This window comes from Neoarius graeffei, chromosome 20 (genome assembly GCF_027579695.1).
Source record: "Neoarius graeffei isolate fNeoGra1 chromosome 20, fNeoGra1.pri, whole genome shotgun sequence".
Classification (NCBI taxonomy): domain Eukaryota; kingdom Metazoa; phylum Chordata; class Actinopteri; order Siluriformes; family Ariidae; genus Neoarius; species Neoarius graeffei.
The window spans coordinates 65,100,813-65,244,991 of NC_083588.1; the positions used below are offsets into that span (position 1 = coordinate 65,100,813).

At 42.3% G+C, this 144,179-nt stretch overlaps 2 protein-coding genes across 5 annotated transcripts; both read right to left on the reverse strand.

Annotated features, from left to right (window-relative positions):
• Window positions 1-6,206: 6,206 nt before the first annotated feature.
• On the reverse strand, window positions 6,207-33,638 carry med25 (mediator complex subunit 25). 4 transcript variants are annotated; one of them, XM_060902256.1, is made up of 20 exons: window positions 33,472-33,638; window positions 31,891-32,032; window positions 31,610-31,655; window positions 31,404-31,528; window positions 31,208-31,306; window positions 29,678-29,798; window positions 29,435-29,591; window positions 29,206-29,339; window positions 29,013-29,091; window positions 28,407-28,681; window positions 25,088-25,189; window positions 22,702-22,787; window positions 16,163-16,220; window positions 14,687-14,794; window positions 13,685-13,858; window positions 13,469-13,576; window positions 13,163-13,234; window positions 11,549-11,716; window positions 9,509-9,623; window positions 6,207-6,611 (listed from the first exon to the last, which is right to left on the reverse strand). In XM_060902256.1, the coding sequence occupies exons 2-20, from the start codon at window positions 32,025-32,027 to the stop codon at window positions 6,505-6,507; spliced, it is 2,271 nt and encodes a 756-aa protein (XP_060758239.1). In that variant the 5' UTR covers window positions 32,028-32,032; window positions 33,472-33,638; the 3' UTR covers window positions 6,207-6,504. The 4 variants fall into 4 exon arrangements, with proteins under 4 accessions (XP_060758239.1, XP_060758237.1, XP_060758238.1 ...); XM_060902254.1 differs by having other exon boundaries at window positions 9,509-9,626; XM_060902255.1 differs by lacking the exon at window positions 33,472-33,638 and adding an exon at window positions 33,174-33,305 and having other exon boundaries at window positions 9,509-9,626.
• An 18,631-nt stretch (window positions 33,639-52,269) lies between these two features.
• syt3 (synaptotagmin III) lies at window positions 52,270-111,776 on the reverse strand. The gene is made up of 11 exons (XM_060902698.1): window positions 111,629-111,776; window positions 93,849-94,247; window positions 91,476-91,578; window positions 90,578-90,760; window positions 81,967-82,093; window positions 80,717-80,935; window positions 74,367-74,487; window positions 70,198-70,369; window positions 61,185-61,314; window positions 60,954-61,044; window positions 52,270-52,355 (listed from the first exon to the last, which is right to left on the reverse strand). The coding sequence occupies exons 1-10, from the start codon at window positions 111,774-111,776 to the stop codon at window positions 60,958-60,960; spliced, it is 1,689 nt and encodes a 562-aa protein (XP_060758681.1). The 3' UTR covers window positions 52,270-52,355; window positions 60,954-60,957.
• Between the last annotated feature and the right edge of the window lie 32,403 nt (window positions 111,777-144,179).

A 144,179-nucleotide genomic window follows, 5' to 3' on the forward strand; every position in this document is an offset into this window, starting at 1 on the left:
AGCTGGAGAAAGGTAAGTTTCTGTGTTTTTTTTTTGATGGTTGTATGAATTAGCAGTCATTACTGTTATGCCCAGAACATCACAGAAACAACAGAAAATGTGGTGGTAAATAAATAAAGTGCATTATGGAAGTGCCCACTCGAGGAAGCAAGTGACCAAGGATGCACGCATGTCTTGTAGTGCAGCGTAGCAGGGGATATGTGCAAAATTGTCATTCCTGTTACTGTCATTCCTGTTACCCTGCTCTACAGGGGTTCTACAGGGGGTTGAAACATGTTAAGGTTTAAGTTTTATTTCTTGTTTCATGATTCGGTGGTTTGCCTGTTACTTCCTTAAGTGATGCTATTTAAACTAATTCAGAAAGCCAGAAGTGGACTGGCACTGAGTTTTTGAAATGAAGTAATTTCACAGGACGGTGTTGCCAGTTGTTTTTTTTTTTTTTTTCATTAAAAATCCAGAAGTGTTTGTTTTAGAGAATTTATTTGTGTTACCTGTTTCATATAGCTTGTGACAAGTTATTTTAATGAATAAATCTTTTATGTAAAATTGAATGGATTTTTTCTGCATTCGAACATTCTTAACACCCAGATAGGAGAAAGCCAGCAAAATAACTGTTCTGATTCACTGTACCCTGGCTTCCCCTAACCTACAGCTGCAGTTACATTGTAAGTCTCATCTCATCTCATTATCTGTAGCCGCTTTATCCTGTCCTACAGGGTCGCAGGCGAGCTGGAGCCTATCCCAGCTGACTACGGGCGAAAGGCGGGGTTCACCCTGGACAAGTCGCCAGGTCATCACAGGGCTGACACGTAGACACAGACAACCATTCACACTCACATTCACACCTACGCTCAATTTAGAGTCACCAGTTAACCTAACCTGCATGTCTTTGGACTGTGGGGGAAACCGGAGCACCCGGAGGAAACCCACATGGACACGGGGAGAACATGCAAACTCTGCACAGAAAGGCCCTCGCCGGCCACGGGGCTCGAACCCGGACCTTCTTGCTGTGAGGCGACAGCGCTAACCACTACACCACCGTGCCGCCCTACATTGTAAGTATTATCCCAAATTATGACTTGTCTGTCATTCACTGAGAAGCATTGCTAAATAATGTAATTATGTCATTCCTGTTACTAACAGTCATTCCTGTTACCAAGTTGTCATCCCTGTTACCGCTTGGTTTTAACCCTCTCACCGAGTCTGTCGTAATTGTCAGCTATCATCACCTGAACAGAATCAGCCATCAGGCTAAGGCCTTTTATCCTGTAATGCTTTTTTTTTTTTCAGATTGGCCATAGTCCAACCATACAGGGCTAATACTTCACTTTCATTTTTGTGCAAAACTGGTATTGGGGCGTAGTTAACTCAGCAATTTGCAGTATAGTGTTAAAATCACTTGAGTTTTGTCTTTAAATCTGTTGAAGGGGACCAAAAACAAATTTATTTATGATATCTGTTTTAGAATATTGGTGTGCTTTTTGCTATGTTGTATCCTGCTCATGTCCAGTAACAGGAATGACCCAAAGTCACCTACGGTCACTTTTGAAACATCTGTGGGAAGACATACATAAATTATTGAGCACTGCTAATGACATGTTTAGATGTCCACATGTCCTGTGAATAATGAGACATATACACTAGGGCAAAATATTTCTAGTAACTGAACTGAAGCTTCAGTAAAAGAGATTGCACGTTCTGAGGAGAATGACCCATGTAGCGGCCACACACTGCACGCTCCATCGCGAGGCACTGGTCGCCAAAAGGATGGATAACGAGTTGAATCAGGTACTACAGGAGGTTATACAGTTTATTGTTTAGTGCAAAAATATTTGTGTTGAAAACATGTTAGTTAATAATATTCTTATGCTAAACAAATGTAACAATTATTGAATATTGAATAAAAGTAAGAGAAAACATTATAAAAGTTGATGTTTCTTTACATATTTTGTAGCATTGTCTGTGGGTTTGCAAAGGGGGTCCCCGGCCAGAAGCTAATGCTGTTTGGGGGGCCTTGGCATGGAAAAGTTTGGGAACCCCTGATATACAGGAACACGCCGACGCCCACCTGCAGTTCTGTAATCAGCCGATCCCTCGACAGCAGCACGATGCATCAAATCCCACAGATACAAACCAAGAGCTTCAGTTAATGTTCACAGTGTTCAAACATCAGAACGGGAAAAATTGTGATCTCACAGTGTGACTTTCTCTCACTGTGGTATGGGTGTTGGTTTGATCCAGATGGACTGGTTTGAGTATTTCAGAAGCTGCTGATCTCCTGGGGTTTTCACACACAACAGTCTCTAGAGTTTACACAGAATGGTGCAGAAAACAAACAACACTGAGTGACTGAGTGAGTGAGTGACAGTTCTGTGGGTGGAAACAAACGCCTTGTTGATAAGAGAGGGTCAGAGGGAAATGGACAGATTGGTTCAGCTTTTTTTTTTGCCAGGAAGGATATAGTAACTCATATAATCACTCTTTACAACCGTGGTGAGCAGAAAAGCATCTCAGCATTTCAACAGCAGAAGAACACATTGGGTTCCACTCCTGCAGCCAAGAACAGGGATCTTAGAATCAACAACAAGTTCCTATTAAAGTGGCTGGTAAGTGTATAAAGTATTCAGATTCAGAATATTAGTGCATCTTATTCCTTAATAAATAAAGAAAACTTATAGTTTGCTGCAGTACAAGAAGAATAAAACACTTGAGGAGATGCTGTTATGGGAAAATAATCAACTTCAAGGTGGTAACAGTAGCTCTGCTTCATCACACCATACCATCACTCAGTATTTTACAAAAACAGCATCGCAGACACTTTAGTACATCGCAGGTCAAAAGTATGCACACCCCTGACCGTCACACCCATATGTTCTTGTTGAGTGTCCCATTCCAGATTTATTCCTCTTTTCCTGTTATGATGAGCTCCACTCTTCTATTCTCTTCTTTTCTCTTCTCTCTTCTCGGAAGGCTTTCCACTAGATTTTGGGGTGTGGCTGTGGGGATTTGTGTTTATTCAGTTCAGCTACAGGAGCATTAGTGAGATCAGACACTGATGTTGAGATGTGGAGGCTCCAGTTCCAGTTCATCCCAAAGGTGTTCATTGGAGTTGACTTCAGTCAGGGCTCTGTGCAGGACACTCGAGTTCTTCACGCCAACCTTCACACACCATGTCTTCATGGAGCTCCTGTGCTTTGTGCTCAGCTGCATCATCATGCTGGAACAGGTTTGGGCCTCTTAGTTCCAGCGTGCTTCATAACTTCTGGAGAAGAACCACATATGGGTGTGATGGCCAGGGGTGCACATACTTTTGGCCTTAGAGTGGTGTATATGACATTCTAGTAGCATGTCACTAAAAACATCCACACACCACATTTCTTATATCATGGCCACTCAAAATGCCTGACTGTACCGTGCTGCTCCTTCACCACCACAGTGTCTCGTTATCGAGTGCTCGTTACGCAGCTCTCAGAAACTGTGAAGAACACAGCAGTGCTGCTAGCAAACATAATGCACCGGTCAGTTCTCTTCCCCTGCCCTCCGGTCCGAAAAGCACATCCTCTGACGCATGATCCATGTTGTTCCTCCATCATTCAACAGAAGAAGGAGGAGCACAAAGTTCATGAAAATACTTTTCCTTTGTTTTCATCTTCTGTCCATCATCCAAACACGCTGCGCTCATGTGCTTTGCTTTTCCTGATCATCCAGCAGGCCACTAAACCAGGTTCCAGAACTAATCAGAACCTTAATTTACCCCCCATCTGCTGCCTCCTCCTACCTCTGCATGGGGTGGGGTCCTTCTCCAGAGCAGGTTTCTAAAGCACATAAACCATCTCTCGAGTCACGGAGCTAGCGTTCCAAGCCCAAACAGATGGTGAGTCATTTTTGTTTACCTTATATAATTTACTTCTGACATACGATGTCATCAGCATTAACTGATGACATCGTATGCACTGACATATGATGTCATCACATGCTCCTCCCACTATTGAGGTCCCCCTTGATATGAGTGAATCAGTTCATTTGAATCAACTCAACAATAAAGAGTCGACTCTTTTGGCTCATCAAACATTGATGAAGTGTTTTCAGACCTTGACTAACGCATAGAAATCAAGATCATATTCAATTTTAACAACACAATACTAATCTTTGAACTTAGGATGAGTTCAGAAATCAATATTTGGTGGAATAACCCTGAGATTTAATCACAGCTTTCACGTGTCTTGCCCTGCTCTCCAGCAGTCTTTCACGTTGCTCGTGGGTGACTTTATGCCCCTCCTGGCACAAAAATTCAATCAGCTCAGCTCTGTTTGATGTCTTGTGATCATCCATCTTCCTCTTGATCACATTCCAGAGGTTTTCACTGCGGTTCAGGTCTGGAGACTGGGCTGGCCATGACAGGGTCTTGATCTTGTGGTCCTCCATTCACACCTTGATTGACCTGGCTGTGTGGCATGGAGCAGTGTCCTGCTAGATCCTCAGAGTTAGGGAACATTATCAGAGCAGAAGGAAGCAGGTTTTCTTCCAGGATAACCTTGTACATGGCTTGATGGTTCATGTGTCCTTCACAAAAATCTGCCCCATTCCAGCCTTTGTGAAGCACTCCCAGATTATCACCGATCCACCTCCAGTGGGTACAAGAGGCTGTGGCTTGTAGGCTTCTCCAGGTCTCCGTCTAACCATTAGACAACCAGGTGATGGGAAAAGCTGAAAATTGGACTCATCAGAGATGATGACCTTACTCCAGTCCTCTACGGTCCAATCCTTATGGTCTTCAGCAATCCTCAGCCTGGCTTGTCTTTGCTTCTCATTGATGTTTTTTTTTTTTCTAGCTTTGCATGACTTCAACCCCGCCCGGAGGAGCCTGTTTCAAACCGTCTTAACCACACACTTAACCCCAGCTGCCATACTTTTTGAAGGTCACTTGATGTCATCCTACGGTTATGGAGTGACATTCGAAGGAGCTGATGATCATCCCAGTCAGTGGAGAGTCGTTTTCACCCTCTATCAGTCTGTAACTTTGTTCTCCCCAATGCCTCCAGCTTGACCTGTTTCTTATGAACTACTGTCTTTGAAATTTTGAGGACGGAAGCAACCTGAAGCTCACTGTATCCCTCTGCCACTAAAACCAGAACGGAACCCTTCTTTTTCTCACTTAAAACTTTCTTTTTAACTCTTTTGGCATGATAAAAATATATTTTTGCATTCCAAATTAATTTAAGGTACGACTAGCACCAATTTTGCCATCCAAACTGGTCCTATTGCAAGAGGATAGTGATGACCACAGCAGCAGTTTTTATACTTTTTGTTGTTAAATAAGATTTGGTTCAGGTGATCACTTCATCAGTACCTCATTCAGTAAAATGAAGTGTGTTTGTGTTGAAATTCCAGCACAGACACGGGAATGAAACGGCTGCCATACACTGAGATGCTGATTTAAGAAAGAAAAAAAAAAAGTGGTTTCTTAATTTTTTCCAGAGCTGTGTATTCAGGTCTGTTGTAGTTAAACCCAACATGATGTGCCTTTTCTTTACCGTACAGATTTCTTCAGTGTGAAACAGAGGACTGTTCTGAGGAATTTACGAAAGTTAATCATCTGCACAGAATTACTCGAGTCCCTCTCTGGCTTCGCAGCTGTATGTTACATACGTGTGTGTGTGTGTGTGTGTGTGTGTATTGTGCACAGCAAATTAATGATCAACTTAATGTCAAATTAATGGCCTTGTTGCTTGCTATAATGAACTCAGTCTATATGTAACTATTAAAAAGAGCACGAGACGAAGTGAATGATGATCATTTTAAATTAAAAATACAGAATAAACAAACCATTTGGCTGTTTATGTCTCAGCATGTGGTAGGAGGTAAAGGAAATGATATCTTATAGTCCAGGAAGTATAACGTGTGTGTTATCTCTGTAGCAGTTGTGCAGACGGTGTGCGCATGCGGTCAGCCTGATCGTGTGCTCTGCCAGGAAAAAGAGCCAAACGATGCCATCTGGTAACAGGAGTTGGCACCGAGGGGATGCTGTACGGCTCCACGACATATTGGAGTAGTTAAAATTAACACTGTGACATGGTTTGGCAGAAACAGCCATTAAACAAATCTACTGCTCACTCTATTTCAGTTTCTGCTCACACACACAACTGCAGCTTTTTTTTTCCTGAAACACTCTTCTCCAAGGAAGCTCAAAAAACCGAAAAAGCTGATTCATTTTGCCCAATTTATTTCATTTTCCTAAAACTACACAGCCAAACTTAAGAAAGTAAAACTGATGCAAAAGTAAAAGCATAAAAAAAAATTACAAGAATAATTCACTTGATTTAAATCAAAGGAGCATTAAATTTACTGGATATAATCCAGTAAATAAAAGCATGTGTGTATATATTTATATATCATTACCGTTACATGACCATTACTACACACACACACACACATGGGAATAACTCGACAGCGAGCCTCCTGAACTACTTCCGTCTAAATCAAAAGGAAAAGAAGACAAAGTCCTCAAATAAGGTCCATAAGAATCTCGTCCTCCATCACGCTCGACACCTGAGGCATCCCGGGGTTCTGAGCAACGGCGCCCCTCGGACCTGCGCTCATCATCATCTGACCTGGATGGAGGGAGAGATTTAAAAAAAAAGTGAGCAGAGAAGACTTCTAGGAACGTCTGTAAGCTTTGAAAATTCATTCAAAATACCAGGGACAATGAATATGCATGATTAGTCACAAATATGCAAATTTGATGGTTTAAAAGGAAAAACAACAACAACAAAAAAAACTATTATTAGATTAGATAAAACTTTATTGATCCCTTTGGGCGGGTTCCCTCAGGGAAATTAAGATTCCAGCAGCATCATTACAGATAAACAGAGAAAAGAAATAGAAAAAAACTTCTAGATAAATTAAAATAAATTAAGTATTTACATATACAAATATAAAAGAATAAGATATGGGGAAGAGAGGAAGAAGTGGGGTTAGGGTAAGAGTGTGTGTGTGTGTGTGTGGGGGGGGGGGGGGGGGGTGTGGCAGGAGAGATATTGCACTTTATATTGCACATTGTCCGGTATTGCTTATTGTCAGGCGAGGCTACTGCTCCTTCCCGTCCTCTGTCCTCCCTCCTCCCCCCCAGAGAGGAGTTGTACAGTCTGATGGCGTGAGGGACAAAGGAGTTTTTGAGTCTGTTCGTCCTGCACTTGGGAAGGAGCATTCTGCCACTGAACAGGCTCCTCTGGTTGCTGATGACGGTGTGCAGAGGGTGACTGGCATCGTCCATGATGTTCAGTAGTTTGTCCATAGACCTCTTCTCCGCCACCGTCACCAGAGAGTCCAGCTTCATGCCGACCACAGAGCCGGCCCGCCTGATCAGTTTGTCCAGCCTGGATGTGTCCTTCTTGGATGTGCTGCCCCCCCAGCACACCACGGTGTAAAACAGGACACTGGCGACCACAGACTGATGGAACATCCACAGGAGTTTCCTGCAGATGTTAAAGGACCGCAGCCTCCTCAGGAAGTACAGCCTGCTCTGTTCCTTCCTGTACAGGTGGTTGGTGTTGCAAGTCCAGTCCAGCTTGCTGTCCAGCCACAGCCCGAGGTACTTGTAGGAATCCACAGCCTCCACCTCGACTCCCTCGATCAGAACTGGTCGTGACCTTGGTCTGGACCTCCCAAAGTCAATGACCAGCTCCTTGGTCTTCGAGGTGTTGAGCTGCAGATGGTTCCTGTTGCACCACATAGCAAAGTCCCTCACCAGGCTCCTATACTCCTCCTCTCTGTCGTCACTGATACACCCAATGATGGCTGTGTCATCGGCGAACTTCTGAATGTGACACAGCTCCGAGTTGTAGCAGAAGTCCGCAGTGTACAGGGTGAAGAGAAGAGGGGCCAGCACCGTGCCCTGGGGTGCTCCGGTGCTGCTAATCACAGTGTCAGACGTGATGTCCTTCAGCCTGACGTACTGCAGCCCGTCAGTAAGGTAGCTGGAGATCCAGGTGACCAGACAGGGGTCCACTCGCGTCCATCCGAAAGACACAACCTCATCATCTCCGATCTGATCAGCTATGCTAACGTTAAAGCAGGCAGATGTTGCCTGACTTGTCTGCTGAACAATTCTCGACCGCAGCCACAATAATTTCTGTTGCATTAAAATACTTTATCCCGACAGAAAACCACGTGCATGTTTTTGTGCTGTTGATCTGATGCTAATATAATGCTAGAAAACCTGATGAGCTACAAGCCACCAAAACTCACAAAAGTACACAGCAGATATTTATCAAGCGTAAATAGCAACTTAAATCAAACAATTATAATCCATACCACTAGAGGGCGCTAATCACAGCTCTAGCTACGCCTAGCTAAGGATACGGCTAATGAGATAAAGCAGATCTATAAAAACAATGATAACAGCGAACTAGGAAAACTCATCTCGATGATGAAAGGCAAGATACACGTATCAGGAATATCAGTCGGGACGTTTTTAGGGATTGTGAATGATTGGGATATTTCAGTTGTCGTGAATGGTCGTATGGAAATTTGAGCCATTGTGAATATCGGTAGGGACGTTTCACACATCGTGAAATTTCAGATGATATAAATGAAGATAAATATTTTGGCTATCATAAACGTCGGCTGGGGCCTTTTGGCTGTGGGGAACGTTGGTGGGGACCTTTCAGCGGTTGGGAATTTTGGCTGTTGGGAATTTCGGTGGGGGCCTTTTGGCTGTGGGGAACGTTGGTGGGGATCTTTCGGCGGTTGGGAATTTCAGCTGTTGGGAATTTCGGTGGGGGCCTTTTGGCTGTGGGGAACGTTGGCGGGGCCTTTCAGCTGTGGGGAATGTTGGCAAGGGCCTTTTGGCGGTTGGGAATTTCAGCAGGGGCCTTTTGGGCTGTCGAGAACATTGGCAGGGACTCTTCAAGTATTGTAAATAATGGCAATATAATTTCAGCTATCGTGAACGTTATTAGTGACATTTCTGCCATCACAAGAGCTCATAAGGACATTTTAGCAGTCCTGAATCTCTTTGGGGACGTTTGAGCCATCATGAATGACGACAGGGACATTTCAGAGATCATGAACGTCAATAAGAACATTTCAGCTAGCATGAATGCTGTCGGGGAAATTACCCAAATCCATTAAGCAGAACCTCTACACACCCTGTAATGGAAAAGTAGTGCATGGAACACGGAATTTCCATTTAATTTCTTTAAAAATAATAATAAGGTAGCAAAATAAAGTAGCACCAGATGTCAGGCACAGATGGTAGAGTTGGAATAATAATAAAACCCAGACTGAATGAATAATGTTATCTTTAGTAAATAAGGTCTGATTCAATAAGACTTTTGGATGTTTTGCTGCTGTTGTGGAAAAAGAAACTGCAATGCACTGTGGGTAAGTTAGTGGGATTAAAGAGGGAGGACCTGATGAATACTGAACGACACGAGGAAAAGGTGTAAACCTATCCCATCAAACAAAAAGGACAAACACAGTGTGTGCGAGTGTGTGAGATAGACACCTGGGATGGGCTGTCTCCACTGGGACTGGATCTGAGCGGCGGCTCCTGGAGGGTGCACCATTGACTGGTTGAGACCCTGCAGAGGGAGCATGCCCTGCATATGAGACACGCTGCTCTGCTGAGAGAGAAAACAGGAAGTGGAAACATCACCGATGATCAAAACACGACACTAAACGATACGATGTTAAACAAAGGAGAGATCTGTGTTTCACTGTAGGAAAAACAAATGATCAAGAAGTGCTTGAAGGTGTGACCCTCCACCATCTCCTCCTTCCTGAGGAGTCGACAGGGAGTCTCGATTTACTACTGATTCGGTTCATCACTGATACAATTCAGCTAAACTCGACTCATTTGTTCACGAGCATCACATCGTCTCAGAATTGTCCCCTTATTACATGAAACACTGGATTTTTTGTACGTTACATTTGCTAAAACATTTTCCATCACAAGTAAAGTGAGTGATTATTTTTCCTTCGACAGGATGCAAGCATGTGGTCGCGAACACTGAAAGAATCTGCTAGCGTTAAGAGTTAAATCATCAGCGTGAAGCTATCCTTAGCTATCGTGTTGTAGTCAGTGTTGAAAGATTTGCTGTGATTTCCTGCTGACTTTTCTCTCTGATTTTCAACAGAAGGGTCTTTTTTCTCCCTCTATCCTCTTCCTGACCCATCAAGACCTGGACTCTACAAGACCTCTGAAGGTGTTCTGTGGTCTCTGGCACCAAGATGTTTGCAGTGGATCCTTTAAGTTCTGTAAGTTCCGAGTTGGAGCCTCCACGGACTGGACTTGTTTATCCAGCACATCCCACAGATACTCGATCGGATTTGGAGGCCGAGTCACCACCTTCAACTCTTCATCATGTTCCTGAACAGTTTCTGCAGTGTGTCAGGGAACATCATCCTGCTGAAAGAGGGAATACCAAGGCCATGAAGAGGTGAACTTGGTCTGCAACAATGCTTAGGTAGGTGATGGGTGTCAAAGTGACATCCAGATGGACACCAGAACCCAAGGTTTCCCAGAAGAACATTGTCCAGAGCATCACGTCACACTGACTCCACCTGCTTGCCTTCTTCACATAGTGCATCCTGGTGCCATGTCTTCCCCAGGTAAGAGACTCACACACACACACCTGGCTGTTCACATGATGGAAAAGAAACCGATTTATCAGACCAGTCCTCCTCCTCCTCCTCCTCCTCCTTCTGATGCTTGTGTACACACCCACTGTAGGTATTTCAGTGGTGTGCAGGGGGTCAGTATGGTCACTCTGACGGATCTGCAGCTCCAGACACAGAAAGCTGTGATACACTGTGTGTTCGGACTCCTTTCTATCAGAACCAGCATTCACTTTTACAGCAGTTTGTGCTACAGGAGATCTTCTGTGGGATTGGACCATACGGGCTAGCCTTCGTGCCCCACGCGAATCAATGAGCCTTCGACACCCATGACCCTGTCACCGGTTGTCCTTTGGATCCTTGGACCACTTTTGTTCGGTACTAACCACTGCATACCGGGAACACCCCATAAGATGGGCCATTTTGGAGATGCTCAGACCCAGTCACCTCACCATCACAATTTGTCAAAGTCGCTCAGATCCTTACACTCGCCCATTTTTCCTGCTTCCAACACATCAACCTCAAGAACTGACTGTTCTCTTTCTTGCTACCGAATAAACTCCACCCCTCGACAGGTGCCACTGTAATGAGGTAATCAGTGTTATTCACTTCCTCACCTGTCAGTGGGTTTATTGTTATGGCTGATCAGTGTAGAGTGATATATTTATATTTTAAAAACATTTTTCCCTTTATACACTCAAACCAAGTTATTTTAAGGTGAAGATTTTAACACAACTGTTTATATACTTTTGGAGCCTCTCAAAGAAAAACAAGAAACTGTGATTTCACAGGAACAGTTCCCACGATAAAGCAGCTGCTGCTTATTTAAACACACACACACACACAGTGTGATTACACTCATTATGTAACCCCAATGAGTTGCCTGCCTGCTTGTCTCTCTCTCTCTCTCTCACACACATTTACTTACCGGCTGCTGCTGGTTCAGGAGAAGGCTACGGAGCTGTGGATTGGCTCCTGGGTTGGGGAGGCGGAGCATGGCACCAGGGGGCTGGGCTTGACCCTGAGCTACCTGATTGGGTGGGGCGCCTGTAACCGGAGGCTGCTGATTGGCCGTCACTGCTCCTCTCATTGTTAGCTGAGAAAACGGACATCAAAGTAATTTAAGAAATATAACAATTACACAAAAATACACGTTCTATCATTCTGCTTAATGGATGGGATTAAAAAGGGGAAAAAAAACACCTAAAAAGAAAATACTGGCACCCCACGTTAACCGGAATTGTGTTTCCTGTAGCCCGTAACCCCCCCCGGACTCTGTACAGAGTCTGTACATATCGTCTCGCTAACGAGCTGGTGGGAACGAAGTCATTAAACTCCATCAGCTGTCGTGTGGAAACGCGCGACTCGGCTGCACAACACCTGATTCGATTTACACACCGCAAATCAAATGCTGTAGTTGTGAAATATTAAACAGCTCTCTGGTTAACGCCGCTGAATTAACGCCGCACTTGGACGGGATTTTGGATGGTTTTCTGGAAGGAACGACAAACTGCAGGACGCAAATCTGAAGCTCTCCGTCACAGAACAGACTTCACTCAACAACACTGAGCAGGAACGAGCTCAGCTCAGAGCTCACGTCAACACAGCGGACGTTACGCCTGAATATTACACACGCTTTCGGAGGACAGATCAGAAGGTTGCGAGTTTAAACCCCAGGACTGCCAGGAAGATATTTAACTACCATCGTGTGTCTGGACTGGATCTCATCTCCAAAAAAGGAAAAAACAAAAAGGAAGGAAAGGACAGAAAGAAATGAAAAAAAGGGGAAAAGCAGAGAAAGAAAAAGGGAAAAACAAAGGAAAAAGAGAAAGAAAAGGAAACAAGGGAACAGAACGAACGAAAAGGTAAAAATCCTACTCTACTGACTTGCACAAAAAAAATTCATTTCAGTGTGTTTAAAAATAACATGCGTCACGTAACAAAGGAAAAGAAAGAAAGACAGAAAAAGAAAATGAAAGAAAGCAAAGAAGTGAATGAAAAAAGGAAAGCAAAAAAAAAAGTCAGTTCAAAAACCAGGAAAACAAAATCCTCCTCTTTCCTGACTTTCACCCCAAACGTGCATACATTAGTTTTCCGTGTGTGTTTAAACATGACGCTCTTCAGACGGCGAGGTGCAGCTCGATGCTCGGAGGAATTAACGACAGAGAGAATAAAGACGCTCGCCAGAATCCCTGTGACGCTCGATACGGTGGAGAACAGCACACCGAGTTTACTGAGGCTCCGAACACGGTGTGGGACACGAACAGGATAAAGATCAACATCTTCCAAACCCCACCGTCTGCACCAACACACTTCACTCGCTGACTCACTGTGTGTACGTTACTGCGTTACCGTAGCGACCAGCTTTCAGCCTCATGGCAGGTTTCTGGGCTGAAAGCTTCGGACTCGACAGTGTTAAGGTGTGTGTGTGTGCGCGTGTGTGTTAATCTAACATTTATTCACCATTTTTTAAAGTATTACTTGTTGGCACACAACAGGATACATTACAGTGAGTGTGTGTGTGTGTGTGTGTGTGTCTCACCATGTTATTCTGCCTCTGCTGCTCATCCATCATTGTGACCTGACTAACAGGAGCCATTCCCACCACCACAGGCTGGGTGGAGAGTGGAGGAGAGGAGCGAGGGAGGGAGGAAGGTGAGAAACAGGCAGAGAAAAAGAAGGGAAGGGGAAAAAGGAAAAAGACACAGAAAGAGAACCATGTGAGTGGAAAGGCAGAGCATTAGAACATCATGCAGCTTCAGCGTGACAAAGAGGACAGGAATGACATCGGGGCGGAGTCTGAGAGACACAGCGGTAAAGCCCCACCCACCCGCTGCGGATCGGTTACCTGCGGCTGCACGTTGCCATGGGTGACGGGGATCTGTCCAGGCGGCCGGTTGAGGAAGTTCTGATTGGGCTGAACCTGATTGGACTGCATCTGAGCCGCGTTCCCCATCTGAGCCGAAACACACCACAGATATCACACACACAACGCTACACAACTTCCGTACGTGTGTGTGTGTGTGTGTGTGTGTGTGTGTGTGTGTGTGTGTGTCCCTCTCACCGTGCGGTGCTGCTGCACTTGTTTGTGGTTAGTGATGACCTGGCGGATGCCGTTAACGAAGCCGCTCTGGTCGTTAGGAATCAAACCCATGAAGATCCTCTTCTTGGACGAGTAGAGCAGCATGAGGACGCGCACTTCACACGGAGCACTGTGGGGGAAATGGACACAGCCCGCCTACACACACACACAGAGAGAGTAACTATTACAGATGGGGTTTTAAAGTGAAAGTGAGGTGTTTAATAACTTTTCATTCCTCTAGAACAGAGACCTCAGTGTCCACACCATGAACCGAAGAGCATCTTTCTCACACACACACACCCTCATCACCACCCCCTCTAGTGGACAGCTCTGAGATCTCCAGACACCTGAGTGGGGAAGTTTTCCTTCTGAGGCCACGCCTTCTTCCCTTCACTGAGACTGACAAATAGTGGTCATGCCATGTTTACGGATACAGAGGCCACACCTCATTCATGGAGATTGACAGAAATAGTGGACACGCCCGATTTTTCAGAATGACAGGCACGTAGACCACACCTCCTTAACTAGAACTGTTAAGCAAAGAGGCCACACCTCCTTCAGAGATTGAAAAACATGGCCGTACCTCGTTTACTAGGAATTACAGGTACAAAAGCCACACCTCCTTCAGCGTAATAAACACTCAGAGCACACCTCCTTAACTAGGACTGACAGGCACAGAGGCCACGCCTTTTTATTTTTTACTGATTCGGAGAGCACACCTCCTTTCCCAAGTGTCAAATCACAGAGGACAAACACAGAGGCCACACCTCCTTTCCCAGACACTGGCAGAAACCAAGGCCACGCCCTCTTAATTAATTAAAACATGCAGAGAGAAGCTCCAGTCTCAAAAAACTTTGATCAATCATACATTTTTTTCTAATATGGTGTGATTAATGTAAAAAATAAAATGAAAGAAAGCAGATAAACAAATACAGTAAACACACAAAGACGGGGGGGGGGGGGGGGGGTAGTAGTTATACTCACAAAACCGTTGACCATGATGCGGTACAGACCCTTCAGAGACTCCACATCCTTATTGGTGAACAGGAACTGGACCATGCGGGAGTTCCTGAACAGAGGACCAAGAGTTGTCTACACACACACACACACACACACACACACACAACGCAGGATAAGATAATAGAGCTTTCATCAAGTCCCTGTGTGCGTTTCTAATCAGGCGATACACAAAAAAAATGGGTGGAGCTTCTCTACAGGGGTTTGGGGCGGAGACTAGTGATGGACAGTTAGTACAACGCTGCAGATTCATTTGATTTTAAATCAATAAAATAAAAAGGAGCTTAGTTCACGTAAAAATAGGTCTTTCGTGTGAATTAATGATGGAGAGCAAGCATAATGAAGCAATACTTCTGTTTTTGTGGTAGAAGCGAGACTGTCGAGTACGATATTTGTATCCGTCATCTCAAAAACTATACATCATGTTATAATTTTAATCTAAATTTAACAAGTCTTAAACTCTCAGAGTAATGAGGAGTCCATGATTACAGCATTTGACCAATAGGTGATCTGCACTGCTTCTAGCTCCGCCCACACGCCCCTGTTCAATTCTCTTAATACAGAAGGGTGGGGGGGGGAGCACGCAATAAGATCTGGTATATTTTATTATTAATAATGATATTAATGTTAATGAGTGTGTGTTCAAGCACACGAACATAACGAGAATAAATGTTTTGTTTTGCGTTAAAGGCTCTACGAGGAACCGACGATGAGGCTCAATTATAAAGAAAACAACGGCCGCAAATCAGAGGTCTCTAACGGGGATGGAGAGATAATTAAAGGAATATTTCACACTCGTTTTAAACTCCTAACTGCACAATTAGAGCTGCTGCGAAACGGAATTTGGCTACTGGAACCTCCGAGTCAGTCCATCTTTCCTGAAAAACGCCTCGATGAGCCAAACCCAGCGAACACGAGGGCATCGTTGGCAGCTTTCTGTCTGGACTTCATGCGAAAGAAATGTTTCAATTTGGTGGAAAAGCTGCTGCATATATTTTTATTTTACGAGGAAAAAAATCTGCACTGCATAAACGCAGTCATGTGATCCACCGGCTCCATCAGAGCGAGGCGTGTAGCGATATATCGTGTGATGATAAATCATGATATGAGTTTATGATGATACGAATCAATTAAATTAATATTTCAGTTGATAAAGGAAATAAAATGTTCCATTTCTTTGGTAATAAAATTCTCACTTAATTTTTTTCCAAAAGTATTGCAGGAAAATTCAAATCATGACGCGAAGAACGTTAGACTCGAGGAACATCTCACACGCCTATGATTTATTACAATCCAGTAAAATACACACGCTCATAACCAGGACGGTCCTGATGTCCAAAATCCACCTGCTACAAACAACTCCGTTTCAACACAAGGAACCCTGAACGGCTGCATCACGCAGAGCGGGACGCTTTCCTGCTGCCGTCGTCTCCGGACACTCACCAGGAGCTGCTGAGGGATGAGCTGCATGATCAGTTTCTGAGGCCAGTGCTCCGTGTTCCTGTAATCACAAAATACACAAATTAAACACGAGTAAACTGTAACGTGTGACCTGATGACATCATCAATACTAACACACTCTCAGTAAAACATACTCTTATTTTCTGTTTATTCACATCCCACTTTTTTACTTTTAATACATTAACATCATTTAAAAATTAAAAAAAAACTTACAGACGACTTGGCGCGATTAGCCTGAGAACTGCTGATTTAAATGTAGAATCTATTTATTTCATGAAATTATTATTTTATTTGAATCATTATTATTGGTCTTAAAACATTCCAAAAACTGTTAATCAGGTTTTTTTCACTGCAGAAATAACAATATTTTGTTTTTATTAAAAAACAAGAGCGCTCGGAGAACACAATGTCCCCCGCTGGCAACTGGGCCGTAACTCTGGTAAAATGTGACTGGTAAAAAGCAAGCACACCTTGATGAAATTGCCAAAGTTTGTTAATAATCAAAGGAATAACTCTGGTAAAATCTGCCCAAATTAAATGAAATTTCAATATGCGTACGAGTGTCACATAAAGCCTTTTGCCAAGTTTGGTGAAATTCCTCCACAAATTGAGAGAGGAGTTGATTTGAGAAGGCGAGTACCCTTCCTGGGACGGATAGACAGATGGACATCGGCACGACTCATGCCCCTTTTCCACCAAAGCAGTTCCAGGGCTGGTTCGGGGCCAGTGCTTAGTTTGGAACCGGGTTTTCTGTTTCCACTGACAAAGAACTGGCTCTGGGGCCAGAAAAACCGGTTCCAGGCTAGCACCAACTCTCTGCTGGGCCAGAGGAAAGAACCGCTTACGTCAGCCGGGGGGCGGCGGCGGGGTGGGGGTGGGGGAGTTGTTAAGACCAACAACAATAACAAGGCCGCGAAAGATCGCCATTTTTTTAAGCGACGAGAAGCAGCAGCTGTACAAACACAAAGTCATCCATTATTATTATTATTATTATTGTTGCTGCTGCTGCTTCCATGTTGTTTTTGCTTCGATATTTGCGCCAAGGTTTATGCAAACGTAGCGACGTAACTGACGTATACAGCGACGTAATGACGTATACAATGACATAACTGACGTATACAGGACGTAATGACGTGTCTTCTCTTAGCACCGCGAGCTATGGAAAAGCAAACTGGTTCTCAGCTGGCTCGCAAGTTGAACGAGTTGTGAACCAGCACCGGCACTGGCCCCGAACCAGCCCTGGAACTGATTTGGTGGAAAAGGGGTAATAATCCCCCTTCGGGCCTTTCGGCCAGCAGGGGATTAAAAAAAAAAACAAAACCTACTATTTATGTAAATTTGTGTCCCCACATGATTTTTTTTTAACCAATTTAAAAAGAACTTCTCCATCTGCTTGTGTTTCAGTCCAAATAAAAACAGTGAGTGATATCTAGAATATAAACTACACCATGATTTAAGTGTCGCAACGTGTGTGTGTTATATGTGTGTGTGTATATAAAATATATAAAATACACACACACACACACACACACACTTTAATTCAAAATTAAATTAGGTGCTTTGTTTTTATTTTTAAAATATGTATAAAAACATTAATCTAGTAATTTATTATAATTGGATAATTTATGTCCCCACGTGTTAATTAAAAACATTTAAAATAAATAATTATAAAAAGTATAGGAGTGTGCCTAATTTATATTTAAATAATAAACAAATAAAGAAAGTGTAGCATTTTGGAAGGAAACTCTTGATTTGTTTATAGAATAATAATAATAATAATAATAATAATAATAATTAAAGCCGCAAGCGGCCTCGACGGGCCCTCACGCCAGCTGCCAAGGGGGGTGGGGGCATGCGTCCCCGCGAAAAACCTTCCACAGCTTCTTCGGCAAGAGACAGTACACCCACAATGGCGACAAAGCGCAGAATTGGACACATGGCAACAATAGGGTCTCGCACTGTACGGTGCTCGGGGCCTAATAATAATGGATCTCAGTAGCGGTGGCAGTCCAAGAAAAAGGGGCAAAATTTTGAGCGTAGTCGACCATGGCAAGCGCCCCAATAAGGGTCTTGTAAAGAGTTTGCTTGCCAAGCTTGACAAATCAGAAGCTGCAATATCATTACTGCCATAACCAGCACCCCCAGGGGCGAAAGAGCACAAAATTTGGCGTAAACGTCAGGTGAGCTACGAAGAGTTTGCGTATGAAGTTTGATGACAATTGAGTAATTAGAAGATGAGATATAGTTTTTTGAAGAATAAATTTTTTGGTTTTTCCCATGTCAGTAGGTGGCGCTATGCTGTACATGAGCGATTATGAGATGGAAAAATAAGGGTCTACAACAGCAACGTACTATCACAGGGTAGTGGTGTGAAGGAAAAGCATTATGGAATTATTTACCAAAAACCCGTTTTGGAGCAATTGCGTCGGCCAAAAACAGCGCCCCCCATGGACGAAAATTCCCAAAATGTGGTATACATGACATGGGAGGTAGTAAGAGGGTGGCCGTGAGGTTTGATCAAATTTGAGGAAAGACTGGAATTTTTGCCCAAAAATAGCGCCCCCAGTGGCGAAATATCACAGAAATTGGGTAACATGTCAGAAGCCCCAATGAGTGATTTGCGTGTGAAGTATGAGCAGTTTAGAGCAATTAGAAGATTTATGAATTTTTAAGCATGTAAAATTTTGAAGCGAAAATTGATTGACGTATAACTTCTGAACGGTTTATCCTACGTGAAACATATTTAGTAACTTTTGTCAGCCATGTCTGTAGATGATGTGTATCAATTTTGGTGACAATCCCATGAACGGTCTAGGAGGAGTTGCGCCCTCTTCGTGGCCATGCATTTCGCACAAAAGTGAAATTACCTCACTTCCTGTTGGGCGTGGCTAATGCATTGGCATTACATTTTTGTCCGGCTTAGTGAGATACATATGCGTACCAAATGGCATGCCACTACTACAAACTATAAGGCAACCAGGCAGCTTAATGCGGGAGGCCAAAATCACAACGACTTAGGGGGCGCTATAGAGGCCCTGAGCCCCGGCCAAGTTTGGGCTTTTGGTTCTGAGTAGCGGTGGGAATTCTCGGAACTGGTGCCAAATTTCGCGCGTTTTCGCCCATGGCAAGCGCCCCGAAAATGGCCCAACAGCGGAGAAAAATAAAGAAGAAGAAGAAGAAGAAGAATAGTGAACTCTTACAAGAACAATAGGGCCTTCGCCCAGTAGGGCTCGGGCCCTAATAATACACATGTAGGAGTTGTTTCAGTAAGTGTGAAGTAAATAATTACAAAATTTAAAAAATTATAAAATGATAAAAAAAAAAAGTTGTGTGTTGTAGTGGAGTGTGTGTGTGTGTGTGTGTGTGTGTACAGCAGGGGTCACCAAACTTTTTTCTTTGGGGGCCACATTGTCGTTCCAGACTGTGATGGGGGGCCGGGGTCAGGTCAGCTATATCACATAGAATTGTATGACCCAGACAAATATGACCACCAGCAGGCCTCATTGTGTAGTAGAGATTACTAGCCTGGCACGGCCATCCCCACTACTATATCCCCACTACTATATCCCCACTACTATACCCACACTACTATATCCCCCACTACTATATCCCCACTACTATATCCCCACTACTATACCCACACTACTATACCCACACTACTATATCCCCACTACTATACCCACACTACTATATCCCCACTACTATATCCCCACTACTATACCCACACTACTATATCCCCCACTACTATATCCCCACTACTATACCCACACTACTATACCCACACTACTATATCCCCACTACTATACCCACACTACTATATCCCCACTACTATACCCACACTACTATACCCACACTACTATACCCACACTACTATATCCCCCACTACTATATCCCCACTACTATATCCCCACTACTATACCCACACTACTATATCCCCACTACTATACCCACACTACTATATCCCCACTACTATATCCCCCACTACTATATCCCCACTACTATACCCCCACTACTATATCCCCCACTACTATATCCCCCACTACTATATCCCCACTACTATATCCCCACTACTATACCCCCACTACTATACCCCCACTACTATACCCACACTACTATATCCCCCACTACTATATCCCCCACTACTATATCCCCACTACTATATCCCCACTACTATATCCCCACACTACTATACCCACACTACTATATCCCACACTACTATATCAACACTTGATTCCTGGCACATAAACAAATATCTTTACTAGTGGTTTGCAAAAGTAGTAATTGAGTCTTCACACTTTGTTTTAATTTGAAATACCACAAATATTCCATTTATTTGTTTTCTAATAAAAATAACATCAAAGCTGTCAAGGTAAGAAACATCTGCCTAGTTGAGGTGATTGACACTGGCAAAGGTGAGTGGAAAATTATAAATTGTAGGTAGGCCTGTTGATATTATTAATAATATTAATAATAATTGTATGCAGCACTTAATAAAGGTCAAATAAATAGGCCTATAAAGTAAATACATTTTAAAAAACAGTGAAATTATAATAATATGAGCAATAGATCACAGCAGTTGTGCTGTGTCCTGCACGTCATTGCTCTCATCCATGGCCAAAGCAAAAAACTCGAATTCTGATGCTTTCTCATTCAGCTGGTCATACACGTTGTCCCTCAAATCTTCGGTTCGCCTGGTCATAGTAGGTGCGGAGAGACTCACCGCGTTGAGCGCATCCTTCTTGTCGGGACACACCTCCTCGGCCACAGCAAGCGTGCATACTTTAACAAAGTCCCCATCAGTAAACGGCTTTCCATGGGTAGCTAGTAGGTGAGCTACCTTATAGCTAGCTCGGACAGCAGCCTGGTTGATCTGGGTTTGGTGAAGGAATACATTCTGTTGTGCAGCCAGTCCGCATTTCATCCTCCGAATCCTGTCTTCTCTTGTTTGCCCTCGCAAACTAGCATACTCTTTGTGGCGGGTTTCATAGTAACGACGCAGATTATATTCTTTGAAAACCGGCACACTTTCTTTACATACAAGACAAACTGCACGGTCCTTACACTCATAGTTCGAATTACGTGGGAGCCAATGGGAGCTGAGCTCCCATTCCCTCAGGCTCCCATGAAAGAAGCAAACTTAATTTTCTGTGGAAGTCTCTCAAATACGTCATATATCACCATAATAAGCTTGAACAGCCTATATCACCATATAAATATAAATAAAACTCATTTCATTTCCGATCACCATGCAGCCATAACTTTGTATTGAACGTGTTATTAAACCGCAACATGTACGGCTGTACTTCACCACCACACCACTATGCGCGCAAACTGAAATTTGCAGCCTGCGAAATCGAATGTGAAGTTAAGTCCGAAGAAGACTTGTCCTCTATCTCACAACGATCTTCCTTTGTTTAACAAATATATATATATATATATATATATATGCAACACCGTGTGTGTGTGCGTGCGTGCATGCGCGCGCCTGTGTGTGAAAGCTGTGCACTGCAGTGCGCAAAAGTGCGCTGGTCCAGGAGAGCGAGTATGCATTGCTTTTTTTTTTTTTTTTTTTTAAATAGAGACCCCCATAGGGTCAAATTTATAATTCGAACCCTGCTTACACTGAACGAAAAAATAATCGGTGGTCCACTGTTCTTTAAAAACTCTGCACTCTCTGTCAGCTTTTCGCTGACCGCTAGCCATTTTGCTGTCCTGAACACTGACAGTTCTCTGCGCATGCGCTGCCTGTCACTGCTTGATTGCGAGCATATGACGAAAATTCGGAAAATATGAATAGTTCATTTTATAACTAAATATCAATTTAATTGATAAAATCAACAAAATACAAGATGCAGACATGTTATTATTTGCCAAAAAGCAATTTAAAAAAATAGGCCATGACCACTTTTGGGGGATTGCCTCATAGGGCCGGTTCAAGTGATGGGGGGCAGAGGGGCTGGGGGGCCGGTCAAAGGGGGGTGGCGGGCCGGATCTGGCCCGCGGGCCGTAGTTTGGTGACCCCTGGTGTACAGTATAATAATCTACATCAGTGTATGATTTTACAGAGCCCTGAAAAGCCTCTATTTGCTTAAAAAATAAGATCAAATTAATTAAAAGAAAAATACGACAAAGGAAAACGACATTGTGTACCTGAGGATGTTTTCCCGAGATTTGTTTTTCTTTAAAAATAAAATAAAATAAAGTGAAAGTACGTATTGAGACGGCAATAAATCACCATAATGCCCTAAAATAAATGACCCCATGCCCTCTGGCTCACACACATCACCATATTAAAGAATAACGTCATGTAGGTTCATGTCCTGATCTATTAATTTAAATAAACACGACATTTAAAGAAACGTAAAAACTTAAACTTGTATTGCGTTTTGGAATTTAACTCTTTGTGTTTCTTCTATGAGAGTGTATAATGTACGTGATCATGTGCTGCGATGACGTAAGCGTATATGCCGTGTGTGTAAGCAGAAGAGCAGTGTGTGATGGGAGCTGAGCTCAGTACTCACAGGTTCTCTCCCTGGTTGACTTGCACTTGGCAGGGCAGTGAGCGAGTCAGTTTGGTGTTGGAGTCAATGGAGGAGGCTTTGGGTTTCTGTTCAAAAACACACACACACACACACACACACGTCTCAGTAACACGGACTGATGGTGAAGCTCAGGGTAAGACAGACATCTCACACACACACACTCCAATACAACACGATCTGCTGGGCAACACACACACACACACACACCTCACTCCTCCCGCGTCGATAACAAATTAATGGCGGATCAATGACCAATCAAGAGAAGCCTAATGGTCTCAGCATGAACTTTCACACACATCAGGAGGAACGCATCACCGAGAACACCTTCTCCCACAGCATCATCTCTGCTCTCTTAGCAACGCCACATTAAATTATTGACCAGACGCCAGATAAAGAGCGCTGATGAAGCTCTCTGGGGCCGTTTACGCTTTCCAGACGTGCATCGTGTGTAATAAAATCAGTATGGAGATATTTCCCTCCACACACACAACTAATGAAATGTCCTAATCTGAGAGAGTCAGTGTGCGATACACGCAGCTGTCAATCAATCCCACAAACCCACTCCTCAATCAAATCAATCAATCAATCTTATTGACAGGTAACGTAAACAGAGTCGCAGAGCTTTATTAGCAAATCTGTGAACCTGAGTCTCAGGTAAGCGCTTCAACATCATCATCAGTACAAGAATTATTAAAATAAAATAAATAACAGAAAAAAAACACTAAGAATAACCAGGTTGTGTTTAATAATGTTACCATTAAAGTGTCTGATGAGTTACTATGACAACATCCCATAATAATACCAAATGAACCCACAGTTAATTTATTTGACTTTTTTTTTTAATTTTGGTTTTTGAGCAGTGATGATTATCAAGTCCTTCATGGAGTATAAATCTATCAATTAATAATAATTTAAAGTTCGATTTCCACATCGTTTTTACAAAAAAAAAAAAACTTCAAAACATTCACCTCCTCTAAAAATGTCAAGTTGTATGAATATACATGAATATGCAAATTAGCAAGGAGAAAATGAGACGGGGCGGGGTCTATATCTAATCCCTGAGCTAGCTCACTTCAGTCCCATGTTTTCACTCTGATTTACGTCCTCATTTTCTCACGCATTTAACGGAAGTTGAGACCAATGTGTTCGAATTTTTCAACGTTGCCATGACAACAGATTTTGCTCATCACTAGTTTTTGCCAAGTTTCCTAGCTAGCTGACTGAGGACAGTTTTTGTATCCCATACAGATGTTGATCCAAGCTCAGAAATGATTGGTCCATGACATCATAACAGGAACTTGTACAAAGTTCCGCCCCAAAACGGTTTCATACAGAAGACTTTGAAAGATTTGAAAGTTATCTTTTGAATAAATTTTAAGTGTGACTCCGGTGACATTTTAACTCCCCTCCGAACCGTCGAAAAGGAGTCCAGCGCTAAACCATTATGATTTCAGACGGACCTGTAACAGAGCTCAGGGTTAACGATTAAAAAAAAAAATACTGAAGTGAATTATTTTAAATAAAAGTGATTACTGCACTCGTTATGACATATCGTTAATATCAAACAGGAAACAAACACAAATGAGAAATTTACTTCCAGAACCAAAGATGTTGAAGAGGAACAAAAAGCGTGGGCGGTCCCTGTGGCGCTACGGTATATACACACACAGTTTATTTTTAAAAACAACAATTTAAAAAAATACAAAAATCACGATTTCCATGATAAGGATTAAACACAAGAAAGTATCCGAACAACCAAAAAAATTTCAGTCATGATTTAGAAAGTGAGCAGTTACATTTACTGTCATGTAACGACACAGTTTAGGACGGGAAAAAATAAATAAATAAATAAATAAAGACTCTGAACGGGAAATTAAACTGTATAAACGAGGGTTAAATCGTTTCTTTAAATCAACAGCAATTTATGCTCAGAGTCATTTATTTTTAGTTTTGAATACGTGTTCACACACACACACACACACACCAGCCACTTTATAATACTACATAATATTACACTCATTATTTCCATCACACCATCAACCCCAAGTTTATTTTTCAGATATTAAAGTATTGGCACCCCGGCTTTATTTTTGCCCTGTTGCATCAATGTAAAGAAAATCAGTGTGTGAAATCAGGACCCGCGTTTCTCCCTGATGGATGATGTGGGTGATTATATCCAGTATAACGGGTAGCGGATGAGTCGAGTGTGTTGCTCTCACACCGTTTATCACTGACGCGTTCAGACAGCCGGTGACCTGTTGTAGGCGAGTCGTTACCTGAGCTCCATCCCATCGATTTGAGCTGCTAAATGTTTGAGTGCACCACTTCACAGACTCAAAGCTAAACACTGTAAACACACACACACCTCCTGCCATTCCAGAACTCCACTCCAGGCCACCACTTTATTAGGAACGCCTTGCTGCCCAGTGATGGGATTCGCGCCGGGCGGTGGCGCAGAAACTCCGGGCTGAAACACACGGGAGAGAAGATGATCAGCAAAGTGAAGAGATGTGATCTAATCACTGTGTCATAGAAACATATTTATTGATTCTTCCTTTATATCATTATATGACTCTTAATCTAAAAAGTCCTAAAATTCCCAGGAAAATTCCACAGATTTCATATTCCAGGCGCCAATCACTGATTAAAAAATAAAATAAAAATATATTAAAAAAAATACTACTACTACTACTACTAATAATAATAATAATAGATAAATTAATATAAAAATACACATATCCTGATGTTTACTGGCATCACTATTTCTAATTAATTTTATTTTTTGTTTTGCTATACTGCTGTTATGCACTGTATTTTATTATCTAATTATTTATGGCAGTTTTTCTTAAATTATTACTTTTAACTTGTGTTTATGATTGTAACATTCTACACACAACTATCAATATTATATTTTAAATTGTTATTTTATTTTACTGCTGCCATTTGTTGAATGTGTATTTATTATCTTATTTACCTTTTGCTTTTGTCATTTTTTTTAGTGTAAAATATGCTAAATTATTATTATTATGAAGAAACTGTCAATAATCAGACAACATTAAGCGCTTCTCTCCGACGTTTTAAAGCTCATAGGCAACGGTTTTAATTTTATGCACATTTGAAACTTTATATGTTAAAAAACCCTCTGTAATTTTCTTCTGGTTCCAAGAAGTATTGTTAATAAGTAATAATTAAAATAAGTTAGCGCGGATTGCGGCGAATCTCTGTTCGGCTATTTCCGTGACCACTCAGAGTGTGATGTCATTTAAGCCAAACAAACCGCTTGAGTTGAGTCCGCTTCCGTTTACTTACATTGCCGTTCAGCTTGAGTGCAGACGTGCGTTCAGGAATTTCCAAAGAAACCCCCATGCCTTATTGTTGTGCAGTGAACTGTAACAACGGGACCGGTTCAGGAAGAAGCTTTTACCTTTTACCGAGAGAGGAGAAGAGGCGGAGCGAGTGGGTTGGCTTTTTTAGAAGAAGAAATTTTTAGAAGAAACCTTTATTTGTCACATGCACACTTCAAGCACAGTGAAATTCATCCTGTGCATTTAACCCATCTGAAGCAGTGAACACACACACACACACACACACACACACAGCGCCCGGGGAGCAGTCAGGGGTTCGGTGCCGCGCTCAAGGGCACCTCAGCCCAAGGCCGCCCCACGTCAACCTAACCTGCATGTCTTTGGACTGTGGGGGAAACCGGAGCACCCGGAGGAAACCCACGCGGACACGGGGAGAACATGCAAACTCCACACAGAAAGGCCCTCGCCGGCCACGGGGCTCGAACCCAGACCTTCTTGCTGTGAGGCCACAGCGCTAACCACTACACCACCGTGCCGCCCTCTTTTTCCAAAAAAGGAGAAGAGGCGGAGCGAGAGGGTTGGCTTTTTCCAGAAGAGGAGACGAGGCAGAGAGAGTGGATTGTACACATGAAACAAAATCAAGCAGTCAAAGAAGAAACGGAGCAGCAACGCTGAAGCAAAAAGGAGAAGATTGGAGGGAAACATTTTTACTTTTGCTTGTAATTGACAAGTCAAGAATCCTGAGGGATCCTGTACAATCATCGTGGAAATGAGACAAAGGGATATTTCCTCACTTAGAGTCGGCTATAAATGGTATAATGCCGCGGATGGCAGGTTAATGTGGCCTACCGGCGCGCTGTCCAGTAATCGTTCCCTATATCCACTAGGGAGGCGGTTTAATTATTCTTCAAAAGGGCTCTTATTTAGTATTACGACGAAAGTAGGAATTTATCGTAACTACCAGGATAAATCGTTTGGGCGCGAGTCTTGTTGAGGTCCGGGGTCACCGCGATCAGAGTCGGCCGAGTCGCTGTCCGATTCCGAGGCCGCGCGGTCAAACCAGTGAGCCACATTCACCGATTGCTTCGCAACGGCCATAGGGTCATACAGATACGGTTTCACCTCTCAGTATTCAATTTGGAGAGTTCCTACTTCAAAATCGCTTTCAGACATTTTACACAACCTCTCACGACCAAAGTCCGTACACGTATGCTCGGTTCACAAGTAAACACAGAGCTGCTCCCGGTCTGTTTGGCTTAAATGACATCACGACGACGGTCCCCTGGCGGTGAAAGTGCGCATAAGTGAGATGTAAACAAACCTTCGTAAATTGGGCAAAACAGTATTTTAACCGTTTTATTAAAATTTTAGGGTTCAAATTAGACACCAGGAAGATTGAATTCGCTTTTTGGGTCGTTCTTCTAGACAATAAAGTTGATATTCTACATTTCACCTCCGACCGTTGCCGATGGCCTTTAAAGAAGCTTTCTAAACGAAGCTGTGTTTCAATCCAACTCACTCGATATAACACACAAAAACACCATCTCACTTTTATTTTTTATTGACACCAGAGTGCAGAAGTTTGCACTTTAAACCAATGAACGCGCCCCCCCGATGTGAAGCTCGACAGATTTAAGTTTCCGAATGCGCTCGAAATATGAGATTTTCATTTCAGCCGTCTTTTTCAGGTTTAAGATATTTAAAAATCTATGCAAATCTCTTCACATTTCAAGCACTTGGATTTAAATCATTAGACTCCCTTAATGAGGAACACTCAAACCAATTAATTAGGAGAGCGTAAACAAACAGACCTGCTGACGGAGGATGTGATATTCGCCCCGTCCACGTTTAACCGGAAAACTTATACATTTTCATGATCCAGCAATCGAAGGAAGTGGGATGCGCAAACTTTTGCACTCAACTTTATCACCTCCTCTTTTATGCATGTACCATCTTGTGTTTCTTTACAGGTTCAAAGGTTTATAAATAAATAAATAAATCAGTGAATGGAAACATCATTAGAAAAAGTTAATTTGCGCTTAATTTTCCGGAAATTCCTCGTCTACAGTCCAAGTGTAAAGATATTTATCCTCTCTTCAGAGCATTAATATACAAAAGGGAGTGTGTGTGTGTGTGTGTGTGTGCACGCGCGCACGCACACATTGCGTTCTCTTGTAACAAATTGTTCTGGAAGAAAAACTACAAGTGCATATTGTCAGAGAAACTAATGCGTTCCTGCTCGCAATCCCAGGAGAACTTCCATGCCCTGGCGGACATCCCGGCTCGGTGTTCTTCCAAAAAAAAAAAAACCCCTCTGACTTGCACTCGCTCTGGCCCGAGGCCCATGACTGCCTCTTTATTAACTGTGTATTGCCTTACCATGCCGGGCTGAGAGGACGGCGGTGCCTGCGGATTGGCCGGAGGCTGCGGCTGTAGAGCCTGAGGCGGCTGCTGATTGGCTGTTGGCTGCCCGGGAGGCAGGACCTGTGGCTGGGGCTGCTGTGGGACCGGAGGCGGGGCTGTTTGCTGTGGTAACATGGGTGTGGACACTGTGGTGACCGTAGCTAGGCTGGGCTGGCTAGCGGGGGGTAATTTGACTGACGGTAGGGCGGGCTGAGTACTGAAGGGGGGCCCGCTGTTCATCATTCCTGGGACTAAAGAAGGGGAAAAAAAAAATTTATATATCAACTATCGCTGCATGAAGGAAATGATGCGATCATTGTTGATACTTGAACAAGGTTCTCTGTTCTGATAAAACCAAAATTAAACTATAAATTTGATGTAAAACCCGACACCCTGAGAAGCACGGTGGTGGGAGCATCGTGATATCGTGTGGCCTAGTTTGTAGTCAGATGGTGTACGCTTCCAGATCGCCGTCATTTCGTGTCATCTGTTCATTAGCGTCACAACGGAGACGAGGCTTACGAGGCTCGTGTAGTATTACTTGGTATCAGGTGTGTAAAGAGACGGTGGGAATGAACTCACAGCGATTCTTCTGACTGCTGGCGGCTTCCACAGCCATCGCTGCTGCAGCCGCCGCCGCGTTCAGAGTCTGAGAGGGAGGCTGAGAAACCGAGGACGAGAGAAAGACACAGAGAGAGAGACTGAATGTGTCTGTCTTCATGCAGATATTTCACAAATCCAGATTTGAACTGCTATATTTTGTGAGCTCAGTTACCGGGTACGTGTGAGTGGTGCTGATTGGAGGAGGAGGCTGGGAGGCGGAGCAGATGGGAGACGGATTGACAGACAGGGACTGCGAGGGCAGAACGGGTTTGAGAGAAACAGGGCCAGAGCCGCCTCCAGGAGCGACTGCACACACACACACACACATTACAAACATTAAAACACACAGCGCCCCATATTGGTCACAGCACACACAGATCATTAGTGGCGCGGTGTGTTACCTGGGAGCGTGATGCCGCGGATCAGCACCATGTGAAACGGGTCCTGGCTGTAGTCCGGGTGTGATGCCTCGGGTGCTCCGATAGGCGACGCTCTGTCATACAGGGCTCGGAGAGCAGGAAGCTTCCGCGGGGCGACCACAGAGAAATGGATTCCTCTCTGCAATGGAAAGAGCAGGTTCTGTGTTCAAAGCCCACGTTAAGCCTCAGTGCAGCTCTTTAAAGTGCGTTCCTGCAGTGACTCACGTCTCGGATGATCTGCACCAGGCTGTCTGTGGTGCAGCCCGTGTAACTGACGCTCTCGACGGCGGGCAGCAGGTACGGGGGAGAGTTACACAGCAGCACACACACCTTGTGAGTCTGACCGCTGGGAAACACGAGCAGTGGGAGAATTAATCAGTACGGCTACAGAACAAACGAGCAGGGCTTTTTACAGCGTTCTGCAAATTCACACCTCCTTTAATGTGACTGACAGTTGCAGAGGCCACGCCTCCTCTACTGGGACTAAGGGGCAGAGGACACACCCCTTCACTGAGCCTGACAGGAGTTAGACCCTACTTACTGAGAATGGTGAGCAGAGACTGCACTCCTCCTCTAACGGGGGCTAAGACGCAGAGGCCACGCCTCCTCCTCTAACGGGGGCTAAGACGCAGAGGCCACGCCTCCTCCTCTAACGGGGGCTAAGACGCAGAGGCCACGCCTCCTCCTCTAACGGGGGCTAAGACGCAGAGGCCATGCCTCCTCCTCTAACGGGGGCTAAGACGCAGAGGCCACGCCTCCTCCTCTAACGGGGGCTAAGACGCAGAGGCCACGCCTCCTCCTCTAACGGGGGCTAAGACGCAGAGGCCACGCCTCCTCCTCTAACGGGGGCTAAGACGCAGAGGCCACGCCTCCTCCTCCTCTAACGGGGGCTAAGACGCAGAGGCCACGCCTCCTCCTCCTCTAACGGGGGCTAAGACGCAGAGGCCACGCCTCCTCCTCCTCTAACGGGGGCTAAGACGCAGAGGCCACGCCTCCTCCTCCTCTAACGGGGGCTAAGACGCAGAGGCCACGCCTCCTCCTCCTCTAACGGGGGCTAAGACGCAGAGGCCACGCCTCCTCCAACGGGGGCTAAGACGCAGAGGCCACGCCTCCTCCTCCTCTAACGGGGGCTAAGACGCAGAGGCCACGCCTCCTCCTCCTCTAATGGGGGCTAAGACGCAGAGGCCACGCCTCCTCCTCCTCTAATGGGGGCTAAGACGCAGAGGCCACGCCTCCTCCTCCTCTAATGGGGGCTAAGACGCAGAGGCCACGCCTCCTCCTCCTCTAATGGGGGCTAAGACGCAGCGGCCATGCTTCCTCCTACAGGGGCTAAGGTGCACAGACTACGCTGCCTCCTTTAACAGGGGCTAAGACGCACAAGCCACGCCTCTTCCTCCTACAGGGTCTGCGGCACAGAGGCCACACCTCCTTTAATGTAACTTATAAAGACAAAAGATACTTTTTGTAAGACACAGAAACCACACCTCCTTCAACCTCCTTCATTAATTTTGATGAGCACAGGCCTCTTCACTGAGACTTTGGTCAAAGAGGTCGCACTTTGTTTTAGTAAACCTTCAAAAGTACTGATGAATAAAGAGGACACACCCAATTCACTGAGACTCAGTTACAGAAGCCACACCCTCTTCACTTAGACCAACTCACAGAGGCCACGCCTCTGGTACTGAGACTTGCTTTCAATGTGCTTCCCTGAATGTACACGAATTAAAATCAATAAAATATAAATAAAACGCTCACATTTGCTCCCTCATTTTCTTAAAGTCGTCGAACAGCTGCAGCGCGACGGAGAGACCCTCGGCGATGAGGCTGCAGCTCTCGGCTCCTCCTCCCATAAACCTGACAACACAGAACCAAGAACATATGCAGATCGTGTTCTGACGTTTAGCATTCATGAAAGCATCATATCTAGCGTTAAAACAGATGAAGGACTTACTGAATGCTGTCGATCCATGACACGAACTCAAAGGCGGAGCTTGTAGGGGCGTGACACTGGACGTAAGACTCAGGAGCGCAGTCCACCGTGTTGAAGACGACCAGCCCGTACTGCGTCCCTCCATACTGTCAAAGAGAAAGGTTCTCACTCAGTATCCTCCAAACACAATTTACTCAGAGTAACAGAAATGACGTGCACCGACTCACGTCTCCTCCGAAGTCCGTTTCGGCGGGCGGACCTCCGTTAAAATACCTGCAGTCATGAAATCAGGTTGCCTCATTATTGGTAAATTGCTGTAGCATAAGAAGAATAAACCACTACAAGATGTGCTGTTATAGGAAAATAATCAACTTCTGGAGTGGTAAAGGTAATGCTGATGTTTGGGCCGTATCACACCATGGCATCGTTGATTAATTCTCCATAACGGCACGCTGCATAGCGTTTTATTCCTTACTTTAACAAGCCTTGTTTAATTCACTGGACTTACTCGATCGCTGGCAAGATGTAGTTCTTGCGCAGGGATTCGAAGTACGGCCCGAGATTGGCTGTGCCCTCGATGACGAACACGACGTCAGAGACCTGGGAGGCGCCCGGTTTGGGCACAGAGTCCATGAGGGTCACCATGAGTGCTGGGAACGAAGGGTTCAATTCAATTCAATTCAGAAATTGTCACAACACAGCTTGACACAAACCCAGATGTAGATATAGATCCTAAACAAATGAACACTCGTCGCTTGTAGTTTGTGTCTCATGGGCGTGGCCTGTCCAGCATTCAATCAATCATACCCCTTTTCCACCAAATCAGTTCCAGGGCTGGTTCGGGGCCGGTGCTGGTTCACAACTCGTTCAACTTGCGAGCCAGCTGAGAACCAGTTTGCTTTTCCATAGCTCGCGGTGCTAAGGGAAGACACGTCATTACGTCGCTGTATACGTCAGTTACGTTTGCATAAACCTTGGCGCGAATATCGAAGCAAAAACAGCATGGAAGAAGCAGCAGCAACAATAATAATAATAATAAATGACTTCGCGTTTGTACAGCTGCTGCCTCTCGTCGCTTGAAAATGGCGATCTTTCACGGTCTTGTTATTGGTCTTAACAACTCCGCCCCCCTGCTGACGTAAGCGGTTCTTTCCTCTGGCCCAGCAGAGAGTTGGTGCTAGCCTGGAACTGGTTTTTCTGGCCCCAGAGCCAGTTCTTTGTCAGTGGAAACAGAAAACCCGGTTCCAAACTAAGCACTGGCCCCGAACCAGCCCTGGAACTGCTTTGGTGGAAAAGGGGCAACTGTGAGAACTAAAGTCCTGAATGGGGAACCGATAAAACGTCGGACCTCTTGCTGCTACATGACTGATCCGAGGAATCGTTTGGATTCGATCAACTGAGATGTTGGTTTTTGTGTCTCAAGTTTTGGATTTTGACCTCCAAGGGTGATCTATCTATCTATCTATCTATCTATCTATCTATCTATCTATCTATCTATCTATCCTCCAGTGCAGCAGATGTTCAGTTCTGTGGTTCCTCACAGACTTTGAGTCCTTCAGGACAATCTGTACTAAACTGCTAGCCATGAGCTTCCATTATTTGTTAGCTACATTAGCACTGTCCATGTAGTGTATAAGAAAAAACAACAGATATGGTTTAGTTAATTAGTTAATTAACTAACACTACATTAAAGCACAGTTTATTTCTGAATGAATAGTTCATTTAACAGAATCAAATAATATCCACAATAAAGGAGAATAGGATTAGCTACAAATGCTAACATTAACTCACCATCATTCGGTGTAGAATTAAAATTAATTAGTGAAGCTGTATAGCACTATTTTTTATTTTTTTTAAGATCAGCTATGATTCCACCCAAATCAATTCAACATGGCACAACCGCATCACAAATGGCTCCACATTGCACACAAAGGGCACTACGTCGAGTCTTAAAGCTGCTCAGTCATACCCGGATGTAAGTGCGCCTACATAGGGGGAAACATGCTAATCAGGATACAGCCTACAAGCTAGCGTGTTTTAGCTAAATAGAATACCAAAACTTACAGCTAATATTTATTCATTAACTTACCGAGTGGTAATAATGACACCACACGAGAAAAAAAATTGGGATTAAACAAATCCTGGCACTCAAAATCGTGTCATTTTGGAAATATTCGATGATGAAAAACCAGAAAAGCAACAAAACGTTTCGATTAGGAACTCGGTTATCGACACTGCGGTCTGGAGTGGAGTGGAATGAAGGGAAGTGAAAAAAAAAAAGGCGAGCAGGACGACGAGTCGATTACCGAGCGATCTGTTTTCCGATTTACTGCAAAAATGGATAAAATTATATCGTTTAACATCTAATCAGCCACCTTAAACATGTCCCAAGAGCTGTAATACTTAAAAATGTAATAAAGTAGCTATGTACAGGCTACTTATTATTAAAATATGAAAGTATTGTATATTACTGATATGATTTGATATTATTTAGTCATCTACTGGCATATATTATGTTATTGTAGGCTGTAGATACAGTAGACTGCTCTTAGACAGGATTATGTAAGGAACAGAAAATAATTAACAAAATCCCCCCCAGGTTTCTTTCCATGACTCAGAACAGTCCTGTAGGCTTCCTGAGAGCATTTCACTCAGTCACCGCCAGAGGGCAGAAGACTCACATTAAAAAACAAATCAATTTTTACACAACCACAATCGAGGTTCGAATTTTACCTTTAAATATCAGCTTCAAAACCATGTTGATGGTACATTGAGATGTAATAGGGTGGACAGCTTGTCTTCCATTCTGAGGCTACACCCTGTTTGGTTAGGTTAGGTTTCTTTATTAGTCTCCACCAAGGATAAATTTGTCTTGGAGACAGGGTGGTTGCAGCACCATAAAAAGACAAAAAAGACAAAACACCAAACAAAAAAAAACCCAGATAAAAGTAACGTGCAATACGTTACCAGTGAGACATACAAAAGACAGTGATAGGTGTAAGGTACAGAGACATTGTATGTCCTAACCCACTGCCCCTGTCCCATCAAGACCATACCATCCCTCCCTCCAGCACTCCCATCACCCCCACCCCATCCACCAACCATAAACACATTCATACTATAATAAATATCTAAAATTACATTCATTCCATAATTTAAAAGATAATTAGAGCAAGGATACATTCATTCATGCATACCCCCCACCCAGCTAACACCCTCACAGTCATTACTTCATTTCATCACCAACTGCAGTACAATCCCTAACTAAAGAGGTCCATTTTGTCCCACTCAATCCCATTCCTTCCCTGTTTATTCAGTAGTTTAATAGACTGGGGTATGAAGGAATGTTTGTAATGATTGTGTTTACACAGAGGGAATCTAAATCACCTCCCAGAGTTCAAAAGGATATATTCTCCATTCAGGACATGATCACAATCTGATGCAATGACATTCGCCTGTCTAATAGTGGCATGCTCAAAGAGCTCCTGTGGGTTAAGGGGGGGCATCACCCCCATAATCCTGCCTGCAGTTTTAATGAGGCTTGAGATTTCTACCCTGTGCTTTATTGTTAGATTGCCAAACCAGCAGGTAATGCCATAACGGAGAACAGACTCAATTGTGGCTCTGTAGAAAATTAACATTATGTTTTTACATACTCCAAAGACTCTGAGTCTGCGCAGAAAATGAAGACGCTGGTGGATTCTGGTACAAACATTAGTCACCTGGGTGCGCCAGCTGAGGTCGCTGTCTATATGCACCCCCAGGTACTTAAAAGTGCTCACCTGATCAATGGCCTGGCCATGTGTAGCCACTGTGCCCTGGCCACAGAGGGATTTGGGATCTAGCACCATCTCTACTGTCTTTTTTGTGTTAATATGTAAGAAATATGAATCACACCAATTAACAAACTTATCTACTGCTGTTTGGTGAATGTTCAAATCACCATGTTTAGTGAGGAGGCTAAGAATAACAGCGTCATCTGAGAATTTAACAATGTACTGATTTGGCCCAGGACTCACACAATCATTGGTGTACAAGGTGAACAAAAAAGGTGAGCTGACACAACCCTGGGGCGCGCCAATACTGCATGACGTCATATCAGACAACGTAGAATTAAACTTGACCTGTTGTGGCCTATTTGATAAGAAAGAATAATACCACCTAATTAAAAACGGATTTACATTCAGCTGGATTAACTTTTCAAGAAGAATGTGTGGCTGGATAAGATTAAAAGCGGAACTAAAATCAACAAAAAGAAGCCTGGCATATCCAGCGGGATTTTCAAGATGTTTAAGTACCAGATGCGTTATTGTTGCTATAGCATCGCCTGTGCTGTGATTCTCGGTGTAGGCAAACTGATATTTATCAAGAACAGGTTGCACATCTGTGCGAAGTTTCCCTATCATTATTTTCTCAAATGATTTAAAAACGTTTGAGGTGATGGCCACGGGCCGGTAGTCATTATCCTCTTGAGGACTAGCCTTTTTAGGACCTTTTTTTGGTAGTTATAGTACAACATAACTCGGGTGCAGTGCAGGGGCGTCACTAGGCCTTTTTTACTGGGGCACGTGCCCAGGTAAAAATCAGCTGTGCCCCAGTAAAAATCAGCTGTGCCCCAGTTAGAAAATGTTGAAAGATTTTCATAACAAACTAGTTTCTTTGGCAGATCATTTATCTACTGTAAGTTGTAGGACAGAGTGTGTTTCAAACTTCTATCGCCTCTTCATTCTAACTAATTTTCTGATTGGTCTGGGAGATTCTCACTGTAAACATAGCATGCATGCGGCGTGCCATGAGTCCATTTAGCCTACTGGAGAGATGAGTCTACTCTTTGGATGAGTCAGAGAACGAGCTCTGGATGAGTGAAGGTAGCGCGAAGTTTTTGCAACAAAACTAAGCAAACCATATTCTAACAAACCCATTAAACTCATCTCATCTCATTATCTGTAGCCGCTTTATCCTTCTACAGGGTCGCAGGCGAGCTGGAGCCTATCCCAGCTGACTACGGGTGAAAGGCAGGGTACACCCTGGACAAGTCGCCAGGTCATCACAGGGCTGACACATAGACACAGACAACCATTCACACTCACATTCACACCTACGCTCAATTTAGAGTCACCAGTTAACCTAACCTGCATGTCTTTGGACTGTGGGGGAAACCGGAGCACCCGGAGGAAACCCACGCGGACACGGGGAGAACATGCAAACTCCACACAGAAAGGCCCTCGCCGGCCACGGGGCTCGAACCCAGGACCTTCTTGCTGTGAGGCGACAGCGCTAACCACTACACCACCGTGCCGCCCACCCATTAAACTACATCGAATTAAACAATATTAAATTACTGTTCCAGATGGATATCAGACAATTCTTCTCACGAAGCAGAGACGGGGCAGAGAAACAGTGAGAGATGAGGAGGAGGGTGAGAGAGGTCAGATTAAGGTTGTAGGCTATGTGCTAGTCAGTCATAACTAACCAGCTAAGTTCGTGAATCGTGAGAGTTGAGGTGACACGTTTAGCATCAGCATGCATTATAAGCCCAAATGCCAACAATAAATTTTTTGGGGACTGGGATGTGTTTTCCGTCTCGTTGACCTATTCCTCGCATAACTTCATCCACGAGAGCATGAGAATTATCCACTTTGCATAGGTTGGGGACAGGAACGTTAAGGTGCATTGTGTGTGGGGGGGCAGTGCCCCAGTAAAGCTTAATTCCTAGTGACGCCCCTGGTGCAGTGTCCCTGAGATGTCTTGTGAGAACTGTGTAACACTTCACGGTACTGTGAGACCTGCGTAATGCTTTACGCCAATCTGTCCAGCTTCCTAAATCAGTCGCCAACGATATCCATAAAAATAAGCTAAATCAGTATTCTCAGTACGGACATCACGGCAGTCAAGTCAAAGAAACCAAAGAAGATGCTATCGGAGGAAGTCAGGACGAGAAAAAGAGCGAGAGAGACTGAGTAAGAGTAAATCTTGGACTGGCTTTTACTCATTGTCGAGAGCTAAGAGTGATAAAAGGCTGCAAGACAGACGCTGAACTCGTACATAACATTACGTTAGCTGCCTTGCTATGTATCGTGTTGTTGCATTTGCTTGATGTTTGGCCATTAGCTACATTTTCGACTTGTTAGCTTTTGATCATAAACCAAGTTGTCTATTTCGATAGAGGTTTAGCCACTAGCTACATCTTGAAGTGATGTTAGCAAACTTGCTAGATAGCACTTGGATATCATTAGCATCCCTCAGCATTAGATATAACAGTGTTAATATGGTTCTCGTTACATTAGCTTAGCATGCTACTATTCCAAGTTGGGTGCAAAGTTTGACTTCAATGCGACAAAATAATGTCTGAGCTGCACGTTCACTTCCAGACCTGATCTGTGTCACGGCTAACGGGAAAACAATGACAATCCGACAGCAGAGTTCCATCCCTGCTAATGTTATTAATGAAAGATTGTGACGTAGGCTGGAACCTTATCAGTGTTAACCCTGTCAAATGGAGATTTGTAGTTTTTCCAGATGACAAAAATTCGCCTAACTCCAGTCCCATCTCAGGTGAGCATGACAGTAAATGAATCAATTAATCTCACGCCAAAACGTTTGGTCAGTTTGACGATCTCACAGCAAATAAACCTTGAAACTTGGCAAACCTGTATACACTCACTGGCCACTTTAATAGGAACTTGTTGTTGATTGTAAGATCCCTGTTCTTGGCTGCAGGAGTGGAACCCAATGTGTTCTTCTGCTGTTGCATGCTGAGATGCTTTTCTGCTCACCACGGTTGTAAAGAGTGATTATATGAGTTACTATATCCTTCCTGGCAAAAAAAGCTCGAACCAATCTGTCCATTTCTCTCTGACCCTCTCTTATCAACAAGGCGTTTGTTTCCACCCACAGAACTGTCGCTCACTCACTTGCTGATGTTTTTTGTTTTCTGCACCATTCTGTGTAAACTCTAGAGACTATTGTGTGTGAAAACCCCAGGAGATCAGCAGCTTCTGAAATACTCAAACCAGTCCATCTGGATCAAACCAACACCCATACCACAGTGAGAGAAAGCCACACTGTGAGATCACAGTTTTTCCCGTTCTGATGTTTGAACATTGTGAACATTAACTGAAGCTCCTGATTTGTATCTGTGGGATTTGATGCATCAAAGGATCGGCTGATTAGAGAACCGCAGACAACAGCAGGTGGATGGGTGGATAAGATTTTCAACGGAGTACATTTGAAAAAGCTAAACCTACCAGCTGCCCTCTTCCTCAGTTTCTTTCTTATTCAGGTTTCTTCCTCTGCCTGAGAGCAATTCACTCACTCACCACAAGGGGTCAGCAAACTCACAGGAAAAGAAAAATCCGTTTTGCAAATACAGGAAATTATTATTATCTCATCTCATTATCTGTAGCCGCTTTATCCTGTTCTACAGGGTCGCAGGCGAGCTGGATCCTATCCCAGCTGACTACGGGTGAAAGGCGGGGTTCACCCTGGACAAGTCGCCAGGTCATCACAGGGCTGACACATAGACACAGACAACCATTCACACTCACATTCACACCTACACTCAATTTAGAGTCACCAGTTAACCTAACCTGCATGTCTTTGGACTGTGGGGGAAACCGGAGCACCCGGAGGAAACCCACGCGGACACGGGGAGAACATGCAAACTCCGCACAGAAAGGCCCTCGCCAGCCATGGGGCTCGAACCCGGACCTTCTTGCTGTGAGGCGACAGCGCTAACCATTACACCACCGTGCCGCCCCCAAAGCAAACATTTAAAACAAAATGAATCTTTATTCCTTTCAGAAACAATTATATCTCTATTCAATTTACAGAGACAAACAAACCTGGCCTTTATTTGAATGAACATGGTTGTTTTTGTGCTGTTAGAACTCACCTTTATACACATCCTCAGTGTACAGAGACGACTTTGAGCTTAAGGATTGTCACCGAAGAATTATTGTACATTAACCATGTCTCAGACTCGGCTAGTAATGAGTGTGTTTTGTGGATTAATGGGCTCCAGTTCTCTTGTGGGTAAAGTGCTGCAGCCCACGGCTATGTGCAACTACACACACACACACACACTGTAGAAGTGAAAATAAATCAGCGTGAAATGAGATGGGGGGGGGTAAAAAAAAATCGATTAACTGCATCATAAAGTGAGACATCGAGGGATGGAACCAGGGATGGTTCCTGACTCAAACATTTTAAACAATGCAGGATACACAAACAGCTCACACACTCGGAGCAGCTTTAAGGGTTTTTATGGTTTGTTTGTATGGAGGAAAAACCCCAAACCCTTAAACATTATACACAGAACCCAACAACAGTGTTTTCCTGTTTGAATCCAGCCTGGTTCGGTTCAGTAACAACCCAGAACTAACCATACTCCGGTACTCGGGTTGAGTTCCTTTGTCCGTGATTTTTCCCATGATGCATCAGTACCTCTTAGCGTAGAAGGAGTTTCTGTGGAGGTTATCAGACAACTACTAATAAGCACAAGAAGTAAAGTAGCCAAACACAAGGGTGCTAATACTTTTCTCCTTACTGAAAATACAGAAAGGTCTGATTGCAAACGGAATCGGACGATGTTCAAATGCAAGAAAAACTTCGTGTCACGCTTTGACCGCGACTAAATTTCAAACATCATTCGTTCTGTACGGTGAAGACAAGTGCATAAGTTTTCACCCCCTTGAACGTTTCCACATTTTGTCGCATTATGAGCTGAAACGGATTTAGTTGCGATTATAGATCATGAATCTACACAAAGTAATCAATTATATTAAAGTGAAGGGAAAAAAATTATAGTTTGCAAATTAAACATTCCAAAGTTGCGTAAATATCCCCCCACCCCCATTAGTGTGAAGTGTCAAGATTAGTTGGTGTCAGTATTTCACATTAGAAGTCACATGATTAGTTGAATAGAGTCAACCAGAGAGCACCATCCCCCGCAGTGAAGCATGGTGGTGGGAGCATCATGTTGAGAGTTGCTGCTACTCTTGGCTTCTTTGTTGCGTCTCTCACTAATCCCCTCTTCACTCGGTCACTGACTGATGGTCAGTAGTCTCCTGTAGAAAGAGTCGTGGTTGTGCCGTGGTTGTATTCTTTCTTTAAAAAAAAACAGATTTAATGTTTAAAGTTTTTTACTTACGCAAGACACTCTAGCTCCATTTATATGTTCTCTCTTCTTTTTTGGCTTCTCTATCAGATTGAAGTGTGTATACCAGAGGTGGACAGTAACGAAGTACATTTACTTGAGTTCTGTACTTAAGTACACTTTTTGAGTATCTGTACTTTACTTGAGTATTAATATTTTTGGCAAATTATGACTTTAATTTCACTACATTTGAAAGACAAATATCGTACTTTTCACTCCACTACATTTCTGTCAAGGTCCTCGTTACTCGTTACTATGAAGCAGCTTTGAAAGCAGATGTTTTTTCTTTTCTAAAACGTGATTGTTTTTTCGCAGGTGACACTGAGACAGCCGCTCAGTAATCACTAGGGTCACGTCACATCCATAGACTGGATAAAATCAAGTTTGATAATTTCTGAGCAGCATTATTCAACACAATCAGTTGATGGCAGAATGGAAGGAGGCGGTTCTTCTGGGGAACACATGCACCCATGACTATAGCTAGAACCCATGTTTCAGTTTTCTTAAAGGAATAAAGATTCATTTTGTTTTAAATGTTTGCTTTGGTGGCAGCACGGTGGTGTAGTGGTTAGCGCTGTCACCTCACAGCAAGAAGGTCCTGGGTTCGAGCCCCGTGGCCGGCGAGGGCCTTTCTGTGTGGAGTTTGCATGTTCTCCCCGTGTCCGCGTGGGTTTCCTCCGGGTGCTCCGGTTTCCCCCACAGTCCAAAGACATGCAGGTTAGGTTAACTCATCTGTAGCCGCTTTATCCTTCTACAGGGTCGCAGGCAAGCTGGAGCCTATCCCAGCTGACTACGGGCGAAAGGCGGGGTACACCCTGGACAAGTCGCCAGGTCATCACAGGGCTGACACATAGACACAGACAACCATTCACACTCACATTCACAGGTTAGGTTAACTGGTGACTCTAAATTGACCGTAGGTGTGAATGTGAGTGTGAATGGTTGTCTGTGTCTATGTGTCAGCCCTGTGATGACCTGGCGACTTGTCCAGGGTGAACCCCGCCTTTCGCCCGTAGTCAGCTGGGATAGGATCCAGCTCGCCTGCGACCCTGTAGAACAGGATAAAGCGGCTAGAGATAATGAGATGAGATGAGATAATCTTGCCAAATAAACAAAATGTAGAAATCTTTCTTTTCTAATAATGTTAGCTACCCAATATGATTTCGAGTTTGAAAAGAGTTTGCTAGCATGTCAGGTGGCGCTTCACTGACTAGCTAGCTTAACATTAAACTGCCATGATTCCACAGGCAGATTCATATGTGCATGAATACATACGCTTGCCTGTGCGAGACCTGTGAGATGGACAGTATTGTACTAATCAGTCACAACAAATTGTTGGAATTTTTAATTTTGATGTCAGATGATGGTCTTGCATTTTTTTTCATCTTGCTTAAAGCAGTGTTGCTGTTGGGCCGTTATTAAGCTTGAGGTGTGGACCTGGGTTTTAATCAGGTCGGATTGTCATTTTTATTTTCTGAGCAAGCTGCGTTTACAGCTATTCCACTGTCTTCCTGATTAACACACTGTACATGTGTGCACACTGCCAGAGCCGGGTCAGAACACTACCATGCTGCTTTGTGGGAGTGGGGAGGAGTGTGACAGTTTTTTTTTAAATGAAAATGACAATGGGTCTTTTTCAGTTCAGCTGTGTTTCATTTTGTACTGTAACATTCTTCCAGGTGTTTATTCTACAGGTTCTACAAGCTCGTCAGTAAATCCAGTCGGTTGCTTCAGAGGCATTAGGTTTTGTAAGCGTTGTGGCAATAATACAACAATGCGTTGACAGATAATGTGCTTTTAATACTTAAGTATTTTTAAAAGCGAGTACTTCAGTACTTTAACTTAAGTAAAAATTTGACTGGACAACTTTCACTTGTATCGGAGTCACATTTGACCAGCGGGATCTGTACTTTGACTGAAGTAATGAAGTTGGGTTCTTTGTCCAGCTCTGGTAGTATGTGATGAATAAAGTGTGTGAGTGTGTTGTGTTGTGTTTGGCTTCTTTGTTTATTCATGCAGATCTGTGCTTTTCCTCCAGGTGCTGTTTTCTAAAACACAGACACACACACGTGCGCGCTTGTGGCCGGACTGTCCTGCTGTGAGATCAGAACCATCTGGAGGTCGGTCACAACAGGTAATTGGGCCATCAGTGCACACACACACACACACACACACACACACACACACACACACACAAAGACAGACCAATAACTGGGTCAGTGAGACTAAAGATAACAATAAAACTGCTCCTCGTGTTCAACGGCTGAGGAAACATTCTTCATGCTTTTATTTTTGTCTCTGTGTGAATATTTTTTCACGCATTCACTGAAATTTTGCAGCACCTCCATAAATATTGGCACCCTTCATGGAACCATAAAAATGAATCTATGGAGTCAAAAACATATTGGACGTGATGAGTGATATTTTGAGCTAACTGTACAGTGTGTAAATTTATCCTAAAGAAATACGCTGCCTGGCCAAAAAGAAAAAATAAAAATCTCACACACTAATATTTCATTGGACGCCTTTAGCTTTGATTGTGGCACGCATTTGCTGTGGCACTGTTTCACCAAGTTTATACAACGTCACAATATTTATTTCCACCCAGATTTGCTTTAATTTTTCCCCGAGATCTTGTCTTGACAACAAGAGAGTCGAACCACTCTGTAAAGTCTTCTCCAGCATCCCAAAGACCTTCAGTGGGGTTAAGGTCAGGACTCTGTGGTGTGTGAAAATGATTCCTCATGCTTTCTGAACCAATCTCACAATCTGAGCTCGAATTTTATTCCTGTGCCATCAGGTAAGAAAAAAGCCCACTGATGTGATGTGATGATAATCTGGTCATTCAGTACATTCAGGTCGTCAGCTGACGTCATTTTATTGCCCCATAATGTTGGTGAGCCTCGACCTGAGCAACTGAATCAACCCCAGATCATCACACTGCCTTCAGAGGCTTGTACACGGGACACTACCCTTAGCAAAAAGAAGTTTATTCAAGTGTACTATGAGTATACTTATTTTTTTTACTAAAACTGAGGAAGTACACTTGAAGTTGACTTTTTATAAACTATATTTTATATAGGGCGGCACGGTGGTGTAGTGGTTAGCGCTGTCGCCTCACAGCAAGAAGGTCCGGGTTCGAGCCCCGTGGCCGGTGAGGGCCTTTCTGTGTGGAGTTTGCATGTTCTCCCCGTGTCCGCGTGGGTTTCCTCCGGGTGCTCCGGTTTCCCCCACAGTCCAAAGACATGCAGGTTAGGTTAACTGGTGACTCTAAATTGAGCGTAGGTGTGAATGTGAGTGTGAATGGTTGTCTGTGTCTATGTGTCAGCCCTGTGATGACCTGGCGACTTGTCCAGGGTGAACCCCGCCTTTCGCCCGTAGTCAGCTGGGATAGGATCCAGCTCGCCTGCGACCCTGTAGAACAGGATAAAGCGGCTACAGATAATGAAATGAGATGAGATGAGACATGCAAATGTGCACTTTTTCCTTTCATTTTCTCCAGTAAGGAAGGACTTGATTTCATAGGTCTTTATTTTTGAAATGTTTGAAAATATATCAAACTTGTTTTCAACATTCCGTCTTGTGATTTTGTAAATGCATCACACTCTTGTGTACATACAGTATGAGTAAACTTTAAGAATACTTTAAGGAGTATATTTCCAGTATATAAATAGTAAGCTACAAGTAATATGCCAAGCAGGGGCGTCGTGGCTCAGCTAGCTAAGGTGCCATACCATAAATCCGGGGATCCGGGTTGGATTCCAACCCGAGGTCATTTCCCGATCCCTCCCTCTCTCTCTCCCGCTCATTTCCTGTCTCTACACTGTCCTATCCAATAAAGGTGAAAAAAAAGCCCCAAAAAATCTTTAAAAAAAAGTAATATGCCAAGCAAACTTAAAGTATAACTAGTGAAACAACCAACGTTTATAACAGTATACTTAAAGTATACAATAATAAACTAAAAATAGGGACTCAAATTATATAACTAGTACAATGGCAGTATATCAATAAGTGTACTTGTGGTATACTTTAAAGTATACCGTACTTTTATAAACTGAAATGTTCCAATTTAGTCAGAAAAAGTATTAAATTTGTATACTTTCTCGTACACTAAAAGTACATGGTCTGTAGTATACTTGCTATACTTATACTGAAGCATACTTAATAAAATGAACTTTAAGTATACTACTTTTTGCTAAGGGTATGCATGATGGGGTGGAGCTTCATGAGCTTCCCTTCTTACCCTGACACACCCATCACTCAGGAATAGGGTCAGTCTGGACTCATCAGACCACATAACCTTTCTCCATCACTGCAGAGTCCAATCTTTATGCTCCCAAGCAAACTGAAGCTTTTTCTCCTGATTAGTCTCACTAACAAGTGGTTTTCTTACAGACACACAGCTGTTTGGTCCCAATGCTGTGGGTTCTCATCCCACTGTGAGTGGAAATGATCTTAATTTCACTATTAAACACAGCCGTGAGTTCTGCTGAGGATTTTTTTTTTTTTTTTATGATTCGACTTCAAGTATTTCAGTAATCTCTGATCATGGTCAGTCAGGATCTTTTTCCAACCACGTTTTTTCCATGAAGTTGACGGTTCATCGCTATCCTTCAGGTTTTAATAATGCGTTGGTCAGTTCTTAACCCAGTTCCAAACATTTTAGCTCAAATCTCATTAGTTCTTTTCTTTGCTTGATGCGGGACAATAATTTGACCTTCTGAAACACAGTAACATCTTGTCCATGAGCACAAGATACGACTTCCGACACGTTTGCTGAAGAAATGAGAAGCTACTCACTGCATCAGTTAGAGTTAAAACACTTGTTGCAGCTGGAACATTAATCACTGCAGCAATTATCCAATCAAAGACTCTGAAGTATTTGCTCATTTAAAGGCAAACAGCGATTATTATTATCATTATTATTATTATTATTGGTCAGGCAGTGTAGTTCTTCTTATATAGTGCACTTTCTTAATTAATGGCACCCCAGAGAGTTAATAACTGTTGAGAGAACAGCAGTACAGAGTCTCTAGCAGTGTTGAAGTCACTTCATGATCATCTTCAGGCACAACGTTTTTAATAAATCCTTTATATACTGGATTCTATAATCGCACCACCATTATCAGCAGTGTCCTGAGTGAACGATGGAGTCGTCCAGCAGTGATGAAGACACAGTTTTTTTCTCTATCTATCTATCTATCTATCTATCTATCTATCTATCTATCTATCTATCTATCTATCTATCTATCTATCTATCTTTACATGTCTCTCATTCTCTCTCTCTTTGTTTCTTTCTTTACATGTCTATCATTTTCTTTCTCTCTCTCTCTCTCTCTCTCTCTCTCTCTTTCAGCTCACTGAACTGGAGCGCAGTGTCTTTCCGACTATGATTTTTTTTTTTTGCACTCTGGGAATGTTGTCATGGAGACTGTAGCAGGCCCAGCCCCTCATGTGCATGTGTGCATATGTGTGTGTGTGTGTTCGTAATAAGTGCCGTGTCATCACCTTGGTGCAGTGTGTTCTCTCACTGTGCTGTGGTGCTGCAGCTGCTTCACACACACCCACACCTGCTTTCTTACCACACTTCTGTTTTCCCCATTATTCATCCTCTCTTCCTCCTCCTCCTGTTTCTCTCCATCACAGCTCTGACTGGAGCGCAGCTGCATATCGCAGCTTTATTTATAATTAACGCTCTTGCTCTGATATGGTATGGTTTCTATAGTAACAGCTCATTCACAGGGGCGTGTCCGGCAGACGCTCTGCAGATTAAATCACGTGCGTAATCATTGATCTGTAAGGAAATGTTTATGTGACGTTTCTGGAAGGAGTCTCCAGTGTCAGAGGTGAAGCTGGAACTGTAAGGTTTCTGACGTCTTCAGGAGGCCGAGTTTCGCTTCTTTACGGGTTCTCGGTAACACAGTGGAACAAACTGCAGGGTTTTTGTCTTATTAACTTCAAAAGAAAGAATAAAGAAGGTCTGGTCAGGGAAAGGCTGTTTATAGCTGCTATAACGTAAGTGATCATTAAGTGCAGAGTTTATGTGTTCTATATGCTGTAGGGTGAAACAGCAGCAGGTTCTACCCTATGTAGGGCATAAAGGAAGTGTACAGGAAGCCTTTTGAGACGTGGCCTAATTTACCCGGGTCATGGGGAAGAAATGGAAAAAGAAAAACCGAGCTGAATGTAAAATCAAAGTATTTTAACTACAAAAAAAAAACAAGTGTAAAATGTCATCAATGTGTGTGACTAATCAGTGATCAGAACCATTTTAGCTCCACCCACATGCCCATATTTGGACAACCTTTCAGTTCAGAAATAATGTAATAATATGAAATTAATTATTCAATATATAATGACCAATTCTTCTTTTTTTCAGGATGAAGAGGACACAGTCCGCCATCTTATTTTTATTCACTGCCATGGTTCAAGGGGTTAAAGGTCACGTAAACAGGAAGTGCATTTTATTTTTGCGTTTTTCTGCATCCTTCTTTCTTTGGCTGTTTTTCAGCAGGTGAATGGTTTTTTTATTGTTGTTTTTTTTTTTAAGAGTCACTTTGGTCTAAAAGTGCATCAGGTGAACACACACACACACACACACACACACACACACTGCATTTCAATAGAGTGTGCTACATGATGAAAAATTGATGGTCGCTAAATAATTACACAATTTAATGCACAGCAGGAAAAACTTGCGCACAAACACACAAGACACAGGTTTTGGTACATATCTTTTATTTTGACCTTCGTCAAATCACCATCATCACCATCATCATCATCATCATTCACGTCAGCGTGTTTTTTGTTTTGTTTTTTGCCCTGATAACGTTGCATTTTCTTAAAATCTCCTCTTTATATCTAAACTCATAAAAAAGTAAAACATTTCTGAAAGGAAACAGACAGACAGACAGAAACAGCGACTGGAAAGAGAGATACGGTTTACACACCGTTACTCTGCAGGCCGATCAGGATCGACGTTCGTTGCGCTAAGCGCCAAGTTTGTTGTTGTTGTTTTCTTTTTCAGTATCAATTATTTATTTAATTTCATAAATTTATCATTGCATCAAGTTTGACATCATCCATGTTTATATAGGCATGCAAACATCACGGCTCCCTCTCTGAGGTCACCCAGGACTGCACCGACACCGAGAGGGATGAGACGGAGACAGAGACGGAGACGAGATGGGGATGAAGGTCAGCTCAGGAGTGAGGTGAGGTCAGAATGGAGAGAAGATTATCAGAGAGAGAGAGAGAGAGAGATGGAACAAGTCAGTGAAAACATATGGAAGAATGAAAAAGGAGAATGAGTGTACAGTAAGATAGAAAGTAAGAAAATGATAGATAGATAGATAGATAGATAGATAGATAGATAGATAGATAGATAGATAGATAGATAGATAGATAGATAGATAGATAGATAGAATGAGAGATATAGAGACAGGACAGATAGATATACAGTACATATGATAGAGAAAGAGAGAGAATAAAAGAAAACAAGATAGAATGAGGGAGCAAAAGAGAATGAGGGCAATGGCATTAAAAAGAGATGAAATGAGAGACAGAACAAGAGGAGATATACAATGAGAGAGAGAAAAAGACAAAGATGGAACAAGAGATAGAAATAGATTAAAGATTAAATGTGAGAAAAAAGCGAGTGAGAGAAGGCTAGAAAAGGATGAGAGAGAAAGAAGGATATGAGAGAAAGAGAAATGAGAGCGGGAGAGGAGGCGAGATAGAGATTTAACCAGTGAAAGAGAGAGAGAATGAGAGTAAACAAGATAGAGAGAGAGAATTTAACCCCTTAAAAACAAACCCTCTACGACATTCCTGTGCCAAAGAAGGAGAAAAAGGAAAAAGCAAGACAAAAAAGAGAATGAGAAAAGAAAGAGTGAGAAACGGATAATGAAGAACAGATTCATCTGGAAAAAATTATTATTATTATTATTATTATTATTATGAAATGTTTCAGTCACCTGCCTGCTATTATCAAACTACCTCATGTCCTTGCAACAATCCCTGGTGTCCTCTGTCCTCACGAGTCTCTTTTAAGGGCCTCTAAAGTTTTAAATTGCGAGCATGAGTTCCAATAAGATACAGAAATAAACCTGGAGCACAGCCAGAGATGGAGACGGAGATGGAGGGATAGAGCGAAGGGAAGAAAGAAAAAGAAAGCAGAGACAGGAAGTGACAGAATGTCCTTCGCTTCAGAGAATCGATCCCATGTTGCTCTCTCTGTGTGTGTGTATGTGTGTGTGTGTGTGTGTAGCTCTTGGACAAAAACAAGTGGTGATATGTGATATCCCACAGTACAATAGCCAGAAGATCAATTCACACTACTTTCCTGACGATTTAGATTTTTGTGACACTCCATGATTTTATTTTTAAAAAGAGACCTGCAGTCAGTCAGATTCCGGCAGATGGATTAGAGCTCATAACCATTTACGGTTGGTGATTTAGTGCTCTGCTCACTAGCAATCAACTTGGACAAGTTAGCAAGCCCAAACGTACAATCTACAAATCTTTCTGTGGGCCTTAATTGAGTACCAGTAAGACCACACCCACATTCCGATATTTTTGAAAACAGCGTTTTGCATCACTGAAAATGAAGGTTTGAGTGAAGAAAACCACCCGCACACACGTTCACTGGTTTCTCACAGTGTGAACCTGCGTTTTCCCATTACGCACATTTTGATGCTATGAATCCGGTTGTCTCTGACCGGGCTGCTAATTTGTGTCTGTAATTTCTGAATTTGCAGTTTAATTTCACTTTGTTTTGTTCTCATATATTTTTACGCACTTGTGTGAAGAAGACGGAGGTTGATTGCTGCTGTACTGCTCCTGAATCCACTGCTCAAAGTTCAAAAAGCACCGCCCCCTGCTTTAGTCTTCATTATTCTAGGCACTAATAAACATCCTGCACCTTCTACACTTGAAACACTTTGCGATGTGTTATCACCACCCACTGGGCTGTCACACACATGCTAGAGTTTTCAAACAAGATATTATTGAAAATGGAATGACAAAAATTGTGTTTTCAGAAATATATAGCGTTTATCGAGAAATATAGAGTCTACATTTAGTTTTGAAAGCTAGAGGCATTTCTAAAGCTTTATAATATTCGGTTATTCATTAGCAACATTCGCCTCCAGTGAAACATTAAAGACATTTGAGACAAATGGATATTGATCATATTTACCGGTTATGGTCTCAATAATTGTCCCAGATTGATGTGAGTGATGGTGTGCAGCGATGGTGTAATATGACAAAGAGAGATGAAGATGAAGAAATTAAGAAAGTCCCCATCAGTCTCCGACTCGTGTTTGTAAGAAATAGAGCTGGACGATATGAACACAAAAACAGTAACAACATACAACTGCGATTAATGATTATGTGACGATAATTAGGAAAGATTTGTTTATGAGCACGGAGGTCAGTTTATTTCTGAGAACAGAGAGACCAAATTTATTAATTTAAAATATAGAAGCTATGACAAGCCCCGCCTCCTACACCACACACACCACACACATCTGCTATTGGTCCACGGTGAAATTACATCGTGATTATATTTACAGGGGAAACAGATGAGAAACGATGATGCAAACCAAAGGACAAAAAAAACCCAGAGAATAGAGAGAAGTAAAAAAGATAGAAATAAAGAAGAGCAAAAGATGAGAGGAAGAGAAAGAAGGAGAAAAAGATAATGAGACAGTAAGGTAGAGAGCAAGAGACAGAACGAGTGAGAGAAATAGAGGGAGGAGAAGATAGACAAAGAGTGAAGGAAAGGAGGAGAAAAGCAGGAAGAGGAGCGAGAAGGAGGGAGACAGGGATCCAGACCAAAAGAGAAATGAGAAAAGAAGAAAGAGAGCAAGAGGGAGTGAAAGATAATGAGAGCAAAAGAGAGAGAGAGAGAGAAGATGAGGCAAGAAACGATGGATTGAGAGTGATAGAGAGTGAAATAGGTCGATGAGATGAAGAAAGAAAAGAGTAGAATGAAAGAGTGAATGAGGGAAGGAGGTAGAGATATACTGGGAGAGAAAGAAGAGAGTGACTGGAAAAACAAAGAGAAAAGAATGTGTAAGACAGGAAAGAGTGCATAGATAGATAGATAGATAGATAGATAGATAGATAGATAGATAGATAGATAGATAGATAGATAGATAGATAGACAAAATGGTCAATTAATTTCTAAGAACAGCACTAGAGGAGATTTATTTATTAATGATATTAATCATAATGGTATGCGATAAAGCCACGCCTCCTCTCCGTTTCCATTGGTTGCTGGACCTTTGTTCTGATTGGCTGAAACAACACTGTCAAAAATTGTTCTTTTTTTCCATCAGCAATGTGTATAATAAAATTAACGAAATGATCTCAGGGACAATTTGGTTTTATCGCCCAGCTCTAGTTAAATAAACAAACAAAACGTTCACAAACAAAACAGCACACTCCGACTAAAACATACAAATAATAATGACAATTAAAAAAAACAACATAAAATATAACCAACATCTTTTTTCTTCCTCCTTCCTCGTAGCCGCTGGCTTCAGACACACAGAGAGCACAAAGAAACCGATTCTCTAAGACACAGGACAGAAGACACATTTCGCTTTAACAAGAGCTGCTGTGGGAGGAGCTAGTGCCAGTGGGCGTGGCTACAGGGTCAAGACAGAGGTTCTTAGAGGATAGAGGTCAAGGTGCCAGAACGTCATACACAGGAGCACGGTGACGGACAGAACAGACGCACAGGTGCACACACAAGCAAAAAACGAACTCCAAGAAGTAAAACACCCCAACGAACACGGACGTAAAAGGGTCACAGGTGCGTGCGTCCCTCCGAGGAAATGCAGGCGTGTCAGAAATGAAGGAATGGTACAAAAATAAAACACTATGACAGAATCCTTTTCTCACAAAAAAAGGGTGTTTGTCCATCACTAAAGTGCGCTCCATCCCTGTTCAGGGTCCTCCGTTTTATCGTTTAAATCATTAGTTCCTCCACAAAATTTCACTTTTGCCCCTTTATGTTTATTTCATGTTTTTTTTTCCCTGCTCACAGTTGTCCCATCATCGCTCCAAGCAAAGTCCGTTCTACAAAAAGATACATGGATCAACAAAACAGTTGGATGGATGGATGGATGGATGGATGGCTGGATGACTAGAAAAATAAAAAGCTCGTTGTCATTCTCAGAGCATGAGAGGAGGACGCATTTGGAGGATGCGCAGCATGCTTTCAGCCGACGGTCCGTCCTCGTTTTCTGTCCTCCTGTGAGATGCGAGACAAAAGTAGTCCTCCTCTTGAGAGATTTTTTTTTCCGTCCCTGTGAAAACTGACTCTAGTCATTTACTACAGCCTTTTTTTTTTCTAAACACACACACACACACACACACACACACACACACACACACACACACACCCTAATGGTCCATAGTGAAATTATGTCTACAACTTCTTTTAAAAATCTGTTTTTGTTTTTTTTTCTTTTCACTCAGGCTCAGTTTTAAATAACTAAATAAACACATTTTGTAGATTTTCAGATCTTTAGATTTGGGAATGTGCATCGTGGTTTTTTTTTCCCCTGAATAAACCAACACGTGTGTAATGTCACACCTGCTGCACCACACCTTCCACTGAGGTGTGTGTACCTGCTTGTGTGTGTGTGTGTGTGTGTGTGTGTGAAGGGTCTATAGACTACTCGGTGTGTGTGTGTTGGGTCGAATTTCTAGAAGTGTCCGTTTTCTGCTTCTTTCGTTTGATGGAGAGATTTATTCACAGATGAGAGGAAAAGATGAACGTCTGGAGCAATGGCAATGCAGACCTGAGGAGAAAAAAAAACAAGAGAATTAGTGATATGGAAAGAAACAAATACAGATAGAGAGAAAGCGAGATAGAATTACTAGAGAATAGAGAAGAAGGGAAAGGGAAAATGAAGGAGAGAAAAAGAGCTGGAAAATGAGGAAGGGAAAGAGAAAGAAAAAAGATAAAAAGGGATATTGGGGTAAAGAAGAATAAACAGAAAAACAAGGGATTGAGAGGGTAGGGAAGAAATGGTTAAAGATTGAGAAGGATGGAGAAAGGAGGTATAGACGGATTCAGAGGGAGAGAAAGACAGAAACATGATCTAGAGATATAGATAGAGGAAGATGGAGGAGAAAGACAAAGTGAAGGAAAGGAGGGGTGGAGAAAGAGAGAGAGAGAAAATGAAAGGGATAGATAAGATCAACCAAGAGTGAGGGGAGAGATGGAAGAGCGAAAAAGGAAAAATACAGAGAGAGAGAGAGAAATGGATGGAGAAAAAAGAGAAGAGAAAAAGAAAGAGATGCAGAGATATTATCATTGCTCACATGCAGGTGTGGCATTAAATTGAACTGAATTTGAGCTGAATTGAGTTGAGCAAAAGCAGAACAGAAGCAAAAGGACAAACTGGTTATAAAACCAGGACAGAACAGATGTTCACGTTCTTGTTTCCTTCAACAATCCAGAAACACCACAGAAGGGTGAAGATCTCTCCGGGGACTCAAGGTGAGTGGATGTGCATTCCGTAATTAACTCGGATGAAGAACTTCAGCGTGAGTGAAGAAAGATCTGGATTGAACAAAAGGTACGGTAATCCCAGAATGTTCATCATCCTTCCACTAAACCAATGTCACTGTCATGCAGTCATCAGCATAGCTCCTGAAAATAAGTGTCTTTCCATCGAGAACCTTTTGAAGAACTAAAGAGTTGAGGAACTGTCCTGGAGTTGATCAAGGATGACTTCCTGTTCTGGGTTTCTACCTCAGTGAGGTCAAAACATGTGAGTGTTTGATAAAGAATGCGTGATCCATAATCCATCATGTGACATCACTTAAGTGAGCAGCCAAGACAGCACTACCATGAAGAAACAGGTGAAGCTTCTTTTTGTTGAGGTTAAGTTCTAGAAGGAGACATCAGAAAGGCAGTCTGATATCTTGATCAGTGGATCATCTAATGATTGAGCCCAGGGGGTTGGTGTAAATGCGAGAACAAGAGTGGACCAAGAACCAAACCGTGGGGAACTCCTGTAGAGAGGAGATAAAACTGAACCTGTCTGTGCTTCAGAAGGTAGGCTCAATCCTGTAGATATTATAAAAAGACTCTGTCCATATGAAATCAATTCTAATGAGGAAAACAGTCTCGGAGAGTGAAACTGAGCTGATTCAGTTTCATCATCTCCCTACAGGAGTTCCCCAAGATTTGGTTCTTATTCTCATGTTTACGAAGCCTCTGGGCTCAGTCATTAAATCTAATGGTTTTTCTTATCACGGCTATGCTGATGACACAACTCCAGTTCTCTGTTAGGATGTTTCCTTCAATCTGTAGTTCCTCAAAAGATTCTTGCTGGAAAGGCTCTCAATTTGTTCAAGGACTATCCTGAAGGCTGCATGGCAGTGGCATAAGTTCAGTGGGTATGGAGGAGGGTTTTTTTTTAACCTCCACTAACTGCTTTGTTTATCTGTTTGTTTGTCTGTCTCTAAACAAGATTGAGCAAAACCTACTGAGACAATTTTCATAAAACTTGGTGAAAGGGTGTTCCATGGACCAGAGAAGAACCCATTCAATTCTGAACTGGATCCGATTCACGGGGTGGATCCACAAATTTAGTTCGTGAGATATGGAATTTGTCCTTGGCAGAGGTCTGTGTTCTCCAAGTGTCCTTCTAGTTTGTATTGTTTTGCTTTATGACATAAATACAGTGTGGGCGTCACTGTACCTTTTTCAATCCACCATGAAGCTTGGACAGGTTCAGTTTCATCACCTCACTACAGGAGTTCTCCAAGATTTGGTTTTTGTTCTCATATTTACGAAGCCTCTGGACTCAGTCATTAGTAGGCATGGAGGAGGTTTTTTTTTTACTTCCTCCAACTGGTTTGTTTTTTATCTGTTTGTTTGTTTGTCTCTAAACAAGATTGAGCAAAACCTACTCAGCCGATTTCATGAAACTCAGTGAAAGGGTGTTCCATGGGCCAAGGAAGAACCCATTCAATTTTGGAGTGGATCTGAGTCATGAGGTGGATCCATGAAATTAGTTTGCGAGACACTGAATTTGTTCTTGGCAGAGGTCTATGTTCTCCAAGTGTCCTTCAAGTTTGTATTCATCTCATCTCATTATTTCTAGCCGCTTTATCCTGTTCTACAGGGTCGCAGGCAAGCTGGATCCTATCCCAGCTGACTACGGGCGAAAGGCGGGGTACACCCTGGACAAGTCGCCAGGTCATCACAGGGCTGACACATAGACACAGACAACCATTCACACTCACATTCACACCTACGCTCAATTTAGAGTCACCAGTTAACCTAACCTGCATGTCTTCGGACTGTGGGGGAAACCGGAGCACCCGGAGGAAACCCACGCGGACACGGGGAGAACATGCAAACTCCACACAGAAAGGCCCTCGCCGGCCACGGGGCTTGAACCCGGACCTTCTTGCTGTGAGGCGACAGCGCTAACCACTACACCACCGTGCCGCCTCAAGTTTGTATTGTTTTACTTTATGGCATAAATACAGTATGGGCATCACTGTACCTTTTTTCAATCCACCACGAAGCTTAGACAGGTTCAGTTTCATCACCTCATTACAGGAGTAAGTCAAGGTTCAGCTCTTGGTCCACTCTTGTTCTCCTGTTTATACTAAACCGCTGGGCTCAGACATTAGATTTAATAGCTCCTTTGATCACTGCTCCACTGACTCTATGTCAGGATTGTTCCTCAACTCTGTATTTCCTCAAAAGGTTCTTGATGGCAAGGTTTTTGTCTTTTCAGGGACTTTCACTGCTCCACTGACTTTTACTTCTCTTTTACTTCCAGCATATTTATCTGCCTTTTTGGATGGAGATCCATCAACTTGATGCGATGTTGACAAGAATTACTTCCTGGACCTCCAAATCACATATGCCTGCGGCATATGGCTGAGAAGCATGGTGTGAGCTTATATTTTTCCAATTTCACCACAACAACTGTGAGATCATAAATTTTTCTTGTTCACAGAATCAGAATAATATGACTTTAGGGGACTATCCCTTTCATAGTCCCTTCAAATCCTCAAATAAGCTCTAGTTATTTGCAAGCAGGTCTCCTGCGACTCTACTTGATGGCCTCACTTCATCTTTCATATCTCCTCTACAGACCATTCAGGATGCTGCTGCTAATTTGATTCATAACCACCAACAGTTCCTGCATGTGACTCCTCGACTCAGGAACTCGAATAAATGCTCAAAGGTAGACTCCCTTTCAGATTTCTCAAATTTAGGCCATAAAATCAAATTTAGGCCATAGGGGCAGCCACGGCCTGAAGGTTAGCGAAGCAGCCTTGGGCCCAAAGGGTCACCAGTTCAATTCCTGGGAGGAGCAAGAAAAACGTGAGGGGAGTTGAGTGAATTAACAGCACTTTCCCCTTCCTCTGGATGATGGCTGAAGTGCTCTTGAGCAAGGCACTTAACCCCCAACTGCTCCCCGGGTGCTGTAGCATAGCTGCCCACTGCTCTGGGTGTGTGTGTGTGTGTGCCTGTGTTCACTGCTTCAGATGGGTTAAATGCAGAGGAGGAATTTCACTGTGCTTGAGTGTACATGTGACAAATAATAAAGGCTTCTTTAAAAAGAATTTTCCCCGACACCCAATTATTATTTTTTTAGTGGACCGAAAGCTACTGAATCCGAATCACAGACTTCTGATTTTATTACTTTTTTGCCCTTAAAAGAACAATTAATTAATTTAGAGCCCTGTGGCCCTAAATTCTCCACCATTTGTTTCTTGCCTCGCCGTGACCTAAACCAAGATACTACGTCATGCATGACGTGGGGGGTTTCTCCGTTCACAACGCATTGTGGGATACAAATTTGCAACCTGAGAGAACAATGGAGCACGTGAGTGTGCGCATGAAACACGGAAGACCAACTACAGTAACTGAAAGTGAGAAGAAAAGACCCTGTATTGTGAAGGAAAGGAAATGCAGGACCAAAGTTGGGACAAAGTACAAATTGTAAATAAAAACGGAATGCAATGATGTGGAAGTTTCAAAATTCCATATTTTATTCAGAATAGAACATAGATGACATATCAAATGTTTAAACTGAGAAAATGTATCATTTAAAGAGAAAAATTAGGTGATTTTAAATTTCATGACAACAACACATCTCAAAAAAGTTGGGACAAGGCCATGTTTCCCACTGTGAGACATCCCCTTTTCTCTTTACAACAGTCTGTAAACGTCTGGGGACTGAGGAGACAAGTTGCTCAAGTTTAGGGATAGGAATGTTAACCCATTCTTGTCTAATGTAGGATTCTAGTTGCTCAACTGTCTTAGGTCTTTTTTGTCGTATCTTCCGTTTTATGATGCGCCAAATGTTTTCTATGGGTGAAAGATCTGGACTGCAGGCTGGCCAGTTCAGTACCCGGACCCTTCTTCTACACAGCCATGATGCTGTAATTGATGCAGTATGTGGTTTGGCATTGTCATGTTGGAAAATGCAAGGTCTTCCCTGAAAGAGACGTCGTCTGGATGGGAGCATATGTTGCTCTAGAACCTGGATATACCTTTCAGCATTGATGGTGTCTTTCCAGATGTGTAAGCTGCCCATGCCACAAGCACTAATGCAACCCCATACCATCAGAGATGCAGGCTTCTGAACTGAGCGCTGATAACGACTCGGGTCGTCCTTCTCCTCTTTAGTCCGAATGACACGGCGTCCCTGATTTCCATAAAGAACTTCAAATTTTGATTCGTCTGACCACAGAACAGTTTTCCACTTTGCCACAGTCCATTTTAAATGAGCCTTGGCCCAGAGAAGACGTCTGCGCTTCTGGATCGTGTTTAGATACGGCTTCTTCTTATAGAGTTTTAGTTGGCAACGGCGGATGGCACGGTGAATTGTGTTCACAGATAATGTTCTCTGGAAATATTCCTGAGCCCATTTTGTGATTTCCAATACAGAAGCATGCCTGTATGTGATGCAGTGCCGTCTAAGGGCCCGAAGATCACGGGCACCCGGTATGGTTTTCCGGCCTTGACCCTTACGCACAGAGATTCTTCCAGATTCTCTGAATCTTTTGATGATATTATGCACTGTAGATGATGATATGTTCAAACTCTTTGCAATTTTACACTGTCGAACTCCTTTCTGATATTGCTCCACTATTTGTCGGCGCAGAATTAGGGGGATTGGTGATCCTCTTCCCATCTTTACTTCTGAGAGCCGCTGCCACTCCAAGATGCTCTTTTTATACCCAGTCATGTTAATGACCTATTGCCAATTGACCTAATGAGTTGCAATTTGGTCCTCCAGCTGTTCCTTTTTTGTACCTTTAACTTTTCCAGCCTCTTATTGCCCCTGTCCCAACTTTTTTGAGATGTGTTGCTGTCATGAAATTTCAAATGAGCCAATATTTGGCATGAAATTTCAAAATGTCTCACTTTCGACATTTGATATGTTGTCTATGTTCTATTGTGAATACAATATCAGTTTTTGAGATTTGTAAATTATTGCATTCCGTTTTTATTTACAATTTGTACTTTGTCCCAACTTTTTTGGAATCGGGGTTGTATAAAATATGTATGTGTGTGTGTGTGTGTGTGTGTGTGTGTGTATCCTTTCACTCCTTCAGTCAAACTTTAGAGATTTTTTTCTCTCTCCTCAGGCCCATGTATGAAACGGGTGGGTAATAGAGGAAATTCATGAAGTTATACTAAAGTCAAGTTTAGGAAAGTCTATTAGTGGCATTACAAAGATAGAGGAGGGTTCGTATTCCCAAAACTATTACTTCCGATCACTACATTTGGCAAAAACATGAGCAAACACAAAAATCAAAAAGATGAATGTATAAACAGGTAGATGGGATCAAGGTCACTTTCATTTTTATTTTTTAACTGTCACTTAACATAAAACACGCTTTTCAGCAGTTTCAAAATAAACTGTGTGCCACTGCACTGACCTGATTTCAGCCAGGGTAAGAGGGCCTCTCATTTTACACACACACACACACACACACACACACACACACACACACACACACACACACACGGACACACACGGACACACAGAGACACACACACGGACACACACACACAAACACGGAGACACACACACGGAGACACACACACACAGAGACACACACACACACACAGACACACATACACACAGACACACACACACGGACACACACACACACAGACACACACACACGGACACACACACACAGACACACAAAGACACACACGGACACACACACACACACACACACACACACACACACACACACACACACACACACAGAGACACACACACACACGCACACACACACGGAGACAGACACACACACACGGACACACACACACACAGACACACAGAGACACACACACGGACACACACACACACACGGACACACACACGGAGACAGACACACACACACACACACACACACACACACACACACACACACAGAGACACACACACACACGGAGACAGACACACACACATGGACACACACACACACAGACACACAGAGACACACACACGGACACACACACACACACACACACACAGAGACACACACGCACACACACACGGAGACACACACACACACACGGACACACACACACACACACACACAGACACACAGAGACACACACACACACACAGAGACACACACACACGGACACACACGGAGACAGACACACACACACAGAGACACACACACACACGGAGACAGACACACACACATGGACACACACACACACACACAGACACACAGAGACACACACACGGACACACAGAGACACACACACGGAGACACACACGGAGACAGTATAGGTGTATAGGTGTGCAGTATAGGTGTATAGTCTAATTACACACATTTTCACTCGGCGGTCTTCACCATCACAATGATAAAAAAAGGACCTTCTTTGTAAACTATCTAATGCACAGGAATAATATTTACATTGTGAAATCAATACATAATTTGCGTTATGACTAACGAATATTGGCTAGAATGCACTCATTTGAAAAGCAGACTTCAACAAGATGAGTGACCCGGCTCAAGTTCGCCTCAAAAAGATACATATTTGGGCTAATTGCAGCATGTTCTTCACTAATTACAATATTTATGAGAGGAAGAAACAGACTAACCAGCATTCGATGTGTAGGATGTCATATTTTCTGTTACAACTTGAGTACTGGAATTGCAATGCGAATGTTATGATTAGCTCCTCGTCTCGTGGCAAAATGACGTAACTGGGTCAGAGCCCGGCCAATAAAAACGTGTGCATGCGCACACCGAACTTCCTCCCTCTGCTTGAAGCACATGATTTCATGCACATTATTTGCTCGGGAATCCCCTCAAAATAAATAACTTCCCAGCTACAGAATGGCCTGGGTTTTTTTAGATATTACAGAAATAAAAAAATCTCACAATGACCAAATTTCAGAGGGAACTAAATTCCACTGATTTTATGAAATCAAAAGGGCGTCTTGCTTTAATGTTGCTCTGCATATAAAAGGGTAGATCCCATACCAGGTTTCCAAAAAATGTCAGTAAGAGGGTTTGTCTGCTTTCTTCCACCTCTGGAACATTGCCCGCCTTCGCCCCTTCCTTTCCACTAGTGATACTCAAACTTTGGTCCACTCCTTCATTATGTCCCGCCTAGATTATTACAACTCCCTTCTCATTGGCTTCTCCACTAAATCCCTTCAAAGATTACAATACATTCAGAACTCTGCAGCGAGACTCCTCACTCAGACCAAACCATCTGCTCGTATCACCCCCATTCTTTCTCAACGTCACTGGCTACCTGTTCTGTCCTGTATTAAGTATAAAATACTACTACTCACCTTCAAAGCCCCCCATCACCTTGCTCCTCCTTACATCCGTGACCTTCTGACCCCTTACACTCCATCCCGCTCTCACAGATCCTCTAGCCATAATCTCCTTACTGCCCCCCACACCAGACTCCCTACCCTGGGTGGCAGGTCCTTCAGCGCCATGGCCCCCAAACTCTGGAAGACCCTCCCTCAACCTCCCCCCCCCGTGACTGATCTTCCCTTCCTTTCTTCAAATCTCATCTCAAAACCTTTCTATTTCATGAACACTTCTCCTCCTCCACCACTGCATAAACTTACCACTCTTTACCAACTTTTTGTGTGTATGCATTCTGTTTTCTTTGTTTTGTTTTTGTGACCTATGTAACGTGACCTTGAGTCTGATAAAGGCACTATATAAATCTAACTTATTATTATTTCACGAAGCTTGCTTTTGACCAATGTTTAGCATGTCAAGGTTTAGTGATCGCAGGTCTGCAGGAGGCTAAAAATGTTCCTGGAACTATGGTACAGGAACTACAATTTGCAAAGATGCCTTATGAGCCATGCGTGAGTGCCTTTGTGTGTTTGTATGTCTGTACCCACGTGTCTAGTCAGAGTGAGGACTGTCCACCACGATGTGCGGTTTTGGCGAGGCTGTTGTGTTCTTCGACACATACGTGTTAATGGATTTTTCCTGGCCAAAGAAAATGCAATAGTTATAACTAGTGTTAAAATTAGAAAAGCAACAGCAGAGACAGAGAACGCTCCAAACCAAATGGGTGTACAAAATCGTAAATATGCGCATACATACAGGGAAAAGGAGAATGGCAATACCTCCACCAGCTGGTGCCAGTGCTCGATGGGTTTACGGGGGTTCGCCAACATGGCTGTCCAGTGCTCTCTGCCTGGGCCTTCAGCATCACTGCCTACACGGCACATCCCAATCACCTCGTTATGGCCAATACTGATGGAGACAGGGAAACCAAAAAGAGAGAGAGAGTACATTAGGTGGACAGAGAATGGGAATGAAGATGGAAAAACAAACATCCCAAATACTGAATTACTCAGTGAAATATGAAAAGAGACAAGATCAGATGAGAGAAGAGGACAAGCCACAGAGGGCAAATAAATATTGTCTTATGGCTAAATGATTACTGTGAAAATCCTTCACAGAGGACAGAGTGGACTAATGAGCGGACTCGCTTAATTACAAAGAGAGATGGAGCACCATCAGCTAAATGATTTGTTTCAGCTCAATCTCATGTTCCAGTCAGAGGACAAAACATCCTCCATCGAGACTGTTCTTCCACATGTCCTTTGTTTTATTTCAGACATCATGGACCCACAGGGGTTCTGGGTTCGAACCTTGCAGCTGACTGGGGTCTTGCATGTTGTCCTCGTGCGTTGGGTTTCCTCTGGGTGCTCTGCTTTCCTCCAACAGTCCAAAGACATTTAGATTTGGTCAACTGGATGCTCTAAATCCCCCACCGGTGTGAGTGTGATGGTTGTTTGTCTCAGTGTAACCCTGTGATAGATTGGTGACTTGCCCAGGATGAACCCCACCTCTCACCCAAAGTCAGCTGGGATTGACTCCAGCTTTCCCCATGACTGTCGGATAAGTGGATGGATGGATGACGGCCACATGGACACTAACTTTTTTGTCACAAGTGAAATAAAATTTTCATGAAATTGCTCCTAGAGATTAAAAGCTTGGACCACCAAAGTTGGTAAACATGATTAGGTTGTTGTACCATGCATAAATACGGCATAACTTTTTTGTCTGCTCTTCTTTCTTTCTTTCTTTCTTTCTTTCTTTCTTTCTTTCTTTCTTTCTTTCTTTCTTTCTTTCTTTCTTTCTTTCTTTCTTTCTTTCTTTCTCCATCCTCCTATCTGAACCCATTGTTAATTTGTGCTGGCAGCACTAGTGCAAATTGTTACTCTCACTCATGATCTTTCTACTTTAGACTTATTATTATTATTATTATTATAGTAACATTTTTAGGATGCTATTTCTCCCTCAGATTTTAACCAATCATCACTAAATTTCACATGAAGAATCCCTCTGGGCTGAATTATTTTGCTATGACTTTTGGTGCTGATCTGGATCACCAAACCGGAATGATCCATGAAAAATGGGCTTTTATTCAATCGCTTATAACTCTGTCAATTTTCATGTTTTTTCAATAATTTTTTTAAATTTTGTTCAGGGCGGCAGGGCGCAATTTTTCCTCACTAACTGTCATTCTCTATCTCTTACTGTTCCAGATCTATAGGGTACGGTGACCAGACATCCCGGTTTGTAACAACTAGCGCAAATTATTGTGACTTTAGTCACGGTCTGTATCTAGTTTTATTACTCCTACTTCTTTTAAGGTAGAATCATGAAACTTGGATTTGCCTTCAGAAGTACAGCACTTAACTGCTTTTTACACTAATGACACTTATCTATCTCACCCTTCTATTCTTTCATTCATCCCTCCATACTTCCATAGCAATCCACTGATTTTACAACTCCTTCAACTTTTAATGTAGAACTGCCAAACTTTGTATGTAGAGTCATCTGCTGAAATAAAGCACACCTTTACCTTATCTATCTATCTATCTATCTATCTATCTATCTATCTATCTATCTATCTATCTATCTATCTAGAATTTATTTTTATTTTTTGCTTTGTCAACACAAGTATTTCCTTCAGGAAATGCCAATCTAGTCTCTTGATTGTAATTTGATCAATTATCCAGACCAACATTAAACTCATTCAAAGACTAAGGTACGAAACTGTTCCTGTTACTGAACATCGTTTATTTTGTTTTTAACTTTCCTGCACCTTTAAATTTAGGATATGGAACCTAATTAGGCCTTGGGGACAACTTGTACCTGGTATAAGCTTTAAAATAAACTCCATGTACATTCTCATGTGATACAGGCGTACTAAAGGTACAAAGGACAAACAATGGTACGGTTCAGTACCGTTTTTCCCCCCTGAAGAGTGGAGAAAGAGAATTTCACTTCCCTAAGCTGTAAATTTGTTACCGTTATAACGAGATTACATGATTCTAAAAATAAACACGAGTTGCAGCACTTAACAGGATTCCTGTTATCATTTTTCTCTTCATACAGTATAAGTCAAACTGTGTGTCCTGATTGACTGAAAACAGCAGCAATGATAAAGAATCCTGCTTACAGAGTGAACTCAGAGTTAAAGGCAGTAATAACGAAATTGCACACATCTGTATTCAGACTTACACACTATTCAGAGATTCAGGATTTGTGAATGCGGGGCGGAGTTTGCCTGAAACAGAAGCGTATCTCAGTGACTCACCATTCTGACCTTGAAATTAACCCTGGTTTTCGTTTTCTCGAATGAGGCGCAGTATTAAGTCCAGTGCCACTGTCTGACAGCGTGATGCAACTACAGTACATCATGCTGAAATGTATTTTTGTTTTGGGCTGACTCTAAATACCAGGGACTTTATTTGCATAAATATTAGCATAACATTTTATCTTAACTTGCTGACCCTGAATGCATTCCTAAAATGTTGACAGCAATTAACACTGGCCCTAATTTACTAAGATCCCAAATAGTGCATGCGAAATGTACACGTGCGAGGGGATAAACTACGCATTGCAGATGATTTAAAATAATGGACTGCATGAACATGCACAGTCGAGGTACACAGCAGTATGCAAATGAGGGTTCTGTTTGCGCTGTTTGTTCTTGTGGCGAGTTCAAATATCTAAGAGTCAAACAGAAGATAAGCTTTGCCACAAACACAGACAGACATAACTGTACGTCCAGAATAATGCTGATTAAAGGCTGTGAAATGGCTATGAGCACAAAGACATGCCCATGTACCACTTATAGACATGGCCCATATGATACGATACTGTGTGTGGTCTGCAGAGAGATCTTTCTCCAAATAAGTGACTCATGTCTCATACATTCGTATATTTATACTCCCAAGGGTGTGACCATGCATTCTTTTTTTTTTTTTGGGGGGGGGGGGGGGGGGGGATGGATCCAGACTGATGCAACCAATGCAAGTGCATCGGTCAGAAATGTACCGGTATGTGCACCACTTGACATTAGTCATGGGGCGTTTGTTTACTTTACTGCTACATGGGCTATAGCCACGCTCCACCAACAGACCAGTGGTTCAAGATCCGACCACCTGTAGTAAGTGGTGAACTTAACTGACCTAATTACCTGTATTCTCACGATGCTTTGTATAGTGTGACCTGAGACAAAGACTCTAAGTCAAACCAATAAAATGCTCCAGAAAGAGGTTGAAATTCAAAATTCTCCATGAATAATGGGCCAAGCCACGGTCGTAGTGGGCTGCGCCTGGCTGTTTTGAAAGGTCTTGGGGAGAGGGGTGTGCCTGTAAAGTTTGGTGGGGCTAGGACTTTCAACGGCTGAGTTATGAATTTTTAAATCCTGGCATGTGCACGCAGCTGGAACCAGGGCTCAAATTAAAGTTTTCGGCGAGCCGCGCTCGCGTGGGGGTTTCAGGGGCGAATAACAGGCTGAGCCATGGTCGTAGCGGGCCATGGTTGCCCTCTTTAGAAAGGGCTCGGTGTGCTCTACGCCCCTGTAAAAATCCATAGCGATCTGGTAAAATTAGTGAAAATATTTTTGCAAATGTGCATCTGTCAGATTCTTAGGCTGAATCCATCCTTGGGATCATTTCCCCCAGTGCTGACCAGGTTAAATACCAGTCTATCCCCAATACACAGGAGAAACTATGCTGCATATGTCCAACCCTGTCAATGGATCTGTGCTCTTGTTATTTCCTATTTAATTCAGTTTGTTAAGGTGAACAGATGTATATGATCCCCCCCGCAATTGTCCACTTGGTTGTGCCCAGCTAGCTCACACTCAGTTGTCCAGCAAGTCGTTCGTTCTGTGCTCTGATGGTAATCTGACAAGTTTTTAAAGTTGGTCAGTCAGTGGAAGTGAACAAACGGAAGAAGCAGGACATGTGAGGTTCTATTCTCAGACATTAAGTAATAAATACCTAAATAGGTAACATTAGCTTAGTATATGAGGCAATAACTAACATTTGAGGTTTCACTGTTACTACTAACAACCATCAGGGAACAAAATTAACCCCTACGAAGTGCCAGTGGCATGTAGATTTCTGTGTTGGTGGAGGAATGATGGCGTAGGTTGACGTCAAAATGTGGGAAATCAATGCACTTAAAAATCTAGGCAGGGGGTCATTTGTTTCATTTGGGACCCCCCCCACTGTCTATACCATGGTTTACACTGCTGCATATCCCACATCCCACAATTTTTGATAAATAAAGACGGTTTTAAGCTGACCCTTCTGTCTTTCTAGACCCACCAGGATTCATGCGTCACGGCACTTACATCAAATGTCCACCGCTCAGCTCTACCACAGAGGTCCGGCGTGGCCACAAGGTTTTATTCCATCCGAGCCAGAGCATCTGATACAACTCATCACCCGTTGATGCCCGAGACGGACAGATTGAGCGAGTGGAACCAGGTGTATCTCCTGCATGGTTTGAATGAAAACCTGCAGCCACACTGGAGCTTCACAGAAACACCTCTAAGATAATCATCAGCTTTACTGAGGACATCAACGGCACATTCACGCTCGTGTCTGTTCTCTTATCTGAGCGGGTGAAATCAGATCACAGCAGATGCTGCGATCAAATCTGAGCCGATTGTGTACATTAAGCTTAAAAGCGATTCATCAAAGAGATTTGTGGGATAACGGAGACACGAGGACATGTGCTGGAATGAAGAAATGCCATCACACCATGATATCAGAGGAGGGAATCTGATTTCTGATATACACGTGTCATAACTTAGCAGGTACGCAGATCCAACGTGGCCACACCGGACCTTTGTGGTAGAGCTAAGCGGTGGACATTTGATGTAAGTGCCAATTTTCAAATGATACCAAATGTCTGAAGCGTACTGGGTTCACCTGAAACTTTTTATCCATTTATAGTTCCATTTAACTTTGTGGAACATCTGCGAAACAAGTTTGTTCCTGTTCTCACTTATGTTATAGCAGCTATAAACAGTCATTCCCTCACCAGCCATCTGTATCACTAGAAAATCGAGATAGCAACCAAATTAAATCTTTTTGGATGAATCAACCAAAGAAATGAACAAATTGATCAGTGAGTCATTTGGAAGTGATAGACTGTTGTATGAACAAACAAATCTTTTGATCAAACTGAACGAGAAATTTCCTTCTCTACCCTAAAAGTCAGTTCTTGTAGCAAAGAGTATGCTGATTAGCATAGCTAGCTGGCTAGCTACACATGCTGCCTGTCAGGTGTCATTACATTAGCAAAAGAAATCGACCCTGTATGATTTGTAGTAATAAACACATCCTCTGAAATCCTCTGCTAGCTGTGAGACACACACACACACGCTGCAGTCCCTCTGGACTCGGGGAAACACTGACTGTGTTACGCTGTGTCACCCCGCAGACATTACGGCCATTAGTGTTAGCATAAGTTATGTTTATTCATGAGGTGTGTGGCTTTATGCAAAGCAGGGCAGACGTTCAGCGGGGTGAACGGGACATGCCGGAGTACAGGGTCACGTGTTCAACACAGTGCTAACAAACACACCAACGCCAGAGGAATTGTGAATAGTCACCAACACAGCCAGCTGTCACGAGCAGCAGCAATCAAACACTTCAGGAATTCAACATGAACCAATCCCTTCAGTGTTTATACAATTCATTATCGAACACTAATTATTAATGTTTAATGCTAATGTTTGGCTGTTATTAATAGCCACGAAGCCATGCCTATTTGTCATGAGTCTAATGCACCTTCCCTTCAGGTTGCACTTTTGTTTTAGATTAAACTAAAGCTAATGCTAGCATTCGTCACTGCCTTCATTATTCACCGTTTAGTCAGTGAGATGAATGCGTGTGGAATTCGTACAGGATGCTAAACCTGTGCTGAAAATGAATCAGTTGTAACTGAGGACAGGTCCAAGTGACCGCATGCTAAACCTTTTCCCTAAACAACTGATTAATTGTAGCTTAGCAACTATGAGCACTGCGCTAAAGAAAAGGATGTTGTGGTAAAGAATGTGCTTAACTCCATGCAAAGCTGATATGAGATTCTTCAGATTCTCAGAGTTGAAAGTTCTGAGATGTTCAACTAGAAGCGTCAGATTGGCAGCACAAAAACGTCAAAAGATACGACACTTTTTCTGTAGGTGGCCGCATGCGAGTACGTATGCTTTCTACTTATTGGGAACAACTGAAACAAGATGCTGATGCTCAAAAAAAAAAACAACAACAACAACATGTGGACACTTACTATGTGGAGTCTCACGTGAACTTCTGACTTTGTTAACTCGACTGCAGCTCCACTATAACGAACTCCTTGCTTGGGCGATGCCGCAATAGTTCATTATACTGAAAAGCTATATCATAATACTGAAATGGAGCCACTTGTCACACCAAACACTCACATTATATGCAAAATTTTAAGAACAATAAAATTCCTGATCACGAATTTCTCCTTCTGAGTCACTACTGCAGTTCACTGACTGAGTTAAAGGATCACGAACGGAGGTGATGATTGATTTCTTCATCTGTTGTGGAAATGACGGAGGTTACCGCTGTATCGTTGTCAGTGTCCACACACTGACTCACTACGTTTTCTAGATTAGATTAGATTAGATTAGATTAGATTAGATTAGATTAGATTAGATTAGATTAGATTAGATTAGATAAAACTTTATTGATCTCTTTGGGCGGGTTCCCTCAGGGAAATTAAAATTCCAGCAGCATCATTACAGATAAACAGAGAAAAGAAAATACAGAAAACTTCTAGATAAATTAAAATAAATTAAGTATTTACATATAAAAATATAAAAGAATAAGATATGGGGAAGAGAGGAAGGGGGGAGGAGGTAAAAAGGGGGAGAAGGGGGGGCAGCAGGAGAGGTATTGCACTTCATATTGCACATTGTCCGGTATTGCTTATTGTCAGGCGAGGCTCCTCTGTCCTCCTGTTCCCCCTCCTCCCCCCGAGAGGAGTTGTACAGTCTGATGGCGTGAGGGACAAAGGAGTTTTTGAGTCTGTTCGTCCTGCACTTGGGAAGGAGCATTCTGTCACTGAACAGGCTCCTCTGGTTGCTGATGACGGTGTGCAGAGGGTGACTGGCATCGTCCATGATGTTCAGTAGTTTGTCCATAGACCTCTTCTCTGCCACCGTCACCAGAGAGTCCAGCTTCATGCCGACCACAGAGCCGGCCCGCCTGATCAGTTTGTCCAGCCTGGATGTGTCCTTCTTGGATGTGCTGCCCCCCCAGCACACCACGGTGTAAAACAGGACACTGGCGACCACAGACTGATAGAACATTCACAGGAGTTTCCTGCAGATGTTAAAGGACCGCAGCCTCCTCAGGAAGTATCGCCTGCTCTGTCCCTTCCTGTATAAGTGATTGGTGTTGCAAGTCCAGTCCAGCTTGCTGTCCAGCCACAGCCCGAGGTACTTGTAGGAATCCACAGCCTCCACCTCGACTCCCTCGATCAGAACTGGTCGTGACCTTGGTCTGGACCTCCCAAAGTCAATGACCAGCTCCTTGGTCTTCGAGGTGTTGAGCTGCAGAGACTTCTAAATCTTCACCATTCAGTTCATTCATGTGTTACAAATCACCGATGACATAAAAGCATTTATGTCGCACCGTGGAGCTGGGTGGGGCTTGGTGGGAGGTATAAAAACACCACCGGTATGCTTTAACTAGGCGTTAAGTTTATCGGTATCAGCAGTCATTTCATCCTTTTATCGATCCTTTGATCTTGATAATGGTTAGTGATCGACACCTAAGCGAGGCTCGTTAAGCCTTTGTTTTATGGCATTAACATGTATTGTTGACTCAACTGCAGACTTGATTACTTATTGTTTGTCTCTGGGGGGAAGAGGAGCGCATGGCTCAGCGTGTGTGTGTGTGTGTGTGTGTGTGTGTGTGTGTGTGTGTGTGTGTAAGCAGGTGAATTAGGGATGTAATTACAGGAAGAGTGTTTATTTACAAACAGGCAGGCAAACAGGACAAAAACATAAGACAAAGGCAGGGTCGTGAAATGGGTGATGGTCACGCGAGGCACAAACAGAACGGCGAAGGCAAAGACAAAAGGCACAAAACAAAGTCAAAACCAGAAAGACAATACACAGATATAAGGCTTGGTAATGTGAGACACTCAGTACGGCGCGTAAACTTCACCAAGTCTGTGTGTTTAGAGAGTGTTTATACGACTAAGCACATGCTGTGATTCGCTGGAACAGGTGCATGGCACTGTAATTAGTCCTAATGGTGTTGCGCACTCCGAGCACCAACGCGTGTGGACATGACACAGTGATGTTTTTTGAAGACTCTGACTCACTGTCACTAAAGGTGGGGGACACAAACTTAGTTCATTATATACAAATGTTTGTAGTAAAAGAGTTTGTTACAGCGCAGTTGCAGTGTAGTTTTTATTACAAATGGCTCCACGTAGCGTAAAAAAAAACCCTGAAAGTGTTAAGGAGTCTAAGGTGTTTCTGCTTTGTTCCAGTTACTGGAAAGAGGTTAGTCCAATGAAAGTCAAAGTAGAAATTCAAACTCTACACAAGAGCCATGAAGCTTTTTTTCTAAAAGCAGTTTTTGATGTTTCTCCACCTCGAGGTATTCACTGATGCTGACCTGATCCTGTCTTCATCTTATAAACCAGTTTATCATCACGACCTTATTTTTAACTGGAATCGTCCTTCGAGATGACACCGAGCTGCAAATTCAACCACACAAAAACAAGAGTAAAGTATGCGAAGCTCCGCCCACCATCTCGACGAGGACGTACCAGTCGTAGTCCATGACGGCGATGATGAGCGAGACACTCTCGATGTTCTCGTTAGGGATGTCAAACACCAGAGCCTCGTTATAGGTGGGGTTCAGCGTGTTCTTCTTAATGGACGTCTTCCTCTTCTTCAACCTGCGTCCATCACACACCAGAGACGCCTTCACATACGGGTCTGAGAGAGAGAGAAAGAGAGAAACATGAAAGTTAGTTAAGGGTCAGAGGTAAGAAGGAGAGAACAAAAGAAATGGAGATGGAGAAAAAGGATGAGAAAGAAAAAAGGAAAGAATGTGAAACAAATAAAGGAAGGAAGATTAAGTAAGGAAGAAAGAGAGGGAATAGGAGAAAGACACTGAGGAGAGAAAATAGGTCATGAAAAGTGGGGAGAGGAAAAGAGAGAAAAGGAGAAAAAGTAAAACATTAAAAGAGAGAGAGAGAGAGAAAGAGATGGGTAAATGAGAGAAAAAGGGATAAAGGAAGGGAAGAAAGAAAAGGAAGGGAGGATGAAAGAGAGAGCAGGAGAGGGACAGAGAAAGTGAGGAAGAGAGAATAAAGAAGGAGGGAGAGAGGGAGAGCAGGGGAAAGAGAGTAGAGAAATAAAAATGTAGGAGATGGAAAGACAGGCAAAGAAAAAAGGGATGGAGAACAGAGGAAAAATGAATAAGCAAGACTGTGGTGTGACAAAACGTCCGACAAAATCATTTCCACTTAGAATATAAACAAACCGGCAAAATGACAGGAGCGATTTGTGGAAAATGTGATAATAATAATAATAATAATAATAATAATAATTCTTGGAAAATAAAAAAGATATGTTCTTACCATCAAATACATTTATTCCATATTTTGTTGCTTTTTTTGTAACTTTTGAGGTTTTGTTTTCGAGTAGAGTTTTTATTTTGTTCTCGGTTGGTTCAGCAACACGCTCCGCCATTTTGTTTTTCTCTACTCACGGTATATGAGCTGATATCCTCTTAGTAGAGTAGCCAATCGGAGCACGCGATTGCTCATATCCAGTGAATGTGGAGAGAATAATTGTTAATTCAAATGATTTCACAAAACAGCGCCACACAGTCTCTTTATGAGTGTTCCTGAAAATCCAGGCGACCTGTAGGATATTTAGATGGATTGAGAAACAACAGGACATTCTTTTCTCCGTGCTCTCACGGAAGGCAGTTGCATTTCTCTGCCTCTCCTTCCCTTATCTTCCCTGCTTCTGCTTCTCTGTTTTGTCTGTCTATTGTCTATACTTTTGAGAGACTCTCTCCGCACTGCTCTCCAACCTGAAAATCATGGAATTGATAAACTGGTCTCTTCACGCAATTGACACAATTTTCTCGATGAGAAGCCTGGGTTTGGGGGAACCGGCCTGCCCTGCCGGAACGTTCGCAGCTGGCTACACGATGGACGCGTGGGAGAGGTGGCGGGTCGTGTGCCTGGCGGTTCTTTCTGTGGTGGACACTGAAGACATCTACCTATTCGGAACCATGATTACAGGACTTTTGCTGATTGGATTAGGCATTGCCCTGGTGTATCAAGGAAATCAGAAAACGGTGACAGCTGTCCAAAGCCCCATAAAGCTGCCCGACATGATTGAAGCGGTGGACAGAGCTGTCGGGACTCAGACCGTGGCTATTAGAACTTGAACTGCAACATGGATAACATCATGGAGAAGCTTTTGGCTTTGCAAAGGAAATAGATCAATTCAGAGACCAGAATGGACAAACAGAGTAGTCGTGTAAAAGAATGTGTCTACTCGCCCCAAGACGAAACAATCCCAATCTTATCTGCTCTCGGCTCCCTCAGACAGCACTGGCCTTGGCCAAGGCCGTTGCTGGAACAACAACTCCCCCTGAAGATCACTGCAGTGAGACGCTCTTGCATTCCTTCCCCCACTTCCCACGGTCGCCGCTTTTTACCCCCAGTGTGACAAGCTGGGGGAGCGCCGTCATGGCTGCAGACCGGACTGCTTGTTTGCGCTGGGTTACCTATACCTCTGCCCCTCCCCCCCTCCCATGATCGCCCCCCTCCCCCCCTCGAGTCCCGAGTTTTCATGTTGTAAAGTGTACTGTGTTATTTTTGTGCTTATGTGCTGAGGTGTTTTTTTAATGTTCCCACACTGTACTCCCCACAGGAGCATAGTGTGGGGGTTGCTTTTTTCTCCTCATGTTACTCTGTATTTTTCATCCCTGTCTTCCTGTCCTGTCTACTCCCCCTGTGTCAATTGTACCGGTATGTATGTGTATATGTATGGACGGGTTGATGGCCAATTTCGCTGGTACTTGTGACAATAAAGGGTTCATTCATTCATTCAAAATGAACAACAGTAGGAGCCGAAGGATTCGGAGGAACGAATTGCAACATATCGGTCTTTCTGGAAATGTGAGAATACTGAACGAACAAAATGAATTCATTCACTTATGTGAACAAGAATTCCTATTTCTAATTAGCGTGATCAGACTAGCCTAGGTGGTGAAAATGTTGTCTTTATCAGAGAGAGAGAGAGAGAGAGAGAGACTAACATTGTTTAATTACATCCTCAGAGACAATCCATTATTTCATTAGTCTGAGTTCTTCTGTGATAATCAAATTAAGTGACACTGATTGTGTCTGTCTCTGATCTCACACACACACACACACACACACACACACACACACACACACACACACACACACACACACTGTGTATGCTGGACCAACTGGGACAAAACATCATGAAAAATAATAACACTAATAAGCACTAAAGTGTCTCAATAACTAAAGTGTCATTTTTTTGTTTTTTTATTATTGAATAATTTCAGAATTATATTTTTATTTCACGATTACATTCCATGTTTTAATTTCGCTATTCACTATGCTGGACGACATGAAACAAAATTAAACATGCACATAATTTAATTTAACGATCAAAAATAATCATGGGAATAAGGACAAAAGCATCTGTAAAGGAGAAAAAATGAATGAATGAATGAATGAATGAATATTGTTTTTGTTTACTGCGGTTCAGATTTTCTGACATTTTAAAATCATATTTTTCATCTACAAACATGATTTTCTTTTCCAAGTATGCAGGATCACATGAGACCTAAATAGAAATAGATAAAAAAAAATAATGAAAACTAATCAAAGGAATAAATACTAAAGTGTTTATAAATAAAACAGTGGTTTTTTTATTATTATTTTTAATTCAGGAAGTGTTTAATTTCAGGATAATATTTCACACAGTGTATTAATGTCAGTGTTCAGTATGCTGGGACACATCAGACAAAATTAAACTACATTAACAATCTCACAGCACAGACCTACTTCAATAACATTAGCAGGCTAACTATCCATCCATCCATCCATCCATCCATCCATCCATCCATTATCTGTATCCACTTTATCCTGTTCTACAGGGTCGCAGGCGAGCTGGAGCCTATCCCAGCTGACTACGGGCGAAAGGCGGGGTTCACCCTGGACAAGTCGCCAGATCATCACAGGGCCGACACATAGACACAGACAACCATTCACACTCACATTCACACCTACGCTCAATTTAGAGTCACCAGTTAACCTAACCTGCATGTCTTTGGACTGTGGAGGAAACCGGAGCACCCGGAGGAAACCCATGCGGACATGGGGAGAACCCTCGAACCCACGACCTTCTTGCTGTGAGGCGACAGTGCTAACCATTACACCACTGTGCTGCCGCAGGTTAACTAGCATTTCGCTAACATAGCTAGTGAAGAGTATCATTGTAAAGGTACCTTTATTATATTCTGCGCTTATCTGTGACTAGCATCATGTTACTGTAGCATGCTTTCCATTTGAATGAAGATTTATTGCTCGTTGCTAATGCTAGCTAGTTTATATCACATGGGAATTGCCTGAAGTTCCACCTTCTGACCTGAGCAGGAAGGACTGACGGACAGGAATATCATCCTGATAAAAACAATTTTTTCCAGAAACCCAGACGGTCCTCAGACATGCTGGTTTACATCAAAGGAACATAAAGTTCAACTTTTTACTTTTACAATGTTTTTTTTCTGTTGAGCTTCAGCACTGTTACAAAGTGTAAAATGGACACAGGAGTTAATTATGTACGGCTGTGACATCTCACTCTTCACACAGAAAGTGTGTGTGTGTGTGTGTGTGTGTGTGTGTGTGTGTGTGTGTGTGTGGGTGCGCACCTGAGAAGCCGGTCAGATCCATGGCTTTGAGGTTGGTGGCCTTGATGATGGTGACAGTCAGTCGGCCGGCTGTCGGCAAGTAACACAATGAGAAGTTCAACTCGCCGAGATCAGCTTTCTCCTGCGCACACACACACACACACACACACACACACACACACACACACACACACACACACACACAGGGTGTATATGGATCAGTCCAAGACACACTTTTAAAACTACTGGCAAAATAAAGCAGAGAGAAATGTGTGTACAGAAATCTCTCTCTCTATGTTTCTTGTTCTTTCTTTCTCACTGTCTCCTCTCTCTGTCTGTCTGTCTCACCCTGTCTCTCTGTCTCTATCTCACTCTATATCTCTCTATTTCACTCTCTATCCCTCTATCTCACTCTCTATCTATCTCATTCTCTATCTCACTCTCTATCTCACTTTCTATCCCGGTATCTTACTCTTTATCTCACTTTCTATCCCTGTATCTCAGTCTCTATCCCTCTATCTCACTCTCTATCTCACTTTCTATCCCGGTATCTTACTCTTTATCTCACTCTCTATCCCTCTATCTCACTCTCTATCCCTGTATCTCAGTCTCTATCTCACTCTCTATCCATGTATCTCACTCTCTATCTCACTCTCTATCCCTCTATCTCACTCTCTATCTCTCTATCTCATTCTCTATCCCTCTATCTCACTCTCTATCCCTCTATCTCACTCTCTATCCCTCTATCTCATTCTCTATCTCACTCTCTATTCCTCTATCTCACTATCTATCTCACTCTCTATCCCTCTATCTCACTCTCTATCCCTCTATTTTACTCTCTATCTCACTCTCTATCTCTTGATCTCACTCTCTATCCCTCTGTCTCACTCTCTATCCCTCTATTTCACTCTCTATCTCACTCTCTACATCACTTTCTATCCCTCTATCTCACTCTTTATCTCTCGATCTCACTGTCTATCCCTCTATCCCACTGTGTATCTCTCTATCTCACGCTCTATCTCACTATCCCTCATTCTCTATCCCTCTATCTCACGCTCTATCTTGCTCTCTATCTCACATTCTATCTCTATCTCACTATCTCTCTAGCTCATTCTGTATCTCACTCTCTATCCCTCTATCTCACTCTCTACCTCACTCTCTATCCCTCTATCTCACTCTCTATCTCTCGATCTCACTCTCTATCCCTTTATCTCACTGTCTATCTCTCTCTACCTCTATCTCACTCTGTATCTCTCTATCTCACTCTCTATCTCACTCTCATTACCCCTCATTCTCTATCCCTCTATCTCATTATCCCTCATTCTCTATCCCTCTATCTCACTCTCTATCTCTCGCTTTCTATCTCACTCTCTATCTCAGTCTCACTCTCTATATCTCTATCTCACTCTCTATCCCTCTATCTCACTCTCTATCCCACTCTCTATCTCACTCTCTATTTTATTCTATCTCTCGATCTCACTATCCCTCTATCTCACTCTCCATCTCACTCTCTATTTCACTCTATCTCTCAATCTCACTATCCCTCTATCTCACTCTCTATCTCTGTCTCACTCTTTATCTCACTCTCTTGCTCACTATCTTTCTATCTCTCAATCTCAATCTCTATCTCTCTATCTCAGGGAATATTTCCTGAAGCTTGGGGAAACATCACCAGCAAATGTGTCATTTTCACTCATAACTCACCACAAAGGGTTGCGAGCTTTAGCACGACTGTAGCCTTACACAGTGTTCCCATATTTTTGGAACCGCGGTTATAGTTCCACAACCTTTTGAGGAACTTTTGAAGAGTCTCTGAGTCTGGAACATGACTTGTTTTTGAATGTTTTGATAAAAAAGTAAATAAATAAACAAATCTGGGTATTTTGAATCATTTATCATTTTAAAAATAATAGTAAATAAAATTGAGCCTGAAGGATGTGCACTTATTGTGATATAAAAGTTTAATGGCAGAACATCGGGCCCGCGGTTCCACGAGGGATGATGATGCTCCAGTGCTGATGATCAGAGGAACCAGAGCAGGTTGAGTAAACAAAGTCTCCTCAGTATTTAATCATAATCTGCGGTGAAGTGTGTGAGGCTGCAGGCTGAGTGTGTGAATCCAGCAATCAGGGGACTGAAGAATCAGAGCTGCTTTCCACCACACACACACACTCTCTCTCTCTCTCTCTCTCTCTCACTCACTCACTCAGAAGTCTTTGACCTTCTTTAATTAACTCTATTTTTCTTCTCACAGTTTTGTCCCTTTCATCTGTTTATGATCTAATTTTCCTCCAGACCACCTTCAGGACGCATCCACATCATCACGAGGATCTCAGCTTCGCAGCGTCTCGCTTTACTTCCTGTAAGTCATAATGGTCTCGGTGTCCACACTATTCAGGTTCTGATTAAAAATAGCAAGAAACCAACTTTTTTAGACGCCTGTATAATTCAGAAATATCGCACATATCTACTTGTGTGTAAAATATATCTGAATACATTTTTTAAAATGATGTTTCTTGAAACTGAATTCTTTTATAAATACTTAAACAGTTGTGCAATCCTGCTTTAATAACATTCACATAGATTTCACTGCAGTTCCACAGAGGTGCCAGAACTTTCTGAGAGTTCCCAAACACTTTGAGGAACTAAAAACTTAAAAGCATTCAGAAGAAGTTTTGAAAAATGAAAGACTAAAAAGTTAGAATCCCAGAAACTTTTAAGAAACTAAAGAGTTTAACTTTTTGAGAAACTTTTGAAATGCCGAAAGGTAACAGTTCTCAGGACCCATTAAGAGGAACCTGAGGAACCGACCTCTGGGGATCTCCCCCGAGAACTTCACACCTTCAAGTGCTTTCTTCTGTTTGCCTTTGCACCACCAGTAGGAACAGCAAAGTGACGTAAACTAGCTTGCTAGCATGACATTAACAGGAAATGCTTGTGAAGATTTTTATATTTTGCTTAGATGTGACAAAATTGTGCTGCATTTCCTCCATCACATGTACAACCCCGATTCCAAAAAAGTTGGGACAAGGTACAAATTGTAAATAAAAATGGAATGCAATAATTTACAAATCTCAAAAACTGATATTGTATTCACAATAGAACATAGACAACATATCAAATGTCGAAAGTGAGACATTTTGAAATTTCATGCCAAATATTGGCTCATTTGAAATTTCATGACAGCAACACATCTCAAAAAAGTTGGGACAGGGGCAATAAGAGGCTGGAAAAGTTAAAGGTCCAAAAAAGGAACAGCTGGAGGACCAAATTGCAACTCATTAGGTCAATTGGCAATAGGTCATTAACATGACTGGGTATAAAAAGAGCATCTTGGAGTGGCAGCGGCTCTCAGAAGTAAAGATGGGAAGAGGATCACCAATCCCCCTAATTCTGCGCCGACAAATAGTGGAGCAATATCAGAAAGGAGTTCGACAGTGTAAAATTGCAAAGAGTTTGAACATATCATCATCTACAGTGCATAATATCATCAAAAGATTCAGAGAATCTGGAAGAATCTCTGTGCGTAAGGGTCAAGGCCGGAAAACCATACCGGGTGCCCGTGATCTTCGGGCCCTTAGACGGCACTGCATCACATACAGGCATGCTTCTGTATTGGAAATCACAAAATGGGCTCAGGAATATTTCCAGAGAACATTATCTGTGAACACAATTCACCGTGCCATCCGCCGTCGCCAGCTAAAACTCTATAGTTCAAAGAAGAAGCCGTATCTAAACACGATCCAGAAGCGCAGACGTCTTCTCTGGGCCAAGGCTCATTTAAAATGGACTGTGGCAAAGTGGAAAACTGTTCTGTGGTCAGACGAATCAAAATTTGAAGTTCTTTATGGAAATCAGGGATGCCGTGTCATTCGGACTAAAGAGGAGAAGGACGACCCAAGTCGTTATCAGCGCTCAGTTCAGAAGCCTGCATCTCTGATGGTATGGGGTTGCATTAGTGTGTGTGGCATGGGCAGCTTACACATCTGGAAAGACACCATCAATGCTGAAAGGTATATCCAGGTTCTAGAGCAACATATGCTCCCATCCAGACGACGTCTCTTTCAGGGAAGACCTTGCATTTTCCAACATGACAATGCCAAACCACATACTGCATCAATTACAGCATCATGGCTGCGTAGAAGAAGGGTCCGGGTACTGAACTGGCCAGCCTGCAGTCCAGATCTTTCACCCATAGAAAACATTTGGTGCATCATAAAACGGAAGATATGACAAAAAAGACCTAAGACAGTTGAGCAACTAGAATCCTACATTAGACAAGAATGGGTTAACATTCCTATCCCTAAACTTGAGCAACTTGTCTCCTCAGTCCCTAGACATTTACAGACTGTTGTAAAGAGAAAAGGGGATGTCTCACAGTGGGAAACATGGCCTTGTCCCAACTTTTTTGAGATTTGTTGTCATGAAATTTAAAATCATCTAATTTTTCTCTTTAAATGATACATTTTCTCAGTTTAAGCATTTGATATGTCATCTATGGTCTATTCTGAATAAAATATGGAATTTTGAAACTTCCACATCATTGCATTCCGTTTTTATTGACAATTTGTACTTTGTCCCAACTTTTTTGGAATCGGGGTTGTACATGCAATAAAGCCTGGACTTCACTGTTGGTCCATCTGCCTGTGTTTGTTTCCATTTTTATCGCTAATATAAGAAATGTTGTTTACATGGTTAAAATTTTACACTGATTTTTAAAAATGGTGGTTGCCGGTGCTACATTACCTTATGTTTAACCAATCACCGTACACTTACATCACTCATGGCTCCCCTTCTCCTGGAAGAGAACCTACCCTGATATAGGAGCTAAAAAAGTCCCTCAAAATGGCGCTCTAATAACTACCATCGTTCTCAGTTCCTGCAGTGTGGAAACACAGGAAGAAGGAACAGTTCTAAGAACTTTGAAAAAGTTCCTCTGGTCTGAAAACGTGTCTTATGAAAATCCTTTGAGAAATTGAATTCAGTAGTGCTGAAACTAGACATTTCAGGAATTAAGGCTACATCCACACTAAAGCAAGAAAAATCTGAAAATGTAGATTTAATGTAAACGTTTCTCCCGACACACTATCATAAGTTCCAGAATATTTTGGGATTTTAATAGTTAAAAAATGTTTTAAAAGTCTACAAAGTTCCAGAAACATTTAATAAACTCAAGAGTTTCAGAGACTTTTGAGGAACTTAATGCTTTAAAATCTTCTGAGGACTTAAACATTTCCAAAAACTTTCTAAAAAAAAAAAAACAGAACAGTTCCAGAACCTTTTGAGAAACTGAATCCACTGCATTTTAGAAAAAAGGTCCAGAAATGAAACAGTTCCAGGATCTTTGAAGGAACGTCAGAATTTCAGGACGGTCTGATAAACTAGTGTCGAAAATCTTTTGAAAATGAAATTGCTCCATAACCTTTAGATGAACTAAAGATGATGAGAATGTTTGAGAAACTAAACCCTTCTGCAGTTTTTTTTCAAGTAATACCGAGCTCGAAAATCCTTTAAGAAGTGAAATTGTTTCTGAACATTTCAAAGAGCTGAAGAGTTTCAGAATCTTTTGAGGAACTAACGTGTGTGAAACGTCCTGACAATTAGATGCTTTTAAAAAAAAAAAACAGCAAAAAAACCCCAATCAGTTCCAGGTCTAAGGCCGGAACAATCCTGTATTCAGACTGGGAGACTCAGCGTCTCAGATCAAATCTCATTATAATATTAGGCCACGCCCATGATGTCAGTTCCCAGATGGAGCTGCGTGTTGAATTCAGATGCTGTTTAATTATATTTCTGTGGGGTTTTTTTTCCTTCACTCTTTGCTGGGTGTTTAATGTAACACTCATACACACGTTCTGATTGTTCTCCATCATGCTCTCTGTATATCCCGGGACATTCATTATGGAAGCTGCATCCTCTGTCTTTTCATCTATTTATCCATCTTCCAGCAGTAGTAGCAGCTCCTGAGCCAATTAGCAGATGCTCCTCATATTTTAACGTTTTCCTCGCTGTGAAACAGCTGAGTCAGCTGGGCTAATTATCAAACCCTTCATGAGCTGAGTCAGGTGTGTTCGAAAATGAGCCGAGTGTGAGGAGGGCGAGGAAACGGGACCGGATGACGCCTGAGGTACAGGAATGTGATTTACATCCTGTTTGAGATCTAAATGCCGTTGGAATTCTCTGACCCAAAACACTGCAGCGTGCAGATGACAAATTATAGACAAACAAACTGTTAAACAGTAATTAGCTGAGCGTCAAGCAAAACAGATGCTCTACATGTGTCTTGATAAATTGTGTTAACTCAGTGTGTGTGTGTGTGTGGGGGGGGGTTAGTGTGTGAGATGCGGTGCTGCCTTTTAAAGATGTCTCACCGCTGTTCCTTCCACAATGTCCCTCCAGATGGGTTTGTCCCCACTGCCCTCACTGAAGTCCAGCAGGTTCTCCACCACCACCTGACCAATCAGGTCATGTCTGGAGAAACGGTCAAAGTCGTAGATGGAGAAGTGCAGTTTGCGAGAGTGAAGCTCAGCCAACGGTACACCGAACTGGAACGTCTCGTTAAACACTGGGTTCAAGGTCTTCCTGTGCACCTGCCGGGAAGAAAGAAAGAAAGAAAGAAAGAAAGAAAGAAAGAAAGAAAGAAAGAAAGAAAGAAAGAAAGAAAGAAAGAAAGGAGAGGTGTAAAGAGCAGAGAGAGAAAAAAACATGTCATGAGCAGCAATGATTGGGGTCCAATCATATCTTTTTGCATTTCATTTTAAAAAAACCTTTACGCATCATTACACTGCAACCTTTTTTTTTCATGTTCTGATTTTAATTTGATGCAGTTTGTGTGGTTCAGATGGAGGACCTGAGAGAAATGTTCAAGAATTAGGATTTGAATACAGTATTAGGAAAATGTTATAAAAATGACACTAAATGGTTCATTTTCAGGGCTTTAGTGAAGGACTGCAGGTTTCACAGCTGCACTATTGCACCACCATCACATCCACCCATCCATCCACCCAGCTATCCATCACATCCACCCATCCCTCACGTCCATCCAATCATTTTTTTATTTTAGAAAGTAGGTCCATAGGAAGCTAATATTTACCATAAATTTGGGAAGGCCCGAGTCAACCAACCTTACCAAGCAAAAATGTATCACAGGATTCAGGTGTTACATGAACTTTCTTTCAGGTCTTCATGATATCTCTTGGGAAGCTTTAATAACTCTTTATTTCAGTTATGTTCATTGTCAGAAAGTGCTTATGAGCATTTATGAACACTGCCTTTAATAACAGTTTATTCTTGGCATTTCAGGACTTTCGCATAAACGCACCTTCTTTTGCTTTCCCAGAACTTTAGTGAAATTTGAACCAAAACGCTTCAGAACGTTCTGAGAGACTGAACCATTCAACATTCCTCTGAAGTACTAGAGAGGTTACAAAAATGAAATAGTTTCAGAACTTTTTCACTAAAGTATTTTGAAAAAGGCGAAGATTGAGCAGGTTGAGTTTAACACCACAGACAAAGAAAAGAATGAAGGAAGGAAAGCATCTGAAATAAACGCCTCTGTATCAGAGTTCTACATTAATACTGTGGAGGAGTGAATGAGGAGGATGGAGGGAAAAGCCAGCACCTTGGTCTGAAACTTCTTCTTCCTGTCAGGCAGCAGGTAGATCTTCACATAGGGGTCTGAGAAGCCGTTGGCGTCTTTGGCTGGCAGGTCCAGAGCTTTGAGGATCTTCACTACCAACTGCTCCGTACTGAGAGAGAGAGAGAGAGAGAGAGAGAGAGACCATAGAGAAACCCATGTGGAAAAGTGGAAGAACATGTGAAAGAACGTGCACAGACTGAAAGCTCAGCTCAGGATGGAACTGAGGAACCTGGAGCTAGAAGTACAATGGAGCACAGATCATGTGAATGATTTAAACCAAAAGCGCAAGGAGTGTATTCACTGATGGCATTCATTTGGATATTAATTTTAACATCACAGCATTTATATAGCCTTATAAACTTTCCAATATGTTGATCTTAATACAAGATCAATGCTCTAATCTATTGTGACATAACTCAACACTGGGCACAGAAGCCACACCCACTTCATTAAAACTGACAGATACAGAGCCCCCCCCTTTACTCTTACCCCATTCCCACTCCCACTGAACCCTGTAGATTTTCTGCTGTTGTGCAGTAACAGTGATGTCCTGCAAGAATGTGAGTAAGATGGCAAAGTCGAAACGTTAGTCCCCCATTGACCGAGTAACATTTACACAAAACATTTCTTACAGCTCCAGTGGGAATCGGGTCCATCAGATTTACGTTTTGTGACGGTCTTGATGTTGTTGGCTGTGACGGTGTTGGTAAATGATGATGTAGTGATATTGCAATGGAACTTCTCATACTGCATCAATGTAAAGGAATTTGTTTGCTTGAACAAAACAAATGTTCAGAAACAGGAAAAGACTCTCAATAGAGATGTGATGCAGCTTGACTCGTCCCATGTTGCTAACTAGCTAATGTCTAGCTTGGGCTTTTCATGACAATGGACTCCCTCATGAATTATATGTCAAATCTGGTCTCACATGGTTGGTGCTCTGTAATATTCCAGTCTTCACTAAGACTGACAGGCACAGAGACCCCCACCTCCTTCTCTGGGACTCATGGGCAGAGAAGTCACACCTCCTTCACTAAAACTAACAGGCACAGAGAACCCACCTCCTTCACTGGGACTCATGGGCAGAGAGGCCACGCCTACTTCATTAAGACTGACAGGCACAGAGACCCACACCTCCTTCTCTGGGACTCATGGGCAGAGAGGCTATGCCTCCTTGACTAAAACTAACAGGCACAGAGGCCACGCCTCCTTCGCTGGGACTCATGGGCACAGAGGCCATGCCTACTTCACTAAGACAGGCACAGAGGCCACACTCCCTTTATTGGGACTCTTGGACACAGAGGTGATGCCTACTTCATAAAGACTGACAGGCACAGAGACCCCTGCCTCCTTTACTGGAACTCATGGATACAGAGGCCACGCCTACTTCACTAAGACTGACAGGTACAGAGACCCAGACCTTCTTTTCTGGGACTCATGGGCACAGAGGCCACACCTCCTTCATGAAGACTGACAGGCATGGAGACCCCTACCTTCTTCACTGGGACTCATGGGCAGAGAGGCCACGCCTACTTCACTAAGACTGATAGGCACAGAGACCCACACCTTTTCTGGGACTCATGGGCACAGAGGCCACACCTCCTTCACAAAGACTGACAGGCACAGAGGCCACACCTCCTTCACAAAGACTGACAGGCACAGAGGCCACACCTCCTTCACAAAGACTGACAGGGATGGAGACCCCTGCCTCCTTCACTGAGACTCATGGGCAGAGAGGCCACGCCTACTTCACTAAGACTGACAGGTACAGAGACCCAGACCTTCTTTTCTGGGACTCATGGGCACAGAGGCCACACCTCCTTCATGAAGACTGACAGGCATGGAGACCCCTACCTCCTTCACTGGGACTCATGGGCAGAGAGGCCACGCCTACTTCACTAAGACTGATAGGCACAGAGACCCACACCTTCTTTTCTGGGACTCATGGGCACAGAGGCCACACCTCCTTTACAAAGACTGACAGGCACAGAGGCCACACCTCCTTCACAAAGACTGACAGGCACAGAGGCCACACCTCCTTCACAAAGACTGACAGGGATGGAGACCCCTGCCTCCTTCACTGAGACTCATGGGCAGAGAGGCCACGCCTACTTCACTAAGACTGACAGGCACCAAGGCCACACCTCCTTTTCTGGGACTCATGGGCACAGAGGCCACACCTCCTTAACAAAGACTGACAAGCACAGAGACCCCTGCCTTGTTCATTGGGACTTATGGGCAGAAAGGCCACACCTCCTTCATGAAGACTGACAAGCACATAGACCCACACCTCCTTCTCTGAGACTCATGGGCACAAAGGCCACGCCTCCTTCACTGACAGTGACAGATTTAGAGATCACGCCTCCTTCATCACAAATCGTTTTCCTATGGGTTACTTTTATGCAAATTATTTTCCAGAAAGTTATTTTTACTGTGTATTTATTTTAAACAACACTGATTTTTCAGCCTCTACATTTGGTAAAATATTTTAAAAATCTGGGTCAGGAAAAAAGGGTTAAGAGTTTGATTGATAAAGATTCAGATCTCTGGGCCACAAGCAGCAGTAAATATGAAAGCTTAAATATTTAATGTGTGTGTGTGTTCGTGCTGCAAGAGAAGCGCCTTGAGCATGAGGACTTGATCAATAATGTAGACCTTATTACATGCACCACTATCACTCATGCCGTGTCTATACCATAGCCAGAGACGCAGACCGATGGTGTTTTGGCGGCGACCTACAAACACACGCCTTTGTGCAAGGATTTAATTACGGGACGTGAATCTCTCCGGTATCTAATCAGACCTTATTAGGATGTGTCTGTCAACGTTAATGATGGTGTCACGAATTCATTAGAGCTCTTAGAAAGACAGCAGGGTGTCTTAAAGGGGACATTTGGTGTGGTCCCTGCCTTCGCCAGCATCTCATTTGAGCTCATACACTATCACATCTAGTACATTTTGAAAATTATTTACATGGATGACTTCATCGCTTGACAAAATGGCATTACAACCAATCGGAGAACAGTCCATCCATCCATTTTCTTCCGCTTATCCGAAGTTGGGTTACAGTGGCAGCAGGCTAAGCAGGGTATTCCAGGTGTCCCTCTCCCCAGCAATGCTTTCCAGGTCCTCCTGGGGGATCCCAAGGCGCTCCCAGGCCAGTTGAGATATATAATCTCTCCAGCATGTTCTGGGTCTACCCTGAAGTCTTCTTCCAGTTGGACGTGCCCAGAAAACCTCCAAAGGTAGGCGCCCAAAAGGCATCCTAATCAGATTCCTGAACCACCTCAGCTAACTGCTTTCGACATGAAGGAACAGCGGTTCAACTCTGAGATCCCTCTGGATGTCTGAGCTCCTCACCCTGACTCTAAGGGTGAGTCCAGCCACCCTACGGAGGAAGCTCATTTTAGCCACAGATTAGTTATCGGAGAACAGTTCCCACTCCTAAAGCCACTGTATTCAATCAGGGCACGGTTCCTGCCTTCATGACCACACTAACCAATTAGACCATGGTTTTAAAGGGGAACAGAGGGCAATATATAGAGTAAATATAACAATAAAACACACATTAACGAACCTTATTCAAGACTTACAAAAGTTTTTTGTTCTAAGGTTGGAAAGTTATAGTGTTTTGAAAGTAGCTCGAGCAAACTATTTCCGCAGTTTGAACAGCTCGCCATGATATTAATTTTATCCAATCAGAATGCACGTTCATTTTCTCTGTGTAACACTCATGACGTATGTATGTGCCCAGTTGTGTTGGCTCATTGAGGTTGGGAATAGCACGTGTGAATCAGAAAGTAGGATGAATTGTAAGTGATCGGCTACACAATGCCACAGTGTGTTGCTTTCGGGTGTAATAACAGGACCGATGGAAAGCATAACGATCCTCCAGACGTGTCTTTTCACTCGTTTCCGCTGAAAAACACCAAGTGAGTTCGAGCTTTCTTCTCTTCTTTCATCATCACCAGAGTCGAGAGTACCTCTCCTAGGTTCAAACTGGTACCCTTCTAAGCCATAGCCTGCTTGCAGTGTGTCTTGCGGGATCTCTTCGTATGATTCGACAGAGCTGTCACTTTCACTTGATGCGCCCGACGCCATGATTACACGCTTCTCTCCTAGTGCAGTGGGTAGCGCTGACGTCACGCTCTTTTAAAAATGGCGACTCTTGTGCCGTTTAGCGTACCGACTATTATATTTACAATTACCAAGATATTTTGTTGTTTTCTAGTATATAAATTTGATAGAATACTTAAGAATACGTTACTTTGTCACATCAGCAACTGTATATATTATATTTGGTACCCCTTTAATTACCTCTGGAACCAATCTGACTTCAGTTCCTACCCTGACAGTACAGGAACCAAAGCTGCAAATGATTTCCTTTGGTTTGTCCTTTCATGGGAACCTGAAAGGAACCTGAAAGGATTCCACCAAGAGTTGTAAAGTAAGCTAAGGATCTTTAGCTATCCAAAGAATCCAGTATGCGAGGAACCTTTTATTCAAGGCATAAAAAAGCAGAGTGACTGCTTCAGAAAGCTACCACCCTGAAGTTGATTCCAAAGTGTTTTGTCCCTCTTGTTCTGCAGTATTTGTTGAAAACCTCCATGAGCATGTTGGGCGTATGCGTGATTTATGTAGATGAGTAGCTGATGGTGGTAAAGCTGCATGAGGAGAGAAAGCGATCATTCTGACAGCACTACACACTCCAAACAATGCAGCTTCAGATAAAACCCGTCACCATAAATACAGGGTGCTTCCAACTTCGGCTGCAATTAAACAACAGGGCTGTTGTACTCGCACATCATATAACGCCTTACATCTCGCTCTTTTCCTTAATCAGTGAGTGACAGTGCCTTCTGTCCTCATTCAACGCCACACAAAGCCACACTTTCAGACATGCTCCCTGGAGCCCCTCGGCACCCCCATCCCCAGAGACAAATCAAAAGATAAATAACAATAGCACTTCAGGAGTTTGTAGGCAGCGGTTAAAAATGGCTGTTATTCCCCTAGGGCGTGTGTGTGTGTGTGCGTGCGATAACAGCCGGATGGCGTGTCCCACAGGGTCAGACATCGGAATATCGCCAACACAACAAGACGACAAGATGTCAACATGACACAGCTGGAGACGTGATAATGTCAGTTAAAGAGCACCTGAAGAGCATTGCTACGAGAGCTGTGTGTTCATGTCACACACATAGCGCCGGTGTTCACGATTTTATGATTTTCCGTTGTCATTGTGTACAACATGAATATATTACTGTACTTAATTATTAGCTCATCCGGCCGACAGGTGATGAGTTTATCCCATCATGTGTTGTCTGTCATACATTGGGCGTCTTCCACATTTCACCAAAATCGCTTCTTCTCAACTCAATTCTTCACCAATTTTTACTCTTTTTGGCAGGAAGGTCGGTCTGCCTGGGGTGCATATAGCTTCTACCCAAATTTGCATAATTGCAATTAATAATGAAGATATGGAGTAATTAAGGCCTAACGAGCAGTTTCCACACAAATCGCTTCTTCTCCCTCAATTCTTCACCAATTTGATTCTTTCTGGCATGAAGGTAGGGGTACCTAGGGTGCATATAAATTCCACCCAGAGTTGCTTACCGTAATTACAATTATTAATGAAGTTATGGACTAATTAAGCCTTAATGAACAGTTCAACAAAAATCGCTTCTTCTCGGTCAATTCCTTGCCGTTTTGGCTTCTTTCTGGTAAATAGGTCAGTATTCCTAGGGTGGATATCGCTTCTATATATAGCTTGTATATAGTGTATATAGTGGGTGGCACGGTGGTGTAGTAGTTAACACTGTTGCCTCACAGCAAGAAGGTCCTGGGTTTGAGCCCCGTGGCCGGCGAGGGCCTTTCTGTGCGGAGTTTGCATGTTCTCCCCGTGTCCGCGTGGGTTTCCTCCGGGTGCTCCGGTTTCCCCCACAGTCCAAAGACATGCAGGTTAGGTTAACTGGTGACTCTAAATTGAGCGTAGGTGTGAATGTGAGTGTGAATGGTTGTTTGTCTCTGTGTCAGCCCTGTGATGACCTGGCGACTTGTCCAGGGTGAACCCCGCCTTTCACCCGTAGTCAGCTGGGATAGGCTCCAGCTTACCTGCGACCCTGTAGAACAGGATAAAGCGGCTACAGATAATGGATGGATGGATGGATGGATGGATGGATGGATGGATGGATAGTGTATATCGCTTGTGACATTTATTGTGCAAGGTGGCCCATTTTAGATCATTCCTTCTGGACTAGACAGGGCCGGAGTGAGCTACGCCGTCATTGATGGTCTCGTTACTCATCTATTTGTTTTTGGGATTGGACGCATGCACGTGATGTTCCTCGTATTAGGAATATGGACTCCTGTGATCTTCAGTCTGATTGGTCAGGATTGAATATATTAATCAACAGCAGCTCTGACAGTACAGACTCGTATGGCAGACACTCAACATAAACGGATAAAAAATGAATCCCAGAGTAAAGAGATGTTCATGTAACATTTATGGAAGGAGTCTCCAGTGTCAGAGCTGCCAAGCTGCGTGTCACTCTTTAATAAATCAAACCACATCCCAGCACTTTGTCATTGATTATTTCCCTGTTGCATCATGCCCCGTTGTGTTGTGTTTTATTCCTGATTCAATACATGCCAAGTTTGACATCATGGACAATCCTTTTGCAATCTGCTTGATTTTTTTTTTCTGTTCATTCCCTCCTTCTTCTTGACCTCCAACTTTTCTTTTTCTCCCTCTATAACTCTGGATGTAAAGCAGCTCTGTGTTATTATGTGTTGATGGTGTGGGCCTGTTTAAAGTGGTCGGCCATATATAATTCATGGCTCTGCTTCTTTCGCTCATTTTTCAGACATCAGCACTTTCATGCACTCACTGAAGAGCTACTGAAATAAAAGACTCGAGCACGACTATAATTCAAACGAGCTCATATGTCTTCCTCTCTTCCTTTTCTTTTAAAATGAACTGTTTTAAATAGCCCCAATCAACATGAAAACCTATCCAAATCCAATCTGCGTAGTTCTAATAAACATTACAGAAGAAATCATGTTTAAAAAATATTTACATTATATACAGATCATTTGGACTCAGAGAGTAAGAGTAAGAGTAAGGAGGTGAAATAATGGTGATAAAAATAACCTGACTGGGATAAAATAAAACTGAGCACAGGAGGAGGGAGAGTCGTCCTTTCATTACGACCTACAGGGCATGTTAGCACCCCAAAGGTGATTATTTTCCTATCAGGACGTCCCCGAATAATGTTTTATACCTCTCAAACTACAGCAATTTACAGATTGAAGGATGACACATCGTAGATTTCATCCGTTTATAGTTACATTTTTAATGCTGTGGAACTTCAGTGAAACAAGTTGTCATTACTGAGCTATGTTTTCATTTCTATGAACCTGCTTATGTAATGCACAATTTAAAAAAAAAGCATAATGCAAATATGTAATGGAATTAAAAAAAAAAAAAAACACTTCCAAATATCGCACAAAGGTTTATACGCTTGCACGAGGTGGATTTTCAGAAGATTTCACAAAGCAATATCTTGCAAAATTGAAAAGGAAACACAATTTTCATATTTAAGTCACAAGAATGGAAACAAAATCACCATGGCAACTCTTATCAGGTCCTGGAGATCCATCACCAAGTTGAATTGGAATGACTTTCGCAAGAGGAGAAAACACAAATCTAATTGCATAACATCACTCAATGGATATGTAGAGCATTCGCAACGGTGTTTTGTCGAAAAAAATTGCTTCTATTTTGTATAAAACTGCAATGGAAACCTGCCTAGTTATGGTACAGTGGCTAAAAACAGTTGTTACATCACTAGTCTGTCTCTCTTCTCTGATTTGAAGAAACAAAATCAAGCCAAAAAAACCCAAAAAACCACAGCCCGACTGTGCAGAAAATTGAGACTGAAATACAGCCACACTCTTAAACACACACACACACACACACACACACACACACACACACACACACACACACACACACACACACACAAACTCCTCCCTGAAATAAACCATATTGCTGTTTGTTGCAGGGAGAGAGTGACACCGAGAAAACATACCACACTGAAAAGCAATTAAGAATTAAGCTCCGCCTTTATGCCAGACATGAATGTAATTGCTTCACTATCATCAGTACGTTGCAGTCGTGTCACACTGAAATGCAATCACTGTACACCTTAGAGGGGAAAAGGAGCACGAGTTAAAAAATAAATAAATAATAAAACGAATCAGAGGACCCATGCAGGACTCCTTGATTGTGTTTGGATTATTTCTGTCAGTCATGTTATAGACACGCCCCCAATGATCCTTCAGCCCTCCTTCATCTTTACTGATGAATACGATGAAGCTGGACGCTGAAGTTGCTCCAGAACACGTGATGATGTCATTAACATTCTAAACCGGTGAGCTGTTTGGATCAGCAGCAGTTAATCAAGTAAATAAACTGTACTGTGATTGAAGTGTGTGTGTGTGTGTGTGGTTTATTTTTAGCTGAAGAAGTGAGCAGATGGAGGGATCATGAGGTTTTTGGAACGAGGAAGTGTGTGAGGTGATGTGAGCTCACTTGAAGGCATAGCGGAGCAGGAAGCTGATTTTTCCGCATGTGTCGCCCTGCTTGCCCTCGCCCTGCTCGCCCTGCCGTGGACGATACAACTCCGGCTTGATCTGCCCGATACTGGTCACCTGCTCACTCTTCTCCTCTCCGTGGAAATCAGGACTGGAGAGCTGATGAGTCATGGGCTTGGGCCTGGAGAGAGAGAGAGAGAGAGAGAGAGAGAGAGAGAAGGTGATATATATATATACACTCTAGTAAAAAAAATACAGAGAAACACAGGAACAGAGAGACAGACTGATCATGTGATTAAATACTTAACTGATAGACGGATAAATATAAAATAATAGACAGGAAAACAAATAGGCAGAAAGCGAGAGAGAAACAGAGAGGCAACTGGACAGACATGCAGACAGATAAACTGGCAGACAGAGAGACAGACAGAAAGGTAAGTGAACAGACAGAGAGAGATAGAAATAGACATAGAGATAAGCAAAGACAGACAGGCAAACAGACAGGTAATTGGATAGCTAGACAGACAGGTAATTGGATATATAGGCAGACAGAGAGACAGACAGATAGAGAGAGACAGACAGGTAATTGGATAGCTAGACAGACAGGTAATTGGATATATAGGCAGACAGAGAGACAGACAGATAGAGAGAGACAGACAGGTAATTGGATAGATAGACAGAGAGAGAGAGAGAGACAAACAGAGAGACAGACAGGTAATTGGATAGACACAGAGAGAGAGACAGACAGGTAATTGGATAGAGAGACAGACAGAGACAGAGAGAGAGAGACAGAGAGACAAAGTGACATCGCTGTTCAGGAAATCACTTCACAACACAAACAAAGATCAAATGTCTTTAAATATCTATAAAAGATTGAAAGGTGAAAGGTCACTGACCTGGGCGTGACCTGCTGCGGGTGGGCGTTGGTCAGATCTTTAGCAGCAGATCCTCCATCAGGTGGCGGCAGTTCAGGAGACGTCTGGCTCAGTTTAATATTCCCTGAAGGAAAAGAAGCCTCCATGTCACCCTGCATTTAAACCCGGCGTGTCCTCAACACGATTACTCGAAAATAAAATCACTCGTTAACGCTCCGCTCTCGCTGTATTCACAACGACATCATTTCCTGTCAGCTCTGAGCTGTGAGAGAACGCAGATACTCCCAGGTTAGCAGTGGGTTTTGTGTTCTTACTCTTCACTATTCACTGCTTTTGAACTGCAGTGTGCTGTGTAGTGAAGGAGAGACTTTAATCACCGCGGCCTGAGATCTGAGGACAGCCAGCGGTTTCGGCTAAAGATCAGAAAAAATCTCGATCATCGAGACTCTCACCGCTAAAACCCCTGCCTGAGAAGATATAAAACAGCAAAATCATTTATTTATCTCACGCATACTTTTAAATACATTGGTGCTTGAAAGTTTGTGAACCCTTTAGAATTTTCTATATTTCTGCATAAATATGACCTAAAACATCATCAGATTTTCACACAAGTCCTAAAAGTAGATAAAGAGAACCCAGTTAAACAAATGAGACAAAAATATTATACTTGGTCATTTATTTATTGAGGAAAATTATCCAGTATTACATATCTATGAGTGGCAAAAGTATGTGAACCTTTGCTTTCAGTATCTGGTGTGACCCCCTTGTGCAGCAATAACTGCAACTAAACGTTTGCGGTAACTGTTGATCAGTCCTGCACACCGGCTTGGAGGAATTTTAGCCCGTTCCTCCGTACAGAACAGCTTCAACTCTGGGATGTTGGTGGGTTTCCTCACATGAACTGCTCGCTTCAGGTCCTTCCACAACATTTTGATTGGATTAAGATCAGGACTTTGACTTGGCCATTCCAAAACATTCACTTTATTCTTCTTTAACCATTCTTTGGTAGAACGACTTGTGTGCTTAGGGTCGTTGTCTTGCTGCATGACCCACCTTCTCTTGAGATTCAGTTTATGGACAGATGTCCTGACATTTTCCTTTAGAATTCGCTGGTATAATTCAGAATTCATTGTTCCATCAATGATGGCAAGCCGTCCTGGCCCAGATGCAGCAAAACAGGCCCAAACCATGATCCTACCACCACCATGTTTCACAGATGGGATAAGGTCATCTGTCCATAAAACATTTTTCCAATAGCCTTCTGGCTTGTCCACGTGATCTTTAGCAAACTGCAGATGAGCAGCAATGTTCTTTTTGGAGAGCAGTGGCTTTCTCCTTGCAACCCTGCCATGCACACCATTGTTGTTCAGTGTTCTCCTGATGGTGGACTCATGAACATTAACATTAGCCAATGTGAGAGAGGCCTTCAGTTGCTTAGAAGTTACCCTGGGGTCCTTTGTGACCTTGCTGACTATTACACGCCTTGCTCTTGGAGTGATCTTTGTTGGTCGACCACTCCTGGGGAGGGTAACAATGGTCTTGAATTTCCTCCATTTGTACACAATCTGTCTGACTGTGGATTGGTGGAGTCCAAACTCTTTAGAGATGGTTTTGTAACCTTTTCCAGCCTGATGAGCATCAACAACGCTTTTTCTGAGGTCCTCTGAAATCTCCTTTGTTCGTGCCATGATACACTTCCACAAACATGTGTTGTGAAGATCAGACTTTGATAGATCCCTGTTCTTTAAATAAAACAGGGTGCCCACTCACTCCTGATTGTCATCCCATTGATTGAAAACACCTGACTCTAATTTCACCTTCAAATTAACTGCTAATCCTAGAGGTTCACATACTTTTGCCACTCACAGATATGTAATATTGGATCATTTTCCTCAGTAAATAAATGACCAAGTATAATATTTTTGTCTCATTTGTTTAACTGGGTTCTCTTTATCTACTTTTAGGACTTGTGTGAAAATCTGATGATGTTTTCGGTCATATTTATGCAGAAATATAGAAAATTCTAAAGGGTTCACAAACTTTCAAGCACCACTGTAAGTCACAGAAAAAATATATTTCATTATGTCGGTCTGTAAAAGTTTGGTTACATTTATGCTTCTTTTGCGTAAGTTTTTTTTAAAAAAACGCTTTCTATTTTGACAAAAGAAAAACAGGAAGGACATCTGACTTCAGGGTGTCTACTCTGCACTGTAGAGATTATTGAGTCATTACACTGTCTGAGATCCTGATACAATCTCAGAAGATATAATGAAGCTTCTCTAACGATAGATCTACAATGAAAGGAACCGCCTACATTCCGCTTACATCATTAATCAGTGTGATAAGGAAATCAACTCACGCAGAAAACGTGGACGCTGCGCACTTAACACTCACCTGCATTGTTAGGGTAGGAGTCCATGTCCAGGTAGGAGTGCTCCTGCATTTCCTGAGGCCCACCCACAACCCCGCCCACCATCATAGCCCCTCCGCCCTCCACCCCCATCAGGTCAGAGAAGTGCGGGTGGTGTTGCCCGCCCTGGGCCAGAGATGGATAAAGAGAGGATGAGGAGTGCGTGTCTTTCCTCTGCAGTAAGGGGGGGAGGAGGGAGGAGCCTCCAGCGACCCCGTGAAGTCCCGCCCCTCCGGGGAGGAGCCCGGCTGTCAGGCTGAGGCCACCACCCTCTTTGTCTCTCCATGGCAACCAGCAAAGCTTCCAGGAGACGAAGAGCGAAACGGAAAGCAGTACGATGCCGCAGAACGTCACGATGACTGAGAGGAGGCTGACAGAGATCTCTGAGAGAAAACCAGACAAAGAGACAGACAGACAGACAAAGAGAGAGACAGGCCAATAAAATTTAAAATGGTTGATACAGTGAAGTTTCTCCAGAGTAAGGAGATGTTTCTGTAATGTTTATGGAAGGAGTCTCCAGTGTCAGCACTGTGTATCAGTCAGAGGTGAAGCTCAGCAAATATGGTAAATTACTTTGATGATTAAAACTCACACTAATCTCATGCTAAACTCACACTAATCTCACTAATATCACACTAATATCACTATCAATCTTACACTAATCTCACACTAATCTCACTATCAATCTCACACTAATGTCACTATCAGTCTCACACTAAACTCACACTAATCTCACTATCAATCTCACACTAATCTCACTATCAATCTCACACTAATCTCACTATCAGTCTCACACTAAACTCACACTAATCTCACTATCAATCTCACACTAATCTCACTATCAATCTCACACTAAACTCAATATCAATCTCACACTAAACTCACTATCAATCTCACACTAATCTCACTATCAGTCTCACACTAAACTCACACTAAACTCACTATCAATCTCACACTAAACTCACTATCAATCTCACACTAAACTCACACTAAACTCACTATCAATCTCACACCAAACTCACTATCAATCTCACACTAATCTCACTATCAGTCTCACAATAAACTCACACTAATCTCACTATCAATCTCACACTAATCTCACTATCAATCTCACACTAAACTCACACTAAACTCACTATCAATCTCACACTAATCTCACTATCAATCTCACACTAAACTCACACTAATCTCACTATCAATCTCATGCTAATCTCACACTAATCTCACTATCAATCTCACTATCAGCGTTTTTACATCCACAAACCGCGAGCTGGTCTTCAGTCCACTGGCTGCTGTTTCAGCTGCTACTGGAGCAGGAAGAACTGAAACATTCGACTCAACAGGAACCTGACAACCGCAGAGCATCAGTTCAGGATATATTCTGTAGATTTTCACTGAGAGTGAGTGAGTGAGAGAGAGATCGAGTGAGTGAGTGAGAGAGCAAGTGAGTGAGTGAGTGAAAGATACCAGATGAAATGCAAGAGACAAAAAAGTGCAAAAGGTAAAAAAAAATAGTGTAAGAAAAATAAACGGAAAGAAGAAAGAGCAGGAAATAGATAATGAGAGAAATATGGAGTAAAGAAATAGAGAGAGAGAATTCACAGAGGAAAAACTGAAAAAGAAAAAGACAAGAAAGAAAAGGCAAGAAAAAGAGAGACAGATAGACAGAGGTGGACAATAACGAAGTGCATTTACTTGAGTTCTGTACTTAAGTACACTTTTTGAGTATCTGTACTTTACTTGAGTATTTTTTTTTGGAAACTTATGACTTTGACTTCACTACATTTGAAAGACAAATATGGTACTTTTCACTCCACTACATTTCTGTCAAGGTCCTCGTTACTCGTTACTATGAAGCAGCTTTGAAAGTGGATGTTTTTTCTTTTCTTTTCTAAAACATGATTGTTTTTTTCGCAGGTGACACTGAGAGCCGATCAGTAATCACTAGGGTCACGTCACATCCATAGACTGGATAAAATCAAGTTCAGTGATTTTTCCGCAGCATTATTTAACATGATCAGTTGATGGTAGAATAGAAGGAGGCGGTTCTTTTGGAGAACGCACGCACTCATGGCCCATGAACCCATGTTTCAGTTTTCTTAAAGGATTAAAGATTCGTTTCATTTTAAATGTTTGCTTTATTTGCCAAAAACAAACCACATCACAGCCTAAAAAACTCGCCATCCAACCTGCGGAAGCATATTGAGGTCTGTAAATGTTTTATTCCAAGAGAAAGCTTGCAACGAAGTTGTCTGTGTCTTTAGAGCTAGCGATAACGTTGAAATAGCTATGCAGTCTGGTTAGTCACATGACTTTCTATGGATTTTCCCGCCAAGTTGCCGTAGCCTTGTCCACAGCTAACGTTAACACATAGCTAATTAACTTGGACACTGTTAGTTAGCATGTAAAAACGGAGTTACGCTAATAAGAATAACATTAACTTATCTGAAGTCCTTTCAGAAATATCTCATCTCATTATCTGTAGCCGCTTTATCCTTCTACAGGGTCGCAGGCGAGCTGGAGCCTATCCCAGCTGACTATGGGTGAAAGGCGGGGTTCACCATGGACAAGTCGCCAGGTCATCACAGGGCTGACACATAGACACAGACAACCATTCACACTCACATTCACACCTACGCTCAATTTAGAGTCACCAGTTAACCTAACCTGCATGTCTTTGGACTGTGGGGGAAACCGGAGCACCCGGAGGAAACCCACGCGGACACGGGGAGAACATGCAAACTCCGCACAGAAAGGCCCTCGCCGGCCACGGGGCTCGAACCCAGGACCTTCTTGCTGTGAGGCGACAGCGCTAACCACTACACCACCGTGCCGCCCCCCTTTCAGAAATATGTTTTAGCATAATCTTGCCAAATAAACAATGTAGAAATCTTTCTTTTCTAGTAGCGTTAGCTAACTAATATGATTTTGAGTTTGAAAAGAGTTTGCTAGCATGTCAGGTGGAGCTTCACTGACTAGCTAGCTTAAAGTTAAACCACCATGACGGCACAGCATGCGTTCATTTTGTGAATTCACATTTCTGTCTTTGGTAACGGCGTTAGGTTTTGTAAGCGCTGTGGCAATAATACAACAATGCGCTGACAGAAAATTTACTTTTAATACTTAGGCCACACCAATTCAGTTAGTTGGTTCTCGGAATCGCCACTTGAAGAAAATACAAAATGAAAAAAAATCGAAATCAAACTCCCGCCAACAGAAAAGGTCACGTGATGTGAGGTCACGTGATGTCGAAAACCAATCAAATCGCCCCTTTCACTTTAGATAAAGACTTGTGGAAGAAACCTGCCTGTGGAGGGGAGTCCAGCAAAGCCTGTGTTTGTGATTGTTAGGATATTCAGCGAACAGAAGCGTACAATATTTGACAGGTGTGTTGAAATTCTGTTTACTGGTTTGCCTGTATTGTTTGGTCTATTTCCACCGCTAATTTTACCATCAGAGCATTTTTTTAATTTTATTTTTATTTCGCCCGCTCGCTTCATATTTTTCCTGAAAAAATCCGAGAACCAACTAATTAAATTGGTGTGGCCTTAAGTATTTTTAAAAGCAAGTACTTCAGTACTTTAACTTAAGTAAAAATTTGACTGGACAGCTTTCACTTATATCGGAGTCACATTTAACCAGTGGGATCTGTACTTTGACTTAAATAATGAAGTTGGGTTCTTTGTCCACCTCTGGCGATAGATCACTGAAGAATTTTACAGGCTTTAAAGTGCATATCACAGGTAAATTCAGGAGCAAGATCAATGTAATTCTCCTACATTATATTAAACGGCACGGTGGTGTAGTGGTTAGCACTGTCGCCTCACAGCAAGAAGGTCCTGGGTTTGAACCCAGCAGCCGGCGAGGGCCTCTCTGTGTGGAATTTGCATGTTCTCCGTGTGTCTGCATGGGTTTCCTCCGGGTGCTCCGGTTTTCCCCACAGTCCAAAGACATGCAGGTTAGGTTAATATGGGATGACCTTGGGCTGAGGTGCCCTTGAGCGCGGCACCGAACTCCCGACTGCTCCCCGGGCGCTGTTAGCATGGCTGCCCACTGCTCTGGGGGGGGGGGGGTGCTCATTGCTCACGTGTGTGTGTGCATGTGTGTATTCACTGCTTCAGATGGGTTAAATGCAGAGAGGAAATTTCACAAGTGTGTGATGAATAAAGTTGTGCTTTCTTTCTTTGCTTTCTTCTTAAACTTTGGTCAAATATCTGTAACATTCTGCATTCTCTGCAATTTTTTTACCTTGCGCAATACCAGAAAAATTCAGTTGAAATCGAGCCATTTGAGGCGAATTGGTCCGCCTCTGAAAAAACTTGGCATTTGGATTTCCTGGGAAACATTGATTTTCGTGACATCGCGTGCGGGACGCCTCCCTCTGAATCCTACGTCAGCGCTGGTTTGTTTATGAGAAAACGACCTGGTGGTTTTCTGCAAATTTCTTCAACGTTATTGCGTAATTAATAAAATGGTTAACAGATGTATCATAGGAGGGTGTAGCAACACCAATCTTGATGGGATTAGTACTCATCGTTTCCCAAAAGACCGGACAATGAGAGAGAAATGGGAGCGCTTGGTCTACACAGGCTGTGCACTGAAACCGTGCAAAACTCATACAGCCTGCTGGCGCTTCCGCAGGTAACGTCACGAATCTGGCTCCAGACTCCCTTGGGATTTTTCCAGACGCGTTTTGTTATTTTATTTTTTTCTGCTGTAGACAGATGGCCTTGTGCAAAATTACCCTTCTGGATGAGTGTGTAAAGGGACATACTTTCATATTTTAAGAAAAACCCACAAAATTGGTCCAGAACTTTAAAAGATTCTTTGGAAAGTTTAAGAAAGATAAAAGAAAAACAGAAAAGAAACAGATCTCAAAGAAACACAAAGAGAAAGAAAGAAAGAAAGAAAGAAAGAAAGAAAGAAAGAAAGAAAGAAAGAAGAGAATAGAGATAAATAGAAACAGACATCAGGGAAGGAAGGAGCAAAGATTGAGAAAGAAAAAGAGACAGGATTACAGAAAGAGAGAGAGAGAGAGAGAGAGAGAGAGATGAAGAAATTCTGAAAACTGAAGAGAAAAAAGGAAAAGTGGAAACAAAACAGCAGAGAGCGAAATGTGAAGAATATAAAACGACAAGCAGAAAACAAAACAAAATGAAAATAAAATAAAGGATAAAGTGATTCTACACCATGGAGAAGAGGTGAAAGGTCGCATGTGAATCAAATACACTACATGGGGATGAGTCACACTCCATTACTAAAGTGTGAAGTGGGATAAACCCCGGGCTTAGTGCTGTCACTGCTGAAACACAGGAGCGAGAGTTCACAAGAGGGCATCAGTTCAAATCTCGGGTTATTTCACTAAAAAGCCACGTGCGTGTGATTCTGAACTAGTGAACGCATCGTTTCCAGTTGACTCAGCACTTTGAATCGACTCTGACTCATAAACACGAACCTTTTCCTTTCTACTATTCTTTTTTAATAGACGTGTAAGTGATGTTGTTGATCAAAATGGTTTAATAGAAACTTTTTTTCTTCAACACCTGAGCTGTTCGTTAGCGTGTTACGTGTTTGTGACTCTGTGCTGTGTGAATGAATCAGGGAGGAGTCGCTGCACTGCCACCTGTTAAACATGTAACAACACAATGCAAAGTAATGTTTATTTATTTACTTATTTAGTCATTATAAAAGTATGACGTCATGAAACCGTTTCAGGTGTAGGTAAAATATGACAAAAAAGACAAGGAGTTGGCGGCACGGTGGTGTAGTGGTTAGCACTGCCGCCTCACAGCAAGAAGGTCCGGGTTCGAGCCCCGTGGCCGGCGAGGGCCTTTCTGTGTGGAGTTTGCATGTTCTCCCCGTGTCCGCGTGGGTTTCCTCCGGGTGCTCCGGTTTCCCCCACAGTCCAAAGACATGCAGGTTAGGTTAACTGGTGACTCTAAATTGAGCGTAGGTGTGAATGTGAGTGTGAATGGTTGTCTGTGTCTATGTGTCAGCCCTGTGATGACCTGGCGACTTGTCCAGGGTGAACCCCGCCTTTCGCCCGTAGTCAGCTGGGATAGGATCCAGCTCGCCTGCGACCCTGTAGAACAGGATAAAGCGGCTACAGATAATGAGATGAGATGAGATGAGATGAGATGAGATGAGATGAGATGAGATGAGATGAGACAAGGAGTTGTTCAGGATCCGAAAGAGTCAACTCTTATTCGTGAGTCGAGTCAAATGATTTGACTCAGTGAAAAGAAGTGTGATTTCAGTCACTATTGTAAACAAAAACCTAAGGATAGAGAAAGAGTGAAAGATGTTATTAATGATATTTCTGTGTCTGTAACATCTGATTTTTATGAGATTAGAGATTCGAGACAGCCCAAGGAGACGGATTGATTCTTTTTTAAGTTTAGATGAGAAAGAGATTGAGAGAATAGAAAAAGAGATATAGCATTGTGTATGGAAATAACAATCCGGTCCCTCGATAATCCCAAATCCCTGAGCGGAATATGGAGAAGCGGAGAAGCAGTGAGTGGGTTTTTAGAAGAAAAGAAGAAGAAACCTTTATTCATCACATGCACACTTCAAGCACAGTGAAACTCATCCTCTGCATTTAACCCATCTGAAGCAGTGAACACACGCACACACACTCAGAGCAGTGGGCAGCCACACCAGAGCGCCCGGGGAGCAGTCAGGGGTTCGGTGCCTCGCTCAAGGGCACCTCAGCCCAAGGCCGCCCCACGTTAACCTAACTGCATGTCTTTGGACTGTGGGGGAAACCGGAGCACCCAGAGGAAACCCACGCAGACACGGGGAGAACATGCAAACTCCGCACAGAAAGGCCCTCGCCGGCCACGGGGCTCGAACCCGGACCTTCTTGCTGTGAGGCGACAGCGCTAACCACTACACCACCGTGCCATCTTGAAGCGCTTTTTTTTTTGGCAGCTTTTTATTCCTTGAAAGGAATAAAAAGCTGCCAGGATGACGACTCTCTCCACACACAGACGTCTTTCGCCCCCTGATTGAGCCTCTAATATGAGCTTTTAATCACATGGATTGAGTGAATCATCGCTGTAAAACAGTATGATGATGGAAGGATGATGGACTGAGAACAGAAACAGCAACCACAGTGGCTACGCCTCTTTTGCTGTACAGTAACTGACAAGTACAGAGGCCACGCCTCTTTTGCTGTGACTGAAACGTAAAGAAACTGCACCTCCTTTTCTGTAACTGACAGGTAGAGAGACCATGTCTCCTTTGCTTTGACTAACACACGGAGGCCACGCCTTTTTTTCTGTGACTGACACAGAGACCACTCCTCTTTTGCTGTGACTGACCACAGAGGTGACACCTTCTTTTGCTATGACTGATCTGTAATCTGCTTTCTGGAGTCATCTTCTTGACTCCGCCCCCAATTCAACCCCCACATCAATCTGAAGCAACTGACCTGACCCCACCCCCTCAGCTCTCTCACACAATCTCCCAGGCCACACCCCCTCAGCTCTCTGGTGCCATCCTCCAGACCACACCCTTCAACTCTCTGGCACCACCCTCCACATCACACACCCTCAGCTCTTTGCTACTATCCATCAGGCCACACCCCTTAGCTCTCTGGTGCCATCCTCCAGGCCACACCCATCAGCTCTCTGGAAACATCAACCAACCCACACACACACCCTCTTTGTCACCATTTCACAGGCCACACCCACTCAACTCTCTCACATAATCTCTCAGGCCACACCCACTCAGTTCTCTGGAACCATTCACCAGGCCACACTCCTCAGCTCTCTGGCACCATCCTCCAGGCCACACCCACTCAGCTCTCTGGCACCATCCCCTACATCACACCCCCTCAGCTCTCTGCTACAATCCACCAGGCCACACCCCTCAGCTCTCTGGTATAAATCCCCTAGGCCACACCCCCTCACCTCTCTGACAACATTGACCAAGCCACACAGCCCCTCTCTCTGTCGCCATCCCCCCAGGCCACACCTCCTTAGGTCTTTGGCACCATTCACCAGGCCACACCCCCTTAGTTCTCTGGCACCATCCTCAAGGCCACACCCACTCAGCTCTCTGGCACGATCCCCTACATCACACCCCCTCAGCTCTCTGCTACTATACATCAGGCCACACCCCTCAGCTCTCTGGCACCATCCTCCAGGCCACACCCACTCAGCTTTCTGGCACTATCTCCCCACATCACACCCCCTCAGCTCTCTGCTACAATCCACCAGGCCACACCCCTCAGCTCTCTGGTATAAATCCCCTAGGCCACACCCCCTCACCTCTCTGACAACATTGACCAAGCCACACACCCCCTCTCTCTGTCGCCATCCCCCCAGGCCACACCTCCTTAGGTCTTTGGCACCATTCACCAGGCCACACCCCCTCAGCTCTCTGGTACTCTCTATTTGGCTACGCCCTCTTCATATTATTGCCTTTCAAAACAGTTACATAAGACAGGAAAATTAACTAGCTCCACCCCTTGTTCTCATGTTGTTCTTTCCATTCTTACTCTCTCTATGCCTCGTCCAGCCCTCCACACACCTTTTTTACTCCTTTCCCACCATCTCTGCTTTCTCTCTTCAGTTACCTACACACACACACACACACACACACACACACACACAATTCCCTTCTTATTGTGTTAGGAGAAAGGAGCTTGCTTTTCAATTACCATCTCCCCAATACTCCATATCTTTCTTTTCCTTTTCGATCTCTCTGTTCTCTTCTTCTTCATAAATCAACTCTGCGGTGTGTGTGCCTGACTTTAATCAAAGAAAAAATGATATGATTAAAAATGAAGGGAGAAGTGAGTGTTCTGTAGAGACAATGATGGAGGAAATGAGGGATAACGGGCTGAAAAGACAACAGAAGGATGGGAAGGACATGCAGAAGGGATGAAGGAGAGGAAAAAATTTAAAATGGAGAGATGGGAGGTAACAGATTGGTTGAATTAGACACGCTGGCCAGCTGGTCACTGATAACGTATTTACTGTGTGCTGTCAGGGAGCTGGAGAGACAGAGAGAGAGAGAGAGAGAGAGAGAGAGAATGAAGGAGGATAATAAAAGCAGTGAACACTTTCCCCTTCAAGACACAAAGCAAAAGCATGGACAAGCCAAGTGGACAGTGATGGAGAGGGAAATAAACGCAGCGGGCGAGCGTGAGAGAGTGCAGTCAGAATAAATCCCTGCTTGCTCTGGGAAAGGGTTAATGCATCGATCCTTTCGAGAGGCGCGAGGAAATAAAAAGCACACCAGAGACAGAAAGCAGCCGGCGGTTTATTCAGCCTGATCGAATGCAGAGGAACCAAAATAGTTGAAGCTGTCAAACGTTAACGCATTAAGCTTTTACATTCACAGGCACAGACACTTGTGCTCTGCTGAGACGAACTGTGGACAGCAGCGTCTCCAGACTCTTCTGTTCAGATCTGCGTTCCTCGGAGAAATCAGTGAGAGAGCTATTGGACGTCACTGGTCACTGCCCTCTCACACAAAACACTCTGATACGGTTTGGTGTTCTACAGCGGTACAGTGGCGCAGTGTCACAATGCCAACAAAAATGATGTTCAGAAAACAGGCAGTAATATTTTTCTTCTTAAAATGGTGCTAAGGTTTACTTTACTAATGTGAAACTATGTATTTAACACTTAGTTATACGAAAGTTATGAGAGAGTTAACTGAGAGCTATGAGAGTTATGTGAGAGTTATGAGAGTTATGTGAGCATTATGAGAGCTATGAGAGTTATGTGAGAGTTATGAGAGTTACGTGAGAGTTATGCAACAGTTATGTGAGAGTTTTGAGAGAGTTACCTGAGAGCTATGAGAGTTATGTGAGAGTTATGAGAGAGTTACATGAGAGTTATGAGAGCTATGAGAGTTATGTGAGAGTTATGAGAGAGTTATGTGAGAGTTATGAGAGTTACGTGAGAGTTATGCAACAGTTATGTGAGAGCTATGAGAGAGTTACGTGAGAGTTATGAGAGTTATGTGACATCTATGCAACAGTTATGTGAGAGTTACGTGAGAGTTATGAGAGTTACATGAGAGTTACGGTATGCAACAGGTACGTGAAAGTTATGAGAGAGTTACGTGAGAGTTATGAGAGTTATGCAACAGGTACGTGAAAGTTATGAGAGAGTTATGTGAGAGCTATGAGTGTTATATGAGAGTTATGAGAGAGTTACGCAAGTTACGTGAGAGTTATGAGAGTTACATGAGAGTTATGCAACAGTTACGTGAGAGTTATGCAACAGTTATGTGAGAGTTATGAGAGAGTTACGTGAGAGCTATGAGAGTTGCGTCAGAGCTATGAGAGTTACATGAGAGCTATGCAACAGTTACGTGAGAGTTATGAGTGAGTTACCTGAGAGTTATGAGAGTTACGTGAGAGTTATTCAACAGTAACGAGAGTTATGTGAGAGTTATGAGAGTTACGTGAGAGTTATTCAACAGTAACGAGAGTTATGTGAGAGTTATGAGAGTTACGTGAGAGTTATTCAACAGTAACGAGAGTTATGTGAGAGTTATGAGAGTTACATGAGAGTTATGCAACAGTTACGTGAGAGTTATGCAACAGTTATGTGAGAGTTATGAGAGAGTTACGTGAGAGCTATGATAGTTACGTCAGAGCTATGAGAGTTACATGAGAGCTATGCAACAGTTACGTGAGAGTTATGAGTGAGTTACCTGAGAGTTATGAGAGTTACGTGAGAGTTATTCAACAGTAACGAGAGTTATGTGAGAGTTATGAGAGTTACGTGAGAGTTATTCAACAGTAACGAGAGTTATGTGAGAGTTATGAGAGTTACGTGAGAGTTATTCAACAGTAACAAGAGTTATGTGAGAGTTATGAGAGTTACGTGAGAGTTATTCAACAGTAACGAGAGTTATGTGAGAGTTATGAGAGTTACGTGAGAGCTATGAGAGTTACGTGAGAGTTATGCAACAGTTATGTGAGAGTTATTTAACAGTTACGTGAGAGTTATGAAACAGTTACGTGAGACCTATGAGAGAGCTACGTGAGAGCTATGCAACAGTTACGTGAGAGTTATGCAACAGTTACGTGAGAGCTATGCAACAGTTACGTGATAGCTATGAGAGTTACGTGAGAGCTATCAGAGTTACGTGAGAGCTATCAGAGTTACGTGAGAGCTATGCAACAGTTACGTGAGAGCTATGAGAGTTACGTGAGAGTTATACAACAGTTACGGGAGAGCTATGAGAGTTACATGAGAGGTATGCAACAGTTACGGGAGAGCTATGAGAGAGTTATGTGAGAGCTATGCAACAGTTACGTGAGAGCTATGCAACAGTTATGTGAGAGCTATGAGAGTTACGTGAGAGTTATGCAACAGTTACATGAGAGCTATGAGAGAGTTACGTGAGAGCTATGCAACAGTTACGTGAGAGTTATGAGAGTTACGTAAGAGCTATGAGAGTTATGTGAGAGTTATGCAACAGTTACATGAGAGTTATGAGAGTTACATGAGAGTTATGAGAGTTACAGGAGAGTTATGAGTTATCTGAGAGTTATGCAACAGTTATATGAGAGTTCCGAGAGTTATGTGAGAGTTATGAGAGTTACATGAGAGCTATGAGAGAGTTACGTGAGAGTTATAAGAGAGTTACATGAAAGTTATGTAACAGTTACATGAGAGCTATGAGAGAGTTAGGTGAGAGCTATGCAACAGTTACATGAGAGTTACGTGAGCGTTATGAGAGTTACGTGAGAGTTATGCAACAGTTACTTGAGAGCTATGAGAGAGTTACGTGAGAGTTACGAGAGTTATGTGAGAGTTACAAGAGTTACATGAGAGTTATGAGTTACCTGAGAGTTATGCAACAGTTATGTGAGAGTTCCGAGAGTTATGTGAGAATTATGCAACAGTTATGTGAGAGTTATGAGAGAGTTACATGAGAGTTATGAGAGTTACTATATGAGATTTATGCAACAGTTATGTGAGAATGTAAAGAGTGATAAGTTGTTACGTTATTCTGAAAAATGGCATTATATATATATATATATATATATATATATATATATATATATATATATATATATATATATATATATATATATATATATAAAAAACAGTCCATGGTATATTTTTTTTATTAAACAATAAATATTTTTCCCAGTAAACCATTCTGTAAAACTATTTGTCTTAAGCATGCCAATTAAAGTGAAAAAAAAAACATTTTAAATTTAAAAACATCAAGAAACTAGATTTTTAGACTAGATTAGAAGTTTTTATTATGTATGCAAATGTGTTGCATGTTTAATTAAATGAAGCTTTGTTTGAATAAAAAAATCTAAAAAAACAAACAAAAACAAACCAGAATTGTAAGATTATGTCTCAGCCATCGACTGGCAAAGATTAACTGTTATCTCTATTTTTTTTTTTATTCTTGACAAAAGTGTTTATTCACAGTGTATTTATTTATATTCTGAGTTTCTTGTATTAAAAGACATGAAAGATCATCTTTGAAACTCATTTCATATTTTTTTTAAGGATGGTATTGTGAAATAAATTAAACCTGATGAGAAAGAGCAAAATATCACGGCAAGAAAACTCATGATGCTCATCGATAAAATTATCTCATCTCATCTCATTATCTGTAGCCGCTTTATCCTTCTACAGGGTCGCAGGCGAGCTGGATCCTATCCCAGCTGACTACGGGCGAAAGGCGGGGTACACCCTGGACAAGTCGCCAGGTCATCACAGGGCTGACACATAGACACAGACAACCATTCACACTCACATTCACACCTACGCTCAATTTAGAGTCACCAGTTAACCTAACCTGCATGTCTTTGGACTGTGGGGGAAACCGGAGCACCCGGAGGAAACCCACGCGGACACGGGGAGAACATGCAAACTCCACACAGAAAGGCCCTCGCCGGCCACGGGGCTCGAACCCGGACCTTCTTGCTGTGAGGCGACAGCGCTAACCACTACACCACCGTGCCGCCCTCAATAAAATTATATATATATATATATATATATAGTCTTTTATATTCCCATCGTGTTCCCTGTGACAAAGTTTTTGCCCCCTCCGCCATCCTCCTGGCTCTGTAGACTATAAAATAAAAGCTGCCGAGAGCTTCAGATGAAGTTCTTGAAGTTCTATAGATAGACACTGGTGATTTTACTGATCAAAGGTCTTAGCACATCAGTTATTTATACCTCACATATTTAGAGACTGAAAAAGAAATGTTGGAGATACAGTATATCAGCATGTAGCTTCACTCCACGCAGATGTTGCCTCTCACCCGAGCTGATCTCTCCTGATCTGATTAGCTGGACTTCCTGCACTGTGGTCCATTTAACTCAAGTCAGAGCTGTATCGTGTTCATATCATTATCTACTGAAGAGGACTGCACTGAGGCATTTCTCAGGACTGTCAGATTATACAGGCTGAATAAGAAAAGCAAAACATTATCGTTTCTACAGTAACAACTCATTCACTTAAACAGATTTTAAAAGCGTCGATGTGGAGACGTTTTCTGTCAAGAGAAGTTAGTTTTGCAGTGATGGAAGGAGTCTCCAGTGTCAGCACTTCATACCAGTCCGAGGTAAAGCTGTAACTTTTGCTGAAACTTTTCTGATGTCATTTTCAGGCCAGAGGAGTTTTTACGTTTCTTTGTGGTTTTTCGGTAACATGACAAACTGCAGGGCGGCACGGTGGTGTAGTGGTTAGCGCTGTCGCCTCACAGCAAGAAGGTCCGGGTTCGAGCCCCGTGGCCGGCGAGGGCCTTTCTGTGTGGAGTTTGCATGTTCTCCCCGTGTCCGCGTGGGTTTCCTCCGGGTGCTCCGGTTTCCCCCACAGTCCAAAGACATGCAGGTTAGGTTAACTGGTGACTCTAAATTGAGCGTAGGTGTGAATGTGAGTGTGAATGGTTGTCTGTGTCTATGTGTCAGCCCTGTGATGACCTGGCGACTTGTCCAGGGTGTACCCCGCCTTTCGCCCGTAGTCAGCTGGGATAGGCTCCAGCTTGCCTGCGACCCTGTAGAAGGATAAAGCGGCTAGAGATGATGAGATGACAAACTGCATGTTTTTTTTTTCTTTAACAATTTCAAGACAGAGAAAAAAAGCCACTGCAAGAATGTAACATGAGGACAAGAATAAATTCATTTCATCGATGTTCCACAACATTAAATGTAACTATAAATGGACAAAATGTATGACGTTGGCTGTCTTTAGTATGCTCATCGGCCACTTTATTAGGAACACCCCTACATCCACCTGCAGTTCTGTAATCAGCCGATCCCTCGACAGCAGCACGATGCATCAAATCCCACAGATACAAACCAAGAGCTTCAGTTAATGTTCACAATGTTCAAACATCAGAACGGGAAAAACTGTGATCTCACAGTGTGACTTTCTTTCACTGTGGTCTGGGTGTTGGTTTGATCCAGATGGACTGGTTTGAGTATTTCAGAAGCTGCTGATCTCCTGGGGTTTTCACACACAACAGTCTCTAGAGTTTACACAGAATGGTGCAGAAAACAAAAAACACTGAGTGAGTGAGCGACAGTTCTGTGGGTGGAAACAAACGCCGTGTTGATAAGAGAGGGTCAGAGGGGAATGGACAGATTGGTTCAAGCGTTTTTTTTTCCAGGAAGGATATAGTAACTCATATAATCACTCTTTACAACCGTGGTGAGCAGAAAAGCATCTCAGCATGCAACAGCAGAAGAACATATTGGGTTCCACTCCTGCAGCCAAGAACAGGGATCTTACAATCAACAACAAGTTCCTATTAAAGTGGCCAGGGAGTGTGAATTAAAATTGTAATCGTGGGTAAATCGTTGTAGTGTAAGAGGAATAAAATGCTTGGGGACATGCTGTAATAGGAAAATAATCCATGTCAGGCTGGTAACACATCACACCAGCCGTCACTGATGGTTGCTCTATAACAGCATGACTCAAAGTGGTGAATTCTTTACATAATATATCCCCTCCACTAGCATTAACAGCTAGCTTTGTGTACAGAATTAAGAAATTAGCATGTTGGGGAAAGTCATCATACAGTATTTAGCAGTTCCTCAGTTATGCTTTTAAGCATCTTGTTTTCTACTGGCTCACGCTTCAAGGTTTGGAAACACATGAATTATATTTAAGAACCTACATGATGGAAAATGAGCCACAATGTTAGCTTGCTCCCTTGGGGCAAAATCAATATGGACACACTTCCTGGATAAAATATTAGCCAAGAGTGATACAATTCTTTTTTGAACAAAAGCGTGTTGGCTTTTATAAGCGACTAATTAAAAATCCCGGAGACATTTGGACCCTGCTGTATCTGTTTCAGTCAGTCTCGTCGCTTTCCTGCCTACACACCAACATCTGAATCAGATTTTTCTCTAATTGTGATTTAATGTCTAATAATCAAGGTGGGATTAAATATAGGGTCATTTCCCTTGAGTAAGTATTATGCTATAATATGCTAATAATTTTAACCAAAGTGTATTCAACGCATGTAGTGCTTTGTAGCAGACGACACACCGTGAATAAGAAAACGTCTCTGTCTCACTAATTAACACACAGCGTTCAGTTAAATCAAAATGCTGCTTGTTCTCCTGATAAACAAGGTGTTTTTTTTTAATTTCCCATCATGACCGACTCAATCTAGGTCTCCATTATTGGTGTGATTGAATTACTCTCATTAGAGAGCTCTATTTCTGGCCTTTCATGAGATTCATGACGCATCCAGGTTCCTCTCGGGACGCCCAAGTGTGAGCGTTCCTGCTGCATTAACCAGCACTGTGTTTCAATTTGCATAGTTGTATTTTCACGCTGTACTCCGTTAAATGGAACGCAGAGATCATTCGAGCGAAGTCATTGGGGGCCTCTGCAGAGAGAGAGAGAGAGAGAGAGCGGGGGGGCAGAGCTGAAAGTGGTAATGAGTTCGTCTGTGTAAACAGGGCAGGCTCGCTTATCCTACCTGTGACGCCATCGTCCATCCTGACGATACAGATAAATAGCTGAGCTTAATCAAGTGAATGGACTGCTTTTAGCAATCGGCCAATCTAATGCTCTCTGCTGAGATCTCTGTAGTGCTGTTCTGTCATGCGGTTCAGCAATCATTTGTAAGGTTCCTACACACTAACCTAGCGTGACTAATGCAAACAGAGAAAGGCTTAGAGTAGGTATGTGATTATCTCCACAATTTGTGACCTCCATCTTGGTTCTCCTCCCTGCGATTAGGATTTCCTCTTGCAGGTCCCAGAAAAGTCACAACTGTTGGCTTGTTTTTCAGAATTCTGGGGATTCTGATTGATGACACCACCAGAAAAAAAAAATGATAACAATCACCTCATTTATAAATTGTGTAGTTCTGATTTCAGCCTCTCTGATTGTTAGCTTGTTGGGTTTTTTTCTGAAGGTGATTAAAAACAGTCTTTAACCTGGAACAGACTTTTAAGACAACTGAACAGAATGTCAGTGAATTTGAACAAAGAACACATGAGTTTTATTGCCTGCAATATTTGGTTCCATGACTGAAAGTAAATCATCATCAGAGATTACAGGGACATGGGTTTCACACCAAAACTTCTCAAGGAACTTCACATAAGACAGTTTATTAGGCTGGTCAGTATCTCAACAAATGAAAAAAGTTATAACAAAAAATCTTATTTTTATACTTCAGGTCACAGGTTTTGTTTTAATTTCGATTTAAATCCAAGGACAAAAATGATGTTAATTAATGCAAGGTTCAATTTTATAAGCAACAGACCCAGGGCACACTTGGGGCTTAGGTGCCTTGCTCAACAGCACTTCAGCCATTCCTGCTGGTCCAGGGAATCAAACCAGCAACCTTTTGGTCCCAAATCTGCTTTGCTAACCATTAGGCCATGGTTTCCTCCTAGTTGAGTAATATTCAACTAGATTCAGTGAGTTGAATCTCTGGGCAGCTTTTATTTTATATTATAGAGAGCCTGAAGAATGACAGAGGGGGCAAAAACTTTGTCACACAGAATACAATGAGAATATAAAAGACTATATATATATATATATATATATATATATATATATATATATATATATATATATATATATATATATATATATATCAGCCTGATGTTGATTATTGTCCTGTTAGGAGCATGGCCTAAAGGTTAGAGACGCAGTTTGGGGACTAAAAGATTTTTAGTTCATGTCCCTGGACCAGCAGGAATTCCTGAAGTGCCCTTGAGCAACGTCCTGAACCTTCCCGCTTCCCTGGGTATGCTGTACATTGCTCTGGATAAGAGCATCTGCTAAACGCCTGTAGTGTAACTAATAAACTTGATCTTGATATCATTTTAAAAGTTTATTTCAAACTCTTTCTATCTGAACTATTTAGCATAATGCATTTTTTTCTTTTGCAGAATTGCTAGCTTACCCAACATGCAAAAACTAACTGCTATGAATCACAATGATAAATGTAAACGTAGCTAATGAATTAAACAGCAAGATGATTCACTCCTTGCTAACTTTTATTTTTAGTGCACACTACGTGTTGATGCACCATGTGGCATCCCTTGATTTAAAAACCAACAAAAATTATTTCTTTTGTTCTTATTCATTTATCTTACAAATTCATGTCCATTGATTCAGTGCCTTGGAGTCATGCTTGTCCTTAGAAAATAAAATCTGTCTGTCCTATTTACGAGGCAGTGCAAGGACCTTCTGATGGCTTAATTTGAATGCATGTGTCACCTCAAGCCTAGTAAAATGTTCATGGCATCCCTGGCATATCTAACTAGCTTGTCCACTGTGTTACCTGTGTCAATATGTCCGTTGCGTCCCCTTATCATGTAGATGAACTCCTTGCAGCTGGCACTCTGGCTGTATCCTCCTGAACGGAAGCACAGCTCTTCCACCAGCACCAGCGCCTTCTTGCACATGTCTTCGTCCCAATCCCCTGACATCCTCCAATCCGCATCGCACTCCTAACCCCGAATTGCGCCGCAGCCCACACCCGCCCACGCTAACCGGACGGGATCTGAGGCCACTTTTTTTTGTTTGTAAATGTTTAAAGACCTTGTTCACGTTTCTCCTTTGGACCACTTAGTTAATTGGAGCACTTAATGGCTTCCACATCCATCGGTTTTGGAGCCACATTAATCCTGCTTGGTGACAGCGACGGTTCTTTGACCATGAGGAATGAGAAGAGAAGAACTGCAACAGAAACTGGATCAAATTTCTCCTGCTTTTCTTTTACATGCCAGTTTTTACTATATATGCATCCGAGGGCACAAAGTCCTTGTCATGGTGAAGTAACGGAAGCCAAATCACTTTGGAATATCCTTTAACTTTTTAGCACTTGGATATACATTTAAAAAAAAAATAAGTGTACTATGGATATTTCTGGCTGTAAGTTTGAGGCCAAAGGCAGAGAAAGTGGTACAGAGTTTGTTCTTTGAACAACGTCAGAGCAGAGTTGAATTCTGGGTCGTGTAGTTCCTCTGGGATGCAGTCAATCTTCCGGTTTTCCCATTCAAGCTTTTTGCGATTCACCGCTGGTTTGGAGGAATGTCTGACATTGCCTGAGGGACAGAGAGAGAGAGAAAGAGAGAGAGAGAATATGATGATGGGCACTAAAATATAACGAGATACAAAATAATAACCATGCTGAGCTGCTCAGTATTCAACACTGACTCTCTGTGGTGTGATAGTCCCAGTCTCACCGTTGAGGAATGAAGGCATCGTTAGCATATCTGGCTGCCGAAAGCTGGTGTGTATAATTTGTCTCCATGTCAGACTGCGACTATGACTATGGATCTGAGAGATCTCACTGGTGGTGCCGCTTTGCCCTGAGCTCATTCTGTCTAAAGAAACCAGGTCAATACCCCACACACCCTCCCCCCTTCACGTCTCTCTCCTTTCTTCTTCTTCTTCTTCTACTACTCTGTATTTCTTTCTCTTTTCTCTTGTAACCCTGACATTTCTTCTCCTGCCACTCTCAGAACAAATCTACTGAGAATTGGGAATGCTAAAAATAAAACTCGACACCTGTCCTCTACAAACAAGAATGGTTCGATGAAGAAGCATGAAGCATGATTTGTTTCCCAGTTATTGTCCCTCTGTTCCAATTTATCAAATAGTACAAGCCCTGAGAACAACTATAAGACAAGATATAGGACATTCAGGACCAGATTTGGGTCAAGACTTTTTTTTTTTTAATTTCCTCCTTTCACTCTTTAGCAGTTTGCTCGGTGGAATAAAATCTGTCTTCAACCAAGAATTTGTTCTTGGACTGAGAAAAGAAAAAGGTTCATGTACAATTATCTCATTCATCTCATTATCTCTAGCCGCTTTATCCTGTTCTACAGGGTCGCAGGCAAGCTGGAGCCTATCCCAGCTGACTACGGGCGAAAGGCGGGGTTCACCCTGGACAAGTCGCCAGGTCATCACAGGGCTGACACATAGACACAGACAACCATTCACACTCACATTCACACCTACGCTCAATTTAGAGTCACCAGTTAACCTAACCTGCATGTCTTTGGACTGTGGGGGAAACCGGAGCACCCGGAGGAAACCCACGCGGACACGGGGAGAACATGCAAACTCCACACAGAAAGGCCCTCGCCGGCCCCGGGGCTCGAACCCAGGACCTTCTTGCTGTGAGGCGACAGCGCTAACCACTACACCACCGTGCCGCCCATGTACAATTATATGCATCGTAAAGGGTGAAGGGTTGAGATTGGCAGTTTCAGAACATATGATGTGATGCTCATCTGTTGCTTTCGCACTGCTGCAATGAAAGATATTCAGCACCAAAGTTTTGTTGAAAGAAATTAGTAATTAAAATCTGAACACTGCTACGATGGGCATCTACATTCCACCAATAGGACAACGCCAAACTTACAGGATAACTAGAAATATCCTAGTAAAAATCGTCATAATTATCACTCCTTATTACCGCAAGCACACTTTCAAGATAGGTTGTGTTCATGCGAGACCGTTTTCTGCAAGAGCTGATTTCCAGATGAGGTCATTTTGTTTAATCACAGGTATATTGTTTAAAGTGCCATTCCACCATTGGATGTATTCTTTGGCATAAAATACAATATATTTTGACAACATATATAAATGGTATCACTAGATAGAGAAATCTTTTAGCTTCAAAATGATATATCAAACATAATTTTTTGACAACGACAGGTATATTAATTTTGCAACCAAAGTCACCTACCCTTTTAATTTCCATGCGTGATGTCATCGGCAGGTTCCCCTTCTTGTGTACCACGTGATGTGTGACGTGGCACATATTATCAGCAATGGCGGATAGAACACGATAAAAATAATACCAATAAATCTAGCTAATACCAATAAATCTACCTAACTGAAAGATTAACTCAATTTTTTGCAATTTTTTTGGCCCCCATATACGAGGAGAAATGACTCTCTCACTTTGGGGGTTTCCTGGTCTAAAAATAGACCGACACATGGTACACAAGAAGGGGAACCTGCCGATGACATCACGTTTCACTACCGCGCGGAAATTAAAAGGGTAGGTGACTTTGGTCGCAAAATTAATATACTTGTCGTTGTCAAAAATTATGTTTGATATATCATTTTGAAGCTAAAAGATTTCTCTGTCTAGTCATGTTGTCATAAAATATATTGTATTTTATGCCAAAGAATACATCCAATGGTGGAATGGCACTTTAAGTTTAATTTAAGTTTGTTTGACTCATCACAGGGGAAGAATACAGGGCAAAGCCCCAGTTGATTTGGCATAGGTTTTTTGTTTGTTTGTTTGTTTACACCAGATGCCCTTCCTGACACAGCCCTCCCCAATATATCTGGACTTGGGACTAGCATTAAGTATGCACTGCCTTGTGCAACCCCAGTGTCTGGGTATTTTACCTAACCTCCATGTCTTTGGACTGTGGGGGAAACCAGAGCACCCGGAGGAAACCCATACAGACAGAATATGCAAACTCCACACAGAAATGCCCCATCAGCCGCTGGGCTTGAACCCAGAACCTTCTTCCTGTGAGGTAACAGTGCTAAACACTGAGCCACCGTGTCACCTATTGTTAGATGATCATCATATAATTGGACATAATAGAGCACATGCAATCACATAATCTGTTAGAGAATTCAAAAAAGTCAAAGCCCTTCCCCTGCCAGGACCTGGTCTTCCCTGGCAGTCTTCCATCCCAGTACTAACCAAGCCCTTAAGGTGGTGCTGATCTCTACTTCTATGGCCCTCAGCCTCTCACCTATACAGCTAGGGTTACAGTGGAGGGCGGGTCCTCTGGTAACTGCGAGAGTTTGACTCCTCACTTGCATCTGTATTGCAGCATGCCTTGCCAGATGGCAGTAGGTACCATTTTTATGGTGGTCTTTGGCATGACCCAACTACAAGTAGAACTCATGATCTCCTGATCAGGCAGCAGATATGCTAACCACTAGGCCAGCTTGTGGTATCAGAAAATTCAGGACAGAGTTTATTGGGATCTTGTACAGTGTGAAAAGTAAATAATCTTACATTGAAAAATCTTAAACACTGAAAACACTCAACTGAATTAAGGGTATAAAAGATGTACCCAAAATTGGGACTAATCTGTACCTTCATTCATTCATTAATTCATTCATTCATCTTTTTTAACCACTTTATCCTTGTCTGTCCCAGGAACACTGGTTGTGAGGTAGGATTACGATGCGAGACATGGGTCCTGACATCTAACTTCTGTGAAATCCTAGATGTCTTTCAAAGACAGTCCTTCCGAATCATGTTGAATATCAAATGGCAAGACCATGTGAGTAAGGAAGACCTTCATGCTAGAGTACATGAGCGACAACTGTCCCTAGCAGTGAAAAAAAGACAACTTCATTAGCTAGGCCACCAACTCTGCCGGTCCAAGGAGGATTTGATAACAAAGTTTGGTCTATGGACCCCAGAACATGGTTGTCAATCAAGAAGTAGGAAGAGAATGCTTTACCCAGAGTATATTGGAAAAATCGTGCACCCTGACTCTGAAGAGACTCTGACAACCAAGTGAGATATGTCAAGCAGCACAGGACCACAAACCTTGCGGGAAAGTTGTGGCTGCTGCCTGCAGAACATGGACTCTTCGGTGATCCATGGACGGCAACAGAATACTCCCTCAATGTGACACCAGGGCATCATGAGCACACATTCACACTTCAGGAGCATACACACAGGATGAGACCAACAGTGATGTGAAACTAAAGACCAGGGAATGTTAGTGAAGTTCGGTGACTTGTAATGATGACACTTGGTGACGCAAAGTGGGCAAGTACTGAGTTAATCTAATCTCAACTTTGAGGCAATGTAATTGATGCGACTACCAGTGGGAAGGATACCAAAGGATACTGTTGATTGACAGATGATACCAACATTGAGTTTCCTCAAATATTTACAATGAGCCAACAAAATCCATGACTTTGGTTCCTACCACTTCAACCAAGTCAAAATGGAAGAGCAGTTCATCATTGCGATCTCCGACAACCCTGAATTATCCAACTGCAGTCACACATCACATAAGGATAAAAATCAATGTAATTTATAGTCATTGATCTCCTACCAGGCCAGACCTACAGAAAAAGATACGGAGGACAGGAGGAGATAGAGTGACATTATCCGTTGTGGCAACCCCTAATGGGAACAGCCAAAAGAAGAAGAGATCTCCCACCAGACCATGATTATTTAGCACCAAGGCTTCAGAGTTATTATTTTGGTGAAACGTTTAGCCAGTCATTTTCCTTTATCCACAGCTGCTTATCCTGTACAGGGTCGCAGGCAAGCTGGAGCCTATCCCAGCTGACTATGGGCAAGAGGCAGGGTACACCCTGGACAAGTCACCAGGTCATCGCAGGGGTAACACATAGAGACAAATAACCATTCACACCTACGGTCAATTTAGAGTCACCAATTAGCCTATCCTGCATGTCTTTGGGGGAAACTGGAGCAAACCCACACAGACACAGGGAGAACATGCAAACTCCACACAGAAAGGCTCTCATCAGCTGCTGGGCTTTCAAAAGATAGAGCAAAGAAAAACTCAGTCAGCATGAAATAACCTGGAAAATGAATGCGGGTCATTTTTGACCCATGTTGTGCATTAGAAGGGGTGTGCATATGTTTTGCATCAGAGGGTTAAGGACAATTTGGTATCACCAATCTGCCTACTGGCACGTTTTTGGAAGGTGGGAGGAAACGCAAGAACATGGATGAAATCCGCACTTACCTTACTTATGTTCATTAACTTGCCAAAGAGAAAGGTTCACACCAAGACTTACAAACAGAACCTGTTTGGCTGAAGCCATTTTTTTCCATTTGTTGATCACTTTTTTACAGTATTTTTCGAGAACTTGGTTGTTTCATTGCCAGACCCAAGTCCTGATCTCAGTCTGCTGGTTGACAAGTCCTGGTCTCGTCTGTCTCAAACTAAAAAACCACAGGGTTTAAGGCCATAATATACAGTTTATCAGTCAAAGGATTAACGCACCACACAGGTCAGAGCCACCACACCACTGACCCCCAACATACGTTTTCAGTCTGGAAGCAATTTTATCTCTACAAGACTGTGGGAGAAGATTTGATCCCCGTCTCACACTCTGCTCAATCAGCGTGTCAGTCACGTCTTTCAGCCTGAATGTTAATCCAAAAAAAAAAAACCTCCATGTGTCAGCAGTTATTCTGTAATGAAGTGTGGAATGATATGACAAACTGACAGGATGATAAACGTACAAACAGGGACAATCACATATCAGCTTCCAGGTTTCAAAGGAGACGACATTAAAGAGGAATGACTTACATATCGATGTTTATAATAAAAATGTGATATTCAGTCACATACAGGAGTGATGTTGTGAAGAAAACTTCCTCTATTATCTGTTTCATGCCGATTACAGTGCACTGGGGCGTCACCTCTACCAAAAGAGAGCGATGCAGCGGCACTTTAGTCCTTTAGTCTGTCCAAGTCTCTCGCCTCTTCATCTGTACACTCTGCTTTAACATTCCTGCTTGTCCTGTTATCTTTTGGGGAAGCCATGGCCTAATGGTTAGAGACGCAGCTTTGGGACCAAAAGGTCCCTGGTTTGATTCCCTAGACTAGCAGGAATGGCTGAAGTGCCCTTGAGCAAGGCACCTAACCCTCAGCTGCTCTCCAGCCTGCTCTGGGTATATTGTATGCTGCTCTGGATAACAGCGTCTGCAAAATGCCTCTAATGTAATTCTACGTCATTGTGTAGATTGCTAACTAGCTAAACCTGCTGGTTAGTTTGCTACTAGCTAAATCTGTTGTAAAACTCCACTGCATTCTGGGAGTTTTAAGTCTAGTGTTTGTTCTGACGTCTCCAAGACTTTTACTCTTGGTTTCTTATTAATTTTGCATTGAAGATCAGTGGAAAATGGAAAACAACAATGACATTAACAACAACAACAACAACAGTGTCCCCATGGCATCACAGCAATTTTCAACCGCTAACTTCTCACAGGAATAACACAAGAAAATACATCACCATCCAACAAATTAGCACCAGAAAACGCTAAATACATCAGAAAATTTTCAGTATAAACCTATTTAACCTGCAGGATGTTTGGCTGAAAATAATGTCTACACTCTCCAGTGAAGATCTTCTTCTTCTGTTATCTTCCTCATCTGTCAATTTATCAATCAATAAAGAGCCTTAAGGGGTAATAGATGAGATTTGGGTTGAGCCACACACACACACACACACACACACACACACACACACACACACACACACCATTTCCATATCAGTAAATCAGTCTGATTTTAAAATGCTGCGTATCTCAACCTGAGCAATGGCTGATTGGCCAACGAATCATTGGCGACTGGCCAGGAATAAGAGAGAGAGAGAGAGAGAGAGGTAACCAGGAAAAGAAAACAGAGCTAACAAGGGAAAACAGAATGAGGTGTCAGACTGGGAAAAAAAATGGGCAAGAAAACAAGCAAGAGAGAATAAATGCATGGATTTGGTGTTAACACACGCAAACATGGATTTAAAAAAGCTTTTTGTTCCTATAATATTGATCTCCGTGCATTTAAGGATTAATCATACACAGTCACGGAATATAGCCAAAAGTTTATACACCCCTGCTCATGGAAGCGTCTGTTTTAGCTCAGCTGACCATGAGGCCGATGATCTGTTGCCATGGCGTGGCGTCCATCGTCCACAATTCAGTTAAATCGTATCTCCTCCGTCAGTTCTCCATGGATTTCCGTTCCAATTGTTCTGTTTGAAAGAACTCATCACTCCGAACAAAACTCGGTTGTTGTTTTGTCAGATCTTTTGCTAACGTGTTACTAATTAGGCCAAATTAACAAATTTTCTAGGCCTCTCACTAGAATTGTATCTCATTTCTCATCTGATTTCAGTTCTGATCGAAGTTTTGGGTTGATCTTCCCTTGAGGAACAAAACTTGGTTATTTGTTTGTTGATTTTCCTGTTGTAAACAATTTGTTTACAACTTTGTTTATTCTCAGTTAAATCGTGTCTCCTCCCTCAGTTCTCAATGGATTTCAGTTCTGATTGTTTTATTTGAAAGAACTCGACCTTCTGCACAACACTTGATCACTGGATTGTCTTTTTTTTTTGCTAACAAATTAGTCATTAGGCCAAATTAACACATTTTTTTCTGACTAGAATTGTATCTCCTCTCATTTATCATGGGAATTCAATTCTGATGGATGTTTTGGGTCGATCTTCCCTCAGGGAACAGAATGTGGTCCTTTGTTGATGTTCCTGTCGTAAGCAGTTTGTTGTGGAGGTTGGTCCTCTCTCACACCGTCACATTTCAGTTCTGTTTGATGTTTTGGTCGTCATGGGTGTTTTGATGGCAGGACAGATGAGCTCCTACATCCTTGATGTTCTGGTTTGTTTTGTTTTTATGATTTCGTACTATTTTGATGGATATGGAATTATGCAGTGACCAAAAACTGGAAAGCAGTAAACAGAAGCAGAAACAAAACTATTTATAACTTTTAACAGTATTCCTGATGAAGATTTGGACACTTGGCATCTTCTCAACCAGCATCATGAGACATTTCATCCACAAGACTTTTCTTAAACTTTTGGAATAAATCGAGTTTCATCTTCTCACTGCTTGTCCTGAAGTTCTACATGAAAATTACTTACAGTTTAATATAAAAACAAACAAACAAACAAACAAACATACTTTATTTTAAGTAATAAAACTGGATTCAGAAGTAAATCAATACATTAGCATCAATTTCATGGTGTACATTTGTTTTAGATACAAATTTCAACCATTAGGCTTTAATCAAATATCTTTAAGATGATAAATTATATATTCCATGCAGTGTGTTATTTCCAAATTTATTCCCCCTGTGGAATTAGTGGAATCAGGCACCGATTCCGGGATGTCGAGGAGGTCTGGGGTGCAGCCCAAAGGTCTTCAGTGGGATTGACTTCAGTCAGGGCTCTGTACAGGGCACTCGAGTTCTTCACTCCAACCTGAACACACCATAACTTCATGGAGCTCCTGTGGTTTGTGCACAGCTGCGTTGTCATGCTGGAACAGGTTTGCGTTAGGTCTCTTAATAATTTCCCAATCAAGAGATGCCGGAAAGAGTGTTAACGATTGTTTTTAGCTGCTATAACGTAAATGAGAACAGGAACTAATGTGTGTCATGGATGTATAAATAGATTAAAAGTATGATGTGTCATTCTCTAATGAAAAGAAATTTGTAATCGTTGGCAAATTGCTGTGGCGTAAGAGGAATAAAGCACTTACAGCAAAATAATCAACTTCAGGATGGTGACAGTAACTTTGCCACTCAGTCACTTGGTATTTGATAATACTTAAAATATTTAAATCATTTATTACGTATCACTGAAGCACAGAGTTCTCTGTTAAGCTCTGAGATTAATTATCACCACAGAGGCTCAGGAAACCGACTGTAGTGTCCGAGATGCGGTCGAGCCGCCGTGATGAAGGTCAGCTGCTCTCTCATGTGATCTGGACTGTGACCTCGCCGGTTGCCAGGTCTCGGCTGCGGTGGATTGCTTTTTCCGAAAATATCGAACCAGAGCAGGACAGCAGTCAATGAGAGGTTTTGTGTTGCAGTGTTTCCGGAGCATGGTGCGGTGTGGCATGGCATGGTGTCGCGTTGTGTGTCTCTGTGTTTCAGAAATGTGGCGTGGTTTATTTGGGGAGTCGCTTTTCTACTTTCTCAAATACCATAAATATTAATAGTCACAGAAACCTCACAGTGAGTGTTTTAACACCACTCTGTTTAGTAGAAACACAGCTGAGGAAAAAAGGCTGAATCAAACAAGGCGCTTGGAACCAGATGATGGAGGAGTGTAGAAAGGAAGGAGAATGTAGAAAGGAAAAGGTGAGGATGGAGTGAGAGTAATTAAGAGCTTTTTAATGGAGAAGGATTTGAACCGAATGCACAACGAAATCAATTATTAGGAGGTGAAGTGAAGATCTTGAAGATAAACCAGTGCAGTCCAAAGGTGTTCAGTGGGATTGACTTCAGCTAGGGCTCTGTGCAGGAAACTCGAGTTCTTCACTCCAACCTTCACACACCATGGAGCTCTTATGGTTTGGGCTCAAGATCATCGTTATGCCGGAACTGGTTTGGGCCTCTTAGTAATTTCTCAGTGAAGGAAATGTGTAAAGCTCCAGCATACAGAGATACTCTATACAACATCTCTTGTGTGCTTCATAACTTTTGAAGAAGAAGAACCACATATAAGTATGATGGTCAGGTGTCCACATACTTTTAGCCAACATCGTGTAGATTCTTGTATGTAGTTGTGTCTTGTCCTGAACCGTTTTCCCAGCACTGGTTTATCTTCAAGATCTTCACTTCACCTCCCAATAATTGATTTCGTTGTGCATTCGGTTCAAATCCTTCTCCATTAAAAAGCTCTTAATTACTCTCACTCCATCCTCACCTTTTCCTTTCTACATTCTCCTTCCTTTCTACACTCCTCCATCATCTGGTTCCAAGCACTCTGTTTGATTCAGCCTTTTTTCCTCAGCTGTGTTTCTACTAAACAGAGTGGTGTTAAAACACTCACTGTGAGGTTTCTGTGACTATTAATATTTATGGTATCTGAGAAAATAGAAAAGCGACTCCCCAAATAAACCACGCCACATTTCTGAAACACAGAGACACACAACGCGACACCATGCCATGCCGCACCGCACCATGCTCCGGAAACACTGCAACACAAAACCTCTCATTGACTGCTGTCCTGCTCTGGTTCGATATTTTCGGAAAAAGCAATCCACCGTGGCCGAGACCTGGCAACCGGCGAGGTCACAGTCCAGATCACATGAGAGAGCAGCTGACCTTCATCACGGCGGCTCGACCGCATCTCGGACACTACAGTCGGTTTCCTGAGCCTCTGTGGTGATAATTAATCTCGGAGCTTAACAGAGAACTCTGTGCTTCAGTGATACGTAATAAATGATTTAAATATTTTAAGTATTATCAAATACCAAGTGACTGAGTGGCAAAGTTACTGTCACCATCCTGAAGTTGATTATTTTGCTGTAAGTGCTTTATTCCTCTTACGCCACAGCAATTTGCCAACAATTACAAATTTATTTTCATTAGAGAATGACACATCATACTTTTAATCTATTTATACATCCATGACACACATTAGTTCCTGTTCTTATTTACGTTATAGCAGCTAAAAACAATCGTTAACACTCTTTCCGGCATCTCTTGATTGGGAAATTATTAAGAGACCTAACGCAAACCTGTTCCAGCATGACAACGCAGCTGTGCACAAACCACAGGAGCTCCATGAAGCCATGGTGTGTTCAGGTTGGAGTGAAGAACTCGAGTGTCCTGTACAGAGCCCTGACTGAAGTCAATCCCACTGAAGACCTTTGGGCTGCACCCCAGACCTCCTCGACATCCCGGAATCGGTGCCTGATTCCACTAATTCCACAGGGGGAATAAATCTGCAAATAAATTCTATACACCAGTCAAAAATTGGACACACTGCATGGAATATACAATTTTCATCATCTTAAAGATATTTGATTAAAGCCTAATTCTTGAAATTTGTCTCTAAAACAAATGGACATCATGAGATTCATGCTAATGTCAGTTCTTTGTTCTCTCCACCAAAGAGATGATGTTTTTGGTGTGGTTTGTTTGTTTGTTTGTCTGGATTGTGAAAAAACCTACCCACCCAATTTCCATGAAACTTGGTGGAAGGGTGTAGCACAGGCCAAGGAACAACCCATTAAATTTGGGACTGGATCTGACTCATGGAGCGGTTCCATGAATTTATTTTCCCTTTTGTTAATTTTGCAAGATACGGCATTTGACCTTGGCGGAAGTTTGTGCTAAAAAATGTCATACAGCTTAAAATCCAGTAGAGGGCAGTACAGTTCAATAATGAGAAAACATAGCCAATGTAGGACAATGATGCCTCCATATCACAACCCACATTCACGGGTATCGAATGCTGACCTTGGTGGAGATCTGGGCTCTCTGAGTGCCCTTCTATTAAAACATTAAACTAGTTAATGATTTATTGTTAAGTTTTAAAGTACAACCCCAAATCAGAAAAAGAAAAAAGAAAGCAGTTATTTGTAAATGTACTTTGACTTGTATTTCATTACAGACAGAATGAACCCAAGATATTTCACGTTTTGTTGGTCAACTTCATTTCATTTGTGAATACAGTGGGGCAAAAAAGTATTTAGTCAGCCACTAATTGTGCAAGTTCTCCCACTTAAAAAGATGAGAGAGGCCTGTAATTTTCATCATAGGTACACTTCAACTATGAGAGACAGAATGGGGGGAAAGAATCCAGGAAATCACATTGTAGGATTTTTAATGAATTAATTGGTAAATTCCTCGGTAAAATAAGTATTTGGTCGCCTACAAACAAGCAAGATTTCTGGCTCTCACAGACCTGTAACAACTTCTTTAAGAGGCTCCTCTGTCCTCCACTCGTTACCTGTATTAATGGCACCTGTTTGAACTCGTTATCAGTATAAAAGACACCTGTCCACAACCTCAAACAGTCCCACTCCAAACTCCACTATGGCCAAGACCAAAGAGCTGTCAAAGGACACCAGAAACAAAATTGTAGACCTGCACCAGGCTGGGAAGACTGAATCTGCAATAGGTAAGCAGCTTGGTGTGAAGAAATCAACTGTGGGAGCAATTATAAGAAAATGGAAGACATACAAGACCACTGATAATCTCCCTCGATCTGGGGCTCCACGCAAGATCTCACCCCGTGGGGTCAAAATGATCACAAGAACGGTGAGCAAAAATCCCAGAACCACACGGGAGGACCTAGTGAATGACCTGCAGAGAGCTGGGACCAAAGTAACAAAGGCTACCATCAGTAACACACTACGTCGCCAGGGACTCAAATCCTGCAGTGCCAGACGTGTCCCCCTGCTTAAGCCAGTACATGTCCAGGCCCGTCTGAAGTTTGCTAGAGAGCATTTGGATGATCCAGAAGAGGATTGGGAGAATGTCATATGGTCAGATGAAACCAAAATAGAACTTTTTGGTAAAAACTCAACTTGTTGTGTTTGGAGGAGAAACAATGCTGAGTTGCATCCAAAGAACACCATACCTACTGTGAAGCATGGGGGTGGAAACATCATGCTTTGGGGCTGTTTTTCTGCAAAGGGACCAGGACGACTGATCCGTGTAAAGGAAAGAATGAATGGGGCCATGTATCGTGAGATTTTGAGTGAAAACCTCCTTCCATCAGCAAGGGCATTGAAGATGAAACGTGGCTGGGTCTTTCAGCATGACAATGATCCCAAACACACCGCCCGGGCAACGAAGGAGTGGCTTCGTAAGAAGCATTTCAAGATCCTGGAGTGGCCTAGCCAGTCTCCAGATCTCAACCCCATAGAAAATCTTTGGAAGGAGTTGAAAGTCCGTGTTGCCCAGCGACAGCCCCAAAACATCACTGCTCTAGAGGAGATCTGCATGGAGGAATGGGCCAAAATACCAGCAACAGTGTGTGAAAACCTTGTGAAGACTTACAGAAAACGTTTGACCTCTGTCCTTGCTAACAAAGGGTATATAACAAAGTATTGAGATGAGCTTTTGTTATTGACCAAATACTTATTTTCCACCATAATTTGCAAATAAATTCTTTAAAAATCAGACAATGTGATTTTCTGGATTTTTTTTTTCTCATTCTGTCTCTCATAGTTGAAGTGTACCTATGATGACAATTACAGGCCTCTCTCATCTTTTTAAGTGGGAGAACTTGCACAATTGGTGACTGACTAAATACTTTTTTGCCCCACTGTATCCATCCATTCCTGCATTTCAGTCCTGTAACACATTCCAAAAAAAAAAAAATTGAACAGGGCAATTTAGGGCGAGTAATGAGGTACAACAATTAAATAATGATGTGATGTGAAACATGTGATGTCAACAGGTGACTGTAATCATGATTTGGGACAAAATCAGTTTCCAGGAAAGGCCGAGTCTTTGAGGAGTAAAGATGGGTGGAGGATCTGCAGTTTGTCAACAAATGTGTGAGAAAATTATTGAAATGTTTAAAAACAATGTTCCTCAAAGAAAGATAGGAAGGGATTTGGATATTTCACCCTCTACGGTGCATATAATCATTAAACAATTCAAGGAATCTGGAGGCATTTTGGTGTTTAAAGGGCAAAGGGCTCAAGCCTAATCTGAACCCCCGTGATCGCCGATTCCTCACTGCATCAAGAACCGTCATTCATCTACAGCTGATAGAACCACATGGGCTCGGGATTACTTTGGCAAACCTTTATCAAGCTACAATATGGAGTTACATCCACAACACAAACACCAGTTAAAACTTTACTGTGCAAAAAGGAAGCCTTATGTTAACTGTGTTCAGAAGCGCCGTCGACTTCTCTGCGCTCGAATGCGTCTGGGATGGACCATCACACAGTGGGAATGGGTATTGTGGTCAGACGAATCAGTATTCCAGGTCTTTTTTGGTAGAAATGGATGCTGTGTGCTCTGAAGACAAAAAGGGCCATCCAGACTGTTACAGGAACAAGTCCAAAAGCCAGGGTGTGTCATGGTATGGGGTTGGGTCAGTGCCCTTGGCAAAGCAACATCTGCTGCCTTCAAGACGACGTCTTTTCCAGGGAGCTTTCAACAAGACAATGTAAAACCACATTCTGCTCACATTACAAAGGCGTGGCTGTGGAAAAAGAGGGCGTGTCCCCTCTGTCCCCAATAGAGAATGTGTGGAGAATTTAGAAATGAAAAAAAATGACAGTGACGACCCGGTACTGCTACACACCTTAAGGCCTGTTTACAGGAAGAACGGGACAAAAATTACACCTGAAACACTTCATCACTTGGTGTCTTCAGTCCATAAAGATCTTTTAAATGTTGTGAGAAGGAATGGAAACATTATAAAGTGGGAAATGCTTTACCGTCCCAACTTTTTAATATACAACATCGTATATACAGTACTGTAGATATATTTTAATAAAACATTGTCATCTTTTTGAAATCAAGAGCTGCAGTTATACTCAGCATTATCAAGAAAGAGGTTTACAAAAGGAAAAATAAATATTTCACCAGTCACTTTACTGTCCATAATAGAACACCACACACACACACACACACGGAGTCATTATAGTAGTAAACAGTGTAATGTCAGTAATGACCGAGTCTCACACAAATCACATCAAATGACCTGTTATTGCCACGCTGAGATGAGAGCCTCATCTCAACACGCAATTTCTGCAAACACAAAGGCGTCCACTCAGCCTACACACACTTCACACACCACACACTCCATATATATAGTTGTACACACACACATGCACACACAAAGACACACACAGAGTAACACTGCTCATCTCATTTCCAACACGCCGCCTCTTCATTGTTACATTAGCAGAATGTAAATTAAAAACATTACACACGCTCGTCATGATGCCATTCTTTAAAAATAGATCCAAATTTTACTTACAGTTCAACATCAAGTTCACACTCTGTGCTTAGGACATAACCATGACAACGGGCATAAATTATATAAGAGTTTGGGCTTGTATTTATGCACCACTATTGTCTTTGCTATCATTCTCTTATTAATGACCGGGAAGGTCGGGAAAAATAGATATCGCTGTCACTGAAAATATTAGAAAATGTCTACAATTGTAATTTTCATAATATTTATCGGTATGTTCTACAGATTTAATAATTACCTCTTAAATATTGTGTATAAGTACAATATTAAAATAAATTAATTAATATATAATACAAAAACTGGTGGTACAAAACAGATTTTCTTGTTGAAATCAATAACAATCTGATAAAAATAAATGATAAGTTAAATAAATGTCAAGAATAAATAAATTAGAAATATAAAAAATACAAAAAATGTATAAAAAAGAGCAAGTAAAGCAATAGTTAAAAAATGTTTATTACAAATTACAAAAATAATACAAAAGAAAATTACAAAAAAAAAATTTAAATGAGCAAAAAGGGAATTTAAAAAAAAGAGACTTAAAAATAGGTTTAAAATATACGAAAGAAATGTTAAAATGAATTAATAATAAACATTAATAATATAATAATGTTTATAATATTTATTGTAGACTTTATTTTACTTTAAAAACTATGATAAAAACACAATCTGAATGAGTCAGAGGGCAGTGGAAGGGTAAAACTGCTAAAGCTTTAAATTGCATGAGAATTTATTTTAAAACTGTTATGTGTTCCGTCTGTTAGTGTCGAAATACCGTCATAAAGACTGTGATCTTTTCTCATTAGATTAGATTAGATTTATCAACTCAATAAACGTTCAATAATGAATAATAATAAGCATTTCTCAACTCATGGATAGATTCCCATATTATAGAATATTTACTGAATAATAAATTTAAACCACAATAAAAGATTTCAATATATTTGTACGTTAATATTCACGTTAAGGTTCATGTTAATGTTCTCATCAATGTTAATGTTCTCATCAATGTTAACCTCCTAGGGCTTAGCGGTCACATGCGTGGACAGCACTTTATGGAAATTCGGAACAAGAATCCACATATGTGGACATACTTTTTCTCTAAAAGTACATCTTATCAAAAGATGATGCTTAGTTTTTATTCTAATCAGGTTCTAATAAGCCCAAATAGCAAAGAGAAATAAAAAATGCATGTAAAAAAAACAGCTTGGGCCTTAGGAGGTTAATGTTCACGTTAAAGTTTGTGTTATTGTTAATATCGTTAACAATTGTTATTGTTAATCTCCCTGTTCGCTCGACTGTTTCGTTGCACCCTGACGTGTCCCGGTCCTGATCCACCTCTCCGATCTCAGTACGACACGCTGAAAAGCTTTATAGAAACAAAAATAAACAATACTCCTTCTCTTCATATCTGTGTTTGCTTCTTTTTATTGAAACGCTGACTGCATCCCTGCTGTTTACTCAATCTGCTGTACACACTCTACACACACCTCTGACGGTTCAAGTCTTCCAGGAGGTGCAGGAACGCCCCAAGCCATGCTGCTCCAGGAGACGGCTGTCCTTCTAAACGGGACAGAATTTACCTCAGGGCACAAACAGGACACAGGAGGACGGAGGGTTTTAACGATTTAAAACAACATATTTACAGAAAATTTTACAATTTAGAAAATTCCTTCTCATCCAAAGGAAATGTTCCGGATCTGGAATATTTGATCTTAATGATGAAGCAAATTTGTGGCATTAATCACATCGGAGATAAATCCTGTGAACAAAAGGTCTGATTTTCCTCCAGGTTTTTCTGCTAGATATCACGTTCAGACGACATTCCGATGGATTTGATTTAACACGGATCGTCTACAGTGGATTGAGCACACTCTGGCATTCAGAATTCCTGAAATTCATACAAGAAATTCCAAGATTTTAGTTTCAAGTAAAAATTTAAATAGAAAAAATAATGCAAAATAGAAGCTTTTGGACATTTAAACCTGTTAGAACGCGGTGGCCTAGTGTTTTCCTGTTTCCTCTGCTCTAACTCATCTAATCGCAATAATAATTAAGCTAATTAATGTGTGTGTGTGTGTGTGTGTGTGTGTGTGTGTGTGTGTGTGTGTGTGTGTGTGTTCAAGCAGAGAAAACACTAAAATGTGCACAGGACACAGTGTTTTAGGGACGACTGATATCACAGATTATCGACTCCACAGCACACACACATTGTGCTATAGCAACTCTCTCTCTCTCTCTCTCTCAGGTTCTCCTTCTTGTTTTTTTTTTTATCAGAACTTTTTTATCATAACTCGAAACCATGTCGGCTCAGCGAGCTCTCATCCTCCTGGAGATTTCGCGGATGCTCCGCTGACACATCTCCACTGCCATGCATGACCAGTTTCTTACAACACACAGCACAAATCAATCTTCTCCTCCTACACACACACACACACACACACACACACACACAAAGGATTCCATGTTATAGGTTTCCTCGCCTGTTGCAGTGTTCAGAGTGAATCTCTGTCGTTATTCAGCAGAAACCCGCCGCTTCGTGACTTTTGGTGAGGCGAGGTCATGAGTTTTTGAACGCTGCGTTTGATGAAGAATGCTAATCCCTGAAGTATATCTAACAGGATATTCCTGCCATGCTTTAATAACATCCTGTTGCTTTCAGGTGAGACGCCACGCTGACGATTTCTTCATCTTCTGCTCTGTCATAACTTCTCATCTGCCTTTTGTTTTCACGACATGGTACCTAGCGTAAAAAAAAAAAAAAAAAACTAGCTTATGTTTTCCTTCTTGTTGGCTCCTCACGATCAACGTACCCTCTCGTTATTGGATTACGCCTGACCTCGGGCTGTGTATCAGACATAGATGAAATACCCGTGACTCAGACCATCCAGTACCATTAATCGTTTTATCACTTCCTTGTTTAAAGTGAAAAAAAAACAGGTGATGAGTTTAATGCCATCATGTGTTGTCCGTTATCCATCCAGCGTTGTCGACATTTCATGAAAATCGCTTCTTCTCCCTCAATTCTTCACCAATTTTGATTTTTTTCTGGCATGAAGGTAGGGGAACCTAAGGTGCATAGAACTTCTATCCAGATTTGCTTCATTACAATTATTAATGAAGTTATGGACTAATTAAGCCTTAATGAGCAGTTCAACAAAAATCGCTTCTTCTCGGTCAATTCCTCGCCGTTTTGGATTCTTTCTGGTAAATAGGTCAGTATTCCTAGGCTGGATATCGCTTCTATATATAGCTTGTATATAGTGTATATAGCTCGCAACATTTATTGTGCAAGGTGGCCCACTTTAGATCGTTCCTTCTGGACCAGACGGGGCCGGAGTGAGCTACGCACTCATTGACGCTCTCATTAGTTTCTTCTCGCTCTTAAAGACACAAATCTCAGACTTGATCGTGTTTTCTGGAAAATAAAAGCTACTTTGGAGGTTTTTTACATTAACAGTAATCTGCCTGTTTGTTTGTTAGAAGTTACCGCAGGCGTGTAATGCGTCAAATACGTTATTGTTTCTATAGTAACAGCTCATTCAGAGGGACTCATACAGCAGACGCTCCGATAAACGATATTTAAAACATCGCAGCACGGTTTTTGTAAGGAGATGTTTATGTGACGTTTCTGGAAGGAGTCTCCAGCGTCAGAGGTGGAGCTGTAAGTGAAAGTTTTTTCAACATCTTAAGAAAACGAAGTTTATGCTTCTTTGCGGTTTCTCAGTAACACGATGGAGCAAGCTGTGGTTATTTGTCTTATTAACTTCAAAAGACAATAAAAAAAGGTTTCTGAAGGAATGACTGTTTATAGCTGCTATCACGTAAGTGAGAACAGGAACTAACTCATTTCACGGAACATTAATAATAATAATAATAATAATAATAATAATAATAATAAACAAAAAATTGTAATCGTTTGAAAATTGCTGTGGTATAAATCAACAACTTCAGGTCGGTAACAGAAACCCTGCTTCATCACACCACTTTGTTGTTGATTAGTTTACTATAACAGCATGACACGGTATGTGTTCTTACTCAGAAGTAGATGATTCATTAAGGATGTAAATTTTTTAAAATCTCTCATCAATAAAAGTGTTTTTATTTTTAAATAAAGGAGAAAAGGATTTTGATGTGGATGGAAAAATGTTTTTTTTTTTTTACATGGAGGCTGGAGCACAGAATCCACTTGGAGAATATTGAGGGCATTTCGTACCTTCACACACACACACACACACACACACATTAATATATCACACACTGTTCTTTTCCATCTCTTCATCTCTCCTCTCAGCCTGTGTGTAGCCTCTTTTATAGCCCTCGATCCTAAATTATCTATAAGATCACACGGCTGTGGAGGGAGAACCAAGATGAGACGGGAAGAAGGATGTCTGGGTGTCGCCGTAGGTAGAGCTCCTCCACACACACACACACACACACACACACACACACACACACACACACACACACTGAGCTCTGCTCAGCAGCGTCATCCTTGTCTAGAGGGAATTAGCCGCTGCCCAGCGGTGTGTGAATGGGGACGGGGGAACTGGGGGGGGTCCGTGTTTCCTTGGTGGGGTGGGATGGGGTGGGGTGGGAGGACGCACCGGAGGAGAGGAGGATCTCAGAGCCGGAACATTTCCTCATGACACACACCATGGCTGCGTTATGATCCCTGTGTGAGCGATGCACATGCAGTAGAAGACATGATTGTTCTGCACACACACACACACACACACACACACACACACACACATGTGCATCGTAAAAGCAGAGTCACGATCCAACACTCCTGAAGCACCGGAGATCCGGGAACAATAGTTTCGCATCTTATTATCACACGCTGAAGAGCTTCACACGACGCTATGGGACCCAGGAAGCATACATTCACACAGAAATCCTGATTTATGACCAGCCATGATTTTCCAGACCTTCATGTATGTCACCCATCATCATCATCATCTTCATCATCTTCATCATCATCATGTTTCTCAATGCAACATGCAATGCAGGATCAGAGAGAAATAAAAGGAGCTCATGTACTGTACCTGGGACGGAGGGATGGAGGGATGCAGGGGTGCAGAAGGATGGATGCCACAGGCTAGACTGAGAGGCAGATAAGAATAAGGATCATTTCTCCTCTTCTCCCGTCTCTCTCCTCTCTGTCTGTCTCTCCTCGTTCTGCTCTTCCCCTGCCTCCTTCACAGCATGTTTCCCCCCCTCGCACTCTCTCTCTCTCTCTCTCTCTCTCCTGTCCCTCCCTCCATCCCTGGCGCCATCCCTCGCTCCACCCTCCCCCTCTCAGCCATGTGCCCGGAATACTAAACAAGCTCCGTCTCTGTTTGTTGGCTGTAGCACTACAGACATCACTGATGTTCATTTCAATTCAATTCATCGATATGATTCACTCTGCTGAGTCGACTCTTTTGAACAAACCCGGTGAAGCAAATCAAACTAGTCGATTCATTGCACATCCAAAAAAAAAAACATACCAATCTATTAATTGCAATTTCCAGCTCTGTAGTATTTCGCATCCCATTTAGTACCAATCAGAAAGAGCTCATACACGAGAAGGTTCCTCAAAGGTTCTTGGGAACTTCAGCTCCCTGAAAGGGTTCAAATGATTCCTGAAGTATTTTCACTTTTTACCATTTCTGAATGAAAATCCTTACACTTACAGTACACAGAAAGGGGTCTCTTTGGAGACTTAAAAGTTCTCAGGAGGTTTGATTGATTGATTGATTGATTTCGAACAGTAAAGAAGAAAGATAAAAAAATTAAAAATAAAAAGTGCAATAATCAAAACATCATCATAAACAAACAGAATAGCATAGCCACAAGGCAGTAACATAATAATGTTCGGAAAGGATTAGGAAGAAGTAAATAACTTATCCAGGTTCATAAGGAGGTTCCACCTAAGTTCAAAATGAAAAGCTATGCAATGTTAAAGAGGTTCCTCAAGGGTTCTTTGGAGAGCATTTGATTTTTAGCTTCCTTCAAGAAAAAAAAAGATTCCTAAATGGTTCTTGGCATCCTAACATGGTTTTACTTGGAATCTTTTCTGACTGTGACAGTTTCAAAAAAGGTTCCTCAAGGGTTCTTTGGGTAGCCACAGGTTCTTTGCTTCTTAAAGAGATTCTACTTGAAAGCTTTCCTTCACTGTTCTTATCTTATCTGATGTTCTACTTCAACCATTTTCTATGAAGGTGCAGAGCTGAGGGAGGAGGGAATATTGCAAGAAAAAACAGAAGTTCAGAGATTAAAGTCATAAATTTATGGGAAAATTCTTCAGATATTCTCTGAGATTATGAAGTCATAAATTTGGAGCTTTTTTTTTTAAATTGAGGGGTGTTTTTTTCTCAGAATATTATCCCTTTCATCAGCTATGATTTTTTTTTCTACTGTGTCCCTAATAGCAGGGGTGGGCAATTATTTTTTCCATGGGGCCACATGAGAAACAGAAAATTTTGTGGATGGCCGGACCAAAAGGCTGAACTAAATTCTGCATAATATTAATTTTATTTCTTTATATAAAGCAATAAATAACATTGTTTTTACAAGCTGTTAAGACTGGTAAGAGTATGGAAAAAACGAGGTTGCCTTGCAAAAAATGTCATTTATTCAATCAAATTTCCCAAAACAATGGTTAACAAAATGTGAACATTTGTACCATTTTTTTTCAGTCACATTCACCCCAAAACACAATAAAGACATCACAATATTGTCTTTCTACTCCAAATATCAAGCAAGATGCATCATATTATAATAACGATGCCCACATTTGTAGTTTAATCACCTCATTTGGTTCTTTTCGCCAGAGATCGGCTCCGGCGCCTGCTGGTGACGTCACACTATGTGATTGGCTGGACCGTTTGAAGGATGACGTAGAAGTTTGTGGTTGGTCTGGACAAATTACGGAAATAGTTATCACGGAATTAGGTTTCGTGGGATTTCATGTCATTTTCATGTTGCGCGCATTGCGTTTTTGTTGAACACAACTTCAAAATAAAAGCAATGCACATTCAGTCCATGCATGAGGTAAAATTAGAAAATACGTTTATTTTGTAATTTCTAATTAACCTTATGCGGGCTGGTCAGAATGAACCAAAGGGCCGGATGCGGCCCGCGGGCCGGAAAATGCCCAGGTCTGCCTAATAGGAATTCCTAAAAGGTTCTTTGAGCTGTTATACAGTGGGGCAAAAAAGTATTTAGTCAGTCACCAATTGTGCAAGTTCTCCCACTTAAAAAGATGAGAGAGGCCTGTAATTGTCATCATAGGTACACTTCAACTATGAGAAACAAAATGAGAAAAAAAAAATCCAGAAAATCACATTGTCTGATTTTTAAAGAATTTATTTGCAAATTATGGTGGAAAATAAGTATTTGGTCAATAACAAAAGTTCATCTCAATACTTTGTTATATACCCTTTGTTGGCAATGACAGAGGTCAAACGTTTTCTGTAAGTCTTCACAAGGTTTTCACACACTGTTGCTGGTATTTTGGCCCATTCCTCCATGCAGATCTCCTCTAGAGCAGTGATGTTTTGGGGCTGTCGCTGGGCAACACGGACTTTCAGCTCCCTCCAAAGATTTTCTATGGGGTTGAGATCTGGAGACTGGCTAGGCCACTCCAGGACCTTGAAATGATTCTTACGAAGCCACTCCTTCGTTGCCCGGGCGGTGTGTTTGGGATCATTGTCATGCTGAAAGACCCAGCCACGTTTCATCTTCAATGCCCTTGCTGATGGAAGGAGGTTTTCACTCAAAATCTCACGATATATGGCCCCATTCATTATTTCCTTACATGGATCAGTCGTCCCGGTCCCTTTGCAGAAAAACAGCCCCAAAGCATGATGTTTCCACCCCCATGCTTCACAGTAGGTATGGTGTTCTTTGGATGCAACTCAGCATTCTTTCTCCTCCAAACACGACAAGCTGAGTTTTTACCAAAAAGTTCTATTTTGGTTTCATCTGACCATATGACATTCTCCCAATCCTCTTCTGGATCATCCAAATGCTCTCTAGCAAACTTCAGACGGGCCTGGACATGTACTGGCTTAAGCAGGGGGACACGTCTGGCACTGCAGGATTTGAGTCCCTGGCAGCGTAGTGTATTACTGATGGTAGCCTTTGTTACTTTGGTCCCAGCTCTCTGCAGGTCATTCACTAGGTCCCCCCGTGTGGTTCTGGGATTTTTGCTCACTGTTCTTGTGATCATTTTGACCCCACGGGGTGAGATCTTGTGTGGAGCCCCAGATCAAGGGAGATTATCAGTGGTCTTGTATGTCTTCCATCTTCTAATAATTGCTCCCACAGTTGATTTCTTCACACCAAGCTGCTTACCTATTGCAGATTCAGTCTTCCCAGCCTGGTGCAGGTCTACAATTTTGTTTCTGGTGTCCTTTGACAGCTGTTTGGTCTTGGCCATAGTGGAGTTTGGAGTGTGACTGTCTGAGGTTGTGGACAGGTGTCTTTTATACTGATAACGAGTTCAAACAGGTGCCATTAATACAGGTAACGAGTGGAGGACAGAGGAGCCTCTTAAAGAAGTTGTTACAGGTCTGTGAGAGCCAGAAATCTTGCTTGTGTGTAGGTGACCAAATACTTATTTTACCGAGGAATTTACCAATTAATTCATTAAAAATCCTACAATGTGATTTCCTGGATTCTTTCCCCCCATTCTGTCTCTCATAGTTGAAGTGTACCTATGATGAAAATTACAGGCCTTTCTCATCTTTTTAAGTAGGAGAACTTGCACAATTGGTGGCTGACTAAATACTTTTTTGCCCCACTGTATGTCCTTCAGCATTCCTAAAGACTTTCTGCTGAGAACTTTTTCTACCTGATATGATTAAAAAGTGATCCTCAAGGTTTCTTTGGATAGATTATGATTTTTAGCTTCCTACTTTGAATCATTTCTACCCTACATAATTCCTTCTGATATACAGCCTTCAAAAGGTTTCATCAAGAGTTCTTTGGAGAGTTAGGGCTCTTTAAATTTGTAAGAAGGTTCTTCTTGAAGTCTTTCTGAAATGAAAAGCACTATTTTCTTTTAAAGGAGTTCCTCAAGACATCTTTGGATAATTAAGGGTTCTTTTTTTTCTGATTTGAAAAGCCCTGTTTTATTCATTAAGTGGTTCTTCAGATAGCTCATGACTTGTAACTTCTTAAAGGTGTTTTATTTTGAACCTTTCCTGATTATGAAAAATGGGTTCCTAAAGACTTCTTGGGTAGTTAAGAGGTCTTTAGCTCCCTAAAGAGAAGAGACTTAGAACCTTTTCTGAATGGAGAGTCCTGCTCTTTTTTTTTGGGGGGGGGGGGGATGTTCCTCTAGGGTTCTTTGGATAGTTTTGGATTTTATCTCCTTAAAAGGGTTCTACATTGAACCTTCCTTGAGAATAAAATCCTACATAAATGGATTCTTAAAGAGTTCTTTGCGTAGTTTGGGTAGTTATTGCTTCTTAAAGTTTTTTTTTCTTGGAACCATTTCTCTACTCTTAAAAATGGTTCCTTTGGCTGGTTAAAGGTTCTTAGATTCATAAAGTGGTTCTAGACTGAACCCCGTGTAACAGGGAAGCCCTCTGTTGTTGGGTTCAAACCGTTAAGTGTTTTGTTTGTAAAAGAAACCAAAGTCCTTGGTGAAAAGTTTAACAACATGGACATGGAACAAGTTTGTCCTAAAGCATATGTGGCCAAAGTAACCGAGAATGGCTTAAGGTTAGCTTCCTTTGTGGAACTGACTGAAATTAAGCAAACTTATTGAAATAATCCTGTCTTATGGAGTTAACTCACTTCCTGGAACACGCCTCTGTATCTGAAAGAACAAACTGTTAGAGAACATTCCCTAAACAAACAGCACCATGAAAACCAAGTTTTGGAAAAGTATCAATCAGGGTTTGGTTATTAAAGGAGGCGTCAATAACCAAGTAAAGAGTCGATTAGTAAACTGTAAATCAGTGAATTTATTTTATTTCTCTTTTTCTGCCTTAAAGGCACCATAGAATGGAAACCTGTATTTCCCTTGGCATAGCTGAAAAAGAACAGCTCGGGCCATGGACCTGATATACTGTGAACCTCAAACACTGCTGGCTCCACCTTCAAATGCAAAAGAGGGCAGTAAAAGGAGCCAATTCCAAAATCCTTGACTGTTTTGTAAGAGATATTCACGCCACTTTTAATTGACATCTTCTTTCTGCTTCGGTGAGATGTGGTTAAACGAGACTCCTCCGGACGCCGTGGTGGAGCTGCCCAGGTTTTCCCTGCACATATAGATCAGACCGTTAATACAACTCTCAGTCAGAAAACCAATGATGGAGGGAAGTATCTAACCATAATGTGTGATTTTATCCACTTTTCGACAGAATAATCATCTGACTCTTCAAATCATCTTCAATTGAAAGTTTCACCTTTGAGATCAGAAGCAAGTAGCTAGGACTGTACGGGTAACATTACTACTCTACTAGCAAGCTCCAAGTACCTAGCATAGCTAACTACCCAGATAGCAATTTGATCTGAGCCGGATCAGCACCGGATGCACCCCAAAGTCCAGTCTGAATACAGCAAACGGATCCATCCCACATAACTTTTGCTCTCCGCCCTGTATCTGGCACAGATACAATTTTTGGATCTGGAACAGATGTGGACCAGGTCCGGCACAGATCACTAAAAACACGTGTCTGTTGAAACTGTTGAAGAAATTGTTGGTGTCTGTTGAAACTGTTGAAGATCGCACCTGCGCTTTTGAAACTATTGAAGAAATTGTTGGTGTCTGTTGAAACTGTTGAAGAACGCACCTGCATGTTCCCGCCCCGCGGGTGTATAAACCTATCACTGTGTGTATCATTCTGCTCACATCTGACACTGACCAGGGGAAAGGGTTGGCCTGTCAGACAGAGCCAATGTGGATCTTAGAACATCAGCCGTGGACTGTAATGCTATCTGGGGAGGGTGATCTTGTCACATTAGAAGAGAAGAAGTTGAAGCAGGTCGATGACTTCAAGTACCTTGGTGCTTGGATTCAGTCAAGCAAAAAAGATCTGGGAATCCGGATAGGGCAAGCTTGGAGCACACTCAACAAAATGGACAAAGTTTGGAAGCCAAATCTTCAAAGGCATCTCAAAATAAGTTTCTTTCGTGTCACTGTAGAAAGTGTGTTGCTGTATGGTGCTGAAAGCTGGACACTAATGAAGAAGATAAACAACAGGCTAGATGGTACTTACACCAGAATGCTCAGGGCTTTATTTGGAGTATCATGGAAAGAGCACATGACCAACAAAGAACTCTATGGTGAACTGAGAAGATCAACTGATTCATTATGAATTAGAAGATTGCAGTTCATTGGACACTGCTGGAGAAGAAAAGATGAGGTGATAAGCAAAGTGCTCATGTGGGAGGCAAAACACGGCAAATGGAAGAGAGGAAAGCCATCTTTAGTGTATATGGCTCAGTTAAGAAGTGATACTGGATTGAGGTGTGAGGAACTAATGAAGATCATGGAAGATAGTGGAGAGTGGAAGAAAGTAGTCGATGGTGTTCAAGTGCGTTCGAAATAAGTGAAGAATGTTACTTTGGTCGGGGTGGAAAAACTCCCAGATGTGGTCTGACACACCCATTTACAACCCTATGATTTGACTCTAGAATAAAACAAACTGCATTCCCTTTTTTGGTAGGGTCATTAATATGTTAATGAGCTCTGTTCTGATTGGCTGGTTTGTAGCGAGGTGGTTTGGCAGCCTGCATCATTAGGAGTGGAAGTGGGAGGTGATATGATATACTCTAAAATCCAACTGAACTAGATGTATTAGCTTCTGACTCATGTCTTTTTGATGAAATATACAACTAAAATTAAAGATTTATGCCACAAATGAATTGAAAAAGATGCATCTAATATGACAACACAGGTTATTTCTTTGAATGGGAACTAAAATGATCCTCCATGTACATAAGTTTGGTTATTATAGCATGTACTCCATCCATCCATTATCTGTAGCTGCTTATGGTTGTGGGTGAGCTGGAGCCTATCCCAGCTGACTACGGGCGAAAGGCGGGGTTCACCCTGGACAAGTCGCCAGGTCATCACAGGGCTGACACATAGACACAGACAACCATTCACACTCACATTCACACCTACGCTCAATTTAGAGTCACCAGTTAACCTAACCTGCATGTCTTTGGACTGTGGGGGAAACCGGAGCACCCGGAGGAAACCCACGCGGACACGGGGAGAACATGCAAACTCCGCACAGAAAGGCCCTCGCTGGCCACGGGGCTCGAACCCAGAACCTTCTTACTGTGAGGCAACAGTGCTAACCACTGTGCCACTTTCTCCAACAAATAACAAATTTAAAATTCCCAAAGTCACATACGGTAGCTTCTCTTTAGACATCAGGGAACAATTTAAAATGTTGAATAAATGCATCCTATGGCACCTTTAAAAGGGTTTATTCGAGTGTGAACTCACTGCGCTTCTGTAAAACTGAGATACAAATCTATCAGACTGTTTCGTCCTGTTCCTGCCTCGGCTCCGTCCCCCCAGTCACAGTTTGTAAATAGTCTGATTAGCGTGTATGAGCGTGTACGCGGTACATCGTGTGCATTTGCTTGTACAGTGTGTGTTTGTGATCCAGCTTTAACCTTTGTACCTCGTGTACAGTGGAGCGCCGGTGGAACACAAAGAACATGAGAGAACCGTCTAACCTGCTGAGTTTCAGTTCCGCCATGCAGCGCTGCTTAAATTAGAGCCGAGGAAATTACTGTAATCCATTTGTGAGGGAATCGGAGTGTGCTGCTGCTGTCACGAGGAAAATCCTGACTCTAAAAACATACCCTGGTTTTTTTTGGTTTGTTTGGGGTTTTTTATTTATTTATTTATTTATTTATTTGGTGGTAGTGAAGACAGACAGATGGGTTCTAGGTAATTACCACAACACTACAAAATGATTAGAGCTTTTTTTTCAGTGAAAGGCTTCCTGTTTGTTTGTTTGTTTGTTTGTTTGTTTGTTTGTTTGTTTAACTAACTACCTATGTTAATTAATCAGATCTCAATTTCACAGTAATATCGACTCATTTCGAAGGAAAAGGTCGTGACACTTGAAGTGAGGTTTCTCGGAGTTCATTAATTTAGATGAAAATGATTAAGAAAAAGACTTTTACAAAAACAAACAAATAAACAAACAAACAGTTTGGTCAAGAACATACCATTTGGAGAAATTATTGAATGTGCAAAATGAATGAATGAAGGTCATCGAGAAACTGAGACCAAATGACCAAACTCGACATGGCATGACGCTTCAGATGGCATCGAATCGCTCTGTCAAGAGCTTCTTAGAGCTTTTCATTAAGCAGAACTGACTTTCTGTGGTAAGAGCTTCAGGAGGAAGTGGAAGCTCTGAAATTGGCTGATAATAATTTTAGCTGTTGGAGCCGAGGAATGATTCCATTAGCAGAAGCGACGCTGAGAGCTGAGATACAGCACACGCTTTAGATAAGAGCAAACTGATTCATTTAGGCGAGAGTGCACAAGGACGAGAAGGAGAATGAGGAATACTGGAGGAAACATTAACGGGAATCCTGGAGCAGGAAGGAGTCAAGAACGCTTATCCCACCTTTAAATTTTAAAAATATAGACTGACTCCTGTTCACTCCTGTTCTTCATCACTACTGCACATCCCTGTTTTATAAAATTACAACACTTTCAAAAAATATTTAATGGATTCCATCTAATTCCTGAAAGTTTCCATTTCTGGTTGCTGTGAACTACTGGTGGAACTCAACAGAACCTTCTTCCATGTGGACCTGATCATTAAAAGCTCTAGTCTCTTAATGTTCCTCAGGTCTTCTGTGGGTTCTTGGATTCATTAAGAAGTTCTACTTGAAACAAATACTCAAACAAACTTCTTCAAGTTCTTCAATGGTTCCTTGGATACTTAAATGTTCTGAGATGCATAAAAAGGTTTGACGTGAAGGCTTTAAAAAAATTATCTAAAGCCCTACACTATTTCAAAGTGTTTCTAAAAAGGGTTACATGAACTTGTTTTACTCATCACCTTTTCTGAGTGAAAAACACTAGACTCTTTAAAAAATGGGTTCCTCAAAGGTTCTTTGGATATTTAAAGGTCCTTTGTTTCATAATAAGGTTCTACTCGAAACCTTTAATGAACAAAAAGCCCTCCAATCTTAAGAAATGGTTCTTCCAAGGTTCTCAATAAAGCCTTTTGTCAATGAAAAGCACTAGAATCTTAAAAATGGGTTCTTCAAGGGTTCTTTGGACATTTAAAGGTGCTTAGTTACATACTGTAAAGATGTTCTACTCGACACCTTTAATGAAAGAAGAGTCCACCAGTCTTAAGAAAGGGTTCCTCCAAGGTTCTCCATGAAGCCTTTTGTCAATGAAAAGCTCTAGAATCTTAAAAATGGGCTCCTCAAGTTTTTTAAAAATATTTCAAGGTTCTTAGTTTCATCAAGAGGTTCTACTCAACAACTTTAATGAAAGACATGCCCTCCAGTCTAAAGAAAGAATTCCTCCAAGGTTCTCCATGAAGTCTTTTGTCAGTGAAACACTCTAGACTCTTTAAAAAAGTGTTCTTCAAGGGTTCCTTGAATATTTAAAGCTTCTGAGTTTCATAAAAAGGTCCTACTCGACACCTTTAATGAAAGAAGAGTCCTTCAGTCTTAAGAAAATGTTCCTCTAAGGTTCTCCATGAAAGCTTTTGTCAATGAAAAAGCTCTAGACTCTTAAAAACAGGTTCCTCAAGGGTTCATTAAAGAATGAATTGATTGCATCTAATGTTTTCTTTAAATGTTTTTCATTTTATATGATCAACTGCTTGTGCACCTCATTACTACTGGGGGAAAAAAACAGTCCACTTGGAAAATATAGTGGATTCCATCAAATTTGTGAAAGTTTCCATTAAGGATTTTCTGGTTGCTGGTAAACACTACCAGAACCCAGTAGAACCTTTTTCCATGGCTAGATGATGGATTACCATCAGAATATACTATAAAAACAGTGCATACCATTAAACTTCCATTACAGACCATTACAGATACAATATTCATTCAAATCCTGTCAGGAAATCTGTGCAGGTTTTTAAGTAAATTTTTTACAGCCATATTTAGTGTAAATAGCTTATTCACCTTGGGTCAAACTCAGAGTCAGCGACTTCAGTGAATAATTTCCGACAATGCTAACATGGAGAAAGTTTCTTGTATTCAGAATCATCTTCTGCACCTCCTCTATTTTCTGTGCATGTAGTTCATGCAACATTTTCCTTGAATGGAAGTCAGGTTTGTTTGTTTTTTCAACCATCACCTTTAAACACAAACACTTGCTTTGAAGCCCCTCCAAAAAATCAGGACAGAAGACATGTCTCTGTTTTTCCATAAACTCCACCCAGCATGCAAAAACGTTGTATAACTTCTGAATAGAAATTAAATCTGTAGTTTGAATACAAAAGTGCTCAATTTTGATATTAAATCCTCACTACAGTGGCAGCACAGTGGCATAGTGGTTAGCACCACCCCCTTACAGCAAGAAAGTTCTGGGTTTGAGCCCAGTGGCCGGCGAAGGCCTTTCTGTGCGGAGTTTGCATGTTCTCCCCGTGTCCACATGGGTTTCCTCCGGGTGCTCCGGTTTCCCCCACAGTCCAAAGACATGCAGGTTAGGTTAACTGGTGACTCTAAATTGACTGTGGATGTGAGTGTGACTGGTTGTGTGTCTCTGTGTGTCACCCCTGCAATGACCTGGCGACTTGTCCAGGGTGAACCCCGCCTCTCGCCCATAGTCAGCTGGGATAGGCTCCAGCTCGCCCGCGACCCTGAATAGGATAAGCAACTACAGATAATGGATGGATGGATGGATCCTCACTACACAGATGTGACACATAAATCAACTTGTGCGAAGTTGTTTTTCATTTCTAGCCTTCATCAGGTGGCCGATGGTTACACGTATTCCACCTTAACTGTGTTCTTCAGCAACGTGAACTGTTGTCTTCTTCAGGTTGAATATATTCGTACTGAAAATGTGAGAAGAACAATGCTGAGTTAAAGTCCCTCCTGTGCCAGGACCTGGTCTTCCCAGGCAGTCTCCTGTCCCAGTACTAACCAGGCCTTTAAGGTGCATTGGGTGGCACCGATCTCCATTTCCATAACCCTCGGCCTCTCACCTATTACATAGTGAGGGTTACAGTGGGAGGCAGGTCATCTGGTAACCACGAGAGTTTGACTCCCCACTTGCATCTATATTCTGGCCTCACCAGACAGCAGCAGGTACCATTTTTATGATGGTCTTTGGTATGACCTGACTATGAGTAGAACTCACAATCTTCCAGTCAAGAGGTGGACATGCTAACCACTCAGCCAACTCGAGGTCGTGTGCTGATTAAACACAGGAAAATTCAGCATTCTCACATGACAAGCAAAAAAAAAAAAAAAACAATGTAAAAGCATTAATCTTTAATCTTTTTTTCATTTTCACTCATTCTTGCTTTGCGCACAGAATTTTGCAGTACAGAAATGATTCTTCAAAGACATCGCCAGTGTAAGATGTCAGATTCCACACATCCATGCTAATGTTCATATTTCAATAAAACTCATTTAAATTTCACCATCTGCTTGTGAAATACTTTCATACTGTTATTTAGTGACAAGTTTATCATACCGTGAAAATGTTAAACTGATATATATCAAGTTCTATGGATCATGGTGCAATGTATAAGACAGCAAACATGACTCCATGAGATAGTAGGACAGAATCATTAACTACATGGAATGACTAATGTCATCCAAAATGTTTATATACTGTATTGAGCACAGCAGCTGATAAAGGTTACGTCCCAGATAGCACATAAACATCAGCATAATGAATCTCATTTATCAGCCGTTTCCAGAAGTTTTGTGTAAGTTTTGCTGGTTTTCTTCATCCCCATGCAAATTACCAAGTGTGTAAATTTACATGATGAATCAGTAATCGGTGAAAGAGCGCCCCCTCAGCACTTCCAGTGACGGAGCTCAACCCCTGTAGTGCATCAGCTAATGTAGATACATACAAACTCTTTCTTGTTACACAGGGTGCCATTACTTTTGTCCTTGTTGAGCAGCTAGTCTTCTCATTTCATCTCATTATCTGTAGCCGCTTTATCCTGTTCTACAGGGTCGCAGGCGAGCTGGATCCTATCCCAGCTGACTACGGGCGAAAGGCGGGGTTCACCCTGGACAAGTCGCCAGGTCATCACAGGGCTGACACATAGACACAGACAACCATTCACACTCACATTCACACCTACGCTCAATTTAGAGTCACCAGTTAACCTAACCTGCATGTCTTTGGACTGTGGGGGAAACCGGAGCACCCGGAGGAAACCCACGCG

What these genes read in the sequence shown, in the direction of transcription:
- med25 (XM_060902254.1), bottom strand. Translation starts at nt 32,027, where the DNA reads ATGGTGACCCTCATGGACTCTGTGCCCAAACCGGGCGCCTCCCAGGTC. An exon ending in TGGTGCAGATCATCCGAGAC is followed by an intron (nt 29,592 to 29,677) that starts GTGAGTCACTGC and finishes TTTCCATTGCAG; the next exon opens with AGAGGAATCCATTTCTCTGT. An exon ending in TCATCCCTCAGCAGCTCCTG is followed by an intron (nt 14,795 to 16,162) that starts GTGAGTGTCCGG and finishes GTGTGTGTGTAG; the next exon opens with ACAACTCTTGGTCCTCTGTT.
- syt3 (XM_060902698.1), bottom strand. Translation starts at nt 111,776, where the DNA reads ATGTCAGGGGATTGGGACGAAGACATGTGCAAGAAGGCGCTGGTGCTG. An exon ending in CTCCTACCCTAACAATGCAG is followed by an intron (nt 91,579 to 93,848) that starts GTGAGTGTTAAG and finishes CTTTTCCTTCAG; the next exon opens with GGAATATTAAACTGAGCCAG. An exon ending in ACTGGCACCAGCTGGTGGAG is followed by an intron (nt 61,045 to 61,184) that starts GTATTGCCATTC and finishes TTCTTTGGCCAG; the next exon opens with GAAAAATCCATTAACACGTA.